General features: G+C 33.0%; 2 protein-coding genes and 2 long non-coding RNA genes across 4 annotated transcripts in view; 2 read left to right on the top strand and 2 right to left on the bottom strand.

The window, feature by feature from the left end:
* Positions 1-4,401, bottom strand: part of LOC139520573 (uncharacterized) — a 4,666-nt gene extending 265 nt beyond the window's left edge. Inside the window, exons 1-3 of the long non-coding RNA XR_011663921.1 lie at positions 4,309-4,401; positions 1,386-1,480; positions 1-493 (exon numbers count right to left, since the gene is read on the bottom strand). The exon at positions 1-493 is cut by the window's left edge and continues 265 nt beyond it. This is a non-coding gene — a long non-coding RNA (uncharacterized lncRNA). The remainder of the gene's footprint in view (positions 494-1,385; positions 1,481-4,308) is intronic.
* Positions 4,402-9,759: 5,358 nt separating this feature from the next.
* On the top strand, positions 9,760-14,683 carry LOC139518525 (uncharacterized). Its single transcript, XR_011663394.1, has 3 exons — positions 9,760-9,807; positions 12,758-12,959; positions 14,363-14,683. It is a non-coding gene; the product is annotated as an uncharacterized lncRNA (long non-coding RNA).
* Positions 14,684-36,133: 21,450 nt separating this feature from the next.
* Positions 36,134-38,349, bottom strand: LOC139520572 (hippocalcin-like protein 4). The gene is made up of 3 exons (XM_071313362.1): positions 38,161-38,349; positions 36,719-36,988; positions 36,134-36,376 (listed from the first exon to the last, which is right to left on the bottom strand). Exons 1-3 carry the CDS (start codon positions 38,263-38,265, stop codon positions 36,164-36,166), a joined length of 588 nt encoding a protein of 195 aa, XP_071169463.1. The 5' UTR covers positions 38,266-38,349; the 3' UTR covers positions 36,134-36,163.
* Positions 38,350-63,886: 25,537 nt separating this feature from the next.
* On the top strand, positions 63,887-134,868 carry LOC139521536 (uncharacterized). The gene is made up of 14 exons (XM_071315011.1): positions 63,887-65,477; positions 69,931-70,281; positions 70,561-70,619; positions 71,383-71,613; positions 83,693-83,914; positions 86,064-86,106; positions 92,462-92,595; positions 94,065-94,224; positions 97,410-97,476; positions 113,480-113,661; positions 116,863-116,930; positions 123,820-124,918; positions 128,427-129,167; positions 131,670-134,868. The coding sequence occupies exons 1-14, from the start codon at positions 63,887-63,889 to the stop codon at positions 131,861-131,863; spliced, it is 5,142 nt and encodes a 1,713-aa protein (XP_071171112.1). The 3' UTR covers positions 131,864-134,868.
* The last annotated feature ends 9,311 nt before the right edge of the window (positions 134,869-144,179 follow it).

Here is a 144,179-nt window from a genome sequence, read left to right as displayed (position 1 = left end):
AAAGTTTTTGTTTTCTTTATTCACAACTTGCTATGTACAATTATTCAGTCCACTATTTAAGAGTGAAGTCAATAAATAATTTCATTCACTAGAATATTCCTGCAATTCTTAGACAAATCATTTTTTCAATCTGTTCTTCAAAGATCTTCCTCGGTACATCTTTATTGAATGGAGAGATTCAAATGAGAAGACAAAGCAAGTTTATTTGGACAACAACATACTAATATTTTGTTCATTCGTTCCATCTTTCAATTGATAATTACATTGTTGTATTTATATGATCAAGTTCTTGTGCATCAATGATCTTGATGATATGACTCCTTTTTGTTTATAGTCATCATGTTGAAATTTCCTCTTTCAAATAAATGTAGGAAAAAACACGTTCCATTTCAAATTAATAAAAAGTCGCATTATGGAGAAAAATATCAACTTTAAGTTTTCCGTTCAGTATTGATCTGTTGACTTGATGACCATAAAAATCGAGATGTCTGACCTACAAATACAAAAAAATCAAAAATTATCAGTGAAGAGATCAATAAAATGGCTATTTTATCATGTTTATGAATATTATGATAAACTTTCATTTGAATATTCAAGTACTAAATTACAGAAATCGCTGAAATTTTATAATAGTTTAGTTTAAGTACAGCTTATTTAAAAATTATAATAAAAAATATAGGCCACCGATGAGTTAAAAAAGATATTACATTTCTAATGCCAAAAAATGGCATTTTGCACCAAAGGGAGTTAATTTGGAGCTTTTCCAATGATATATACATTTTAAAAGTCATCTGGGGCCAAACCGAATTGATTGTTTTGAATGATTTGGTGTACCATATGATAAAGTAACAACTAATAAAGTTATAAATAAAATGACTTATGAAAAAAAAATATTAAATATTTTTCTGAAATTGTTATACCCTAGAGTCTCCTTAAATGTCATTTGATCTCTATTGGAGAAATGTCTCATTGGAAATCAGACTGCTTAGTGCTTCTTATTTTTATATCAACCCAGCCATATTATACCCGTCCAATATCAGGAGCTTGTACATAGTTCAGTGGTTGATGTTGGTTCATATCCGTCATTTTTATTTTTCATAATTTTTTGCTTTTATAAATTAGTCTGGTATATTTGACGTTCGAATTGATGCTTTGTTTCAAATTTGGTTAGTGTTGTCTTTTATAGATTACTATAACATGTATAGGGTATGGGTTTTCTCATTTATACTTACAGGTCATCAATGGCCTCTAATAAGTAATTTCAATGCTTACATCCACTAAATTGAACTCTGATGGATAGTTTTCTCATTCATCATACCACATCTTATTTTTATAAGTATTTAATCATTATTCAAGGACAAAAACTTTTATAACAGTGGACTTACCATTAAGGCTTTGTTGACCTCTGTAAATCTAATTTTGTTGATAATTTCTTCTGTTTATAGTTTCGCCTTTATCTTTAATGTTCTTGCTTCTTGCCCTACACATAAAAGGGTAAACCTCATTTAATGACAAAAATAATATACAACTACTGTCTTTTGATAAGGTAAATATGCGGTTTTATTGACTTTTGAAAAACTGATATTCACTGAGGCTGATGTCCGAAGTGAATATCAGTTTTTCAAGCGTCAATTAAACCCCATATTTACCGAAACAAAAGCCAGTAATTGTTTTATTCCATATTCAGAGAGAAGAAAACATATATCAAAACAAATATTTTACATGAAACATTTTACCATAACGTTGCATGTAAAAGCGCCTGATGTTAAGCGCGGTGAATAACACTTTCCCAGGTGAATAACACTTTCCCAGGTGAATATGCTTTTTTTGTTCAAAATCCAATTCGTATAGAGAAACCTACTAAAATAATACCAATATGGAATAACTACTATTACATAATTAGTAGGCAACTGAAAATTTTGCCTTATTTGTATATAACGTCAACTTACTCATCATTCTTGCTGTTCAATATCATGAATATTATCATTATTCTATGAATATGAGGTCACAGTAAAATTAACCCTGGCAGGCAGACATCTTCTTTTTTTATATGATACCTTGTAGTCATTCTATACAACAACAAGTAGACCTATGCTTAGAAAATCTGATAAAATGACAAAACCAAGAAAACTTATCATTGACCAAAGAACCATAAAATGCGGTCATGGTTATAAGAATCTGACATTCAGACATGCACACCTTACAATTGTTTCATATTTACCAAATATAATCTACCTGTAACTTTAAACATATATGATAAACTGACAAAACAATGCAGTGTTTCATTGACCAATGAACCATGAAAATGAGGTCAAGTTCATATAAAATATGGCAGACAGACATGTGCATCTTTCAATCTTTTCATTCTCTAAATAAAGGGGCCTTATTGCTTACAGTATCCGGAAAATAGACCAAACCACAAAAACTAAACATTTTCAATGTTCCTTATACCCTGCCAATTTGTTATGGATGTGCCTGTTCCAAGTCAGGATCCTATAATTCAGTGATTGTCGTTTGTTTATGTGTAACATATCTGTTCTTCAATTTTTAGTACATAAATAGGGTTGTTAGTTTTCAACTTTCAACTTGGCTATCATGTGTAAAATCATACAAGTGTTTTTGGTAAACAGGAAGTTGTCCAGCGATGAATATGAAAATGCATCACACGGTATAGCTGACTTATATAAACCCTGAAACCAAATTTCAGAAATCCTTGTATTGTAGTTCCTGAGAAAAATGGGACAAAAAAATATTCATCGGACGGACGGACTGATGGACTGACGGAAGGATGGATGGACAGAGAGAGAGGTAAAACAGTATACCCCCCCTTTTTTTTAAAGTTGGGGTATAATTTTAAAACGGGGTTATAAAAACCCTTGCAAGATGTCAAAACAAAAAGAAGTCACCTAATTCTTACTTGTTAGGGGCTATCAAAAAAGATTTATTTATTGTCGGTTATACATATATCAATACAACATAAGCTCTGTAGAGCTTTTATCCCACATACATATATGACAAGCACAATACATGAAACATAAAGCTCATCACTGAGATAGAAGTCTCAGATAGAGGGAGACAGGGTCAACCAAACTCCCCTATTCAACCTGAATGTAGGACAGAAAGTCACAGGACAAAATGTCACGGTCAAAAAGTCACACATTGTCACAGGACAAAAAGTCACAATTCAGTTTTGAGATTATTTTTCTTTGAACAAGAAAACACTCTTTTTGTATTTTTCTTGAAGTTTTATACATGAACATGATGTAGCAACTTAAATGTAATTTAAATTTATTAAAAACAAATAAATCGGTGCATTAGGTTTGCACACATTACCATTACATTTGCGCACAAAAATCATTAGGTTTGTGTGCAGCTTTTGATTACATTTGCATGCATTTTTTTTTTATATTATGAATAATTTCCTTAAATCAAAAATGAGTATATGTAATGAAAAGAAGATATTTCAAAATCTTTTTCGTTTATATTCAAACAATTGTCAACAAATTGTTTGTGACTTTTTGCATGTTTTGTCCTATCAACTTTGTGACTTTATGTCTGACATTAGTCCAAATAATTATGACGTTTTTCTGAGATGTAGGAAGGCGTCCCAGAAAAAAAATAAAATAGCCTTGCCAGACGTCATAATTATTTGGACTAGTCTGACATGTGTCTGACTTTTTGTCCTGTAACTTTTTGTCGGAATGTCCTGTGACTTTCTGCTCGTTTACCTTCCATCTTAATCAGTGAACTGAATAATTGTTTTTTGCAGAAGTCCGGGGAATGTTAAAACAAGTGAAACTGCGAGCTACTGCTCACTGATGATACCCCCGCCGCAAGTGGATATTATTAAAAGTTTAAAAATATGCAAGTGTTCGGTAAACAGAAAGTTGTTGAGTGATGAATCTGAAAACGCAACACACCGTGGCACGGTATAGCTGACTTATATAAATCCTGAAACCAAATTTCAGAAATCCTTGTATTGTAGTTCCTGAGAAAAATGTGACGAAAATTTTCAACTTGGCTATCATGTGTAAAATCATATCGATACAAGTGTTCGGTAAACAGAAAGTTGTCAGGTGATCAATCTGAAAACGCATCACACAGTATAGCTGACTTAGATAAACCCTGAAACCAAATTTCAGAAATCCTTGTATTGTAGTTCCTGAGAAAAATGCGACGAAAAATATTCATGGGACGGACGGACTGACGGAAGGACAGACAGAGGTAAAACAGTATACCCCCCCCCCCCTTTTTTTTTTAAAGCGGGGATATAAAAATCACATGTGTAAATTGAGAGTCAACACTTACACATGGACTACACAATACTTTTTCAGAATGTCAGCAAAACAGATTCACTGGTGATAGGGGAGTGTAACCGATGAATTGATCCTGAATCAGATAATATTTTCCCGGTACGTCTAAACACCGCTCAGGAGGACATCCTGAGTGCACACATGCAGGACATACAAAGTGCACTCAGGACCAGTCACCTATATAGTCGTCGTATCTGCACACAGGATGGATGTATACATTCGTTATACACTTCTCATTTTAGAGTTAAATTTTCAAGTAACGGCCGGGGAACCCCTTAAGATTTTAAAATAATAATGCTACTAAAAATATATTATTTCCCCCATGTTTCGCATTTTTTTCGCTATAATTATTAAATCTTTTAGTGATTATAAATGATGACGAGGGCCTCACGAATAAATATAAATATGAAATACTTGAACATCGATTAGCATAGATCGAGCAGCAGAATAAACTTGCGATCCACAATGACATAAATCTCGAAGTTATTTACGAAAATACAGACTGTGCTCCTGAAGAAAGTTGTTAAATACATTAATTTGTGTTTTTTACTTCTACAAGAAATTTGAATCAAATGCTAATTACGCACCATTTGCTGAGCAGAGAATCATTCTAAGCCAGGAACAGTCTATACTAACTGACAACAGTAAGAATAGAAAGTCTCTGTAAAATGGCAGTCAAATCCAACAGAACTGTAACTAATGATACATGTACATCGAGTTTCAGCACCTCACCAAGCACCCTTGCCTTGCACACTGAGATGGCAAACTGGTGTGTGTCAGTATTTTAATATAAAACTGCGTAGGTTCATATCGTTTGATTCAACGTTCGTTTGAATATTATTTTAGGATCGTTGTAAAATTATATCTAAATCTTTGTTAAAATACGATTTTAAATTGTTCAATTCTTTGTATTTCATAATTTTGTCAAAGTCTACTTTTTAAAGTTTTAAATCTTAAAGAAAAAATGAATATTCCATTTTGATTTGAAGAAAATCTTTTTGAACTGTCATGACATGGTGTTGCAAAGCTGATTACAGGTAACTTTAACATACAGTAATTTTCCATTACGACAGTGCGTGTATTCTCGGGTGTGTATAACGTATAGTTTTCTACAGAACATCCTGTCTACGTGTAATACAGATTGATGACATTATACAACATTTCTGTTGTTAAATGTGATAAGGTATCTGTGTCCATTCCCTATTTCAACACCACTAATTTTTCGAAGAAAAAAAAATCAAAACATCATTTATATGAAATTAAGAAGAAAAGTAGCAAATATAAACTACAGTAATTGCGCACTGAGTAAACATAATTTCAATTTTGCATGAAAAAAAGGTGAGAAAACGTATACATGTATGAGATGTGTTTAAAAAGACCCTTTGGCTTTATTTCACACTAGGACCAAAGATAACTAGAACTAAGCAATGGTTGATCCAGAAATTTTCATAAGTGGGGGCTCATTGACTACCTTAGAGGGGTCACGTCCAGTCATGCTTCCGTGATTCCCTATATAATCTACCATTTGTTTCCCATGATTTAGGGGGGGAACTAAACCCGCCTCTCCTAATTGGGAAGTCATTTGGTCTGATAAGGGGGGAGGGGGTGGTTCCAACCATGTGTCCCCATTCAAATGCATTGATCGTTCAAAAAAGGGGGTGGTTATGCCAAAACCTGCAAATATATTTTAGGCAGAAAGAAACATTTATATTCGGTGATTTTTACACTAAACGTTTTCGTAATTTGTTTTAAAAATATTAATAAGTACATGTACATATGATAGTTTTTATCAAGGATTTGTATAGTAACTGGTTTAATGAAGTCCCCTTGATGAAATTTAAATGGCGAGACGCTAATTAATAAACTATCTATCTATCGGCATGCGCCGTTATTTGGAATACGTCACGGATGACCGATGATCATATTCAATATAATAATAATTAGGACCAAGGAGGTTATATATAACCTCCTTGTTAGGACCAAGGAGGTTATATTAGAAGGAGAGTGAACACTCTGCTTGATACAAAATTAGCATCCCCAGGATAGCAGTTCGATCAGAGAAAAGTGATAAAATTATAAAGAAACCGACATGTTTATCACCCACTTGCCATGGCCCTCTGATGTACCGGGCTGTTACCGCGAGCAGTTCGGGCTATTAGATAAATCGCACATGTCACGTGATTGTTATCAGTGACTGGTTCATTAAAGTTCAGGTGATTTTTTAGTAACAGTGCAGTGCATAGGTGTTTATGATATTCGTTTTATTTCTATTGGTAATAAGTTAACTGTTAACATAAAATTTTAATTTTTAATTACTTAGTAAAAATTTTCACAAAAAAACTGATTAACATTCAATAATTGTATATCCGGTCAGTTTATGACACCTCGGGTGTTTCCGTTCTTACATGGGTATTTACTTAGGACAAAATATCCCTCTGTGACAGAGTCGATCTCAACTAATTAACACCCACTTACAGAAAAGTCGGTAACATTTTATGTGTAATTATCGTCTTTCGTCCTCTCTCCTTCTAATATAACCTCCTTGTTAGGACTAATTGGTGATGACAGATAATATGTCTCTGGTGATCGTTATAAACACATAGAAGTAAACTTTGCCAAAAAAAGGTTTCCTTGGAAAAATTTATAAAAATATATGAATATGCTAGATAAATTTTTCTTTCCGAATTAATAATTAAATACGTTTAGAAATAACAAATTTTCACAGTTGGGAAGTTTTCAATTCAAGTTATTTCATTTTGAAAACGTTGAGAAATATAGATCTTATTCGATGTGGGCCGCTTGGAGATCACAATTCTATAAAAAGAATCACTATTTTAGTCGAAATTAAACTGTATATCTTCTTTTTTCAAAACTCCTGAAATAATTTAACATTATCTATAGAGAGCTTACATATGCAAACTTTTTAGAATTATGTGAGCGTAAATAAAATTTGTTTATTACCCCCCCCCCCCCCCCTTTTTTTTCCTTCTATAAAATTTATAATTGTAAACGATTTTGTTTCTTAATTTGTGTTTGCTAATTAACTTGGGTTCATGCAGTCAAAAATCAAAAATGTCTCCTTGTGTATCAGTTATTGATAAAAAAAAAATATTTGAAGCCGCCAGACGAATAACGTTACGTCTAAACACCGCCCAGGACCTCCTGGGGGCACTCATGACATACATGATGGATGTATATATATTCGTTATACGCTTCTTATTTTAGAGTTAAAATTTTGGTAGAATTTGAAATCGAACTTAGATAGATATGTTAATTCTTATAAAATAATGAGGGCACGTGTCACTGATTACACAACTACTGAGCCATGAATTATCCAATCAACAAAATTGATTGGATTATCTTTATTGTTGTTTATAGATTGTGTTGTTAGTACAGTGTGACCATGCGGGAAGTAATAGTGTGACGTTTAAAATGAATATCACGATGTTTTAAGATTTTCGTATTTGATTAAAATTTCGTTCCATAAATTTTTTAGTTTTATTCTTAATTTTATTATCCTGTCCTGGACCAGTAATTTATTCTTTGCACGAGTCTGAAAAGGGAAATAAATGTTCATACTTTTCAAGAATTTATATTAATAAAAGTTTTGTATATGGAACCCGTTCTCAACTGTAAAAGCCGTACTTTTCAAACAATCAAACTCATATACATGTAGTTGGATGTTACTTCTCATTTTTATCGAACTTGTCCGGGAATTTTATTTTAGAGTTATACGAATGTTTTAAGAAATCCGCATTTATTAAGTTTTTGTTGTTGCTCTAATTAAAGTCGTTTTGTCCAGTTTCACAAGCCTGAAACGAATTTCAATGTGAAAATAAATTCTGAAAATGAACTTGTCTCCGTTTTCGTCTCCGTTTTTTGTTGTGGAAAATTATGATATTTTGGGTATAATTATTTATATTTTGGGTATAATTTTTTCAATATGTAAGTTAGATTGTAGTAAAATTCTAAACTTAATTGTAAAAAAGATTTTTGTTAAAGCGAGAAAGACTATTTCGAAGACAGTTTATTGACACGAAATCCGTTCAAACCACGACTAAGTCTTCGTTAAGGTTAAACTGAATATTGTACATAATTGTCTTCTCTTGTATAATGGTTTGTTGAGAATAAAGATATACAAATTCAATAAAATTTGATATTCAGTTAACATTGTGTTTGTTTAAAAACTTGATTTAGAGAGAGATAAAAGAATCACACTGAAAAACAACAAAAATCGAACTTGTTACAGAAAATAACGCAACTATAAAATAATTTTCTTTATTCGTGAACTGCAAAACACAACAAATTAATTTACCCGTCATCATGAAAAATAAACTAAAAAATTACATCGAATGAGATATTTTATTTTTTCTATATGCAAATTCATGTTAAAGGTATAACACTGAACTAACAATACATTTTTAAAAGTTTTACCTGCATTTTTCTCTGCCTCGAAGCCGCCACCGGTGACCCCGTATCAAACATAGCGGCCAACACCTCAAATGCCGTATTCACGATTTTGAGGTATTGGCAATATACAATCACATATCAATATATGTAGCAAGTAAGTAATTTGGTGTTGAATGTCAGTAGATCAGATTTGTTAATTGAACTTTGCCTGTTTAAGGGGCACTAGCTGCCAAATTCATGTTCATCATCGATTTTAATAAAATTCACATAACGTGTATATAGTGTTGAATTGTTTATTGAAATTTTACGCATAATCTTGGCTGATATGCATAAAACCAATATATTTTATGACACTGCATGAGAAAGAAATTGACTTATCGCATAATACCAGAACCAGAGACATACAACTGTATATATTGCAGAGGCGGATTTAGGGGGCCAGGGGCCCGCCCCCCCCTTTTTGAGAAAAAATTTGGTTGCTTATATAGGGAATCAATGAAGCGTGACCGGAGCGGGCCCCCTCTTAGGCTAGTCAGTGGGCCCCCACTTATGAAAATTTCTGGATTCGCCACTGTATTGTATCTAATATCTCTGCCAGAACTAAAAAATAAACTACCGTAAGTCCACATAAGAGGGTATGGATGTTAATTAACAGAATAGAGAACAAAGTACAAAGAAAAAAAAAGGAATAAAGAATAGTGAAAGAAAGAGAATAATGGAAAAAAGTGTAAGTTTTTAAAAATATAACTAAAAAAAAGAAGACAGAAAAAAAGACACCCCCCCCCCCCTTTTCCGAGACGAGCCTTACATCAACTGTTATTTGACGCTGCCGAGTTATTTTGAGATTAAGATATGTATTTAGTAGTCAGCCCGTTAAGCCTCTTGCATCAATTTGAGGATTACCCAAGGTTAATTTTACGGCGGCTGATTTTATTTTGGCTTAAAAATAAACATAATTGACAAGTTTCCTTCCCCTGCATTCTCGATCCCACATGTAAATAGCACGGTGGTCTCAAATAATACATTGATGACATTAATACATTACAACACTTCCCGTCAGTATTTGAATATATTGATTAAGAAGGTATAGAAGATTAATGCACGCACACTATTATCCACCACTGGCCTAAATAGTTAGTCCGAGTTCAGGGCCCCCTTTTTGGGAAAAAAATTGGTTGATTAAAAAGGGAATCACTGAAGCATGGCAGGAGCAGGCCCCTCTTAGGAAGTCGGTGGGCCCCCACTTATGAAAAATTCTGGATCCACAATAGTCCGAGATTACTCCGACGTCCGACGGCTGTTTTGCCAGACACTTTTTGATATGGGACAAGCTCTGACGTCCCACGGCCCCAGCTTGTCTGGCAAAACAGCAGTCGGACGTCAGAGTAATCTCGGACTAGATCCACCACTGTCATGACTGTGGTCTTCAGTTGTATTATCTTAAAAAATTACACCTGTATAGTGTATAATATATATTCTAAAGTGTAAATCAAGCGAAAATAATGTAAACTATCTGTGCATTGGGGCCTATTAAAGGGTATTTTGGGGGGAAGAAAGAAGAGAGGGTGGGTCCATGGGAGGTAATTCCCACCCCCTTCAATTTGAGAATATGCTATTATCTTGTAAATGTCCAGATCCCCGGAGTCCCGGACCCATAAACCATGTATATTCTTGAATGGGACGATAAAACAAATCAAATGAAATTAAAAGGAGGTCTTTGGGGGTTACCCCACCCTGTTCAATTTAAGAATGTGCTATTATCTTGTGAACGATCCAGATCCCCACCTCTAAACCATATCTATTTTTGAAGGTGACAATAAAATTAATGAAATAAAATGAAAGGGAAGTCCCTGGGGGTCACCCCACCCCGTTTAATTTGAGAATGTGCTGTTATCATGTTAACAGTCCAGATCCCCGCCCCTAAACCATATATATTCTTGTAGGGGACAATAAAATTAATGAAATAAAATGAAAGGGAAGTCCCTGTGGGTCACCCAACCCCGTTCAAATTGAGAATGTGCTGTTATCATGTTAACAGTCCTGATCCTCACCCTTATACCATATATGTTCTTGAATGGGACGATAAAACAAATCGATTGAAATTAAAGGGAGGTCCCTGGGGGTTACCCCACCCTGTTCAATTTGAGAATGTGCTATTTTCTTGTGAACGATCCAGATCCCCACCCCTAAACCATATATATTCTTGTAGGGGACAATAAAATTAATGAAATAAAATGAAAGGGAAGTCCCTGTGGGTCACCCAACCCCGTTCAAATTGCGAATGTGCTGTTATCATGTTAACAGTCCTGATCCCCACCCTTATACCATATATGTTCTTGAATGGGACGATAAAACAAATCGATTGAAATTAAAGGGAGGTCCCTGGGGGTTACCCCACCCTGTTCAATATGAGAATGTGCTATTATCTTGTGAACGATCCAGATCCCCACCCCTAAACCATATATATTCTTGTAGGGGACAATAAAATTAATGAAATAAAATGAAAGGGAAGTCCCTGTGGGTCACCCAACACCGTTCAAATTGAGAATGTGCTGTTATCATGTTAACAGTCCAGATCCCCACCCTTATACCATATATGTTCTTGAATGGGACGATAAAACAAATCAAATGAAATTAAAAGGAGGTCTTTGGGGGTACCCCACCCTGTTCAATTTGAAAATGTGCTATTATCTTGTGAACGATCCAGATTCCCACCCCTAAACCATATATATTCTTGTAGGGGACAATAAAATTAATGAAATAAAATGAAAGGGAAGTCCCTGTGGGTCACCTAACCCCGTTCAAATTGAGAATGTGCTGTTATCATGTTAACAGTCCAGATCCCCACCCTTATACCATATATGTTCTTGAATGGGACGATAAAACAAATCGATTGAAATTAAAGGGAGGTCCCTGGGGGTTACCCCACCCTTTTCAATTTAAGAATGTGCTATTATCTTATGAACGATCCAGATCCCCACCCCTAAACCATATATATTCTTGTAGGGGACAATAAAATTAATGAAATAAAATGAAAGGGAACTCCCTGGGGGTCACCCCATCCCGTTCAATTTGAGAATGTGCTGTTATCATGTTAACAGTTAAGATCCCCACCCCTATACCATATATATTCTTATATGGGACAATAAAACAAATCAAATGAATATAGAACCATCCCCTTTGTCTTGGGTTGGGAACCCTCCTTTTTAAAATGGCAGGATCCGCCCTGGCATACCATCTAGCTAGCTTTAAAGGCTTTAAAAATTTGAAATCAAACAAGGAAATTAACAGTGTAGGCAACTGTTTTGAATTTAAAAAAAAGCCTTTTACATATAACAATGTTAAATTTTTTGTGCATTTATTTTTGCTTACCATATTTTCAATAATGGACAAAATTGCATGATTAAATATTGTAATTTAAGAAAAATCAGCATACATGTTATAAAATGGGAAGTGGAAACTGGGAATTTGACAAAGAGACAACAACCCAACCAAAGAGCAGACAACAGCCGAAGGTCACCTATGGGTCTTCAATGCAGTGAGAAAATTTCGCCACTGGTCTTCAGCTCATAAATATGTATCAGAAATGAAAATGAGATGTATCAGAAATGAAAATGAGATACAGCTTTCAGTTGTATTAATAAAAACCTCACAATAAGTTCTGAATATCAGAATATACAGTATTGCAAGATTCTCTCAAAATGTTCACATAGAGCTGAGAAACTGTAAAATTAATCATGCTTATTTAACATGAAAGTCCTTGGAGTCCATCTTTATATGCATACTCTAGTACAAAGGAATATAAGTATGCAATAGACATCAAGTTTTCAAAAATAAGAGTATCTATGCCATTAATTTACGACAAGATCTTAATCAAGTAATAATTTCGGTTTGTTTAAATATTTCGGAGGTAAGTATGACCTCCTTTTTGGTGATGATGTTTTCGTTTTAAAGTTGGGAAAATTGTTTGTACCAACAAAAAAAAAACACAAAGTCAATCTAGAATTATGTTTTTATAATTTTTTTATGTTTAGGTTGTCAGCAAGATGAAAAGGACAAGTATGCAGTTCAAAATTCAAAATGTGTATAAACTGAGGTTCAAGGTCCTACCTTTGCAGATTTTCATATTTTGCATGAATGAATTCAAAGGTTATATGATGGACGGCAGAGAAAGAAAAAAAAACACTTTTCAATTCTCCTGCTCCTGAAGGATAAATGTAAAACATATTGTTTTCGGTAAGTTTTATGCTCTGTTTTGATAGTGTTAGTGCATTCATCTGTCCAGTCTTTCCTCTTAATTGTATCCTCTTTTAAGTTTTTGGTGAGTGTTCGCCATGAATTTCAGTAAGTAACTTGTGGATTTACATGTATATACTCAAAATTTAGTACTCAATATTAATGGGATTCTAGCATGACATCCTTCCAAATGCTTGTTAATCATGTTTATGTTCCAGAACATACAAGTATTTGGACTGTCTGCCCAATTTTAAGAAGTTGGTCAAGTTTATTAGAAACAAATGTACAGTACAGATCAACATAACTGAAATCTTTAATAGATAAATACAAAAAGTTTAATTCAATTGAAATAAAAACACAGGTTTGGTCGAGCTGGTACTAGACAGTACAAGTATACTCAAATGGTCTGACTGTACACATATGGTGGGACTGTAAGTCTTAGTGTATACTTTTATGTTCTGGACCGTTAACGTAAGGTCCAAATACTGGTATGGTCTGGAACATTTATACATGTCTTAAAATTAATATCAAACATATTGGTGTTTTTGAACTTGGTAATAAGTTATTTGATAGAACTATAATGTTTTGAGATTATCAAATTAAGAAGAAGATTATTGATGTATGCATAAATGTATATTAAAATGAGACAGCAAGCCAACAACACAAAAAATAAGGATAAAACAATATAATTTTTTTTGTATCAATGTTATAATTTCAATATGTTCAAAGAGTTCAAGGTATTTTGTCATTGAAATAAAACACAAATTGAAATCTGTCAGAACTTCAAAAGCTTAAAGAAATATTGTTTCTGTTGTCTGCATTTTGTATAATATATTGCAAATTCTTGTGAATAATGGAATGTTAATATAGTTGTCTAAAGTTTTAACATTGATCTTTAAACTGTAAATTCATAAATTATTGCGTGCATTTATTATTTCGATTCTGTCATTTTAGACTTAAATGCAATTTTAAATTTTACGATTTTGAGAAAAATCCTGTTTAATCCATATACAATATTTCATAATGCGAGTTTAAATTATTGCGTTTACAACTCTTTTGCATTTTTCGCAATAAAAAAAACCTCGCATTTAATAATTTCTGAATTTTCAGTATATATATTATGTATATAACTTTGGAAAATACCCAAATGTTATAAAGAAGAAGAAATTAATCGATTGTTATATAGTATTAGAATAGGAAGATGTGGTATATTGCTAATTTGACAATCCTCCATCAGAGACCAATGGACGTAGGAGGTTAGCAACTGATGACACTGGACAATCTTTAACAATCAGTAAAATCCATACCGCATAGCTATTTTTATTGAAAATCATATTATTGCTACATGTATGCAAACAATTCTGTATAATACATTACTTTAGATTTTATTGGTTCTTTTTCAGAAGGATTGAAATTCACCACCTAGAATAAATGGAGAAAACATAGAAACAAGACCAGAATAAATTCAAAGACAAAAGTTGGATCAGTTATTATTTTCATTACTCAGTCAATGATTTGAAGTTCTTTTAAATATAAAAAAATATTGAAACCACAATAATGTCAAAGTTCTGTGCTGGATGACCAAAAAGCGTACTATACCATCAAACAATGCTGGATGATAAGAAACTATTAATGTTTTGTGTGGAGGGATATTGTGAAAAAAATAGATTTACTTAAATAGTTACTAGTATGTTAAGCTTAATAATAGAGTTTTTATTGGTTTCAAATGGTAAATAATTGTGTTTCAAGAAAGTATTCTATAATTCATGATAAACATATATTGATACTTATATTATCTGCTTTGTTGTCTAAAAGTTTAGTTTTGAACAGTTATAGAACAATATGCTAAATTAACATTTCCAAAGAAAAAAAGATATTCAATTAAAAAGATTCATCTTATAATAATTTAATACCAAATAGAATACATTGTAACATACACATTACTGTATATTTATATCTATATATTTATAATTAGAATCCCATAGGATTTTAATTTGTCCCATGGGATATTAAAAATCCCATGGGATAATTATAATCCCATGGGATTTTTTTTGTCCCATGGGACAACAAATATCCCATGGGACTACAATTATCCCATGGGACAAAAAAAAATCCCATGGGATAATGGTCAATCCCATGGGATTTTGCCCTGTCCCATGGGATATTGAAAATCCCATGTTTTTATAAATCAAATAGCAAAATAAATATAAAAGTAACAGTAGAAAACCAATGAAATTGTTGAATCCCATGTAATTCCGCATTCAATTCAATTCAATTGTTCAAATTGTTCAGATCAGGGCCTTTTATAGTCGACTTTGCGATATGGATTTTCGTTGTTGAATGCTGTACGATTGCATTATTATTAATTCTAGTAATTGCGTACATCCACTATATTTGAACTTTGGTGGATAGTTGTCTCATTGGCAAATGTGGTATACATTCCTTATTTTTATGTAAATACATAATGTAATCGGAATAGTTACATAGGAAGCTTGCTTCTCTGAAATGTAAACAAGAAAATTGAAATAGATATAAAGAAACCATTGGTAACAGCAACTATCTGATCTAGCTAAAAGGTCTACACATAAAGCAGACTTATCGAAACTTTCAGTCATCTCATTTCCCTTCAACGATGATTGTTCCCCTTTTTAGCTCACCTGGCCCGAAGGGCCAAGTGAGCTTTTCTCATCACTTGGCGTCCGGCGTCCGTCGTCGTCCGTCGTCCGTCGTCCGTCGTCCGTCGTCCGTCGTCGTCGTTAACTTTTACAAAAATCTTCTCCTCTGAAACTACTGGGCCAAATTTAACCAAACTTGGCCACAATCATCATTGGGGTATCTAGTTTAAAAAATGTGTTCGGTTACCCGGCCAACCAACCAAGATGGCCGCCATGGCTAAAAATAGAACATAGGGGTCAAATGCAGTTTTTGGCTTATAACTCTGAAACCGAAGCATTTAGAGCAAATCTGACATGGGGTTAAATTGTTTATTAAGTCAAGATCTATCTGCCCTAAAATTTTCAGACGAATCGGACAACCGGTTGTTGGGTTGCTGCCCCTGAATTGGCAATTTTAAGGAAATTTTGCCGTTATATGGTTATTATCTTGAATATTATTATAGATAGAGATAAACTGTAAACAGCAATAATGTTCAGCAAAGTAAGATCTACAAATAAGTCAACATGACCGAAATGGTCAGTTGACCCATATAGGAGTTATTGCCCTTTATAGTCAATTTTTAACCATTTTTCGTAAATCTTAGTAATCTTTTACAAAAATTTTCTCCTCTGAAACCACTGGGCCAAATTTATCCAAACTTGGCCACAATTATCTTTTGGGTATCTAGTTTAAAAAATGTGTCCAGGGACCCGGCCAACCAACCAAGATGGCCGCCATGGCTAAAAATAGAACATAGGGGTAAAATGCAGTTTTTGGCTTATAACTTAAAAACCAAAGCATTAAGAGCAAATCTGACTATTAGAAAATTGTTTATCAGGTCAAGATCTATCTACCCTGAAATTTTCAGATGAATCTGACAACCTGTTGTTGGGTTGCTGCCCCTGAATTGGTAATTTTAAGGAAATTTTACTGTTTTTGGTTATTATCTTGAAAATTATTAAAGATAGAAATAAACTGTAAACAGCAATAATGTTCAGCAAAGTAAGATTTACAAATAAGTCAACATGACCGAAATGGTCAGTTGACCCATATAGGAGTTATTGTCCTTTATAGTCAATTTTTAACCATTTTTCGTAAATCTTAGTAATCTTTTACAAAAATCTTCTCCTCTGAAACTACTGGGCCAAATTAATCCAAACTTATCCACAATCATCTTTTGGGTATCTTGTTTAAAAAATATGTCCGATGACCCGGCCATCCAACCAAGATGGCCGCCATGGCTAAAAATAGAAGATAGGGGTAAAATGCAGTTTTTGGCTTATAACTCAAAAACCAAAGCCTTTAGAGCAAATCTGACAGGGGGATAAATTGTTTATCAGGTCAAGATCTATCTGCCCTGAAATTTTCAGATAAATCGGACAACCCGTTGTTGGGTTCCTGCCCCTGAATTGGTAGTTTTAAGGAAATTTTACTGTTTTTGGTTATTATCTTGAAAATTATTATAGATAGAGATAAACTGTAAACAGCAATAATGTTCAGCAAAGTAAGATTTACAAATAAGTCAACATGACCGAAATGGTCAATTGACCCCCTAAGGAGTTATTGTCCTTTATAGTCAATTTTCAACAATTTTTATAAAATTTGTAAATTTTTACTAACATTTTCCACTGAAACTACTGGGCCAACTTCATTATAGATAGAGATAATTGTAAGCTGCAAGGATGTTCAGTAAAGTAAGATGTACAAACACATCACCATCACCAAAATACAATTTTGTCATGAATCCATCTGCTTCCTTTGTTTAATAGTCACATAGACCAAGGTGAGCGACACAGGCTCTTTAGAGCCTCTAGTTTTCAAATATCGCTGTTTTGGTTAAAATAAATACCCTGAAAACTTTGATAGGTAGAAGCTTGAACAGAACAAGTGGCCACTCAGACAAGATCTTAAATCATAAATCATCGTTAAAATCGTCAATTGATCCTTTATAGGAGTTACTGCTCTTTACTTTGTAGTTCGGTCTTTAACTAGTTTGAGTCCGACCCCATTTTTACTAATAATTGTTGTTACACTTGTGGCTGTAATCTTGAACCATTGATCAGCTTAATAAGATAAGATATACCAAAGTATACACCACACTGATCACAATAAATGTTATTATATTGTGTGTGAAAAAAGGGCGAACAAAAATAACGAACTCTAATGTAAATTTTTTTTAAAGGAAGTCAACAAAAAATGACAAAACCAAACATTTGACTAGACCAACCAATGGAACAATTGGAAACAACTCATATCTTTGACTGGGAATAGGTTTTTTTCAAAGAATTTGGTAAGTAAACCCTGGTTTTATATCTAGCATAACCTCCAACTTGTATGAAAGGTGAATGTAGTTCTACTATATTAATAACCATAACTTATTGAATAAGTTAAGGTGATAATAACTAGGATCCGATTGCCAAATCTGCGTTAACACACACCACAGACATACAACACAATTGCTTATACTTTTAATGTTCCATATTTATCAGGCTGAGCTTCATGCTACAATAAGCTTCCAGTTTCTTAATTATGTTACATTTCCATTCATTAATATTCATTTTAAGAACTAGGTGAACTATGAATCTCTGTTAACAGAAAGAATTCCTTTCTCTAAATTAAACAGCAAAGACCTGGATTTTTATTTTCCAAGAATTCAACAATGAAGACCTAGATTGCGGACATACAGAATGTTTTTTATTGCTAGATAAGATAATTAAAGCTCCGGATAATTTTTCTAGGAATATGAACACAGGGAAATATAAAATACTACGCCGAAGTGACGTATCATTTAAATTAAATATAAAAGGAGTCTGGCAGCTTTTTTTTTACTAAAATGCAGCATCTGGTACTAGAACAAAGATTGCGAGAAAAACAAGACGAAATGCCATTTTGATCATATTTATAGAAAGTATGTTCGGTTATATTACTATATTTGTGACTGTGTGCTTGGTAACAGCTGGCTCATGTCAAGGTATTATATATATATATATATTTTTTTAAATAAAAACAAAACTTTATACAAGTTTGATGAATTAAACAAAACAAATATGTAAAGATGATTGATTATAGTTGATTGATTTGTTCGAAACTCGAGAGTCCCCTGCTATGTGAAAATAAAAGATACTAATACTTTAATATGATTTAGTTGCACAACGACCGAGTTATACACTAAATTACAGTTTAGGGGATTATATATTATTAAAATGTCCATACTGTCATCTTGTATAAAAGAAGAGAAATAAAGGCAACAACTACTGGACTGCTACAAAAACAAACGCCAACGCACATAGAAACTGGACTAATTGATAACAACTGCCAAATCTCTGACTTGGCATATGACATTTTAAGAAAATGTTGAACCTAGTATTATCACTAGCCAAACCTCCCGCTTACATGTATATGACAGTGTTAAAAATATGGCTAAAATGACAACATTACGTAACAGGAAATTAACGAGACTTTTTAAAATCTGTGTTTATATTTTTGTAGTCTAAAAGAGAGTAAACATTTTTATCGTCATGCACCAAAAATTACCGTCATTTTGTTGTTGTTTTTTTTTACCGTTATTCGTAATGGAGGTATTCCAGAACGAGACCTATGCATCAACGCCTTAAAAAGTGATGTCACAGGTAAAATTTAAAAAATAAATAAAATATCAAATCGGGATTAAGTTTGTAATTGAGTACTCCAGAAAGACCCTCATGTATCAACGCCTTAAAAAGTGATGTCACAGGTAAAATTTTAAAATAATATAATATCAAATCGGGATTAAGTTTGAGTTTCTATGTCATTTGGTCCTTTGGTCCTTTGTAAAGAGTTGTCTCATTGGCAATCATATGCCAAATTTTTATTTTTATATACTAGACAGAAGTTTTTTAAGTTTCCATAATACCACTATACATCAATGACACTGGCTACCTCTGGTACAGTGCTTACCTGTTTGACTAAATAAATTGTTTCTAATTTATAAATTGCTGATATCAAGAATTGTTTCAGACACATCCAACTTTCAATTGTTATGGTACAGTAACTTCTGTTTCGTTTTATTAATAGGTACTCGTTGCGGATTATGTTTCGATTTCGGTGGGAAAATTTTGTTCCAGAGTTATAGTACAAAGTTCTGTAAGCAACCAACTCCCTTTGAGTGTGCAACATCGTGAATGGAGTTCGTAGGAACCATCGATGTTAAAGGTAAACTTGTTTTATAAGTTGCTTTAAATATGTCTTTAAGATTAATTATCTTGTGTTAGACAAATGATGATTGTCAAAATGTTTACTATATGTAAAACGCAGTAAAACATACATGTAGTTCTTTTAAAAAAGTGAAATTGGACCAAAAAAAGTCGGATCAGTAACCGACAAATTCATGGCAAATTCGTACAGATAGTTTGATTTATTATTGTATAAAAATCGGTTTGTGGTTTTCACAAAGTTAATCCTTGTTCATCTTTAAACATATTATTGTAGATATTAAAGCCATTATATTTATAATCTGAATCTTGAAATTGTTACTGTTGACGTAACTTTATGCTGACGCTATGTTTGTAATAATGAAGTCAAGCTGCTATATATTGAGAACTTTAACAAGGACACACACAATATATATCATACCTTAGTCAGCTGTGAAATTGCTCAAAGACATCCTACTTTCTTATAATTTTAATGTTTTCGAAATTATGTAACTAATGCACGCACAACGGTATAATAAAGTAAATCTTGTATGCACGTTTTTTTTGTTGTTGGGATTTTTGAACGTATTAGCGATAAACTATATTTCATTCAGTGACTGTTGATATCAAGCTAACATTTTTCGAGTTTGTTGTCGAAGCTTACCGGATCGGGACATTGATAAACAATGCACCTTTGTTTTACATTCTTTTATCACGATTTTCTCTCTCGCACTTGGGCTGTGGGGTGGCCAAAGTAAATCAACTCTTCCGATGATATTGGACATTCTGCGTTTTGTTTGTATCGTAGCTATTTATAAACTTTTCCCCTAAAATGATCCCTTTCCTTAACTGAAATCATAAAGAGGTCCACGGTCCATCTAACAGGTTAACAACTTTATAATAGATCATGTGAGCTCGTGGATCCGTCATAGTACAGCTAGATAATGACTTATTTCAAACAAGAACGAAGTACGTCTCTAAAACTATGCAGGATCAGTTTCCTTCTAATCACTTCTCACATAAATTTTGGTTACATCTAAATAAGTATCGTTTCATATTTTCAGTGGTTTTGACACACAGTTTGAACATTACAGCTAGATACTGTGCAGTCATTAAACAGACAGGGTGTGTGAAGATTGACTTTGCAGATCTGGATCACGATCCAACTGGAGTAATATCAGAAATAACAACTAGAATGAAGAAAATACCAGCATTGTCCTCTGTGCTATCCATTAAAAGTATCTCTGGTAGTGTTTGTGTTTCAGGAAACAAACATGGAATAAAGGCAATAACAGAAGTTCCATCAGTGTCTTCCAGTGCAAGTACCCCTAGTAGTGTTAGTGTGTCAAGAATCACAACTGGAATCAACGCAAAACCAGGAATTTCCCCTGCAGTTTCCAATGACAAACATTCTGGAAGTGCTTCAATTATTAGTCATGGATGGCAAGCTGCGATTTTAATACTGTTGATAGATATACTTCTGATGTTTTAAATTATATAATAAATGAGTTTTTCTAAGTATGATGAAAACATACACTATAAATAAGGCTTTTTAAAATTTTGCTTAAAAGTCTTTAAACTTGTCTTGGTATAGTCCTCTATGTGTAACTTGCATTGTAATAAGCTTGATTGTACTGTGAAACTAGTATATATATGTTTTGTAAGTAAAATCTTTCGATTTTTGTGAAAATAAAATATTCTTGAATTCACAATTAAAAGGACACTGCGCCCGAGTTTATGGACATTTATTTTCTGCCAGGTGTATTTGTAGCAGTTTTTAAAATAAAATGCAAATCTTGCGTTTGACCATATATGTTCTATTTTTAGCCGATCATCTTGGACACATTTTTAAACTAAATATCCCGATGATGTTTGTGATTAAGTTCGATTAAATTTGGTCCAACAGTTTCAGTGAATATTTGTAAAAATCAACAGACGAGTACGGACACCTAATGATGACAAAAAATGTATCATTATAAATACCGAACTTCAAGTTTTGTTCACAAAGGTTGAAGTACATACACCATGTCAAACTCGACTTCATCAACCAGCGTAACGACCGGGAAGCAATTGTCATATTCTTATATTGGTACAGCCGAACATGGTGGATTTGTTAACTCTTGTTGTATAGCTAACATAACCTTCCACATATATATGTCAGTGGTATTTAGTTCCGGTTTAATGAAAAAAATGGGAGAGCCTAAACACACAGTATTTGTTATTTGACAATAATAGGGTTCAAGCAAACACAATAAGTAATTTAAAACTTGAAACAAAATTTTACGCATGCATTATGGTCTGTTTATAACCGATAAGTGGTATACTCAAAACAAAACGTGTTGTACACCAAAACATAGATAAGAAACTACATCAGTTTACTGATGTTAACAAGTACTGATGTTAACAAATTGTTAATCAATTAGATATATTTATCAACAGAGAAAACACTCTGATGGAATAGAAACTCTACATAGAGCAAAAATGATGGGAAGACTGAGTTAACGTCCCTTGTTATACATTCATCACTCATTATGCGAATCCAAACTCAGTCAAAAAATACAATAGAAAATAGGATATAACATTTCAGATCCAACTATTTTCAGATTAACGCAACAGTAGTTACCAATGATCAAATATCAAAACTCAAGAACACAAATAAAGATAACAAACAAAATCTAATGGAATCGCATGAACTCAAAAAGGAGCGGGCCAATGTAAATCGACAGCTAAGGCTTCTCCTGGCATACATGCATGCAAATCAACAATAAGTTACACCATAGGATAAAATCAGTAAATTAAGAGATCCGTCAGTTAATAAGGATGAGATATTAGTACATGTTTTAAAACCAAAAAGTAGAGCACTGCACAATTTGAACAACACCTTTTTATTGATGTCATTTTATGCCAACTTTATTTCTCGAATCCCTAGACCAACCAGTGTTGTGTTCAACGATAGAAATAGTCAGTCGATCTGGATCTTCCTTAGTGTGGCCAGGAAATCTCAAATGTCGACTCACCAAAATACTGTTTACCACATTTCCAGCGTAGAGGATACCAAGTGTTTGTAGTCTTGCAAGTAATATTGCAAACTATAGTTTATTTTGTTCCATTAGAGTAACTGTTAAAAGCCCGCTGACGAAGAGCCTGGTTTAGAGGATAAATCAGCAAGTCTGAAGGCTGTTTGGGCTTACGGAAAGCCAGTACGGGTGGCTTAAGGAAGATATCGGATAGTTTAGGATGTTTTCGATTTCTTTCCAATTTTCCCACATAATAAGGTGTGATAATTTGTCAAATTAAGGATAGTAAGTCATCACAAAAAAGACGGAGAGTTTTCTCATTGGCACTCATATCACATCTTTATATATCTATCTTTATAATCAATACAAAATCGTAACGAAGGTTGTAATAATTCTGACTTTTATATCTCCATAAAACCTTTAAAGATTTCCATTATACGACGTTTTATTTCAACAAAAATTTAAATTTCGAATAAAATGACAGAATCTAAAACTGTTACAGTAGGTTACAAATATAAAAAAGAAAATGTGGAATGATTGCCAATGAGACAACTCTTCTGAAGTGATAGCAATTAACAACTATTGGTCACCGTACGGCCTTTAACAATGAGCAAAGCCTATACCACATAGTCTGCTTTAAAAGGCCCTGAAATGACAAATTTCAAACAATTCAAACGAGAAAACTAACGTCTTCGTTTATATACAAAATAATGAACGAAAAACAAGGTAACACAGCAACAAACAACAACCACTAAATAACAGGCTGTGGACTTTGGACAGCCACATACACTTTGTGGCGGATTTAAACATGTTAGCGGGCACCTTACCCTCCCCTAACCTTGAATAGTGGTGTTACAGTACAACATAAAAACAAACTATAAAAATCAGTTGAAAAAGATTTAACTCATCAGATGGATACAAATAGAAATACATCAAACAAAAAGATAGAGTGGACGGGTACTTGTACATCCAGACAACAAACAGACACTAAGTACAGATCTGAGAGAATTCGCAGTTACTAACAGCTAGTTCAAAGCCAATAGCAACTAATAAAAAAAACATGCAACTGATAAAAACGTAAGTTTATGTAAATATCACACAATTTACATTTCGGTTTGCCTTCCTCCGTTTGAAACGACTTAATTCATACATACGAGTAAACGTACAAAATGTATGTCAAGAAGGAATATCTTGAAACGGGTAAGGTTTTAAATCGATAAAACTTAACAGTTTCCTTACATACATTGTACCATCGTAAGTAACTCGGGATTTTTTTTTAAGAATCGTGAAATTTGTAACTAGTAATATCCTGTATTAAGGGAACAGTTGAAGATATACATATAGTTTTCTAAATTGCTTGATCACAAATCAGAAAACTTTCTTGGATACCATATATAGTTTGCATACAAATACTATTTACTATTGTATCTAATATATAAACACAGAGGAAGCACAAATATGCACGTTTACCATGCTGCTATGTTTATGACGTTGGTCGTAAGTTACTGTTTGACAGACCTCAGTTCGGCAAAAGGTAATTTATATCTAAAAATATGAGTACAGTGACTTGAATTACTAGTAGCTATCGCATAATATTCGGTACAAAAATTATGATATATCTGATGTGGTACTATAGAACAGTGTAGTATAACCACCGAATATAGGTACTTAAAAAGCATTGCAAAGCGTACAGTATCTATTTCCCGCGTACTGTAAACAAAAGATTCGCCGTTACATTTATTCGCTTTATTTACACGAATTTCTCTCTGAAAAAAAATAGTTTATTTCGTAATACAGTGTTGCTCAAGCTTAAATATTTTATAACTTTGATCTACGGAAATTTGAAATGAATATTTGACAGATAAATGTGTTTTTAACAAGTTTGAATTCGTCATATGCTTCTTTGAACATGTACTACCAGATCCTATTCTGAAGATTAGCTAACTTTAGGATCCTTTAGGATCATATTTCAGCCTTAAACCTTAGCTGCCTTAATAGGAATCAGTATCACAAAACTGCAATTATAATGACAATAAGACGAAATTAACCTTACTTGATTGCACATTTGGTTTTTTTTCTTACGCATCCTTAGGGGGAAAAGGGGGGGGGGGGTAGTCCTATAATATAAGACTTCGTAGGTTCATATCATTGTTCGGCAGTGATAGTAAAGTCTTATATTATAGGACAACTAGGGGGAGGTCCATTTATTCGGTTGTGATGTTACACTGTATACATGTAGCTAATTTTATGTATTTAAAGGATGCAGACATACATTATCGTAAGAAACGAAAACCTGGATATTTAGTGGTACGCATGTGTCAACCCAATACGAAACAAATAAGTTCAGGCTTTTTAGGAATGCAGATTCAATTTATTTCTTTTTTACAAGAATGTTCAAATGTATACATGAAAGTGACGATATTACAAACGCATTAATGGTTTAAGGACATGTACCGGTTTGGACTCACTATGATACATTTGTATTTTTTACCAATAGGTCCTCAATGCGGAAAATGTTTTGACGTAAGTTTGAAAGTGCTCCTCCTGAATGTAAAAACAAAGAACTGTGATAAAGTATCTACCTCAAGATGTGCAACGGCTAATCACAAGTGTATGGAGTTCGAAGGAACAGCTGGTCTTAAGATATCCATTTGGCGTAAGTTTGTTAAATACAAAGTTAAGAGGGGGAGGACAGGGGTAAGGGAGACAGGGAGAAAGGGGGTAGGAGAAAGGAGAAAGGGGTAGGAGAAAGGAGAGGAAGGCTGGGAGAAAGGAGAAAAAGTTGGAGAAAAAAATAAAATATGAAAAAATAAAATATCTCTCTTTTTTCCGGTAAATTAAAAAAAATAAAATAAGGAGAAGAGGGGTAGGAGAAAGGAGAAGAGGGGTGGGAGAAGGGAGAAGGGTACCCCTCTGTCCTCCCCGTCAGTTAACACTATTTTCATTTTTTTTATATATTCATTACCATTTTTCAGTTTAACTATCTTATCTAGGAAACATTTCAGTAAATAACAATTAAATCATTTTTGTGTAGTTAGTATGAAATTCAAAACAGTGTGGCTGTGGCCATTGATTGACACATTAAATTCATCCATTGACTGGGTCAATTTACGTGAACGTTTGTCTGTAACGACCACTGTTCACGACGTACCTACGATAGACATTTAAACTGTGGGGTCACCAAAGGTTTCTTAACGCCTTTAATTATAAAGTAATTCGAAAAAATAATGAGGAATAACCTTTATGTTTTGATTTATATAATTGGTATAAATCAAAACATCGTGTTATTTCTGATTATTTTTTTCGAATTACTTTATTAAGGTGTTGAGAACCTTTGGTGACCCCATAGTTTAAGTGTCTTTAAAAAGTACAATTATATATATAGTGATCAGTGGTCGTTACATACAAACGTTCACCTAAATTGTCCCAGTCAATGGATGAATTTAATGTGTCAATCAATGGCCACAGCCACACTGTTTTGAATTTTATTCTAATATGAAGCATGGTTTATTTCTTTTTAAGATTATCATGATGAATCTTAGTTTGTTAAAATTGTTTTTAAGCATTTTACTTTTAGCTAAAGAGAACCTTGATAAAATATAATATTATAAAGATTGGCTTCCAGTGTCCTGTGCTAAATTGTTGGCATCTGAATAAATATTTATGTTGACGTATTCATTTAATAATAAGCAACTATCACCATTGAATATCTTGCTTAATACACGATGCATTTCATGCTATTTTATTTTTTTATACTTTACACTGTTACTTGTTGGGTGTTAAGGGTCCATCGGCAAATATTTTATCAACATTGAAACATTGAAAGTATTAATCATATATCTGTATGATCAAAAGAAAAAAAATGTTAGTCAGGTAAAAGGAACAGAATTAGAAAAAGTGTATTGATATTATTTTACCGTCAGATATGTATTTCAAACGCCGTTGTATTTTCGTTGGTCGTTCATGGAATATTTACATAAGTGACTGACTATGCGGTATGGGCTTTGCTCATTGTTGAAGTCCGTACGATGACCTATTGTTGTTAATTTCTGTGTAATTTGGTCTCTTGTGGAGACTTATCTTATTGGCATTCATAACACATCTTCTTTTTCATATACATAAGTTTAAGGACTATGTATTTAAGGATTTGTTGTTTCAATGCTAAACATGTGGAAATTTAACCAAACAAAATAACAGCCTATTACCCGTCCAACTCCACTTGTATTTTTGTCCATCTGATGAGTAAAGCCTTTTTCAATTGATTTTTGTAGTTCGTTCTTATGTTGTACTGTTATACCACTGTTCCAGGTTAGGCGGAGGGTTGGGATCCCGCTAACATGGTTAACCCCGTCACATTTTACGTCTGTGCCTGTCCCAAGTCAGGAGCCTGTAATTCAGTGATTGTCGTTTGTTTATGTGTTTCATATTTGTTTTTCGCTTATTTTGTTTAAATAAATAAGGCCGTTAGTTTTTCTCGTTTGAATTGTTTTACATTGTCATTTCGGGGCCTTTTATACATTAGCTGACTATGCGGTATGGGCCCTGCTCATTGTTGAAGGTCGTTCGTTGTGGATTCTAAGAAAATGCTCTAAAGAACTTCTAGATAATTCAATATATCGATTTTTCTTTTGAAATTAATTCAATAAAAAACTTTTGATTATCCAACCCTGTATATCACCATTCCCCATGTTCCCCTATAGATAAATCGTCTTAAAAAATAATCCACAATGTTTTTCAATATAAATATTGTAGTATTCGCTAAATATTTATTACTTTTGGGATATCATACGGCATACTTTGTTAATAGTGATCTAAAAGGTAGAAACATGCTACACAGAAGACAAGCGACCAGTATGCTGGAGTGCCTTATTAACAACATTTTACTTGAATTTGGAGGTAGACTTTTTCAATCAGTTATCGGAATTCCTTTGGGAACGAACTATGCGCCTCTTCATGTCGGCCTCTTCTTATTTTCATAAGAGTCGGAATTAGTTCAGACACTTGTCAAAAACAAGAAGATAAAAGAAGCCAAATCATTTAATTTAATATTCAGATATATCAATTAATCTCTGTCCATAACAATTCTAAAGTTTTCTGATATGTTCCATTAATATATCCTCCAGAACTTGAAATTAAAGAAACAACAGGCTTCTTCTGCCTCATTTTAAGACTTATACCTCGAATTTGACATAATCGGTCATCTCAGTACCAAAATCTATGACATACGAGACGAATTTATTCTAATATTTTCAATTTCCAACACGTTAGTCGCAATATTCCAATTTCACCTGCATATGGTATAAACAGTTCCTAACTCATTCGGTATTCAAGACCTTGTTATTTTCTCGACGTCAAACTATGACATATCGGGAAAAGATGCATTTTTTGACTGATTTTTATCATTCAAACTGATTTCACTTGAAAACAAGAACATGGACCCCTCTTTTTTAAATTAATATTTTTGATTATTTATGAAGATTATTTGTACTAATTATAAAAAAAAAGTTTACCGGGAAAAAAGCCGTTTATTTCCTGGAATCATGAAACTTTGTTAAAAATTTAAAATATCTGTTGTACGCATTAAGAACATATTTATGAGAAAAATATTTTCATAATGTTTCTACAAAAATCCCCTTGTGTTTATCTGTAGTAATAAATTAGTTAGGTGTGCCTATCAAAAGGAACCTAAATTTTGAGTAAATGACTAACATTTCGATCCCTTTTATCTCTAAAAGTAGCACATGAAGGTATATATTCTATTACATATTTGAATTGCCGATGTGAAAAATAGCTTGTATGCAAATTTTCGTTAAAAAAATCAAGATGGGATCGTAACTGTATCGTATGCCCATAAAAAATTGTTACCAGTGTCTGAGCAGAAGGTTGATCGGATTCCTAGAATCTATAGCCCCCACGAAGATACCAAGACATTGTTGATAAATATTCCGAATCAGCTTCATACATAATATATGATGGGCTTGACCTATAGATTTTAGGCACTTATTTGTTTATTATCTTAACTACATGTAATAGTAATTATATAATAATATGTAAATTATTATCCTTTTCTGTTTACTCCATTTTTTGTTATTCCATTTTTACGTGACTCGGTACTTATACCTTCCGCCAATGTGTTGATGTGCTGTGGTCATTTTTGTATTCTTGTCATTCATTTTTGCTTATTTGCTTTGTCTTTATGCCATTTTGTTTTTCTTTGCTGGCACATTTGTTTGTTTTATGGTAATTAAAAGTATAACACAATGTTGACAGCTGTACAACTTTTTGATGTTTTTACCAATTATGTCTGTTTGTTTTGTTCAGACATTATTTTCAATATAATGAAATGTTTTCCGACTTTCATACAAGTGAGAGGTTTAGCTAGCTATAAAACCAGTTTTAATCCACGATTTTCTGCATACAAAAGTACATGTGCAAGTCAGGAATATCAAAGTGTTTTCCATTCGTTTGATGTGTTTGAGCTTTTGATATTGATCTTTCCGATTTGATTTTATACTATTTGCACACGATAATACTAATTATACTCTCGTTCGATACTTTCAGTATTTCCGGTTTATCCCAGTGCTGGCATAAAAACTAGATACTGTAAAATAACGAACCAAACAGGATGCCAGAAAACTGACTTGACAAACCCAAGCAGCGATCCAACCGATATTGTATCAAAAATCATACAGGGAATACATGCAATACCAGGGATATCCTATGTTATCAAGATTAAAACACTTTCTGGAAAAGTTTGTGTTAGTAGTGCTACACACATGCATACTGGATTGACAGCAAAGATTCTCATTTCGTTTATAATAATGTTCTTGTTATATAACAAATATTAAACATATTTGTAATATTTTATTTGTTTTGTACATAGTAATAGGCATTGTTTATACTTTTAAAACATGTATAAGTTAACAGGTCTTTTATTAACTTGACGAAATTCAATTTTGTCATCTTGTAACGTTGATAACCTAAAATTAACATTGTATCCATTTTGTTATCTTAGTCATACATATTATTCAAGACTTTTTTTCTTAATTATTTAAGCCTTTTTTAGCTCACCTGGCCCGAAGGGCCAAGTGAGCTTTTCTCATCACTTTGCGTCCGTCGTCCGTCGTCGTCGTCTGTCGTCTATTAACTTTTACAAAAATCTTCTCCTCTGAAACTACTGGGTCAAATTAAACCAAACTTGGCCACAATCATCATTGGGGTATCTTGTTTAAAAAATGTGTCCGGTGACCCGGCCAACCAACCAAGATGGCCACCATGGCTAAAAATAGAACATAGGGGTAAAATGTAGATTTTGGCTTATATCTCTGACCAAAGCATTTAGAGCAAATCTGACATTGGGTAAAATTGTTTATCAGGTCAAGATCTATCTGCCCTGAAATTTTCAGATGAATCGGAGAACCTGTTGTTAGGTTGCTGCCACTAAATTGGAAATTTTAAGAAAATTTTGCAGTTTTTGGTTATTATTTTGAATATTATTATAGATAGAGATAAACTGTAAACATCATAATGTTCAACAAGGTAAGATCTACAAATAAGTCAACATGATCAAAATGGTCAGTTGACCCCTTAAGGAGTTATTGCCCTTTATAGTAATTTTTTACCAATTTTTCGTAAATTTTTGTAATCTTCTACAAAAATCTTCTCCTCTGAAACTACTCGGCCAAATTTAATCAAACTTAGCCACAATCATTATTATGGTATCTAGTTTAAAAAATGTGTGCGGTGACCCGGCCAACCAACCAAGATGGCCGCCATGGCTAAAAATAGAACAAAGGGGTAAAATGTAGATTTTGGCTTATAACTTTGAAACCAAGCATTTAAAGCAAATCTGACAAGCGGTTAAATTGTAAATCAAGTTAATATCTATCTGCCCTGAAATTTTCAGATGAATTGGACAACTGGTTGTTGGGTTGCTGTCACCCAATTGGTAATTTTTAAAGACATTTTGCCATTTTTGGTTATTATCTTGGAATACTATTATAGATAGAGGTAAACTGTAAACAGCAATAATGTTTAGCAAAGTAAGATCTACAAATAAGTCAACATGACCAAAATGGTTGGTTGACCCCTTAAGGAGTTATTGCCCTTTATAGTCAATTTTAACAATTTTCATTAATTTGTTAGATTTTTGTAAATTTTTACAAAATATTTTCCTCTGTTATTAAAGGGCCAAGTTTATTATAGATAGAGAAAATTGTAAGTAGCAAGAATTTCAGTAAATAAAGATCTACAAATACATTACCATCACCAAAACACAATTTTGCCATGAATCCATCTGTGTAATTTGTTTAATATGCACATAGACCAAGGTGAGCGACACAGGCTATTAAGAGCCTCTAGATTAATATTATTCCAGCCTATTTTTTTTATATTATTCCAGCCTATTTTTTTTATATTATTCAAGCCTTTTTTTTTTTAATTATTCAAGCCTATTTTTTTATATTATTCAAGTCTATTTTTTTATATTATTCAAGCCTTTTTTATATATTATTCAAGCCTTTTTGTTATATTATTCAAGCCTATCCTTTTTTTTTTTATATTATTCAAGCCTATTTTTTTTATATCGTTCAAGCTTATTTTTTATATATTATTCAAGCCTATTTTTTGTTGATGTCTGTTTAAAATCTTATTCATAATTCTGATCCTTTTATTGAACGAGGACCGAGTCATATTTGGTGGACAATTTGAAACAGTATGTAATGTAAAAAAATATATTGGGAACTAATTAAGGTGGAACCTAACACCTTCACTAAAATTAATTTGGCTCGTTTAATTTTCATAAAATTTTGACAAAGTATTTACTTTGACCCTTTGACAAAAATATAAAAATTTCAAAACATTTGAACCAACCATTTCATCAGAAAAAATACACTGGTTATATAGCAGTTTGACAGACACCAATGTTGGTCATTGAGAAGCTTGATATTCCCTTAGTACAGCTATTTGTAAGATCCAGGCACAACACAACGTAATTAAAACGCTTAGCTGATTTTACAGAGTTATCTCCCTGTAGTGTTAGGTACCATCTTAAAGTCTGTAAAACTTTTTTTATATCAAATCATTAACTTACACGAGGTAAACTCGAAACAAAAAGATTATTGGCTGAAAAAATATAAGAGGCAACAGCAGTTCATTGAAGTTACATGAGATCTCGTACAAAACTTACATATCAAGTTCAAAAGATATATAATTATATATCAAACGCGATACCAATACACTTATTTTTTATCTCAATCATTTAAACAACAGCAACATCAGAGCTTGCTATAGAAAACTATAGAACACCATTCAGGGGAAACATGTTCCCCTATAATAGCGATAATAAAGTACATATAAAGGTACATGTACAACAATTGTATATACATGTGTTATACCAGATTATGTATTATTGTACAGCTATCAAAAATGAAGAAAAATCCATATCGCTAAGCAAGCTATGAAATCCCCAAAATGACAACTTGATGATGTAAAACACTTCAAACGAGAAAATCAATGATCTGATTCATGTACAGAACAATAAAAAAAAACCTAAACTAACAAAAGTGATATTTTAAATACGAGAATATTTGGAAACTCTTCTATTCGTTTCATAAATAAACCATTGTTCTACTCTTCTATTTTAAACGCGATATCACAACTATCCAGGACATTTGGAATTCAGAAACTACAGATTTTATAGCTGTACTGAAATTTATAGGAAGCTAATTGATCGGAGAAATTGTATTTCAGAATTTTCAAAAATTAAACAGGCAATTCCTAATGCAAATATTGAAATCTTGCGGAAACCAGAACTTACATTATGAAAGTAAATTAAAGATATCAAATGACCTTTAGATCATAAACTTAAACAACCAAACAATCAAACCATCAAAGTTAAAACTCAAATATATTCGTACGGTTTTAAATAAAGATGTATCTCAAAAATGTCAAATTAAGTGAGAGGAAATATTTGGAACAAATATACCTTGGGAAAATATGTGGTCGGGATTTAAACATTTGAAAATTGAAAATAAAGTAAAAGAATTTCAATGGAGATCCATGCACAATATTTCATATACTAAAGAAAGATTTAAAAAAATGTAGATTTCAAATGGAAAATGCCACATTTGTCTATTTAATGAAAGTAATATAGAAACCCTGCAACACTTATTTTTTAGTTGTAGTACTGTGATGTTAATTTTAAAAAATCTCCAAGAAATACTAATCAAATCAAACATAGGAATAAATTATTCTTTTGTTGAAAAGGACATTATGTTAGGTAAAAACAAGGGAGAACTAAAATATGATAATTTTTTAAACATAATTATCATATATTTTAAATGGACACTATGGAAAATTAGGAATTCAATAAATTGAACAAAACGCCTAAAGCACAGCAAGATATAATAATATCTGGAAAAAAAACTTGAAAAAAAAATCTAAAATTTGTTCTCATTTTGAAAGGCGTTGACATCATTGATAAGACAAAATTGGAGTCGGCAATAATGAAAATTTAGAAAGTAAATATAGTATAAGTATACACTTATTGTAAATCCAAGGTAAAAGGTGGACTAGATTTTTATTACCTTCTATTTCCCCTGGATAGATGGTTCATTTTGTAAACAGGGACCCTTAGCCTGTTCCTGGACGTCTAAGGTAATTGTATACAGGAAATATTTAGGAATAAAACGTTTATATGTCTTTAAAAAAAAATAGTATACAGCAACAAACGACAATAAGTGTATTAGAGGCACCTAACTTGGGATGGGCACATACAGATTGTTACGAGGAATAAAATGTTTGCAGTCGCCTAACCCTCCCCTAACTTGGAACAGATTATATAAAATCTAATCTAGATCCCGGTTCTGTCAAAAAAAATGTTAGCCTTACATATTTTTCTGTAAAAGTATGAACAAATAGAGGATGTTAAATTATAGGAATTGGAAGATGTGGTACCGTATGATTGCCAATGAGACAACTCTCCACGAGAGACCAAGCGACTGGAATATGTTAAAATCTCTCTCATACTAAAAAAAAACATAACTGTAAAATATAAGGGCATATATACAGTACAGGCCCCGTGGATACATTCTACAAATAATACATGATGGGCTTAATTTATAGATTTTAAGCACTTTTTTGTTTATTATCTTATGTTATAGTGTTCTTCTTTTTGTCTTTGTAAATAATTATCCTTTTCTGTTTACTCCATTCCGTTGTAATTCCATGTTTACGTGGCTTGGTACTTATACATCCCGCCAATGTGTTGATGTGCTGTGGTAACTTTTTGTATTCTTGTCATTCATTTTTGCTTATTGGCTTTGTCTTTATGCCATTTTGTTTTTCTTTGTTGGCACGTTTGTTTGTTTTATGGTAATTAGAATTAGAACACAATATTGACTCCTGTACCCCTATTTTGATATTTTTACCTATTATGTCTGTTTGTTTTGTTTTGAGACCAAGCGACTGGAATATGTTACAATCTCTCTCATACGCAAAAACCCACAACTGTAAAATATAAGACATATATACAGTGGATACATTCTACTTACCCAAACAGCGTACATTTCAAATAGAATGTAACGTTCCATTTATGTACATGTCGTCATTGTGTAATTGTGCTATCATGGTAAATTTTTGTATTCTTGTCTTTTAATTTCATATGTGTACTTTGTCTATATGTCTTTTTTGTGTTTCTTTTTTACATATTTGTGTGAATTTTGAGTTATTACGATAATAAACTGTTGATTGTTTTACTCTTCTACCTTTTCTGTTTGTTTTGTTCACACATCGTTGTCAATATAGTGGATTTTTATGCGACTGACATACAAGTGAGAAGTTTGGCTAGCTATACCGGTACACCAGGTTTATAGATATAGGAAGATGTGGTTTGATTGCCAATGAGAACTCTCCATCCAAGTCACAATTTATAAAAGTAAATCATTATAAGACGAGGTTCGGTCTTCAACACGAAGCTTTGGCTCACACCGAACAACAAGCTATAAAGGGCCCCCAAAAAATACTAGTGTTAGTACAGTAAAACCATTCAAACGGGAAAACAAACGGTCTAATCTATTTAAACAAAAAAACGAGAAATTAGAAACACTTATGAACCACATCAACAAACGACAACTGACTTAGGACAGGTGCAAACAAATGCAGCGGGTTTAAACTTTTTAATAGGTACAAAATGAACCAACGTTCACCCTTATCTGAAACAATAGTGTAACATCATAACATAGAAAGACACACTATGAAATATTAACTGAAATGGCTTAACTTAATAAAACATATAACATATTAAGTGGATTTTACTTTTTTCTAATGCAAAACAAACCGGACAATATCATTCAAGTATCCTAACTACTAGTATTTATGCTGTGTTATTGTTAACTTGTTCTCGACCAGGATATAAATAAAATATTTGCCACTTCCAGCATACAGCAATCAATCAAACAGCTAACCATTCATACGTCTTTACATATTCAAGAAGTCACTTAAACTTTAGGATTTGGATACTATAAAAAATAAAGAGATGTTGTATGATTGCAAATGGAACTACTTTCTACCAAAGTTAAAATGAAGTGGATGTAAGCAATATTTAATAGCTAAATAGGAAACCGTGCAGCCGTCAACAGCGAGAAACCCCATACCGCATTGGCGACTATAAAAGACCACGACATGAAAAATATGCTTGTCAATAAAATTGTAAATTTCGAAATAAACATGTTCAAGATATTAAAACTAAATAGCCGTTCCGTTCAACTTAATATCTTTAATCAGTATTCGATGAATCAAATTCAAACAGTTATATTTTGTGAATTTTAAATGCGGGGTTTTTTTTTCAATCTGCCGGAAAAGAATTTAATATTTTTGTGATTTTTTTTTCTTTAAATTTAACAAATTCATAAACTTCTAGATATAAAACCAAGTATTAGAATATGTCTTCTTTGTGTGTACCGTAGAACTAAACAATAGCTTGTGAACCAATAGAAAAGGGATATCCCTTATTTTGCTGTTGTAGAAAAGGAAAAAAGAAAATGAAGCCTTTTTAACATATAAGGGGGGGGGGGGGGATCATTCCATTTGGAAAATCAACCCCTGAAAAAAATAATACTGTATTCTTGACTACTTCCGCGCGCCTCTGACTGAATTTATAATATAATTGTTATAGAGTATGTTAATTAATAACATGTGTTGATATCAAGCTATTATCATATCCATTCTGTCGAAACTTTTAATTCAATTTCATTTCCCTTAATCCTTTTGTGAAAAAAATGTATACAATGTTTATGACTTGATGTACACAAACATTTACCACACGTTTAGCAGGAAAGATTTAACTTTAATTTTAACTATTAAATCATTTATTAGGATCCACACAAACTTCGGTAAACAAGGAACTACTTAAAACAGGGAAGTTCTTAAAAAGAATTCTGTTTTCAAGGAACATGTCAGTGAATTCATTTTGTGTCAGAAATTCCTTTCCTTTATCATAATCTTCAAATAATTTTTGTGTTAATTTATGTGCAGCTAACCCATCTTCCTTATCTTCTTCTGTCATTTTTAATGCAATCTGGAAAAGAGAAAAGCATGCTTGAAGAATGAGGTAGGCTTATATTTAAAGTCAAGTGATTTTTATATGCAAATCATTATTTGTAATTGTATATATCACTTGATCTAAGTTCGACTTGTATAATGGAATTTTATGCGACTATCATACAAGTGAGAGGTTTAGCTAGCTATAGGACCAGGTTTTATCCACTATTTCTGCTTATAATGAACATTTACCATAAACATTTACAATGGGGTACTTCCTTGGGTAAAAGAGATCTTCCAGCTCATTTAGATAAATTTAACAAACCAGTGACAACAAATAGAATCAATATAATTTTATAATCCCATACGATACTAGTACCTTAAATATTTCTGCCATTTCCTTCTTTTCAATCCTGCCATCCCCGTCTATATCGAATAGTTCAAACATCAACCTGATTTTACAGAAAATATTTGGATCACTTTCATTGCTCAAATACAGTAAAAATTCTGCAAAGTTTATATTGCCACTGTTGTCTTTATCAATAACTCTGAAGTAGTGGTGGGCAAAACTGTCAGCTTCATCCCCGAAGAACTGTTTCAAGTATTCTTTGAATGTCTTGAGACTCATCAAGGCCTTCGGTGATATTTTCTGTAAGTATTCAGATAATATAACTCTTCGAGTAATTATCCAGTTTGATATTTTACTAAAACAGGTGTACAAATAAATTTATGAGATAGTTGTTTAATATTTACTCAAATAGTACCGTGTAATCTGTTTATTCCATGAACGATCGCGGTTGACTACAGTTCATGTAGTTGTCCTCTTCATGGCTCTAAGCATTACTTTTTTTTCTTACAAAATCAATGGTAACACCTGACAAAGCGCTATAACTAATAATTGATTACAAGATAAAACAATAATAATGTTACATCTTCATTTAATGCACTTAATTGTTTTGGACCGGAGAAGAGGTCTTCGAACCTCGCTATCCTCTATAAAATTCTTACGTCGTCTTTCCTCGAATGTGACCTACTGATTTAGACTTATCACAGACTTTATACTGACATGAGCAATACGGCGGTTGTCACATGTAGAGCAGGATCTGCATCTGAGATCACCACCGGATTTTGATGCGGTTTGTGTTGCTCAGTTTTTGTGTTTCTATGTTTTGTTTTATGCACTGTCTTATTTGTTTTTGATTTTTCGCATTTTGCCGTGGCATTGCAAATGTGTTTTCGACTTTTTTTTCCTTTTACTAAAGAATAGCAACAATATATCTTCACTTATTTTTTTTATCAAAGAGTTCAAGGGCTATTTTATACTAAATTTTACGGTATCATATATGTGCGTGTTCTGTTAACAAAAATAAATTTGAAATGACCTTCATATACAAAATGAAAAATCTGTGTTAATAGCATGTTATGATTGAAAATTCCACTAATCACCAGAGACCAAGGGACGAGGATGTAAACAATTGAAATGTACAAATGAACTTCAACAATGAGCAAAACCCATACCGTTTAGTAAGCTATAAAAAGCTCCTGCATGACAAAAGAGGACAGTTTTGTTCCTTGATGTTATGTTTGTTTTCCAATACTATTCCGTTTGTATACATCATTTTATGTGTTATCGTGTTAATTTTTCTCTCTTCCCATAATAAATACAATAAACAGCGACCAACTTTCAATCTTTAACTTTCGTATATATACCCTTAATAAAAGAAGAAAAATCCAAAACACGGAAAGCACATACCAATGAAGGTATATCCCTGATATATAAAATTTCGTTTTAACAATGAATACAGATTTTTTTTAACTTACCAGATATTCTTTATAGGATTCTTTTATTCTTGTTTTGTCAAAATTTGTATGCATGCGCAGGAATTGGACCTCTTTTTCTGGTAACTTTTCCAGTTTATTTCCCATGGTGTTAAAAAAAGTTTTATAAACAAACAATTATTGTCTTAAATTTCTCCAATATGTACATTTTAACCATCGTAACAAGCTTTCACTTCCGGAATATTTTTATCACAGGAAATCTGGTTTAAACAATGACATTAATTCTATATATCATATAATACATTTCGCCTATACAGCTTTAATACGATATTGATTTTCAGAATATCATAAAAATTGTCTTACAATGATACATTTGGGCAACTGTCAACCTGAGAACAAAGGAAAAAGGTTGTTAACATCTATAGATAACCGTACGGCCTTAAACAATGAGCAAAACGCTTACTGAATAGTATGCTTTAAAAAATTCTTGGTATGACAAAATATGAAACAATCCATAAGAGAAAAACAAACGGCTTCATTCATGCTGAGACCAATAAACGAAAACCAAATACGTCAAACTGCAACCAATGCAAACACAACCACTGAAATACAGGTTCCTGCTTTGAGACATGCACTTAAAGAATGTGACAGGTTAACATTGGATAAAGAACTAGTTTAAACCGATTAAGAAGACGCTAATCTAGTTGACAAAAATACTAACACATTCAAAAAGGACCAAGACCGAGATCGTCGACAGGGTAATCAACTTGAAACTTATTACACATGTTCCCCATGATATGATCGTATTAGTTTATAATATAAATGTTCAATCGACTAGTATAGAAACGTAACAGTTACTCAACCTCATAACTGCACGCCATCCCCTCTTTCCACCCATAACCAATGACGCAAAAAAACATTTATTTCAGTCGCAAGCACTAGACTAAATATCAATAATTATAAATATGGACAACGGGAGAAAAGCAATGACTATGGTGCCTGTGGTTCAGTACACAATTCAGTACAACCAATTGTCTTTCGTGCATACCATTGTTATTTGAATTTCAGTTTCAGTTTTCCCTAATCTGAGTCCCTTATTTGCAAATATAGTTTGACAAAAACTTATTGATACTAAGCTTCACCTTTAAACTAACATATACCTTTATGACCATACAATTAAACCTATTTTAATGTACGGCAGTGAAATATGGGGAATGTTTTCAACCACTTCAGTGGCATGTAAGAAGAAGAAAACGATTATATTTTACAAAAGGTTTATTCAAAAGACATATCTGAAAAGTCACACACAAAATTCATGAAGTGTTTTCTTGGGGTTCACAGAAAGCAAGTTGTCTGAATTAGGAAGATTTCCTGTATATTTTTTATTTTTTTTTAGCAATGTTAAAATGTGCTCATAGGTTAGAGAACACAAACGATGGTTTATTATATGATGCATATATTTGTAATAAAAGATGCATATATTTGTAATAAAAGGTTACATGCAAACAATATCACTACATGGTTTTCTAGTATTAACTATTTAATGACAGAACTAGACTTACCAAACTTAAATGTAAGTGTTGGCCGTTTATGTACTATGTTAAGAATAAATTATGTACAAGTTTTCGTAATATTGGAAAAAAATAGAGAAAATACTGTTGAATCAGGAAGATGTAAACTCTTGACCTATTTTTCAATTAAACATTTTTTTGGTAGAGAAAAATATCTGCAATCAAAAGAATTTTAAGATAGACAAGCACTATGCAAGATCAGAATAAGTTTTTTCAACCCCTAAAAGTAGAGACGGATAGATATGCAAAAAACCTATATAGATAAATCACAAAGATTATGTAAAAAATGCACCTTAGATAAAGTTGAAGACGAAGAACATTTTATATATATGTCAGTGTTCCCTTTATAACTATTTAAGAAGAAAGAAAAAATATTATAATATTTTAACAGGTTGTAAACATTTTGAAAAGTTAAGCACAATTAGTGCCAAATTTAAATGGCTTTTTATTCAAGAAAACCTAGAGTTATCAAAAAGTATTGCAATTTATATTATCAAATAAATGTTTTGAACTGAGAAAACTATCAATATAGTAAAGATATTGTTTTATTTAAGACGTTGAGAATATTTGCCTGTTAATAATAGATATAATTGTTATGCCTTTTTTTCTAATGTGTGTGTGGCCATGATCTGGCTGTGGATATGTATATCAACATTATTGTGTCAATCAAAAAAATCATTGTAATAAATTACATTTGCTCTTCATTGGCCCTTTCATTAAAATAAAAATATCTTTAATAAATTAATATCTTATCTTATCTTATACATTGTATAATCTGTATATATTACAGCGTACGTAATTCCTTTTTAGTTGATTCTACACATGAAATGTATTTTTGCGAAAAGATATCAGAATGTGTACCTTTTTCATTCGACATAGTGACGGGCGGGTTTTTTTTTTCAAGCTTATTTTCGTAGTAACGACTTATGATACCGCATGCGCAAATGTAATTTTACTTTCGATATCATTTCCAAATCTGTCCAAGGCAATGACGTTATAAAACACAAAGGTAAGATAGTGATTTTCTGCTATTCTTGAGAAAACAAATTGTTTTGGTAAGATTACTTCTACTGTACACCAAAATAAAACTAAACTCCACTGAATTAGATCTACTAAATATATCTCTTATAAATGAGTTATATATTTACCTGTTTACAGTGGTTTTACACGATTATATATTTATAAATAAACATAACATTTGCAACTGTCTACTGAAAATGGTTTCAGTGAAAAAAATTTAAAAGGAAGAAAACTAATGTATTACAGACCTACAGATAATAATATTATAACTTTAAAATTGAAACTTTACATTTTTTTACTTTCGTTTTATATTTAGTCTGACTTTGATCCGATTTTGTGGAAATTACATGACCTACTTTGTTATATTCAATATCCTGTTACTATTTATAGCGTTTGGTTTATCTGTTTGCTACAGTAAAATTGGTTATTTAAAATATCTATCTGTAAATAAAATTGCGTCTTTTGGAGTATGCCTGGACAACGTATGTTTTGCAAATTTTCGGGTGAATACTGATTTAAATTTTCATTACTCATCAAAGAAAAGAACGACCATTTAACTTCAAAAAAAGGGGGGTAGGTTTTTTCCTTAAAAACATTCTGATCCCCAATTTTGATGAAAAGAAATATTGTGGTCAATCGGATGACAAAAAAGAATTATTATGAATTCAGATTTTCCCCATACCTTAATAAATTTGATTGATAGCGTCAAAAATATGTTTTGACTGAATAGTTTAATTAATTACCATACACGCCGCCACTTTGAAAGGTTGATGGTTGCACCCTAAAGCCTCGGTCACACCTTACCGGATAGCTCGAACGGACGCCTAACGGATAACTTTTTTTCAATCCGTTCATGTCTGTTAGACGTCCGTTTTTATCCGTTAGACGTCCGTCCATGTCCGTTGCATGTCCGTTAAGCGTACGTTTTATCCGTCGACGTCCGTTCTGTCCGGCGGAAAATTTTGAGCATGCTCAAAACTTTGAACGGACGTCCAACGGATACAATGTCCGTTGAACGTCCGTTAGGCGTCCGTTTTGTACGGTACTCGTCTGTTTCGTTTCCGTTTTGTATCCGTTACGTGTCCGTTATACATCCGTTGGAGGTCTGAAAGATAAATTCACCAACGGACTTCTACCGGACGTTTAACGGATAAAACAGATGTTGAACGGATGAGAAACGGACTTCTACCGGACATATAACGGATAAAACGGATGATGAACGGATCTGAAACGGACAAATGCCAATTGAAAATTTAGAAATGCAAATTATTGGTATGTCATATTTCTTAAGGTACATGAATTCTTATTATTCATAATCGATCTTAGAGTATAGGCCCGCCTTCACAATCAAGCAGTTCTTATTCAGGCCAGACACTGCCCTTTGGCAGAATTTTTGAAGAACAAACCAAAACCAGTTACACAGAAACATTTTGAATATTTATTCGATTTACATGTAATATTATTGTCGCCTTTGATTTTTCCGTATATCTTGTTCATCCGTTTATCCGGTACGCTACCGTTAGGTGTCCGTTTTATGCGGTACTCGTCTGTTGGATGTACGTTCGACATCCGTTCTGTCCGGTACGTGTCCGTTTCTCGTACGTTGCATATCCGGTGTGTGTCCGTTATGCATCCGTTAAACGTCCGTTTTATTCGGTCAGTACATCAACGGACTCCCAACGGATAACAATTTTGTCAATGGACAACTTTTATTTTCATCCGTTAGGCGTCCGTTCGTGCTATCCGGTAAGGTGTGACCGAGGCTTTAGAAGGAAGAGGTTATCAAAAGTTCACCAAACAAAATAATTGTTCATGTATACGATAGTAGAATGAACAGTCCAATAAAAGGAAGAAATACAATGCTGATCCATAATTTTTAAAAGCCTTTACGAGTTATGCCCCTTTGAAATATTAGTTATATGGAAAATTGTCTTATGAGCACATTTAATGAATGGCTATTATTTATGTTCAATAAATTCAAAATAAATTATTGCCATTCATTATAAATAAATTTCTATCAAAAATAAAGCTCAAAGAACTTTTTATCTATACTATTAAACGAGAAGACCTCATTTTGTGTGTCGCTTCTCTTCCTTCCACAATAAATTAGTCATCATGCCTCTGTGTTCTTTAGGTAACATGCAAAGTCGCATTTGTCATCCATTCTTATGATTATTCAGATTGAGTTATTTTGGGAGAAAAAAGACAAAATAGGTGTCCGGATATTGTTTCCGTTATCAGAGTGACTTTTAGTCATAGATAAGACTACCGGTTTTAAACATGCATAAGAATAACCAATCGTATGATAGATTACAAAAATGAAAAATAAATAATCCAATCAGAGCGTTCTCCATATCATGGTTTTTAGATCGCAAGAACCACAACTATTATACCTCCTTAGAGACAATCATGTTTTCGCGTTTATCCACCTATAAACTACGATTATTATACTACTATAATATACAAAGACTCTGTATTCTGTCTTCTTTTTTTCTGAAATATTTACTATCTAAGGGGTCATACCAGTTGTATATATATTGAAATAAGTAAACTGACATGTGGAAACAAGAATGTGTCCATAGTATACGGATGCCACAGCGGCACTATGATTTACTATGATTTACTATGTTTAGTGGACCGTGAAATGGGGTAAAATCTCTAATTTGGCATAAAAAAGAACATAGCATAGGGAACATATTTTAATTTACTAAGTTTCGAGTTGGTTGGACTTAAAATATAAAAAAAAAGATGTGGTATGATTGCCAATGAGACAACTCTCCACAAAAGACCAAAATGACACAGACATTAACAACTATAGGTCACCGTACGGCCTTCAACAATGAGCAAAGCCCATACCGCATAGTCAGCTATAAAAGGCCCCGATAAGACAATGTAAAAACTTCATCAAAAACCACCTCGAAAAATCTTTAACCTGAAGCGGGACAGACGGACGTCCGAACGAACGAACAGACTAGAAAACATAATGCCCATAAATGGGGCATACAAATTTATTGTTGAAAGTGAAAACTTTAACCTGAAGCCGGACAGAAGGACGGACGAACGAACGAACGGACGAACAGACTAGAAAACATAAGTCCCATAAATGGGGCATAAAAATTTATTGTTGAAAGTGAAGCTGTAGTGATTTGGCCAAAATGAAAGTAGGGTAGAGATTAAAGGGGGCAGGACTTATTCGGGACGTCGGGATCGGGTGTTTTTAAGCTCGGGATTTCGGGATTGATCTTAACGGGATGCGGGAATATTTTTTTTTTAATTTCGGAATATCGGGATATGAATTTCGTTAAAATACGCACCTCGGGATTTCAAGTTTTTAAGCCCGGGATTTCGGGATCAGGGCCCCTCAGACCACCCTTCAAATGAGCCTTAGTCATTAATACGAGATTCAAATCCTACCATTGGCATGTTAATAGGGCTCTCAAAAGGAAAAGCACTGATGAATTGTCCTAGATGCACATTTTATTAGAAAAATAATGGTCTATAAGCAGTTTCATTTATTTCATGTTTGAAGCGGTGCAAATTTTTAATTTAATTTGACTTTTACCAAAAAATGCAACTGTGCCCCTTTAATAGCAGATTTATTTCTATATTGCTATGAATCTCAGTTTATGACCAAACTCAGTAAAGACCCATCATTGTTACATTTGGTTGATACATTCAAAAATACCTACCGTTATCTGGATGATATTTTTTCGTTGAATAATCCAGAGTTCTCTAAATATACTTCAGAAATTTACCCAAACGAACTTACTTTAACTAAATCTAACATAAACAGCAACAGTTGTCCTTTTCTAGATTTAGACATTTCAATTTCAAACGGGAAACTTCACACTAAAATTTACGACAAAAGAGACGATTTTTCATTTCCGATTGTTAATTTTCCTTTTTTAGACGGCGATGTGCCTTTGGCTCCATCATACGGTGTTTATATATCGCAACTCGTTCGGTTTGCCCGTGTGTGTTCTGATGTCATAGATTTTAACGAACGTAATCAATGCATCACTGGTAAATTGTTGTGTCAGGGATTTCGATACCATAAATTACTTAAAACTTTTACTAAATTCTTTCATAGATACAAAGATTTGATTAGTAAATTTGGCTATACCTGTAGAAAGCTTATTAAAAATGGTATTTCACATCCTAAATTTTATGGTAATATTGTACTTAAAGCGAGGAAATCACTATGTGATCCTTGTAAACTCATCGAACCTTTAAACAAACTTATAAGTAAGGGTTATCGTACCGATATTGTAATAAGATCTCTGAATATAGTTCACATTGGCACTAATATTGATATTGTCATTAGCAAATTAAAACATAACTAAATTTCATTATCTTTTGAGGCGAGATGTATAGAGACACAGACACGTTAACTTTTATTTCTATAGAAGTCGCTCTTCACTATACTACTACCTGTCGATACATTTATTTTTGGCATTGCACAAGTCATGTCTTCTTTGACTATTAATGACGTTAAAATACTAAATCCCTGTGATGTGTTTTAGTCGATTTTAGTCTCTGATGCATGATTTTTTATTATTAATTGGTTTTGGCTTTTAACTAGCTGTCAGTAACTGCGAGTACTCTCAAATCGTATTGTCTTGTTAATTCGACCTGTTGATACTGTTTATAATGCTTTTTTGTCATTTTTTATTTATACGGATCTTGTCTGTACACCAGCTTTGATTATTTGTAATATCTTCACTTATTCTTACAACATTTGTATAAACTTCAAGATTATAAAAAAAACGGTTTTTTTCTAAAGTGAACATTGATTGGTTAAATATTTCTCAGTCATGTCCTGTTTTTGAATTTGTTTGTTAGCTTTTTGGTCATGAATGTTTGTCTCTAATATTTAATTAACTGTGCATTTGTATTCAGATATCGCAGATCAAATTTATTCGTTCATTGTTTAATCATACGTTTTTTGATTGAGTTAAGTCTGCCAATTGATATTTTATCGTATGTTTTTCTTTGTTGTGATGTTATGCTATTGTTTCAGAAAAAGGGAGAAGGTTTGGATCCATTAAAACGTTTAATCCCGCTGCAAATGTTTGCACCTGTCCTAAGTCAGGAATCTGATGTACAGTAGTTGTCGTTTGTTTATGTAATATATACGTGTTTCTCGTTTCTCGTTTTGTTTATATAGATTGGACCGTTGGTTTTCCCGTTTGAATGGTTTTACACTAGTAATTTTGGGGCCCTTTATAGCTTGTTGTTCGGTGTGAGCTAAGGCTCCGTGTTGAAGGCCGTACTTTAACCTATAATGGTTTACTTTTTAAATTGTTATTTGTATGGAGAGTTGTCTCATTGGCACTCACACCACATCTTCCTATATCTATTGTAGCAAAGGGGAAGAATAATTGTGGTATAAGGCCAGAAGCACCATCTAATACCTTAGATGAAATTCTCCAGTCATAATATCTTTTATGCGGGGTTCACACATTGCCGATTATTGCTCCCGTTTGAGATCAGACAGCGATACGACACGAAAAGTGAAAAAGTCGGATTAGTATCCTCAATTATCTGGAATGTCCTATTATTGTCTGAACGCAGTCGTTTTAGTTCGTAACAGATTCCTACTGGTCGGGAAGGGTCCGAATAGTTCGGCAAAGCAGCACCCCGACAGTTAGGTGCGTCCCGTAACATTCGGGGAAACTCAGCCGATTTTGTCTAGTCGGATTACAATCGTGCCTATGTCGTGACAGATTCTGCTGTATCGGATCGAATTCCTAACAATGTTCTGTGTATTCGGGACGGTGTCCTATGGAACGGGAATGATCTGGAGAAGTCCCGACAATAACAGAAAACAATACGACTGAGACCAGACAAAGCCGTTTGCAATGCGATAGAGCGGACCGTGATAGGATTACGTTCCGACAGTACCTGATCATCCCGATTATGCCGACAGTTTTCGAACGGATAACTCCGTCAGCGTCGGTTCACTGTCTTGTCACTATCTGATCTCTGTCGGATTACATTCGGTAGAATCGGGACGCAGTCGTGACAGACTCGGTCGAATTTTACCTGGCGAAAGATACAAATCGAATTTCCATCCACGATTCACAGGATCTTGATCAGACTTTTGACAAATTTTAATCGGGAATGGTCCTGTCAAGGACGGCAGTAAAAATCGTGAATGTGTGACCCCAGCTTTACAAAAATTCATCCTACAACAGTTTACAAGCTGTATATGCCCGCGATTTCGCGGGTGGGTTCTAGTATTATTTATATTAACAATAACAACGTACACACATGTTGGCGTATGAATACACAACGTCAGAGTGGGCGTGTCGCCATAAAAATTGACAACATTGAAAGTAAAACTAATAATTTTAACCAATCAGAAGACAGTAAATACACCAAATTTATTTATTACTGTATAGATATATATAGATTCCACAACTACAACAAGTGTATTACGATATTTCTCCACTCGAGACTTACATTTTGATATTTAAATAATTAAAATTTAACTGTTGAGAGTTGAGAAATATCGTAACACACGAGTTACAGTGGTGGAATCTGTTTCTCTAATGATTTTTATCCTTCCTTTTCAAAGAGGAAAGTTGTGTACTTTTGGTGTGACGTCATCAGGCATGGTCGCCTTTTTCATGACGTCACAATAAGAAAATTCAGAAGAAAACAAGAAAATTTAACGCCATAATTAAATTTCAACAAATTATTTGCCGCAAATAGATTTTTCACTAGTGAGGAGAAATATTTTTCTCACACTGGTCAGGAAATGTGAAAAAAGCACAAAAATTAAGAGAAATTTATGAAACTTATATTATAGGTTTATATTATCAATCTCTTTCAGGAGTGCAAAAATAAGTGCTGATCAAGTTATTTTGGAAAGAGTTATGCCCCTTGGAAATATTGATTTATATGGCAAATTGCAATTTGTTAGCACTCTCATTTGTTCAATGCTTCCCAGAATTTCATGAAACTTACATCATGTTTAAACAAGCAGTGCATTTGACACTTTCTAAAGTAAGTTTTGTTCATATATTTTTTTACCTTGGCTTTGATAGATTTTGCAACACGATGGACATTGGATCTCTGTTCTTTTATGATTTTTTTTTAGTGTCCAGGTACAAACATTTGACAATTATTCAATAGGTGTGTTCTGTGGTGTTGGTCGAATACGATGCAACTTTAAAAGTGTCAATTAATTCAGTTACGGACCAATCATTAGTGTTCTAAAACGAGAAGAAAGTTTGGCTCTCTGCTTTGATATGATCTTGCCTTGGAGGGGACTATCAAGACTAGTCAAAACTAAATAAACTGGACATCTTTGTTCTATTAAAAATCATCTTTCATCAACTGCAAAAAAAACCAGTAAACGGTCGGACCTTACACCCTTATTACCTTGAATAGCCCTCGAGTCGATTTCACTAAAAAAAACTTACGGCTAAGATTGATCGTAAGTATACTGAACCAGATTCATCCATACTACATAACAGTCCTAGTCCGAGATTACTCTGACGTCTAACGGCTGTTTTGCCACGGCCCCAGCTTGTCTGGCAAAACAGCCGTTAGACGTCAGAGTAATCTCGGACTAAACAGTCCCTGCAAAACAAAATAAAATAGACATTTTTTTTTCTTTTACCATAGATTGATATAAGTTCGGTACTTTTACATATATAATATATATGAAACAATACAAAAACCTAATTTCTGGAAAGGTAGATAGGGTGTCTTCCTCCATCTTGGATTTTGAAATACCAGAAAACAAGGTCGTAGACTAGATCTTTGATAAAAAGTGCAAATTTTGAGAGAAGCAGGTAATTCATGTTTAAGAATTTTCATTATAATGATATAGAAAATGCCATGTTTTATCATATTTACCACAAAAAACGAATGCTCTTGTTTGATTCAACTTTTTCCCAACTGTCAAATAAGGGGAGGCAACTCAAATGCAAGAGCAGATAATTCGGATAGTGTCACTTTTACAATAGAATGTGTTTAGGAAGTTACCAATTTTATTATGTAGGAAGAAAACGAGTCCGGTAAGATAGTAGAGGGGCATTATGTTTTCTGGTCTGTGCCTTCGTTCGTTCGTTCGTCCGTGCGTCGTACCGTACGTCCGTGCGTCTGTTCGTCCCACTTCAGGTTAAAGTTTTTGGTCAAGGTAGTTTTTGATGAAGTTGAAGTTCAATCAACTTGAAACTTATTACACATGTTCCCCATGATATGATCTTTCTAATTCTAATGCCAAATAAAAGTTTTGACCCCCAATTTCTAGGTCCACTGAAAAAAGAAAAAGATAGTATGAAGCTCAGGTTAAAGTTTTGATTAAAGTTTTTGGTCAAGGTAGTTTTTTATGAAGTTAAAGTCCAATCAACTTGAAACTTAGTGCACATGTTCCCTGTTATATGAACTTTCTAATTTTAATGCCAAATTAAAGTATTGACCCCAATTTCACGGTCCACTTAACTTGCTAAATGATAGTGCGAGTGGTGCATCCGTGTACTATGGACACATTCTTGTTTTTATCTGAAAGCATAATTTTGAAGCTTTCTTCTCATATTTTATCTGAAAATTCTATAGTGTAGTTTTCGTTTTACGGCGGAAAATGTATAATCTATACAAAATCTGAAAATTTTTCACAACCTGTAGTGTGAAAATAAGTCCCGTGACCAATTCTTTGTATGCCCCATCTACGATAGTAGAGGGGCATAATGTTTTCTGGTCTGTGGCTCCGTTCGTTCGTCCGTTCGTCCGTCTGTGCGTCCGTTCAGGTTAAAGTTTTTGGTTAAGGTAGTTTTTGATGAAGCTGAAGTCCAATCAACTTGAAACTTAGTACACTTGTTGGTTATGATATGATCTTTCTAATTTTAAAGCCAAATTAGACTTTTGACCCCAATTTCACGGTCCACTAAACATAGAAAATGAAAGTGGGAGTTTCAGGTTAAAGTTTTTGGTCAAGGTAGTTTTTGATGAAATTGAAGTCCAATCAACTTGAAACTTAGTACATATGTTCTCTATAGTATAATCTTTCTAATTTTTAAGGCAAATTAGATTATTACCAAATTTCACGGTCCATGGAACATGGAAAAGGATAGTGCGAGTGGGGCATGCGTGTACTTTGGACACATTATTGTTATTTATGTTTTTAAACAAGCAGGATATAAACTACATTTTGGCAAATTGTCAAAAATTCTATGGATTATAATTTAGACAGCCCATCTACCTTAAATGATATTTCTTAATATGAAAACTTCAACAGTATATGGGTCTAATCTTAAACCCTTATAACCTGGAATAGCCCCGACATCGAACCTGATTCAACCGTACTACATAATAGCTTTTACGAGGTAGTTGATTTCACGCCCCCTGTGATAATTTTTATTTATTGTCGATAAAAATAATAATTATCTAATAACTAGATATTCATTATCATGAAAGATTACATATACTAGTGGGTTCAAATTATAAATTGACAAAACAAGGTTAGAAATTTAGATTAAGAGACATAGTCATGATTATCTCTTAAGCTATTTGTGTATAGATCCGAAGTTAAAGATTAGTTATGACTTGTATCTATAAAATGATTAATAGATTATAAACGTATTCTTTTGTTGTACTGCCAAACCACTGTCCCAGGTAAGAGGAAGCATTGGAATCCTGCTAACTGTTTAACCCCGCCACATTCTGTATGTATGTGCCTGTCCCAAATTTATTGCTATGTAACCTATTTGTTTTTCGTTCATTTTTATGCCCCATCTACGATAGTAGAGGGGCATTATGTTTTCTGCTCTGTGGCTCCGTTCGTTCGTTCGTCCGTCCGTCCGTCTGTCTGTTCGTTCGTTCGTTCGTCCCGCTTCAGGTTAAAGTTTTTGGTCGAGGTAGTTTTTGATGAAGTTGAAGTCCAATCAACTTAAAACTTAGTATATATGTTCCTTAGTATATGATCTTTCTAATTTTAATGTCTAATTAGAGTTCTGACCCCAATTTCACGATCCACTGAACATAGAAAATGATAGTGCGAGTGGGGCATCCGTGTACTGGGGACACATTCTTGTTTGTGTATAAATTATGCCGTTAGTTTGGTTGTTTAATATTTGTAATTTCGGAGCCTTAGTCTTTTATAGCTGACTATGCGGTATGTTGGCCTTTGCTCATTATTAAAGGTAATTAATTTCTAAGTCATTTTGTCGTTTGTGGAGAGTTGTCTCAATGGCAATCATACCACACCTCCTTCTTTATACCATAGGAATAAAGGAACAAATCGATGAGAAGAGCATAATTGATTTCCATGGAACGCCAAATTTTCTGTTGAAAAACTGGCACGAAAGCAACACATATTTAGCTTGTCAATAAAACAAATTAAGTATCAAGTCATTTTATAGTTGTTGTTTTTTAAAGTATCTTTTCCTCGTTCCTATAAACAAGATACATTGGCGGATCCCGGGGCGGGGACGTCCGGGGATTGGAACACCCCCTTTTTTGGACGATCAATGCATTTGAATAGGGACCTATGGTTGGACCCCCTTTTAAAATGACTGGATCCGCCCCTGAGATATCTGTATTTGCGTTGATCATTTATATACAAAACAGTTGGCATCCTTATTTTATTCTGTATATAACTTAATACATATATTGGTGTGTAAAAAATGTATAATCTGGATAATACACAGCTCAGATACTGCACAGGTCACTTGTATTTTGAGCCAAGCCAATATTTACTATTACATTTTCCAAACATAAGGTTGGCCTTTTGTGTACTACAAAAGACAGGTGAAGGAAGTCAACTTAGGAGCGCTGTGATTGGATGTAAGGGTACAATATATTTTTTTTTATTTATCTACATTGTATGAATAACTCCAATGTGCATATCTACAATATAAATTTTGAAACCTATTGGAATATTTTCTAGAGAATTATTCGATAAGACTTCTAAAATTTCATAAATTTTGTGTAAAATAACGGTACCGTAGGCATGGATAACATAAACAAGTTCCGTTGGAAGTTGGTCATGATACTAGATCTATTTGGCTTCAATGTTTAAAACAGAATAATAAAGTACTAACACCACACATAACTGTTTTATCCAAGTTTTTATTATAAAAAGTGGTATATTTAGAAAGTGTTAGTATTGTCGCCTATGGCAGAATAAATAGTACCGTTTTCCTTATAGGTTTTACATTCCATGAAACATAAAATTAAACAGTTACTGTGTTCATACATTTCTATCTACGGTAAAACAAATTCTAAGAGTTCACGTTAAAAATTGAATAATTCATAGGTTCACCAGAGGCGGATTTAGAGGGTTTTTCATGGGGCCAAGGTCCCCCCTTTTCTGGCAAAAATGTGGTTCATTATATAGGGAATCACTGGAGTTTGACTGGAGCAGGCCTCCTCTTAGGCAGTCAGTGGGCCTCCACTTATGAAATATTCTGGATCCGCCACTGTTCACATCTTCCATACGAAAGCTAGAGGGTAGAAGGAGCCCATGTCGCTTACCTTATATCACTCTCCAACATTGTAAACTAGAATAATATGATTCAGGACTAAAATATCATTTTTGTTGGTCATGACTTGCTGATAATTTTTACTATTTACAGTTTTTATACGACCCCAAAACATTTTTGGGATCGTATAATGGTATGATGTCGTCGTCAGCGTCGTCAGCGTCGTCGTCGTCCGAAGACATGTATTGGTTTCCGGATAATAACTTTAGTTTAAGTGAATAGATCTTCATGAATTTTTTTCAGAAGGTTCAATACCACAAAAGGAAGGTTGGGATTGATTTTGGGGAAGATGGTCCCAACTGATTAGGAATTAAGGGCCCAAAAACGGGCCCAAAACAAGCATTTTTCTAGTTTCAGGATAATCACTTGTGTAGAAGTATTTCAATTGCTCTGAAATCATACCGCAATGTTTAAAACCACACGTAGAAGGTTTGGATTCATTTTAAGGGTTATGGGACCAAAGTTTAGAAATTAAGGGCCAAAAAGGTGTCAAAACAAGCATTTTTCTAGTTTCAAGACAATAACTTATGTGTAATTGTATGGATCACTCTGAAATTGAACAACAATGTACCATATAATAAAGGGGAGGCTGAGATTAAGTTTTGGGTTAATTGCCTAAAATATGTAGGAATTTATAGGGGCCAAAAAAGGGCCAAAAAGAAGCATGTTTCTAGTTTCCAAACAATCATGACAATAACTTGTGTTTAAGTGTATGGATCTGTCTGAAATTGTACTACAAGTTTCAATACTGCAATGGAAAGCATGGGATTGAGTTTAAGGGTTATTGCTCCAAGGGGGTTTCAAAAAGTTGGGGGGGGGGATTTTTTGTTTACCATTTTTTGAAGGGCTTCCTTTTTTTCAAATTTTTTCAAATTTCGAATTTTGAAAAGTTTCAAGAAGAAATCTTCAATTGCACAGTATTGTGCAATAGATTTGTTAGGTCTTTGACCACATTAATTTTGTGACAAAAACCTAAATTATGTCAAAAATTGGATTACAATCCAAATTCAGACAGAATCAAGCTTGAATATTGTGACCAAATTTGCCCCAACTGTTCAGGGTTCAACCACTGGGGTTGTATAAAGCTGCGCCCTGCGGAGCACCTGGTTAAACATATTCTTTAATGTTTGCCAAAACGAAAAAAAGATGAAAATTGGCATTCAAGGACAATAACTTCTAGACGGAGTATACTCACAATTTAGGCTACATTGACTTATTCGTAGATTTTATCTTGATGATCTGATTTTGGTCGCCCGCGTCGTTCGAAGACAGTTGGATTCCGTACAATAACTTTAATTTAAGAGATTGGATCTCTATGAAATTTAAACACAAGGTTTGAAACAACAAAAGGAAGGATTGATTTTGGGGGTTATGGTCCCAACAGTTTAGAAATAAGGGGCCCAAAAAGGGGTCAAAATAAGTATTTATCTAGTTTCCAGACAATAACTTGTGCGTAAGTGTATGGATCTTTGTGAAATTGTACCCCAAGGTTCCATACCAAATAAGGAAGGTTGAGATTGATTTGGGGGTTATGGCCCAAACTGTTGAGGAAAAATGGACCAAAAACAATACTTTCTTATAGTCTGTATTTCTTGACCAATTTCAATGGGGTTTTATTCTTGCATTATTTGGGTTTTTTAATATGCTGAATCTAACCGTGTACTAAGTTTTTGGAATTTGGTCCCCAGTGGCACATGAGGTCCAAACCAACGTTAAACTTTGTTTAATTTCATCAAAAATTGAATTGTTTAGGTTCTTTGATATCCTTAATCTAACCATGTATTAAGATTTTTAATTTTGGGTCCCGTTTTTAAATTGGTTCACATTTTAAAGGTCCAAATGGTTCAAAATTAACCTTAGTTTGATTTTTAATAAAAATTGAATTCTTGCGGTTCATTGATATGCTGAATATTAATTAATGTATGTATTTAGATTTTTGAGTATGGGTTCAGTTTTCAAGTTTGTCCAAATTAGGGTCAAAGGGGTCCAAAATTAAACTTAAAAGAGGGACGAAAGATACCAAAGGGACAGTCAAACTCATAAATCTAAAATAAACTGACAACGCCATGGCTAAAAATGAAAAAGACAAACAGACAAACAATAGTACACATGACACAACATAGAAAACTAAAGAATAAACAACACGAACCCCACCAAAAACTAGGGGTAGTCTCAGGTGCTCCGGAAGGGTAAGCAGATCCTGCTTCACATGTGGCACCCGTCGTGTTGCTTATATGATAACAAATCTGGTAAATAGTCTAATTTGGTATGTCACATTCATGAAAGGGAAGGGGATTGTAGTTACGACGTAAGGAACATATCCGATATTATTTGTGAAACGGTTATTCCATAACGGTCAACCAACTCTTGATGGCGTCCGTAAAATTTACGAAGGGATGATTTCTACTTCACCATTTGGAACTCTTAGTTGAATAGCTTCCTTGTAAGCAGCAAACCTCTATCAAGAAAATCGTGATCGGAAATGCAAGCACGGGAATATCGTATCAATTGGGAGATATATACCCCGTTTGCAGGTGCTGCTGGAATGTTGCTACTTAGGAATGGAAAGTTCACAATTGGAAAGCTGGAATCATCTTTTTTGTCGTAAAGTCTTGTTTTCAGCCGACCCTCATTGTCAATTTCTAGATGTAAGTCAATATATGAGGCCGACTTAACTGTATCTGTAGTATCCTTTATCTTTAAAAGTTTGTTTGATTTCATAAAAAAAATCGAATTTTTAAGGTTATTTGATATGCTGAATCTAACTGTGTTTTTAGTTTTTAAATTTTAGGTCCCCTTTGGGGTCGAAAGGGTCCGAAATTTAATTTTGACTGATTTAAACAAAAAATGAATTCTTGAGGTTCTTTGATACATGTATGCTAAATCTAAACATGTATTAAATTTTTTGATTATGGGCCCCGTTTTCAATTTGGTCCAATTTGGGGTCCAAAATTTTACTTTCATAAATTGTTTGATATCAACAAAAGTGAATGTATGGGGTTGTTTGATATTCTAAATTTAACCATGTATTTATCTTCCTATATCTATTTAGATTTGATTTTTGGGCTATGTTATCAAATTGGTCAATATCGAAATCAAAAGTGTCTAAAATAAAACTTTTTGTTTGATTTCATCAAAAATTGAATTCTTGGGATTCTTTTTTGATATGCTGAATCAATCCATGTATAAAATATTCAAAAGAATTAAATTTTAATTAAATTTTTGTTTGTTTGTTTTAATAGTTTAACCTTATAGCATCTACATATTTGTACTATGGTACGGTTTTGAAAATTGTATTCATTGTGTTGACCAACTATCCTACATGTCTTGATTCATTCACATTATAGATCACATTTCAAAGCACACTATCGGTTTGCGTTCTCACAAATTCCGGTTAAATGTCAATGAATCCTGAGTCAAAACATTTAGTGTAGGCCGTTTGACATTCGAATTCAACTATTAGATTAAGATATGTGATGACGCAAATGTGTATTCTTTTCCTGAGCTATCTATTTACTATTTCGTGCGCTAAAATACTACTTGCATGCAATACTATTAAATTCACTCGTGAAAGCTTATTTTCGTTTTTGTTATCTAAATTCAGGACACGGCAGAAAGAGCTTTACATATGACTTTCAAGCACGATCATTACTAACGGTATTCTAACCTCGAGTTGTTTCTCTTTTGATTCTTTTTTGAGTCGCTGTCCTATTATAAACTTTGACCTTTTCGAAAAGCTAAGGATTGTCTACCCATGGAATCGATTCTTTAACTTTGTAATGTATTTAGCCTTTTAACTTTTTTCATTCGAGCGTCACTGATGCTTTTTTGTAGACAAAACTCGTGTCTGGCGTACATCATTTTAATTCTGGTATCTTTTTATATCTACATACCTTTTTATATATTTTTTTTTAAAGTGTGCACATGTTTATAAACTTCTGAATTAAGAAATTCTTCGGCAAAACTAAGTTTCCCTGTAGAATGTTTGAATTGATTTAAGTAAAATCAGGAAATCCTTAAAGTTTGAGATGTTTTATGAGACCAAAATAAGTCTCTTCATAAGAGGTCCCAATCATATGCCTGCCACAGGTTTCACCGCATACAAAATCTAACATGAGTAAAGACAGCTTCAAATACGAGTCGGATATGATAGATAAAATAAATGCATCCTGAATTCCAGATTATAAAGCAAACTGAGTGCATAAAATATTGTGATAGGTTTGTGCAATTTGCATAAGTCATCTGGTTAGTAGGATTGCCAAAGGGTTATAATCGAGAAAAAAAATATGTGCATTCCCAAGCGATAAATATAATAGTCGAGCTTTAAAATAGCTATTCAAAAAGAAGCTGTAAATATATACTTTCAACTGGCTTCTTCTTTTCACAGTCAATTATTTCAATTCAAAAGCAAACACAAATTTAGCAACAATCTTTTGGTGACCCGGTGTTATATAGCCATTCTTCCCCCATGCCAGTTTTTCCCCCGGGGGACAAACTGGCATGAACCAATTCTTCCCCTAGGGAAATTTTGGATCATTGCCATTCTTCCCCCGCGGAAATTTGGCAATACGTATACATATTGTCACTTTTCCCCCATGCCAATCTTTCCCCCATAGAATAGATTTCACTATACCGGTAGTAGTTATATCAGTCTGAAAATCAAACCCAACAGTTGGAATTAGATTTTTATTTCCAAAAGTCCGTTTACATTTTCATCGGTCTGTCTATGTGTCTACTTGTCTGTCTGCATGTTTAACAGTCTGAGTTCATATTCACCGGTCCGTCTATGTCTAATATTATGTTACAGGTCCGCCCGTCTGTCTCCGTGTTGACTAATCTATCTACATGTTTACAAGTCAGTTTACGTTTACACCAGTACTAGTGTGTCTTTATCTCTACTAGTCAGTGCATGTGTCCACCAGTCTGTCTACATATCTACCAGTCGGTCTATATCTCAATCTGTCTGTCTTCATGTTCATCAGTCCGTCTATATATTTTTTTTTGCCGTCTGTAATTGCATTTTTTGGGGTATTATTTTGTCTGATCGTCCGAATCTTCAATATTGACATTTACATGCATTCTTTTGACCTGGCAACTTACAACTTATTTTTGTTATTTTTATTTTTTACAAGGTGTATACTCCATACTAATACCATAATCCTTTGAACTGCCAGCAAGTTTCCATACCACATCTTCTTATATCTATTATCATTCTCGGGGGAGGTAGGGTGGGAGTGGGGGAGGGGTAGGAAGGGTCCTGATTCGGAAATCCCGGGCTTAAAAACACGAAATCCCGCGGAAATAAATTTAAATCCTGACACCCCGAAATTCGAAAAAAGAATTCCCGGATTCCGAAAGGGTAAATCCCGAAATCCCGAGCTTAAAAACACCCGAAATATATACCAAATGAATATTGATACGATGAAGGTTTGGTAAACTAATAAAAAAAAGTTACTATTCTTTTTTTTTTTGGATAAATATTTATAAAATAACATTATATTTCAAGGGGGAAAATTTAGCTTCTCGTCCTATAAGGGGGAAAAATTGGCCTGATCCTGGTTTTCCCCCAATCTCACTAAGGGGGAAAAGTTGGATCATGCCAATTTTTCCGGGGGGGGGGGGGGGGAAATTGGATCGATCCAGTTTTTCCCCCGGAAAAAATGGCATGGGGGAAGAATGGCTATAGGACACCGGCAGTCAGCGGTCTTAGGTTCATGTATTGCTTTTTTTTTTTTTTTAAAGAAAGCAACTTGTTTTAAGATTCTCTCTTTTCTCACAACGGGTAAAGATAAAGTCGGACAATAATGCTTGATTATTTTTCATCATGCAATCAATGAGGTTATGTGCCAATAAGCACAGAGCTTCAGGTGGAAAGTGAAAAAAAAAACATTTAAAAAATCTTAAAACCTTGGTTAAAATGAACATTTTAGGCTTATAAGACTATAGGACAAGCAAAACGATCAATTGAAAGACAAAAAAGCTTCTTTGGCAGTCAAATAATGGTTACCATAGAAACTAGTTAATCTGAGACATTATTTTTGGTAAAAAAACCCAGGATATTTCGATATGAAGTAATATATCAGAATAATTAATAGTGGTCACTGCAAGTAAATATTTAGATTATTTTTCCTTAAAATGATCAGCTAAAAAAAATTGTATATAAAAAAAAATGTTTAGAATTAATTGCATAACAGTGTGGTCGACAGTAAAACGTTTGTAGGTAACTTGTTTGTCAACGGCTATGATTTTATGCTCACCCAGTCTGTCAGAGGCCTTCCAGTGGGGATTGAAATATTCACTTGTTACACATTCCGATACATAAAATGAAACTTTCTTTTTACAAAGCTTGAAAGGAATTTGTTTTAAATATTTATTATAATCATCACATACAACCGTGTCATTTATAAGAATAATAATGTTCAGAGATGATATTATTTAATAATAATAAAAAAAATAGGTTTATCCATTGTAAAAAAAACTATTAGGTTGATGGGGTTAATTCACAAAATATCTCATTGATTAAGAACACAACTACTTCTACGGTGTGATCATTTAAGAATGGCCTACTATTTATTCAATGCGTATACATGTGGGTTTTGTTTGTGAAGAGTTCTGGATAATTAAAAAATCATTTGATTTCTTTGTTTAATACCATAAAACGATTCATTCTTTCAGATATTTGTCACTTTGCCTTATCTTCAAGTCCAACACAATTTCTCACGTTTCTTACAAAACTTATATTCTTGTGATGTATTCTTTTGTTGAAAAAAAATGTATAGATATAGATAGATATAGGAAGATGTGGTATGAGTGCCAATGAGACAACTCTCCTCCCAAGTAATAATTCATAAAAGTAAATCATTATAGGTCAAGGTACGACCTGCAACACGGAGCCTTGGCTCATGCACACCGAACAGCAAGTTATAGAGGGCCCCAAAACTACTAGTGTAAAACCATTCAAACGGGAAAACCAACGAGAAACGAAAAACACATATGAACTACATAAACAGACGACATCATGCATTGTAACTTTTAAAGCCAATTAAGTAAAAAAAATAATCTGAAAGAACGTGCAATATCATATTAGGAAAATTGATGGTCAAACCATAACAAAAAAATAAAGTAAAGAATTTTAAGTATTCAACCTTTATAGCTTGCTGTTCGGTGTGAGCCAAGACTCCGTGTTGAAGGCCATTTTTATTTATTTTCAAATTACAAAGGTTATTCCTGATTAGTATTTTTAATTATTTTATTTAGGCGTTTAGAACCTTTGGTGACCTCACAGTTTAAATTTCTATGATAAGTACGTCGTGAGCAGTGGGCATTACAGACGAACGTTCACCTAATTTTCCCCAGTCAATGAATGGCCATAGCTACACTGTTATGAATTTCATTCTATTTATGGTGGCTTTGGTAACAGGAAAATCAAATGGTTCACGCTTATAAATTTTACACAAAAATAAGCAATTTTTGGGTCTTAATTGTAAAAAATCCAGATGTATGTAATATGAAATATGGTACTACTGACAAAAATAAGTGACTATCATATATTTCAAAGAAAAAAATAAAATTGGGTAGACATTTGTATTCATATTGGTGGCAGCTACCCAACATTATGCTGTTTCGGAAGCAATTTTGTACAAAGACTACAAATGGTGTCATCTTATAGGGGTCACTTGATTAATATATTTTAAAAAATATATATACACATATGATTTAATTGTGCTGACTGTCAAAAAAAATGTCACTCAAAAAGCGTATTCAATTTAGTAGGAAAATATGCATAAAATCTCCATGGCAACCATCTGTTTTGCATAGCAACCAATTGAGGCTAAACATATATAAATTTGTTGATTTTTAACAAAATTCACTAAAATAGGTTCTTGAATCCTGCTTGGAAATCTAAATAAACCACAATAACAGTCCAATTGTGCATTAAGAAATGCGAAACTCTCCTTATCAACACTACATTCATGATATAAATGCCTAGTAACCAACTGATATTAAAAAATACCCAAGCTCAATTCATGGATAACTAGCACAATTTAAAGATATAAATGCCTGGTAAAAAACTAAAATAATATAAGAAGATCAATTATGCATCATGTGCATAATATTATTTTAAATTTCTTAAGCAACTGTTACACTACTTATTGCATAGCAACCAACATATGTGGTGTAAAAAAGGAGCGAAAGATACCAGAGCGACATTCAAACTCATTTATTAAGGATGTACTTAGGTGAGGTTTTGGAATAAGTGTCAAATGTTCGGATTCCTCTGTGTTTTTCCATACGATACGAGGTCAAATATTTTGCCCCATAACACCTATTTATCTTTTAACATAAGGAGATTATTAATTTTCTTTCTTTTGATTTGAGACCCAAAAAATACCAATGCAAATATAAGGTAAAAGTCCGAACCAGCCTTTTCCCGCCATATTTTATAAATCAAATATCTCGAAAAGGAGCTCCATGACCTATCAATATTTTTTGTTTATTTTGATCCTTAACCAATACTCTTCCAGCTATAAACATCAATTTTGAATTCTTTATTTATTTAATTTTACTTTATATCACCTAAGTACATCCTTAATCAAAAATAAACTGACAACGCCAAGGCAAAAAAAGAAAAAGATATACATGAAATAGTTTACAAAACACATTACAGAAAAATAAAGATTCACCAACACCACCAAAAACTTTGGGGTGATCTCAGGTGTACCTGAAGGGTAAGCAAATCTTACTCCAGATGTGGCACCCGTAATTAAATTATATTATTTCATGATAATCCATACAGAATCAACTTTGTTTGATGATTTCATTCATTTAATCTTTTTTTTGAAACAGCAATAAGCGAATCTTTGCATAGGCCCTTGTGGGAATTTGTGACTGAACCAAGGTCCAAGTTTAAAACAGTATTTGATTTTTCAATACTAAAGGAGTGGGTGGCCATACATATTTTCGGCCCTCTGTAATCGGAAAAAAAAAGTTATAATAAATTTAAGATTAATATGGAGCTATGGCCTTTCAAAGTAAATTTTATACAATTTTTCGTAAATTTTTGTTATCTTTTTCATAAATCTTCTCCTCTGAAACTACTGGGACAACAAAAACCGTGAGCATGGTAAAAATCGTCCGATGACCCCGCCGATCAACCAAGATGGCAACCATGGCAAAACACATAACTTAAAGATTTGTTGAAATTAATATGTGTGTTTATATCTCTAAAACTAAAGCAAATCTGACAGGTGAAATTGTTTATCAAGTCCTGAAATTTTATTAAGCATTTAATTTAGACAAACCGTTGTTGAGTTGCTGCCCCTGAATTGGTAATATTATTATTGATGAAGATAAACTGTAAACAGCAAAATGTGTAGCTAAGTACTATCTACAAATAAGACTCAGTGGCGGATCCAGAACTATTCCTAAGGGGGGCCCGCTGACTGACCTAAGGGGGGGCCGCTCCAGTCATGCTTCAATGATTCCCTATATAATCAACCAAATTTTTCCCACGAAAAGGGGGGGACCGGGCCCCCCAGGGTCCCCCTTTGGATCCGCCTATGTAAGTCAACATTATCAAAATTGCCATAAAGAGTTATTGTCCTTTAAAGTAAATTCTTCACAATTTTTCGTTATTTTTTTTTTATTTTTTTACAAAAATCTTCTCTTAAACAACTTGGCCAAATGAAACTAAACTTGGTCTAAAATATTCAATGTCTTACAGTCAATAAGGTTATCATAATTTTGATAGGCTTGAAAATTTTTACTTCTTTTGGTTGTTGTTTTTTGCAATTTCAGGGTTCAAATAATGGCCTGTATCATACCTCCCTCATTGTCAGATAAGATTGTCAACAAATATACTCATCTGACTTTATTGTAGGGTTGTCATATAAAATAGAAATTAAAGTGAATATTAAAGGTTTGATCTTATAACCTTTTTAAACTTTTGTGGTTAAATCTTGGGTGCCATGTAAATATAAATATTTTTGTTTGCCGGAGATTTAATCTGGTGTGCACTAGTTTGAAAAATCGTGTGCCTGACTTTTAAACTGGTGCGCGCGACATTTAAAAGCATGTGCACGACCTCGAACGTCGTGCGCACAATTTTAAACATTACTTTCAAAAACTTGTATGCATAACTTTCAAAAATAGTTCGCACGACTTTCAAACTTGTGCACTTCTTCATATTGAATCTTTGACAGTCGTGCCCACTAGTTTTTGCCTCGCTTGACATCGTCAAAAAGCGAGTCATAGGTATGCTGTTGTCGGCGACAGCGGCGACGTCGGTGTCAACAATGTATTAGATTTTGATTAGGTCTAGTTTACGGTGAACCACTAGTGGTAAGTCATAGACATTTGGTATGCAGGTGTATTTGTATTGGCACATCTCATTACCATGGATAATATTTGGACCTGCCTCCTCAGTAATGGTCCATTGACTTTGAAATTTTGCTTAGTTTTCATGTATTAGTTTGTGATTTAATTAGGTCGGTTTATAGGGAACCACTAGAGGAAGGTCAATGATATTTGGTATGCAGTTGTATTAGCATCGACACATCTAATTGCCATGGAGATTATCTGACCCCGCTCCCTCAGTTATGGTCTATTGACTTTGAAATTTTGCTAAGTTCACATGTTTTTGTTTGTGTTAAGGTTTTTTTTAAAGGGATCTACGTATGATAAGTCAATGTGCGTTGTTATGCAGTTGTATTAACATTAGTACATCTCATTGAAGATTGTTGCCATGTACCTTCAGTCATAATTCATTGGCTTTGAACATTTTCAAAATTTACATGTTAAAGTGTTGCTATTTTAATTTCAACATTTGCATTATCAAAATAACCAAAAAGCGAGACATATCTCTGTGATAACAGGTTATTATTCGACCGCAAACATTTTTGTATGCGTCGTATATATTCGTATGATGTCTTCGGCGTTAGCGTAGTCCGAAGACGCATTTCCGGACAATGAATTTAATTTAAGTGAATGGATCTCAGGCTATGAAATATACCAGAAGTTTCAATACTCAAAAAGAACGCTTGGGATTGATTAATTTTGAACACCCTTCTACCACCGGACAGGTATCTTCTTCTTTATCTTCGACTTTTAATTTCGACTTTTTTTTTCTTTTAGTGTTGGATCATAATTTAACTATAATTTAATTTATTTTACACCAATTTATCTTTGTTTACCAGTAACTTATATAAGCAAGAAAAAAGTTTCAATCCATATAACCATCAGAGTTGATGTACGAAAATGGTGTGATTTCCAATCCTATAGTTATAGTACACAAAGACCAAAGGATGGTGCCTGGCTTAACTTGTTTGTTGTAATGTCATGCACGAGCGCATGGACAGTTTAAGTAGGAATTTCGATCGGTTTCAATAAATTGTCTAAGTCTTCTATGTTAATTTTGTGAAATATTTCGGATATTACGTTTATTTCGTTTCCCACGCATTCATTAAACAATATTTTCATTTGAATAGTGTACTAACAACAAATAAGAGAACTGTTTTATGATACTTTAAGCATTATCCAATTTCTCAGCGTGTGAAAAAAAATTTCGACCGAAAGTTTAAAAAATATAGTATTTGATATATTTTTCGTTATTTTTTCATGAAAATCTATATAATATAGACTATATATTTTATGTATAAGAATTGAATTATATTTTTTAACAGAATGGCACAAAGAAAATCATTTTCTGTATTTTCTCGGACTAGAGATGACAATGAGCTGTTTGTTTGGACACATCTTTGGCGAACTACGTGTAACAGAGAAATCATCGAGAAAATGTTAGAAGAAAAGAACATTGCCGTAATTTTGGATCATGAATCTGGGGATCCCTTAGTTATAGTCCCTACTTCAAAACTTGACTCAAGTTTAATCGTTGTACGTAAAATTTTTGAACAAATGTCAGATGGAATGAAATCTGTCAAAAGAACATCTCCGCAAACAATTTCTGACACTGAAATAGCAAACATGTCTGAGAATTTTGAAAAAATGGAAGTTGGAGTTTACCGCGGTTTCGGTAAGAGTTGTTTGTGGTTTGTTGGTGACACTATCGTAATTGATAACATTGACATTCATATGAAAAATACTTGTTTTGATTCAAGTCTTCCAAAGCAGGAGTTGAAATATTCAGCCAATGAAAATGATAGCTCAATTGAAAACTCGTATGAATATCTCGAAGCACCAGTGCAAATTACTTTAAACCATGACGAACAAGCCATCATATGGTTGAATAGCTTATTCAAGTTTGAACACCAGAAGTCACACCATCTTCATGTAGACATTGATCGATTTGATGTTAAAATGTCAGTGTTTGATCACTCTAAAAAAGATGAAATCGAAAAGGAAGTAAAAGAAAAAATATCTCTGTTTCGTCCCTCCTTAGCACAGAAGAAACTCAGTTTTAGCTCGCCTATGACTTTGGAGTTCATATCAAGGCAAAAAGTTCACAAATTTATCGATTCGAAGGTGAACTTATTCGGCAGGATTCAAGTTGTTTGGTTCAAAGAAGGGAATACATTTCTAAATATATATGCTCGAGATTTTGATACACTAGACAGAAGCGTAAAAACAATCAATTCATCAATCAAAGAGGACAGCTTGCCGGTACCAGCAAACGTGTTTAAAAGCAGTAAACTAAAGGAACAGTTACAAGCTGTTGAAGCGTGTTTCGACGGCACAGCAGACATTACTTTGAGTCCCAAGGCTTCAACGATACACATTCGTTTTTTAAGTGATAATGCCTCAGCTGTATACACAAAAATAAAGAACCTTTTTGTCGTTTTAAATGTTTATTTAACTAAGAACCGTCAGCCAAATTGTAAACTTATGTTTAGAAAAGTGAAGCAATTTGTGGAAAATAAATACGCAGTTGAGCTTTCGGAAAACTTTGAAGGTGGGGACTATAAATGGGTCTTGAAAGGAGAAGATAGAACTGTGATTCGATCAACAGAAAATGAATTGGCTGACCTTCAAAAATCTATCACTTCAAGAGCGAAAACCTTCATCACAGATGAAACAAAAGATAATGTGTTGGCAAAACTTCATAGCATTGATGAAGCCAGTGAATGTGCTATTTCTTCAACAGAAACATTTTTACATAATGAGCAATCGAAAGACCGTATCGACTTGAGAAAACGTATTTCCTGTCGTACATGGACACTCAGTCGTGGAACAACCGTCAAACTCCAGAATTGCAATCTACGACAAATGTCTGGGATGACGAAGAACAGTTTGGTAGTTGATGTTTTTCCTGCCCGAGGTATAAAACTTTTTTTTTAATTCGTCAGGGGGTGCCTCGGTGACCAAGTTGTTTAAATAAGTCTTATTTCTTATTTAATATTCAAAGGAAGCAGCAGTTATTAGTGGAGGAGGCTGCATATATTAAAATTAATCACCTTTGTACTCATCAACAAGTAAAATGGTTGAATATTTAGAACATATCGTTGACTAATAATGAGCAGGATAATAGATATATAAAGATATGGTATGAGTGTCAATGAGAAAACTCTCTATCTAAGTTACAATTCATAAAAGTAAACCATTATAGGTCAAAGTACTGTCTTCAACACGGAGCTTCGAGTTGGCTCACACCGAACAGCAACCTATAAAGACCCCCAAAAATGATATCAATGATCATACATACATACATGTATATAATATTACAAAGAAAATTGAGTAAATTGAAGTTATATCAAATTAAGAAAATAGAAAAATCAACGCTTTTAATATAGCTATAGCCGAATATAAATATACTTCTCTCGTTTGAAGACTGTGTAAGGTTGGTTAGATATCCTTTGGCATTACATGTATAGAATGAAGATGTTTTATAAATAAAATTATGTTCTCTCCATTCAAATTGCTACCAAGCATCTTAAAGTAATCTCGCTAGATTGAAATGAAAATTTCATAACTTTTTATCAAAGAATTTTTTTCAGTCTGAGAAAAAAAGATTGATTAATTGTGGCACATCAAAATTAAAAAAAAAATCTTTTTTTCTTATTTCATATCAAAGCAGAAAGATCGTTTTAACCATTTGACTTTGACAGTTTCACAATTGTATGACATTATTATTTTTGCTCTTATCTCCTAATCCAAAATTTTCAAAATTTTGGCCTTTCGATTAAATATTCCTATAACATATCTATTTTCTTGTTTAATTATATACTTTTCTGATCCCTTATTCCTACATGCATATTTATTATAATGATTTTGCCTTGTATTTATGGTTCTTTTCTTATTTAAATCACAAACGAAATTTAATGACAGGCAGACAGTTATAAAAAAAACTTAATGAATAAGCTTGAATTAGAATCAAGATGTTTGCGTTATTGTGCAAAGTTTTGGGTTATAAGGCAAAGGTTTGCGTTATATAGCAAAGAATTTCGTTAATTTATGTCGCAAGGGTAAAATGCGTTATATTGTAAAAGTTTACATTTTTTTGATAATGTTTGCTTTAAACGCAAAGATAGGACGATTTTTTTTAAAATGTGTAGACCTCCCATTATAGTATTGTTTTTATCTAGCACGAAAAGAATATTTATTTACTTCCTTAAAACCGATAAAAAAAATTCACAGAACACCTTTACGATATGTACTTGGAGGTTGTATTGCATTTTAAATAAATTGAAAAAGTTTTTGGCCTAGGTATTTAGCATATGTTGGATTGGTTATCAGGGCGAACTTTGATAGTTCAGAAAATAACTCCATAAAAATATTTCCTGTTTTGTTTTTTTATTTAAGCTGAAGATAAATTGCTGTACAAAACATACCTATGTAATTTAAGTGTTACTTAAATTTTAAAGATAACAAAAATAACGTATGTCGTCCAGGTTTTTTAATTAACTTTTTGGAACTCCTTGTGGACATTTTCTCGCTGCGAAAAAGGCGAGTCTCTTATTTTTGTCTCTGCTTCTTAAGCTTGTACAAATAAATTTTATAGTTTATCTTCACTGCACGAATATTGTTTGTATATGTAACACTGTCAAACGTGTCAAAATCCCCGAAACGTGTCCCTTTCGCTAAAATGTGTCCTTAAAATCACAAATTTTTCAAATGAGTATAATTTCACTTCCCTTAAACTCGCCTTAATATGTAAGTGTGCAACCAAACTTTCCCTTAACGATAATACTACAACCCATATACCAGTATATGTTCAGGGCTTTTCCTTATATATACTATTTAAAGATGCAAATGCATACTAAGCCTTGTTAAAAATTAACCTCTGATATACCTTTTTGTCATTCTTGCAAAGGAACATATCGGCATATGCATTTACGAGACTCAAAATTGTTTTAATACAGCTACCGCAATCGGCTCTCTTTAAAAATAAGAATTTCATTATATTTCGCAGTCATTTAAAAGTTACAAAAAAACCTTGGTTAACGCAATTGCTTTCAACTTTTAAATAGATTCCAACAATCCAAATATGCTAACTTGGCATTTGTTTACTACCTATATGAAAAAATATGTTCTAGTACTTTTATTCAATTTCAATTGGATATCCGCCTTGAAATTTAATTGACAGGGATTTGTTAGTATTTCTGATGAAGAAGTACACACAACAGTTTGTCTTAAAGTAAACTGCACCATAATTTTACAATATATAAGTATAGACATTAATACTGCTCGAGGTATTGCTTGCGTGGATAACTAATGATTTAAATTGGTCTATTTTCATTTCGGTACACTTGTGTCATTTTGAAGGGCTTTGGCCGTAAAATCGACAAGAATTAGACGGGTTTTTTTATGGAATCGATATACGCGAGGTTATTTCATTCACAGCTGAAACCACACAACAAATTGGCTGCATTCAAAACTGCAATCTTAAACTAACACTAGAACACACCCGTGATATCACGGGTCCGTGACTGAATTAAAGTATATTACTATGCGCAAGCCTTATTTTAGTATTAGTATTGTCATCTGATAAAGTCATGCCGATTATAAGATACACAGTTTTTCTCTGCTTTCAAGTCTTTCTGTTTGAACCCGTCGAACTGGAACTTATAAATTATTGGTAATATTAATTATTTGGAAAACAAAAGGTCCTGGAATGGAGTATTTTTTAATCAACAGCATTGTCCTATATACGTTATAATTTAAGTTGAATTCTTTGCTTCGCTGTTTTACGTCATGCCCACTAACACATTGCAAACTGTACCTATACGCCTTTTTTTTAGTCCAGATTTTAGTATTCGTATTGTTATCTTAGAAAGTCTTACTGATTAAAATACTACAATAGGTAACAATTTGACAATTTAGTAGTGTCAACCCTGTGGTTATGACCCGTGTATATAGCATATTAATCCTGAATACAACGTTTGGTGGTGCGCCTGTCAGATGCGGAACGTACAGATAAGGTAATAGGAAACAGTTGAATATACTATTGGTATCGGTAGCGGACTCGACCCGGAACTTCTTAATTATTGGCAATATTAATTACGTGGAAAACAAAAGGGCCTGGAGTGGTGTAATTTTTAATCTACACCTTTGTACCATATTAGTTATATATAAAGTTGAATTCTGTGATTCGTCGTTTTTACGTGATGACGGCTGACAAATTGGACCTCGTAATTTTAGTATTATAGATGTACAAAAAACACTTTCATGCTATTTTCCTTAGACAAAAAAAATAATTGTGTCCTGGTATTCTAGGTCCTGTTGTCCATTCAAACTTTTCTAGCAATACTGTACTTATACACATTGATAAACTTCTTAATTTTTGTCAAAGGATTCAAGTAAACTTCCAAAACACGATATCTCAGATATAAAAAGAAAAGTTTGAGTAGATGTATCGTATTACGTGACGATTTTAAAAGTCATGCGGACAAATTGTTTTACTCAAAATAAAGTCTACTAGAACACGGGTCCGTGACTGCTTGAGCCTTATTTTAGTATTGGTATTGTCATCTTATATTAAAAGTCATGCCGATTATAAGATACATTGTTTTCTCTGCTTTCAAATTTTTTCTGTTTGAACCCGTCGACCTGGAACTTACCAATTATTGGTATATTTATTATTTGAAAAAACGAAAGGTCCTGGAATGGAGTATTTTTAATCAACAGCATTGTCTTATATTATTTATAAGTTGAATTCTTTGATTCGAATCGATGTTTAACGTCATGCCCGCTAACAAATTGAAACCTGCACATATACGCCTTATTTTAAGTCCAGATTTTTAGTATTCGTATTGTTATCTTAGAAAGTCTTACTGATTAAAATACTACAATTTGGAACAATTTGACAATGCTTGAATTTAGAAGTGTAAACCCCGTGATTATGACCCGTGTATATAGCAAAATCCAAAATACACCGTTTGGTGGTGGGCCTTTCAGATGCGGAGCGTACAGATAAGGTTATAGGTAATAGGTGAATATACTATTGGTATCGGTATCGAATTCGACCCGGAACTTGTTAATTATTGGCAATATTAATTATGATCAATTATGTGGAAAACAAAAGGGTCTGGAGTGGTGTCATTTTTAATCTACACCATAGTCCTATATTGTCTATATATAAAGTTGAATTCTTTGATTTGTTGTTTTTACCCGATGACGGCTGACAAATTGGACCTCGTTATTTTAGTATTATAGATAATGTAGACTTTCAATGTATATATTTAACCGAAACAATAGCAGTTATCGGCTTAAACTAAACATAAAACACACCATCCCACATAATTTATTTAATAATATCATACTATTTTTGACAGAAGGCGTATCAGAAGTCAACATCCAACCTGGCAATGTGTGTTTAGTAGCCACTTTACGCGTCCCAGTTTGGCGGGACAACAAAAATAAAGAAAAGGAAACTTTTTGTAAACAGGTTGTGGCATTACAATCTATAATTTCAACAGACGAATCAAAGTACTCCTCTTTACATTTCGATTTGGCTGATGTAGACAAAGTCAACTGGCCAGTTCGTAAATATATAAAAGTCATATTAGCAGTGTTCATCAGGAAAAAGTCTGCTATCCCTATCCATTTTTATGAACCAAAGAAGGACATATTTGAAGAAATAACCATTGTGATTGAGGAAAGTAATACAAGGACCAGTAGTACAGGTAATTTATGTGTTTCGTTTGAATTGGCAAACAATTGAATGAAGTGAACTTAAGATTTTTGTTTCATTTTAATGCACCCATAAAATATTGATATATTACATATCAATAGAAAGGTAAACATCTTTACTATCTTTTGCCGCGGTCGTCAAGTAATTGTTTAATGCAAATTCTGAGTGACCGTCAAAGTAGTCATCAAAATATAATGGAAAATATATTTGCAAGTTCATCATTTGAAAACAAGTTGATATTTTTCTATTCATATTTTTTTTTCATCTGTAGATAACCCGAAATCAAGTTTGAAGATAACGGTTGAAGAAGGGGAACTAGCGAAACAGAGGGTAAGTTGTGGAGCAAAGTTGTTGAAACTTCAGTTGGTAGTTGTAAAACTATTAATTTTCAATGAGTCACTTATCGTTTGGTTAATATTTGTTCTCCGCGACCGGCATTAGCTGATCTATTTTATCTCTTCGTCTATCGTCCATTTTTCCGATTTCTCCTTAAAACTATGACTTGTAAACAATGAAATTCGTTACATTTTGCAGACATGTTGCATAAGATGGTCCTTTCAATGTTTATATCCTTAATTCCGGTCGGTTAGGCGTTTTTTACATTTGCGCCGATCTGCATTTCATTTGCGCCGGATGTGTATACGCAGATGACAGGCAAGTATCATTTCGTATTTATCATTTAATACCTCTACCGTTAGCCAGTTGTGAACATGTTATGAATTATATTTTATAACATGATGCCAGGACAACGAAATGTAGATTTGTCTGCTTGTCAACACGTTTACATGTCGTCAACAGCTGACCGGCAAACCTAATATTACATAAACGTTTTTTTTATACCCAATAATTGAAGAAAAAGCAAAAAACCGAAAGAGGTATGTGACGAAATGGTGCTTTATTCATTTGGTTAACTTGTATACATTTAATAGTGTTTTTTTTATTATCGAGTTTAAGGGAAACGTTTTATATCATTACCAGATTGACAATTTGAATTTTGGAAAATATTTAAGATACAAAGACGCTATGGCTTACTAGATAGCAATATTATATACGTATTTTTTATAAATTAATTCTAGATTTTTTTTAATTGCAGACTGACGTCATTGTTAATAGTGCACATAAAACTCTCCAACTGCATTTGGGTGCTATTTCTAACTCTATACTGCATCAAGCTGGACCACGCATTCAAGATGAATGCAACTCTCATCTTAATGTTGGAGCCCAGATTAGCTACACAGAAGTTGTAGTGACAAATCCGTACAATTTGTACTGTAAAGTGGTTTTTCATGGAACGCTTCCAGCTTATAAAGATGACAAGCAGAAGGTCAGGAAACTGAATTTAATTAATTCTAAGCGTAGAAAAGTGGGAGGGCAGTTTTCATTCAATACCTTATATAACGAATTGTTTAAAACAAATTAATTTTTTTGAAATGTTGTTTCTGATGACACAATGCATGTAATGTTGAATAGTTATAAATTTACCACAAAAAAAAACTACAGTAAAATTACATCAAAATTGACTTTCAGTGAGTTAAATAATGGTTATGTTATTTTTTTCTGACTGTCAATCACGTCTAGAAAGTTACGTAAAATCCATTGGAAGTTGGATGTACAGTGATTAATATGTTAGTCATAATACAAGGTTTTCTGCTGGTGGAGATTTTTTCCCCCGAGTGTATCAGCAGCCCAGTAGTCAGCACATCTTTGTTGACTTGAGTTATCATTGATATGTTCATAATTATAGATTAACTGTTAACAAAATTTAGATTTTTTTAAATACTAAGGATTTTCTACCTCAGGAATAGATTACCTTAGCTGTATTTTGCACGCGTCTGGCGTAAATATGAAATTTCAATCCTGGTATATATGATGAGTTTATTCATGATGGTAGTTTTTGGCTTTGAGCAACTTTACATACACTTTCGCCCCTCTTTTACAAAAATGCCATTACTCTATAATAAATTTACACTGTGTCTTTTATGTTTTTAATAGTTGTTTTTGTCCTTTATGTCGATCGCTCGAGTCAATCCATTTCCAATTGTGACATTGTATATATGCAATGAGTAACACGCCTGGATTATCTTATGACGTTGACCCATTTGGAACACACGAGTTCATTACCATTTCTTTTGTTGAGTTCTAGTTACCCAATCTTTAGTTTTTTAGTAGTCTTTTATGGACTGCTGTTTTCGTCGCGTTTATCATTTTGCAGGGTGCTGTCTGTTTTTTATCGAATTTTTATACTACTGCAAACAAAATTTTGGGTACGTATAATGCTATGATGTTGGCTTCGGTGTCGTCGTCTGCGTCTTAGTTGTCGTCCGAAGACACATTTGGTTTCCGGACAATAACTTAAGTTAAAGTGAATGGATCTCTATGAAACTTCACAAGAATGTTCTATACCACAAACAGAAAGTTGTGGTCGATTTTTGGGGTTATGGTACCAACGGTGGAGGAATAAGGCGCCAAAAAAGGCCACAAACAAGCATTTTTTTCCTCGAAAGACCACATTTGTTTTGCGAAGGCAACCTATATTATGTCTAATTTTTTGTCACAATCAATGTTTACACAGTATTGTGCTTGAAAATTGTGTCCACATTTGCACCAACTGTTCAGGGTTCGACCTCTGCAGTCGTATCAGATTTTATTGGTTTTTATTGCATCAAAGGTATTTTCACCATCATTTTACTACCCCTAGGTTGTTGACAATGCCACGAAAATCAGCCGCTCGGTGTATATTTTTACATGACGTTCAGAAGATCTGATCGAATTTTGACAAGAACTTCGCCCATTAAAAGCTGCTATTGTTATCATGGCGAAAAGTTTTAAAAAAAAAACCAGTCAAACTGGATTTGTTTTCAAAAGGTTATTTTCCCTAGGACTATTGAACCAATAGAAAACAAACTTTTTGAAGATAACAAAAGGTGTTTTTACTTTGACTCTGATATGAGAAGCTTAAATAACCTCAACAACGGTTAACAATGGGTTTGAAACACTGGATAATTGGAAAATGCATTTAGCCGTTGAATTAATTTAGAATAACATATGAATTGGAATGAAAACAACCAATTCTAAAAAAAATTCTTAAATGGTTCTTACCAATTGTTTTGTCTTATATATTGATATAAAGGTTATAAACAAGCGTTGCCATTTTGTTAAGATTATGAAGTCAATATTGCCCCCAACGGACGTCCTTGTTTATATTAGTTTGTGTTCGTTGTCCTGATAAAATGTCTTGTAAGGATCCAATGTGTCAAAACGAGACCATCGATAAGACTATCAAAGATGCTCTATTCAAGAATCAATGAACCCATTGAAACGAAAGTTTACAGGAACACATATGTTCCTGTAAGGTCTGCTAGAATTCTTTGTAATTCAAATAATTTTAAAAGCTGCTAGTGGTAATAAGTTTTCGTTAAATGGTATTTTATCAGGGGCGGATCATGGATGAAAAGTATCAGTAGAATTTCAATAGAAATGGTATAGAAGTAATCCAGTAGTGAGGGGGAGGACAGGAGGGTACCCTTCTCCCTTCTCCCACCCCTCTTCTCCTTTCTCCTACCCCCGTTCTCCTTTCTCTCATTAGAATAAAACATCTCCTTTTGAGATATTTTTTCTTGAAATACTAGAAAAAAATTTAAAAGGAGAGATATTTTATTTTTTCTCCTTTCTCCAACTTTTTCTCCTTTCTCCCAGCCTTCCTCTCCTTTCTCCTACCCCCTTTCTCCTTTCTCCCACCCCCTTTCTCCTTTATCCTACCCCCTTTCTCCCTGTCTCCCTTACCCCTGTCCTCCCCTTCAGTAGTTATAAAATGGATTCTAAAGAAAACTATACATTTTCAATTGAGACAAACACATATAGTAAAAATGGCAAAGGATGTGTAGTAATTGACAATGTTACAACTCGCATACAGAGACCAGATAAAGTAGAAACTATTAAATATAGGTCGACGAATGGATTTCAACAATGAGTAAAAGCCCCAAAAAACAAGTTATAAAAGGCAACAAAATGACTAAAGGACAGTTCAATGTACAAACAGAATATGAAAAACAAACAGAATATACAGTCACAAAGGACAACCACTGAATCATAGACTCCTGAACTGGGACATGCACGCACAGAATCTAGAGATGCCCCAAATGCGTTTTCGGATGCCCATCCTTTGCCTTACCTGTGACACTGATGTAATATCACAACATAAGAACACACTACCGGTATAATAATCAGTTGAAAATCGCTTTGAACTCAGCAGGTTGATACATAGCACAAACACACCTAAAACATTAAAGCACAATCGCAGTTACTTAAAGGAAGTTCAAAGCAAATTAGAACTAATAAAATACATGCATATACAATGCATAACTAATATATCGACCCGTACACATCCAACACCCAATTATTCTATTAAAATATCTGACGTCTCAATCTTATGCACTGCGGCACCGTTAAAGTCCACAATTCCTCTAAAGTCCACAACACCGCTAAAGTCCACAACAATTTTACGCTAAAGTCCACAACGCCGTTAAAGTCCACAAACTTTCCGCTAAAGTCCACAAAATGACCTCCGCTAAAGTCCACAAGAAAACACCGTTAAAGTCCACAATAACAAGTTCCGCTAAAGTTCACAAAAAAGTACCGTTAAAGTCCACACCATTTTTTTTTATTGTTAAAAATATATTATTCGTTATTTTTATCCCGTTCGTACAATACAAAGCATGGGCCTTTCTTCTCGGTAGTAGTTTTTTTATCAGTTTGAAACATGAAAAAAGGCCAATTTGGACATCATTACTAAAATGTTTGTAAATTCGTTAGTTATTATTACTGCATTCTACAAGTACTTTTTTTCTCTTATTCTTTGCATATAATCACTTTTTGACATAATTAATGTACAAAACAAAGGTGCCTCCTAATCTATAACATTTGAACGGCATTCATTCAGGCAACAATCTTGTATATCATAAACAAAAAAATACTAAGTTTATGAATTCCTTAAGGTCTCCTGTCGGAAAACTCTTAACCAACCGAAACGGTTTAACGTGATTTATTTCGGTGTTCGTTATAGAAAACAACGGAAAATAATGTGTTATGATTTTCAGATCGGGAAAATGAAGCCAATATGATAAATTCTAAATAAAAAAGAAAATATTTTAAGCTTTGAATTATATTTTTATCGATTAGTATCGGACATCGATGCGTTGAATGGGTGTCTACCAAAATGTCACAATAAAACCTGATTTGATCGATATAGGAAGATGTGGTATGAGTGCCAACGAGACAACTCTCCATCCAAGTTAAAATATATAAAAGCAATCCATTAAAGGTCAAGGTACGGCCTTCAACACGGAAACTTGGCTCACCATGACTGAACAGCAAGCTATAAAAGTCCCCAAAATTTACAAGTGTAAAACCATTCAAACGGGAAAACCGATGCCCATAAATGGACCTTAAAAATATACATACACTAGTTGTTTATCTTGGTAAAGTGTTTTAATCACATGTAAAATTACTCACAAGATTAATATGTATAAACTCACAAAACGCTAAATCTGTTCTACAGTAACAAATAAAATTATATTGAAAAGAACAGAAACGTTCTTTGATATTATATAATTCGTAAAAGTTTCAGCCTAAAACTTCATACTAGTCTTCCATTTAGCCTTTTCAAAATACTAAAAAAAGTATCTTTAAAAGAGAATAAAGAAAGGAAATTAACTCTGAAAGCGATACCGTGAACTTTGATGTGACGTTCATTTTATCAATCAATATGGATATGATAGTTCAACAATTGTTGGCGTTTGGGGCTCAATGCAAGATGAACGATCCTTATTCTATATCCACACCCTGTCTTTATCCTATATCCACAACCTCCAATGCTCATAGACACATATTTTTATTAGTTCTGGATTTCTCAACAAACAAATACATCGGCAAGTGAATGCATTTTTTTTCATTTGACGGCATTTACGGTTGGATTTTCACAAACAATTTGTTGAAAGGCGAAGAATTTTCTGAATATATATTTGTTTATTAAAATTTGGTCATACTTTTCTTCGGTTAGTTTTGTTTTTCTCCTGGTTCAAATCAAATTTTTGGATAAAATAAAAACTTTGTGTTAAATCATCAGAAATTGATAATTAACGCTTCAACATAGATATATTTATAGATTATCGTTGATCATCTCAACGAGATTGATTTTCTCGCTTGAGCCGGCACGGCGAAAGCGAGAAAGGCAATCAAGTTGAGATGACCAATGATAATCTGTTTATCGCTATTTTACCTATGACGACGTTGTCAATTTCATGTCATTTCGTTAGCAACACCACGTGCCTGCTTAGTTTCTTGCGATAATTTTCCATCTCAAGCGAGTAGCATGACATGAAAATTATCACAAAAAAGATCAAAGGAAAAATGCACAAAATAGCGATAATACCAAATAAACAAATAAACCTATGAGAGTTCTGCTTCTATTGGTACTAATTTTGATTAAAATCTTACATGATTTAGTCCCTAAATGTATACATGTATTTGTTATGAAAAAAAAACGTCGATTTTCATGATATATATGTAGGACTCTAAAGTGCGATGGTACTCTAAAGTGCGATGGTCACGCTAAAGTGCGATGGTCTACGCTAAAGTACGATGGTGTGTCACGCTAAAGTGCGATGGTTGTTTGTTTGCTAAAGTACGATGGAACACTAGGGTAATGTTTAAAGTCTAAAACATTAAAGTACATGGTCCAAGGACACAATGAATATAGTCCCTAGTGTATAACTTGCATGTTTTATTTGATACACTTTCCCAATTTATTTCTTGATATTAAATGCATGAAATATTAAGTAGGGGGATGTAATTACATGTTAAAAAAAATTGGGTGCTGAATCTTTATGTTACTGAGAAGTGATTTGGTCCAGTTCAAAAAGGTAAAACTTTATCACGTCTGAAGCTGCCAAACTGAATTTTACACACCCTTAACACAGAATTGTCAATATTTTCAGTTAGAGCTGGTAGAAGTTTCTATAATTTTGATATTATTTGTCTCACTGGTAGTACACTACACTGTAAACAAATTTTTGAGAAAGAGCAGGTGTGATTATTTTAATTTGAATTTATTGTCTTAAAGAAATGCACTACGAAATAACTGAGTGTGTTCTCGGGCCACATGGATGTTAAAACACAAGTCGTTTTGCAAAAGCTAGTAGACCTATGCCAAGGTATAAAATACATTTTTTTTGTACGATGTGATAGGCTTTATGATTTACGGCTTAATTGTATCTAAATTTTAAGGTTTGACCACGTTATAGGTAACGAAGTTGTCACAAAATACTGTATTTCCTGTAAATGAGTTTTAACAATTATGGCGTATTGGATAATTGGTGTAGCTTGCCGTTCAAACAGTCTATTGATAATGTGAAAACCTCACCATACAGTCGTCATTGCAATTACAAAATTCGGCCAATGTCGGAATAAGTATAAACATTTATTTGTACAAGCTTTAATCTAAGTGGGAGAAAACGGCGGTGTTCGCCTTGATTTATCCTTTTTCGTAGCGAGTACAAATACATGTTATAATTTCCTACAATGCACAAACTGATGTTAAAGTCCACAATTTATAATATTTACGCTTGAAAGCATGTACCCTTATTTTACCGGCGTTACAATAAACATGATAAAAGCGACAATATTTTAACAGGGACCGCAAAATAAACTGCAACAAACACAATGATTTTAATGATTCGTTCGCTTCCAATTATAGCCAGATATATCGGATATTTATGCGAATGCTATTTTATATCTAAATGAAAAATGGTCGACTGAAGGATACAAGTCTTTTTTCCAGCACAGTTAGGTTTTTATTGATTTAGTCATTGACATTTAATTGTTAAGGTAGATTCATGGTATACCGCCATCTTGGATTGAACAATCACAGTAAAACATCGGTCTAGTTATTTGCCTAAATCTGCAAATTTGGAGACAGATTTGCAATTTAATTGTTAGACTGTTCAATAATATAAAGAAAACTTTGCAATTTATTGTATAATTCAAAATCTTTAAACAAATATAATTTTTCTTGCTTTTAAAATCATTTTTCTCAAACGAGCCATTTAAGGGAAGATAACTCTTTTAGTAAAAAACTTATACTGTACAGATAGGGATTTTTTTCCTTTTTACATGTAGCAAGAAAACGAGTTCGGTGACACCCTTTTTCTTTTTATTTTCTTAAAATATATTACAAAACCTATCTTTTCACAATTTATTTCCAAATTCTATCTCATAGATTTTTTTTTATGCACACACATGAGTTTTTCCATGAACAAACTAACCAAAGGAGTAGGTTCAGTAAGACCCCTTTTTGGCCCCAAAATTAAGCAGTTTTGCAAAATTGTGAAAGTGTAATCGTTTAGCTATTTTTTGGAAAGTATAATGCTTCTGCTACATAAATATGTGCTGTTTTTGACAATACAATGCACATATATCGTGTACTAGCATCATAAAGTCATGCTAAATTACTGAAATCTTCATAATTATAGCATTTTAGTTAAATTTTAGACGGTTTCCGTCTTAAATGAAAGTGGCCGCATTCGTGTTCATTCATAATATTGAAATGTAAGTTGTATTTGATGACAATACATAACATATATAAAGGTTGAGGATTAACACGGATGCGGCCACTTTCATTTTTGACGAAAACCATCTGAAAGTGACGTTTTTTGGCATATTTGATAGATTTTTCATATTTAAGCTTCAATCGGAGCGTTTTTAATGACTGAATCAGTTAAAATCTTTAACATAAACTAATCGAATCAATTGAAATAGACACTTAATCGTTTAAAAAGTGTCCTAAATATCTCGTTAGATGAAACTGAAATTTGGGGCCAAAATCGGCCCTTACCGGACCTACTCCTTTAGGCAATTTCGACGACTCATAGCTTGAAAAATAGCACGGTGACCCCTACTTTTTATTATATTTTTGAAAAGAGCATATTAAAATCTTCATTCTGGCTAAGTATAAGAAAATTCTGTCTCAAAAAATATTTACTCATGATCTACCTTAAACAATATTTGTAATTCATCGCACTTAAATAGCGTATACCATCGCACTTTAGCGTGACCATCGTACTTTAGCGTCCCCATCGCACTTTAGAGTCCTACATATATATAACAACAAATTGTAGGTGACAAATACTTCTGACCATTATATTTTACTGACGGTTTTTGAAGTAAGTAAACGTTCCTAAATGTTCTAAAAACTTATCTTCCAAAATATACATGTATGTACTTCCAATAACTTCAATTGCAATTTGAGCATTTGAACTCAATTTCATACTAAAAAATGTAGCGTCACTTATGTATTTGGTTAAAGTTTTTATTTCATTTTCTGACTCTTGATAGATTTGTCAAATGCACATGTATGGTCGAGCTTGTACTAAACCGTACGAGTATACTCAAACGGCACGAGCATACGTTCAGATATACTTATATGGTCCAGACCGCCGTACCCGTACGGTTCAAATACTCATATTGTCTGGATCATATAAACATGTAGCATTGTTGAAAAAAATGTACTTGCACTCATCATGGATAATACACAATACAGCACCACATCCGCTTATAATTTATTCAATTCATCTTTCATTCTGAAACAAATTCATTTTTCGTTTTGAAAACAAAACAAACATGCAAACCAAGGCAACGAGTGATGGAAATCTGCTGAGCACCACAACATGCATGAATGTGTGGTATTTTTTATCATTATTTTGCTTTCAAACAAGAACATGATGGTTCAAAGTCTATTTTTGAGATTTACGGACCGTTTTGGCTGCTATGGAGCCTAATAGACACTGAATGGACATCTTACTCAGGGACGACCATTTGATATTCTGGGGGGAGGGGAGGAGGATTTTGAAAATAAATATATAACTCAGCCTTGATGATCACAAAAATAAATGGTTTGTTCTGTGGTAGTTTGAAAATAAATTATCTGACTTGCAATGTATTGAAAATAAATAACTCAGCAGGTCTAATCGAAAGTATGAGATGGCACAAGATTCTTCATAAATTCATCTTTTTTCAACAAAAAAAATCGCCTTCGGCAAACACTGCCAAAATTGATTAATAATAAAAGTATAAATATTATCTAAATATACTTGAAATGTCTGTAAATTTGCTACATTTAACTTGAGGTATGTTTTCTCAGCAACACTTACTTCACTTTTATTTAACAGGGCCGTAACTACATTGAGACAAATGCCTCATGTAGAAAATTTCAAAACCAAACGCTTGTCTCCACACCTGGTCTCCATATCAAATTGTTTTCACGTCGAGTGCCTTGCAAGAAGCAAGTTCTGTTATCCCTAAGACGTAGCCCCTGATTTTTCGGGATCAATGTTTCTTATTTATTTGTCTTTTGTTCATTGATTGCCCTTCTGTATTCTGTTAGTGTTGCATTCCTTTTGTAATTTAGTGATTTTGTTATTAACTTGATCATGACTTTAAAAAACAGAAGCCCCAGACTTCAACTATGTGAATTACAGTTTTGCTTTATCATGCATATTGGTCTATTGATGTTGTCCCTAAAAAACTTAAGTCTTACACTGAATGTATACATTTTGCTTTGAGACCAAAAATATGAAAGGGTCTGGGGAACACCCAGAAAGCATGATTTTGCATCATTTCTTCTAAAGCTTCTTGTGCCTTCAGTGGCTACAAAACCATTAAAAAAAAATTGACTCGCTCCGCTCGGCGTACCTCGTTTTGCCAATACTTTTAAAATAGGTTAGATACAATCAATCTTTTTATAATATAGTGTCTGTAAGCAATACATGTATATGTTGGGAATATAGAAGATTCATTTCTGCAGAGGATGGTGATTAATTCTGATTAAATGGTACATAATGTCTTAACTAAACATGCATTATTTATAATTTATAAACAAATAATTTAAAAATTGTATGTTTTCGAAAATAAATAATCAGTCCCTTGCCTTAATGAAAATGAAAAATCTTGCTTCAATAGTGCAGAAAATAGATAACATGTCTTCTTAGTTTACAAAAATAAATAACCGATCCAAAACAAATCCTCCTGCACCCCCCCCCCCCCCCCCCCCAAAAAAAAATATCAAATGGTCGTCCCCTTATGTTTTATAGATATTTGCAAAGGAAATTTAAATGTCAAATATAGGCTCCAAATTATGTCTCCAGCATATACATAAAGAGAAAGCTATGTTGGAGTTTCTTGTGGATGAACAAATGTTTACTTAAGAATAAAAAGAGTATATAAATAACTGATAACTTTTCCGAAATGTTGTCTGTTTGATTGAAAAAAAATCGCAACACAAAGATCAAATTTTTGGTGATAAAGAAAATACTATTATAATCTTTTCATTCATCAAAAATATAATTTATGCTGAAAAGATATACTTTCTAAGAACAAAAGACCATGCTTTTAATAAGATCTATTATATCAGGTGTAAGAAACAGAAAATTGATCTTTTGATAATAAAAAAAAATGTTTGGACTTTAACGGTGCTTTTTTGTGGACTTTAGCGGAACTTGTTTTTGTGGACTTTAACGGTGTTTTCTTGTGGACTTTAGCGGAGGCCATTTTGTGGACTTTAGCGGAAAGTTTGTGGACTTTAACGGCGTTGTGGACTTTAGCGTAAAATTGTTGTGGACTTTAGCGGTGTTGTGGACTTTAGAGGAATTGTGGACTTTAACGGTGCCACAATGCACAATGATTCATCATTTTAATTTTAAGTGACAGTAAAAAGTAATACTTCTTAAGTATAAGTAAAATTTGTCAAAACCATTCAGATTTAATATCTATTAACCTTACATTGACACATTGTTTTGTTCATGTTTTTATTGTGGCAAGTAATCGTCAGACCTATGCACGTGGACCTATGAAATATAATTATGCTTTGTTCCTCATCAACATGCTCTGTAATATATAGTATGTTGACTTCGTAAAAGGGCTTCTCAATATAAATGGGGTAAAAACGACCAGCTTCCTTTAATTTCAAATATATTCATAACTTTTCATAACTATTCAAAGCCGCATGTACAATACGATACAACAAACACATCTTAATTAACCTGCTAATCTAGTTTAAAACTCTTCGTTTAATTTAACAAACTCACGATCTCTCCCTTCTGTCCATGTTTTTTCTTACAATGTAAATATTTTAAGATCTTTACTTGTCATAATAAATACGAACGGTACCACTTGATGGGAGCACCAGTATAACTGCTACCCAAACCCTTCCCATCCGATATTAAATTTTGAAAAAATTGAAAAAGTTTTGGTCGTATATTGGTATGACGTCATCGTCGTCGTCGTCCGAAGACATTTGGTTTTCGCACTATAACTTTAGTATAAGTAAATAGAAATATATGAAATTTTAACATAAGGGTTATGACCAGAAAAGGAAGGTTGGGATTGATTTTGGGAGTTTTGGTCCCAACAGTTTAGGAATTAGGGTCCAAAAAGGGCCCAAATAAGCATTTTTCTTGCTTTTCGCACAATAACTTCAGTAAAAGTAAACAGAAATCTATGAAATTTTAACACAAGGTTTATGACCACAAAAGGAAGGTTGGGATTGATTTTGGGAGTTTTGGTATCAATAGGTAGGAATTATGTCAAATCTAACCGTGTATTTCGATTCTTAATTTTTGGTCCTGTTTTCAAATTGGTCTAGATTTAAGGTCCAAAGGGTCCAAAAGTAAACTTAGTTTGATTTGAACAAAAAATGAATTATTGGGGTTCTTTGATATGCTGTATCTAAACATGTACTTAGATTTTTGATTATGTGCCCAGTTTTCAAGTTGGTCCAAATCGGGGTCCAAAATTAAATTTTGTTTGATTTCAACAAAAAATTTGTTTATTGGGCTCTTCAATATGCTGAATCTAACCATTTATTTAGATTTTTAATATTAGGGCCCGGTTATCAAATTGGTCCACATTGAGGTCTAAAGGGTCTAAAATTGAACATTATTTGATTTCATCAAAAATCGAATTCTTGGGGTTCTATGATATGCTGAATCTAACCATGTATTTAGATTTTGGATATTGGACCATAATAGGTAAATGTCCAATTTAAGTTTTTAAGTTTAAGCTCTAAGACCACATTCATTCTGTGTCAGAAACCTATGTTGTGTCAACTATTTAATCACAATTCAAATTCAGAGCTATATCAAGCTTTAATGTTGTGTCCATACTTGCCCCAGCTGTTCAGGGTTCGACCTCTCCGGTCGTATAAAGCTGCGCCCTGTGGAGCATCTGGTTGTGTTTGAAGTTGTAACACATTACTTATTTTTATTTTGTTAGTGATTTTAGTGTTATGTGGTTATTTTGTTAAGTTCTTTTATATTTTTTTAACTTATGCCATCCTTCCCTTTTCTGTTAAGATATTGGAGAAATTTGTTAGAAAATGTCTCACAGAAGCAGAAAAGTATAAAATGAGAACGATAGCATTTCCAGCTCTAGGAACTGGAAATTTAGCACATCCAGCAGACATTGTTGCCAAAAAAATGTTCGATACTGTTGAGAAGTTTGCCAGCGACAACCTTGTGAAAAGCTTGACTGAAGTGTTATTTATTATTTATCCTAAGGATACGTCTGTAGTTCAGGTAAGTGAAGAAAATGTTTATTAAAGCCTTGGTGACTAATTGGTTGTTTCCATTAGTAATCACTCTGTGTCTATCTTTCAGTCAGTCTTTCCGACAGTTTTATATAACATGATAATATAAAAAAGAAGATGTGGTATTATTATAGCCAATGAGACAACTATCCACAAAAGACCAAAATGACACAAACATTAACAACTATAGGTAACCGTACGGCCTTCAACAATGAGCAAAGCACATACCGCATAGTCAGCTATAAAAGGCCCCGATAAGACAATGTAAAACAATTCAAACAAGAAAAGTAACGGCCTTATTTATGTAAAAAAAAAAAATGAACGAAAAACAAATATGTAACACATAAACAAACGACAACCACTGAATTACAGGCTCCTCATGACTTGGGACAGGCACATACATAAATAATGTGGCGGGGTTAAACATGTTAGTGGGATCCCAACCCTCCCCTAACCTGGGACAGTGGTATAACAGTACAACATAAGAACGGACTATAACAATCAGTTGAAAAAGGCTCAACTCATCAGATAGACAAAAAATACAAGTGGACGTGGCCGGGTACTTATAAGTCAAATTTGCCTCAAACGATCCCTATATGTTTTATGCACAGCGTGTATTTCAATTTAAAAAAAAAACTTTCGATTTTGACGACTGTGACGGTTATTAGAAAACCTAAATAAATAAATCGTGCAAATTTTCTACATTATAAGGTAGCGCAAATTAGTTTAACAGACACTCACAATTTTGAAACTTTTTAAGTAGTAATTAAGATATTCCAAAGATGAGTTCTTTTCGTATTTGGTTGTGATTTACACGTTTGCAGTTTGACAAGGATGTATTGTCTTCTCGATCCATTTGTCAAAACAATTTCTAAAGGATACATATTTTTCGGTTAAAAGCCCAACATTATTATATATTTGAAATTTGTGGTAAAATAAGGAGACAAACGGGGACCAAGAAACTATGATTTTCTGGTTTCCAGACTATAACTTTGGTATATGGTTCCATACCGAAAAGGGGACGTTGGGATTGATATTTGGGTGTTATTGCCCTACATGTATCTGTATAGACTATGGGGCCAAACACAAATTTTTCAATACTTTGTATAAATTGCTTATTTCTTGACCAATTTCAATGTGGTTTAATTCAAATAAAGGCAACAATAGTATCCCGCTGTTAAAGAGTCATTATGAATCGATCGAGAGAATACAATTCCGAGTTACAAACTAAAAAGTCTTGACCTATTGTGGGTTCTGTAATATGCTGAATTTTACGGTGTAATTAGATTTTGGATTTTCGAACCCGTTTCTTAATTGGTAAACATTGAGGTCCAAAGTGTCCCAAAAAAAAATTGTTTGATTGAATGTGTTTCTAAAATTGATAAGCTGATTCGAACCATGTACTTATATATTGGCTATTGGACCATAATGAATAAATGCCCAATTTTATTTTTAATTACCTTTGGTCACATTCATTCTGTTTCATAAACTATGCAATGTCAAATATTTAATCACAATTCAAATGGAGATGTAATGCACATTTAAAAGAAATTGTAAGTAGATTCATAGTTAAGAAAAGCTGTTGTGCAAACGTTTGATGTGTTTTATCATTTGATTTTGCCATTTTATTCGGGACTTTCCGTTTTGAATTGTCCTCTGAGTTCAGTATTTTTGTGATTTTACTTTATACAACATGAAATCTATTTTAAGAGAAGACATTTATATATTATGATTTAATTATAAAAAGTACTCTTTTATTATTATATATTTTGATTGAAGCTAAATACTATATAGATTTTTTTACAGCGTTTGTACTAAAGAGAAATAATATATCTTGGGAATTGTTTTTACATATTTTTATTAACCCGCCGTAGCGGCAGAGGAATAAAGTTTAACCCGTGTCCGTCTGTACGTCCGTTCGTCCGTCCGTCTGTCCCGCTTCAAGTTAAAGTTTTTGGTGAAGATGAAGTCCAATCAACTTGAAACTTATTACACATGTTTCCTATGATATGATCTTTAAATAAGAAATTTGAATGATAAGTCAATGATTGGACGTCATTATAGGTGGAATATAATGCGGGAACGTTTTATTTTTGTTCATTATTGATAACTCAATTATTTCAATTAAAATATTTCAGGCCTTCAAAAAAGAACAAACGAATAGGCAAAATCAAAGAACATGTAAGTTGTATTTATTAATTCATGATTTTGAAGTTTAACTGATATGTGTTTCTTAGATGTTTTTGCTTCACTTTCTAAGATCACGTGAAATGAAGATAGTGTTTATGACCAGTATGCGCTCGAAGCGTTTTTCTAGAATTAACTTCACCAGGAATACTATAAAGCTGGTATTTGAAAGTTAGCATGTATAAACCACCAAAAAAAAAACGTGAGGAGTTACATTATTAAAAGAATAGTTAAATCAATTTAAGGTCAAATCTGCCTGATGATGGAGCTGCAACCTTAGACCCTGGAAAATTTCTTAATTCAAACATTGTTGTTTTTAACAAGTTCCGCACTAGAAAAACTTCTAGGTTGATGATGGCCTCGATAATGTATTTTATATATACAATTATTTCAGAGAAATAAGTTGCTAATTTGCATTGTTTCATCCATGCACGTGATAAAATTGTCAATGCCTTATATAGTGCTACATGTATGTCATATCAACATGAACATTTGTAGTTGTATCTTTTGACATATGGCATTGAACGCAATGATTTCGTCACCAAAACTTTTATTTAAGTTTGTTAATCTATTAACAATTTAATAATAATAATCATGCAAATTAAGCAGGAATAATGAATTAACAAACACACTCGATGTGCATTACAAATCCCTTGGTTGGTGCATAGAGGGCATGTTGAAAACAAAAAAAAATGTTACCCTTTATCGTGCAAATATGTTCTCATCTTGCATATACATATACTTAGAATTAATTGCATAACAGTGTGGTCGACAGTAAAACGTTTGTAGGTTGTAACTTGTTTGTCAACGGCTATGATTTTATGCTCACCCAGTCTGTCAGAGGCCTTCCAGTGGGGATTGAAATATTCACTTGTTACACATTCCGATACATAAAATGAAACTTTCTTTTTACAAAGCTTGAAAGGAATTTGTTTTAAATATTTATTATAATCATCACATACAACCGTGTCATTTATAAGAATAATAATGTTCAGAGATGATATTATTTAATAATAATAAAAAAAATAGGTTTATCCATTGTAAAAAAAACTATTAAGTTGATGGGGTTAATTCACAAAATATCTCATTGATTAAGAGCACAACTACTTCTACGGTGTGATCATTTAAGAATGGCCTACTATTTATTCAATGCGTATACATGTGGGTTTTGTTTGTGAAGAGTTCTGGATAATTAAATCAAAGTACTGAAGTACTGAACATCAGAGGACCTCAAGTTGTGTTGAATTATTGATAAATGACAGGTGTTTATATTATACCTACCAGACAGATATGTTCACCATACAATATAGTACAGATATTAAATATAATTTGCTATCATACCTGAGATACTGACTTGAACTAGGAAACTTAACTTTGTGAATTATCAATGATTACTTGGTCAAATGAGAACTGTTAGATTGGCATTATGACCATATAGTTGCACACATACAAAAATCGCTAACATATAACTTATAATAGAGAATCAACATAGCAAACAATTCTTCGAGTAGCTATATAGTCACTCACTGAACTATGAAAAAGAGGTTCAAGACAATCATATCAAAACAGATAAATTGTAATATTGTGTCTAATTAAAAAATAAAGTGGGGAAAAATACATTGTTTTGGCGAAAGAGGTGGCGAAAAAAATAATTGACCATGGGGAAACCCTGGGGCTAAAGATACCAGATGAACAGCAAACTCATAAACATGATAAATGGAAAATAAACTTACAATTCCATGACTAAAACTGAAAAAGACATGCATACAAATAAAAGTACACTAGAAACAACATAGAAAACTAAAGACTGAGCAACACGAACCCAACAAAAACAGGTGATCTCAGGTGCTCCGGATGGGTAAGCAGATCCTGCTCTACAAATGGCATTTATTAACAATGTTTGTACATGTAGTATCCAGGTCTTTTTTCTGAAACATTTAGCTTTTGGATCAATTGCTAATTAAATGGATGTTAACACAGCAAGATTACTATCCCTTATTCTAGATTTTTGTTGCAGTCAACACAAACTCTTTAAATGTTCATAAATAGCTTCACTGAGTTACATTTGTATCTTGGTTTTATTGTAACACAGTCAATCATTTATCCATTATATTTTTTTTTAAATCAGCAGCTATACATGTATATTGTAGGTTCTGTTTTCTAATTATTAAATGGTTCATTGTAAATATTACAATGTATTATATGTAGATAGCCATTTGCTAATGATGGTATTTTTGTTAATTGAATATCACATTTGGATAGTTTTTCAACTGTTAGGTTTTTTTTACTTTGTTCTGGATTTAATACTATGGATACCACTGGTATAGCAATGAGAACATTTTGCACTATACATATAGAACACAACTACCATATGAATGTGTTGGTCCTTTGTAAGAAACCTGTAAAACAGGCCTTGTAATTTTTTGGTGTATATCTTGATTTCCCGATTGTACATTGATGTGGCCATTAGTTTTCTTGTACATGTATATTGTTTAACATTTGACATTTCATGGCTATTTCTAACTGATTTATGTATAGTTTTTTTCTGATTGTAAAAATGTTGTATGGTTATAAGCTTTATTTCTTTTTCATCATTTTGTCTAGAGCTGGTGTCTGATTTATACCAATCATACCTCCCTTTTCTTTTTTTATGAATAATGACAACAGTTTGGTTTTAATTTTCATTTATGTATGTACATGTAACAATATAAAACAGTATATATACATGTATAATCTCATTCCATCATTAATATTGGTCATTGTTGGTATATGTTTATCTTTAAGTTTAACAATGTACTGTGAAAGAGCTATCTTCTAATAGATACTTAGTATATAATGGTTATTGTGAAACCACTGATTCAAAGGACAAGTTTCACTTATTGCCCAAAATAACCTAAACTATAAAACTCCAAAAAGTTCTCAATTTGGTTCGTAATTTGGGTCTATTTCAAAAGTCTTAACACTCAATAAATCAGTTCTTTTCATAAAAGTACATTTTATGTTTCAAATTTGTCAAAATGTGATGATTTTGGGCAATTTTCAGACCTGAAAGCTTTAAGCCTTTAGGAATAAAGATTTGGCCGCTACCTACATGTACCATCCAAAATGTTTTGTAATCAAAAGAATCCAAATCTGATATATATAATTCATCAATATAAAAACTTTTTAGATCTTGGATGGCAGCCAAGTTTAATTATGCCAAAAACAATTAAAGTTTTACCATAGTTATATGTGGTATAATTTTCACAATTATTCAATGGTTTTGTTGTGTCTGATTTTCGAATAGAAAAATAAAGATGGCAAGACCTGAACAATGCCGCCTAATTTTTTTAAGTAACATATGAACAACAGAGTCAGTGTGGGGCCACTAAGCTAAATTGCCCGCTTTGCACCAGCCAATATAAATGAATGCCTAGGGTGGGAATCGAACCCACATACACCAACTTTGTTGTCCCTATATTTTTTTTAAATATAGCGCTCATAGGTTTGTCTCAATAAAGATTTACTTAGTTTGCTCATGCAGTATCCCAATATTGCTCTCAATAGTATAAATAGGCTCATGTGTGCTCAAATAACCATTTAGATTAGTCTCAATATTGATATATATCTAACTCAATTGAGTAGATCTAGCTCAAATTTTACTCAACATATAACTGATCATATTTGCTCAATTTAAGATCTCATGGGTGCTCATAGATAAAGTTAACTGATTGTATTTCTCATAGATATAACTAATCATATTTGCTCAATTCAAGTTCTCATATGCATGTTTGTGTGAACAAATGTCTAATATAAGTTACTAAAATTTGACATGGATATGGTTACACATTTAAATTAAATAATGCTGTAGAGTATGATAAGCACAAGTATGTCATCAAATTATCATATAAAACAGGACAGTTAATCTATATTTATATCTCCAAAACTGTAAGGTTTCTCCCAATATATATATAGTAATTCAGTAAATGTGGTTAACCCAAATTCTGACATTTCAGTGTAAAGTAAGACTCTTGATTTTACGAGCAAGAGTCTTTATACACTCAAAAAGAGTCCAACTCTATTGGAAGAAGAAAAAGTCGAAGATTCTCTGAATATTATATAAACAATAAATTCAACCGATAATTATATATTAGAATTACTTACATAGACATAGTCAAAGTCATTACAAATTCGGCGTATTTTCCAGGCAAGGGACATATTCACATATCCAAATGCAACAAACTAAGTCGGAGAAGGAGCGAAAATCCGAAACAGTATCTTAAAAAACAGAAATAGTTCCTAGTGTGTGTCAAAGTGATCAATCTACTTGTTATTTACGAAGAAAACAAATTTAACTCCAAAAATTGTTGAGATCTTTATAAAAACAAATTGTTGTTACAAAATATACACAAATAGTAACCTTATCTTTAAAGGCCTTGCAGGTTCTTGTTACTCCTACCCAATCTGCTGGTATTTTCAAAATGGCTGCGGGGGACGTGACCTGATAATTTATTTTAATATTATGACAGATTAAATTTTCCTGGTTTTGCTACGTTAATATTATAGACAAATATGCTACAAACGGTTTAAAAAGGTTACTCCAAATCAAATAATTGAAATATAAATACCTTTCTGTGTATAAATGTGTGAATTGATTTCCTCTCGATTTTCTACACGCTCGCTTTTGCCCTCTTGCGCACTCGTGGTATTCATCCGCAACAACAATTTTTCGACACGTCATTGGTATTGAAGATCGTTTGATTAATATACAAATATTTCTAACGACAAAACATTTTCATATTATAAATTTTGCATTAAGAAAAATTAAAAAAAACTGAGTATCCATTGAAAACATGAATTTAAAAGAAGCGATACGGAATTTTATTCTGCACTATATAGGTCCGCGGGTCTATAATGTCGGTTATCATTCCAAAACTAATTATATATGCACCTCTTTGATCTTTGAAAAGTAGACGATGGTAATACACCCGAGGCCCCTGAGAGGCCTCTGATGTAAAAATCATTTGATACCATGCATAAAACGATTCATTCTTTCAGATATTTGTCACTTTGCCTTAGTTTCAAGTCCAACACAATTTCTCACGTTTCTTACAAAACGTATATTCTTGTGATGTATTCTTTTGTTGAAAAAAAATATGTATAGATATAGATAGATATAGGAAGATGTGGTATGAGTGCCAATGAGACAACTCTCCTCCCAAGTAATAATTCATAAAAGTAAACCATTATAGGTCAAGGTACGACCTGCAACACGGAGCCTTGGCTCACACCGAACAGCAAGTTATAGAGGGCCCCAAAACTACTAGTGTAAAACCATTCAAACGGGAAAACCAACGAGAAACGAAAAACACATATGAACTACATAAACAGACGACATCATGCATTGTAACTTTTAAAGCCAATTAAGTAAAAAAAATAATCTGAAAGAACGTGCGATATCATATTAGGAAAATTGATGGTCAAACCATAACAAAAAATCAAGTAAAGAATTTTAAGTATTCAACCTTTATAGCTTGCTGTTCGGTGTGAGCCAAGACTCCGTGTTGAAGGCCATTTTTATTTATTTTCAAATTACAAAGGTTATTCCTGATTCGTATTTTTAATTATTTTATTTAGGCGTTTAGAACCTTTGGTGACCTCACAGTTTAAATTTCTATGATAAGTACGTCGTGAGCAGTGGGCATTACAGACGAACGTTCACCTAATTTTCCCCAGTCAATGAATGGCCATAGCTACACTGTTATGAATTTCATTCTATTTGCCACTGGAAGAAAAGAAAATAACAATCAAACAATTTCGTTTTGCTGTAAATATTCATTTGGACACAACGACATGCTGATACTGCTCTCGATGATTCGAGATCTATTCTAAGTAAATATCTAAGTGAACATGATTATCTCAATATAAATGCTAAATTCTATAGTCTGTTGAAAATTATGATTTATAAATTTCTCTATGTGTTGTGGCTACACGTTATATCTCTCAGTATCTGTTATGGTGATTTTATATATTAAAAATTAAAGTTATACTAATGAGGAGAATAGTGGGCCATTCCTGCACACTAAGAATACTAAGTATATTGCGATCGGTTTTCGTTGTTCAGTAAAATCTACCAAACGAAACTTTTAAAGCTTGAGGTTAGACATTGGAGAAAGTGGCAGCCTAATTTTAGCAGTCGTTGTCATAGATGTGAGAGGAAAAGTACGGATTCCAGCCTCAGATAGGAAGCAAGTAAATATCTGTCAATTTCCAACATTGTAAGGTATATTTCTAGGTACATTGAGTGTGTGTGCGTCTGTTCTTTTAACTCATACACCAGTATCAATTAAGACAGTATGCTTTATTATAGCTGTTACATGGACAGAGACCACTGTCACCTCTCCACAAAGTATAGCTTACAGCATTGCTGTTGTTGGAGCAAATATCCAGACTGTAGAGAACACTTTAAAAGAAATAAAAGAAAGACTTTCAAAGAAGGAAACAGTAAGCCAATTAAGATATGTACTGCGATAATTCAAAACAATTGTATTCATCCATACAAACTATTGTGTTACTTAGTTGAACGTTTGACCTGACCTCGCAAAAAGTTTAGTTCCAAGTGAAGCTGTGTTTTTTTTTATATATTTCCAGTAATAACATTAATCACTGAAATAGACACTATAGCGTTATAATTTCTAAATGTTTGACACTTTTATTATATCTAACAGTTTAAAATCTTGAAATCCAATTTGATGCTGTTGTTCCTATTAAATGTATTATGGTTAACCATTAATCTATCATGATGTTGAACAGAAATACGCTTAGCTCGTGCACACTATTTTATCTTATATTTCAATTGATCTACATGCTGCTAAATGTAGAGACACATCATTTACAGAAAAGAAGGTTTAAAGGCATTTGGTTTAGTCGAAAGGATTTCAACTCACAATTTGCAGTACCCAAATTAAAGCGATCACAGTGAAAAATATTTGAAAAAATCATATGTTGTTTTCAATGCCAATGTATTGAAATACTAATGATTTAGATTTGCAGAACATGTCTTAATTCAAACTTAAAGTTATGTAGGGCTAACTGAACAGGATCATAGTGTATAGACAGCAAATAAGGAATCCGTCTGTCAATCTGAAATATCCCTGCGGTGAAGTTTTTGACCGATGCAGTATAAGAAATTCCATTTATTTCCATTTTTTAAAGTCTTATACATTTTCATCAATACAAGACAAAGCGAAAGAGAAAGTGCTCTAACATGTACAATTCTATTAGATTTTTATGGAACTTATATCACTATATTATTTCATCAATGTTGCGGATGAGTTCGAAAATCGGTGCCGATCAATTATTTTTTAAAGAGATATGCCGCTTTGAAATATTATTTATGTGGAAAATTGCAACGTAAGTGTTCTCATGTGTACAATTTTTGCCAGATATTTATAATATTTATATAATGGATTTATATCATAAATGTCTCGATTGAGTTCGAAAAACTGTGCCGATCAATTATTGTTCAAAAGAGTTATGCCCCTTTGAAATATTAATTATATCATAAATGATATTGAACTTGCTCTAAAGCTTTTATTTCTCAAAGATATTTTTGAAAAGTTTTAAAGAACAATGAAAATGTTAACTTTTTAGTTATTGCCGTTGATACTTTATGTGCACCGCGGTGGACATTGGAACTTTGTTATTTCATGCATCTTCTATTTTATTACACAACAAACATTTGTTGTTTTTTATCCGTATATATTGTCGTCGGTGCCAACTACCTAAACATTATCACAAGAATTGATTTTTGCAAATGACTGATCCTTTGAAATTAAAACCAATGACCTATAAGCAAACTAAACTAAAGTGTCACTTTTAAGTTAGTTCAATGTGGTTATTATTATTTCATATAATTATCTATCAAAGAATTTATTTATTGAGAATAAATATAAAAAAATTATATAATTTAGTGTCCACAATTGTTAAATGAAGAACCTGTCACCATGGACCCTGATACTTCTTTTGCTGCACCACAAGAACAAAAGATCGACAGGGACGAAACAGTCGAATTGAATACATCAAACAAACAAATGTCAACCTCCGAAAGCCAACAACGTCCTCCAAAAACAGGTAAGCTTAAACATTTAGATACGCTCTGTTCTTTCATATTCCTTTTTGCTTGAGATAATATAAATGTTTTTTTTTTTAACGTAACACATATTTATGGAATGTACCACGTGCATGCATACCTCGGATTCCTTGTCTGTGTTACCTTTACCTGTAGTCCCTTTTTATACAACCGCATGCAAACATTGAAACATTTTGGTCGTATATTGGTATCACGTTGGCGTCGTCGTCGTCCGAAGACATTTGGTTTTCGCACTCTAACTTTAGTAAAAATAAATAGAAATCTATGAAATTTAAACACAAGGTTTATGACCATTAAAGGAAGGTTGAGATTGATTTAGGGTGTTTTGGTCCCAGCTGTTTAGGAATTAGGGGCCAAAAAGGGCCCAAATAAGCAATTGTCTTGGTTTTCGCACAATAACTTAAGAATAAGTAAATAGAAATCTATGAAATTTTAACATAAGGTCTATGACCACAAAAGGAAGGTTGGGATTGATTTTGGAAGTTTTAGTCCCAACAGTTTAGGAATTAAGGGCCAAAACAGGTCCCAAAATAAGCATTTTTCTTGGTTTTTGCACAATAACTTTAGTATAAGTGAATAGAAATCTATGAAATTTTAACACAAGATTTATAACCACTAAAGGAAGGTTTGGATTGATTTTGGGATATTTATATACAATGTATGAGGTTCTTCAATATGCTGAATCTAACCATGTATTTAGATTTTTAATATTTGGGCCCTGTTATCAAATTGGTCCACATTGAGGTCTAAAGGGTCTAAAATTGAACAGGTCCCAAAATAAGCATTTTTCTTGGTTTTTGCACAATAACTTTAGTATAAGTGAATAGAAATCTATGAAATTTTAACACAAGATTTATAACCACTAAAGGAAGGTTTGGATTGATTTTGGGAGTTTTGGTACCAACGAATTAGGGTCCAAAAGGGTCCAAAATTAAACTTTGTTTGATTTCATCAAAAAATATAGAATGAAATTCAAAACAGTGTAGCTGTGGCCATTGATTGACACATTAAAATCATCCATTGACTGGGACAATTTACGTGAACGTTTGTCTGTAACGACCACTGTTCACGACGTACCTACGATAGACATTTAAACTGTGGGGTCACCAAAGGTTTCTTAACGCCTTTAATAATAAAATAATTCGAAAAATTAATCAGGAATAACCTTAAAATGAGTTTGTGTTTTGATTTATATAATTGATATAAATCAAAATATCGTGTTATTTCTGATTATTTTTTTGAATTACTTTATTTAGGTGTTGAGAACCTTTGGTGACCCCATAGTTTAAGTGTCTTTAAAAAGTACATAGTGAGCATTGGTCGTTACATCCAAACGTTCACCTAAATTGTCCCAGTCAATGGATGATTTTAATGTGTCAATCAATGGCCACAGCTACACTGTTTTGAATTTCATTCTATTATTGGGGTTCTTTGATATGCCAAATCCAACCCTGTATTCAGATTCTTAATTTATAGTCCTGTTTTCAAATTGGTCTACATTATGGTCCAAAGGGTCCAAAATTAAACTTAGCTTGATTTTAACAAAAATTGAATTATTGGGGTTCTTTGATATGCTGAATCTAAGCATGTACTTAGATTTTTGATTATGGGCCCAGTTTTCAAGTTGGTCCAAATCAGTCAATTGCACAGTATTCCGCAATAGCAAGACATCTTTAATTGCACAGTATTGTGCAATAGCAAGAAATGTTCAATTGCACAGTATTCTGCAATAGCAAGAAATCTTCAATTGCACAGTATTTTGCAATAGCAAGAAATTTTCAATTGCACAGTATTGCGCAATAGCAAGAAATCTTCAATTGCACAGTATTGTGCAATAGCAAGAAATCTTCAATTGCACAGTATTGAGCCATAGCAAGAAATATCTAAATGCACAATATTGCGCAATAGCAAGAAATTTTCAATTGCACAGTTTTGCGCAATAGCAAGAAATATTCAATTGCACAGTATTGTCCCGTTTTCAAATTGGTCTACATTAAGGTCCAAAGGGTAAAAAATTAAACTTTGTTTGATTTCAACAAAAATTGAATATACACGAAACGCGTGTCTGACGTATATATAAAATTTAGTCCTGGAATCTATGATGAGTTTATTTATATACAATGTATGAGGTTCTTCAATATGCTGAATCTAACCATGTATTTAGATTTTTAATATTTGGGCCCTGTTATCAAATTGGTCCACATTGAGGTCTAAAGGGTCTAAAATTGAACATTATTTTATTTCATCAAAAATTTAATTCTTGGGGTTCTATGATATGTTGAATCTAACCATGTATTTAGATTTTGGATATTGGACCATAATAGGTAAATGTCCAATTTAAAATTTTGAAGTTTTTGAAGTTTAAGTTCTTAGACCACATTCATTCTGTGTCAGAAACCTATGTTGTGTCAACTATTCAATCACAATTCAAATTCAGAACTGTATCAAGCTTAAATGTTGTGTCCATACTTGCCCCAACTATTCAGGGTTCGACTTTTGCGGTTGTATAAAGCTGCGCCCTGCGGAGCATTTGGTTGTTTTATCAGCTCACAAAAGTTCGTATATAATTTTGAATTTCAAATAATTTGACAGCGATCATCACTGAAGAAAGATTCATCGTAGAAATGCTCATCAGACTCAGTTTAGATTTGTACCGTTAATGTTATTACTACATGTGTTAAATTATTTAAACATTAAATGAAGAGGTACTTATTTTATTTTAGAACATTCTAATCCCTGTTGAAACTTATTTTCACCACTTGCTCTTTTTATTTCGGTATAAAACTAATTGTATTTAAAATAAAAAGTATTAACCAATCATACAAATATTTAGGACTTAGTTAAAAAAAAATAATTCGCACAAATGTATTGACATAAGAATGGAGATTGTAAATGGGTGATTTTTATTAGAAAATAATGGGAAAATAAATTGTTTTATTGTGATTAAAAGTAACTGTTATGCTGTATTTATTCCCTATACATGATCCTTACAAAATCCAACGAGAATGAGCTGCGCTTATATTATTGTACCTCATCTGAAATGAATAGTTTAACATATCAAACACTTTTATCTTACTGCACATTATATTTATGATTAAGGATTGAACTTGTAAGCAGATGAGTATAAACGTTACCGATATAAGTGATCATCAAATTTTTTTTCCAGCAATTAGGGATACCGAGCTAGACAGTTCCATATATAATACATTTGCACCCGACGACAACGTAGAAAGGTAATGTTACACTGTTTGTCGGAAACTTTCTTACTAGTATATAATGACTGTAATCACAATCACCTGACGTATGTCATCGTCGTAATCTTTTTCGAAAATCTTCTGTGAAACTACGAAACAATATTCAATCAAACGCGAGTCAATTCAATTCAATTCTTTTATTACTTTGAGATAATGATGTTCAGCATATATATATATATATATATATATATATCAGTCTAAAGATTTGCACAACGGTACTGATATAAGGTGTTATTAAACGAAAATGTTGTTATAAAATCGTGTTGACAAATATTTCGGCTCAACAAATGGCCTTCTTCTTGTGTCACAAGTTTTAACAATACTGATACATAATGTATAAGGTGTGAAAATAGATCAGGTGATAATACAGGTAAGTTTTGGTCGATTGATTTTAATCCTGAATATCATAATTTAAACAAAACACTATAAATCAATATACGTGACTGTGTATATTAACAATAAAAATAAGTGAAAACAAAACTGTTAGTATTTCTTATTGATGCCGTTTGGGTGATGTACATTAAGTTCCTTTATCCAAAAGCTTTCCCGAACCTGTCGCTGTGCATCACTCCAGTGAATGTTCTGTTCAATCACTAGAATTTTCATGCGGTTAAAGTCATCAAGTTTGTGATCTGACTGTCTGAAGTGCTGAGAGACTGGAAGAAGTGGCTTCTTAGATATATCACTCCTATGGCCATTGAGGCGTTTGTGGAAAGGCTGTTTTGATTCACCAACATATTGGAGGCCACAAACCGAACATTCTAGTATGTAAATAACATTCATACTTTTGCAGGTAACATTGCAAAATATCTTATAGTTATTTTCGGTTGCCTTACTGTGAAATGTTGACGAATGCTGCATCTGTAAACAGCATTTGCAGCGTTTTTCTCCACACGAACGACATTCTCCAGAAGTACTTCTATTATCAGACACTTCAGCCCGCACTAGTAGGTTCCGTAGACTACTAGGTTGCCTAAAAGCTATCATTGGAGGCTCAGGGAAAATCTTGGATAGTTTGGAATTCTTTTCAACTGATTTCCAATGCTCACGAATGACACCAAAGCTGTTTTTGAGAGATGGGTGATAAGTTAGAACACATGGAGTCCTTTTGCTTTTCTTTTTGACTTTGTATTCCAATAGTTCACTCCTCGGAATTGACTCCGCTTTCTGAAAGCTTTTTTTGATATTTCTGTGTTTGTAGCCCCTTTTCTTCAAGCGAGTTTCAAGTTTACGCAGTTGTCTTTTAGTTGTTTCTGTGTTGGAGCATATTCGCTTGACTCTAAGTGCCTGACTGTATGGAATGCTCTTGGTAAGATGAGCAGGATGGCAACTTTTAGGGGACAAATATTGATGAGTGTCAGTAGGCTTGGAATATAAATCTGTAGATATGATGCCCTCTGTGAGCGAACTTGAAGTATCGAGGAAGGCGATTTTGGATTTAGACTTCTCATGAGTAAATTTGATACTTGGATGTATGTTGTTGGCATGAGTGATAAAAGTGTCTAAATCCTCGTCGCTTTTATTCCATTTCATATCCACATCATCTATAAATCTAAACCAGGAAAGCGGTTTTTCGATGGAAGTTTCAAGGAGTTGTTTCTCTAATTTGCCCATAAATATGTTGGCATATGACGGAGCCATTTTGGTGCCCATGGCAGTTCCATTTACTTGCAAATAATGATCTCCATCAAAAGTGAAGTTGTTTTTCTTAAGTACCAGCGTGAGCATTTTGACCAGGCATTCAGTAGGTGGATATTTCACTGGTCTGGAATTCCAAACTTCTTTGCATGCATCGATGCCATCTGCATGTGGAATATTAGTGTAGAGGGAGGTAACATCCATGGAAACAAGAGTCGTGTCGGAGGGGAGTGGGTTTAAGGCCTGCATTTTTCTAAGATAATCGGTTGTATCTTTGATGTGAGATGGTAAGTCTTCAACATGTTGACGAAGATGGAAGTCAACAAATTCCGATATTTTTTCCGTCGGATGACCGTTCGCTGAAACTATAGGTCTTCCTGGGTTATTGGCCTTATGAATTTTAGGTAATAGATAAAATCTGCCCGGTTTTGGGTTTTCTGGTTTCAAATATTCAAGAGTTTTGTCATCGATGAAACCATCGGCATGCATTTCTACCAAACTATTAGTAATATCTCTGCTAAAAGATGTAGTAGGATCAGAGTCTAGTTTTTGGTAGAACCTTGCATCGCTAAGTTGTCGTTCAGCCTCTTGAATATAGGCAGTTTTATCCATGACAACCACTGCACTGCCCTTGTCTGCAGGTTTAATAACGATATTGTTGTTAGATCGTAAGTTTTTCAGTGCAGTCCGTTCTTCATTGGTAAGATTGTCAAAAGGTTTATTGTTATTTTTAGTGTTTTTAATAATGTCCGACTTAAAGTTATCAATAAAAGATTCCAAGGTAGCATTTTTGCTCGGTCTAGGGATCCAAGAACTCTTTTTAATAAATTTGTAGTTGTTCTCTTCTTCTGAAATTTCTGAGTCCCCATCCGCGCTTATTATGTTATCCTCCTTCGACGCAAAATATTCCTTAATACGTATCAAATTTACTCATGAGAAGTCTAAATCCAAAATCGCCTTCCTCGATACTTCAAGTTCGCTCACAGAGGGCATCATATCTACAGATTTATATTCCAAGCCTACTGACACTCATCAATATTTGTCCCCTAAAAGTTGCCATCCTGCTCATCTTACCAAGAGCATTCCATACAGTCAGGCACTTAGAGTCAAGCGAATATGCTCCAACACAGAAACAACTAAAAGACAACTGCGTAAACTTGAAACTCGCTTGAAGAAAAGGGGCTACAAACACAGAAATATCAAAAAAAGCTTTCAGAAAGCGGAGTCAATTCCGAGGAGTGAACTATTGGAATACAAAGTCAAAAAGAAAAGCAAAAGGACTCCATGTGTTCTAACTTATCACCCATCTCTCAAAAACAGCTTTGGTGTCATTCGTGAGCATTGGAAATCAGTTGAAAAGAATTCCAAACTGTCCAAGATTTTCCCTGAGCCTCCAATGATAGCTTTTAGGCAACCTAGTAGTCTACGGAACCTACTAGTGCGGGCTGAAGTGTCTGATAATAGAAGTACTTCTGGAGAATGTCGTTCGTGTGGAGAAAAACGCTGCAAATGCTGTTTACAGATGCAGCATTCGTCAACATTTCACAGTAAGGCAACCGAAAATAACTATAAGATATTTTGCAATGTTACCTGCAAAAGTATGAATGTTATTTACATACTAGAATGTTCGGTTTGTGGCCTCCAATATGTTGGTGAATCAAAGCAGCCTTTCCACAAACGCCTCAATGGCCATAGGAGTGATATATCTAAGAAGCCACTTCTTCCAGTCTCTCAGCACTTCAGACAGTCAGATCACAAACTTGATGACTTTAACCGCATGAAAATTCTAGTGATTGAACAGAACATTCACTGGAGTGATGCACAGCGACAGGTTCGGGAAAGCTTTTGGATAAAGGAACTTAATGTACATCACCCAAACGGCATCAATAAGAAATACTAACAGTTTTGTTTTCACTTATTTTTATTGTTAATATACACAGTCACGTATATTGATTTATAGTGTTTTGTTTAAATTATGATATTCAGGATTAAAATCAATCGACCAAAACTTACCTGTATTATCACCTGATCTATTTTCACACCTTATACATTATGTATCAGTATTGTTAAAACTTGTGACACAAGAAGAAGGCCATTTGTTGAGCCGAAATATTTGTCAACACGATTTTATAACAACATTTTCGTTTAATAACACCTTATATCAGTACCGTTGTGCAAATCTTTAGACTGATATAATTTTTTCCTTATCTGCATAGTATCGCCTATTCTAGACGATCCGGTACATAGTAAATTTGCTGGTTGGTCCTTTTTATAGACTTTTATATATATATATATATATATATATACAACTCGTCTAAACATCAACCCAACAATGTTAGATCTGTAAATTTGCTTTCGCAAATTTTTGGTTCTTCCCTCGCCGGGATTCGAACCCATGCTACTGTGATATCGTGACACCAAATCGCCTGCACTGCAGCCGTCCCGCTAGACCACACGACCACCTGGGCTCTCTAAAAAAAGAGCTTTCGGTGGGCATGTGTTACCTTTCCACGTCAGTTTTAATCTAGCGGCGTACTACAGTACATGATATATAAGGCATGAAGATGTTATTGTTACAGATCAGCTAAATTATCTATAGTAAAGGATCCTACAAATTAATGTAAGATATATATATATATATACAACCATACGACCATAACGACGTTCATAGTCTTGAAAAGTCCCAAGATGGATGAAAGCGCTAGACAATGCTGCTTTTAAAACTCTTTTTGTGTATTTAATTTTTAATATATATATATTTATATGCAAATACAATATATCATAAATAAATACATAAAACATACATAACTACATGAATACATCCGAGAAGAATAAGGATATATATTAAGTATTGGTAACTTATCACATGTCTGTACTACGTTTAAATGCATTAAAAAGAAATTTACAAAGGTTACATATGTCTTTTACATTTTCTGTGCTCAACAACTGTATAAGCTTAATGACGATGGACGCTTAGAATTATCATTGATATGGTTATATTTATAAATTAACTGTTTACAAAATTTAGAATTTTTGAAAAACTAAGGCTTGTCTACCTCAGGCATAGATTACCTTAGCTGTATTTGGCATAACTTTTATGAATTTTGGTCCTTAATACTCTTCAACTTCGTACTTTATTTGGCCTTTTGAACTGTTTTGGATTCGAGCGTCACTGATGAGTCTTTTGTAGACGAAACGCGCGTCTGGCGTATATACAAAATTTAGTCCTGGTATCTATGATGACTTTAATTATAATAATACGGCTTAATATACTGTCTCCTTATTGCAATTTAACAATTAAACCAGTATCTTATAATATTATACAATCTAAGATATATCAGAGGATATCTACCAAGCTCATAATACACCATTACTTTCTTTGTACATTGTTTGACACCTAAAATATTTTTTCAAAAATATAATTGAACTTTTTCAATATCCGGAGCTTTATGAAAGCCCCTTATCTCACCGTCATATCATAGAATACTACTTAGATATGTATCAAACAAATTAAGGTATGTGAAATCATTTGAATATAAGGGTGATACTTTTGATTTCAAGGCAATTACAGCTTTCCGGCCTTGCTCAGCTAATTGTTTTTGAGTTTTTGAAAAATTTTCGTTATTATTCAACAAAATACTTAAAAAACAAAATTCATCAACAATGTCAATATCATTGCCATCAAAATACCACTTTTCTTCAACCCTCACATTACCACCATTTCTAAATACCATAATTTTTGTTTTAGCATTGTTCACAGTAAAACCCCATTTTTGAGTGTACAATAAAAGTGTATCTAACTTATCTTGTAAGCCTTTTACAGAATCAGAAAATAGTATCATATCATCGTCATACATAAGCAAAAATAAAGACAATTCCTGTACTTCATATGGTACATTACCGTTATTTTAAAATTCTATTTCAAAATCGTTCACAAACAATGAAAAAAAGAATTTGAGACAGTACTTCCCCTTGCATTAAGCCAACTGTACTGGTGACCTGCTCTGAATAAAAACTATCAATTCGTACACATGATTTCACTTTTGAATACATTGATGTTATAAATGACAAAAGTTTCCATGTAATCTACAAAACACTAATACAAACGATTCTTACTGGAGAGTGTTTTCTGAATGACAGTTAATAAACTAATCATCGCATCAACTGTACTGCTGCCCGGCCGAAATCAAAACTGTGCATTATTTATAATGTCATAGGTATCGGACCAAAGTAATAATCTCATATTCATAAAGGACGTGATCAATTAAGCCAAATTACTAACCAAACTTATGCCGCGAAAGTTAACAGGATCAGACGTATCGCCTTTTTTAAAAACTGGAACAATTATCGCAACTGTTCATGTTGTCGGAAAGTTACACCAGAAGACAATACCCTGTTGAACATTTCCTCTAAGAACGGTATAAGACATCCTTAGTCAAATGATCCTTACGGTGTGTTACGTAAATTAAGTTTTGTTAGTTTGGTCTGCAAACAAATGTGACCGATATGGCTAAAAATATAAAATATAGGTAAAGTACTGTTTTTCGTTTATATTTTAACTGACGGAGTAAAAATTATCAGCAGACCAAGATCTATTTTCAGACTATGCGAACAACGTAAATAGACTCATCATAGATACCAGACCCGCGTTTCATTTACAAAAGACTCATCAGTGATGCTCGAATCTAAAAAAGTAAAAAAGGCCAAATAAAGTACGAATTTATAGAGCATTGATGACCAAACTTTTCTTAATGTTATACCAAATAAAGCTAAGGTAATCTATTCCTGAGGTAGAAAAGCCTTAGTATTTGATAAATTCAAAGTTTTGTTAACATTTAATTTATAAATATGACCATATCGTATCAATAATTCGTGTCAACACAGAAATGCTGATACCCTCTGGAATTAACAATTCCACCAGCAGTGGCACATACAATATTTTGTTGTTGCTCCTGAAATAATTATTTTTATAAAACTTTTCTGGGTTTTTTTCCTTAAAAACTATTAGGATAAACAAAACATTTGAAGAGGGCAAAAATAATTAGCATAGTAAGATTTACAATAAGTGTAGGACTTTTTTAAGTTCGTCAATTGACCCTTTATAAGTGGTATTACCCTTAAAAGCCTTAGACAGACCCTTTGATTGCAAAAATGATTAGCAAAATTGGACCATCAAATAAGTAAAATTACCGAAATTGTCAATTTGCAATACAGTTTAATTCAAAGTCTTGAATTCTTGGGGTTCTTAAATATGCTGAATCTAACAGTGTATTTAGATTTTGGATGCATGGCCCCATTTTTACATTGGTCCACATGGAATCCGTAGGGTACAAAATTCAACTTTATTTGATATTATCAACAATCGAATTATTGGGGTTCTTTGATATGCAATATCCAACCGTGCATTAAGATTTTTGAATTAGAGTACCGTTTTCAAACTAGTGTTCATTAAGGTCCAAAGTGTTAAATATTTAATTTTTTGTTATTCCAACAAAAAATAGATACGTGTCGATTTTTTTGTTGTTGAATATCACCTCCACCTACATTTATATTTTGTTTTGTTCCGGTTATCAAAATTGTCCACATTGATGTCCATAGTGTCTAAATTAATATTTTGTTTGATTTCCTCAAGAATTGAATAATTGGGTTTTTATACGACCGCAAAAATTGAAAAAATTTTGGTCGTATATTGGTATCACGTTGACGTTGTCGTCGTCCGAAGACATTTGGTTTTCGCTCACTTTCTTTAGTAAAAGTAAATAAAACTCTATGAAATTTAAACACAAGGTGTATGACCATAAAAGGAAGGTTGGGATTGATTTTGGGTGGTTTGGTCCCAACAGTTTTGGAATTAGGGGCCAAAAAGGTCCCAAATAAGCATTTTTCTTGATTTTCGCACTCTAACTTTAGTAAAAGTAGATAGAACTTCATGAAATTTAAACACAAGGTTTATGACCATAAAAGGAAGGATAGAATTGATTTTGGGTGTTTTGGTCCAAACAGTTTAGGAATTAGGGCCAAAAAAGGCCCATATAAGCATTTTTCTTGGTTTTCGCACAATAACTTTAGTATAAGAAAACAGCAATCTATGAAATTTCAACATAAGGTCTATGACCACAAAAAGAAGGTTGGGATTGATTTTGGGAGGTTTAGTCTTAATAGTTTAGGAATAAGGGGCCAAAAACAGGTCCCAAATAAGCATTTTTCTTGGTTTTTGCACAATAACTTTAATAAAAGTAAATAGAAATCTATGAAATTTTAACACAAGGTTTATGACCACAAAAGGAAGGTTCGGATTGGTTTTGGGAGTTTTGGTCCCAACGACTTAGGTTCCAAAATTAAACTTTGTTTGATTTCATCAAAAAATGAATTATTGGGGTTCTTTGGTATGCCAAATCTGACCGTGTATTCAGATTCTTAATTTTTTGTCCTGTTTTCAAATTGGTCTACATTAAGGTCCAAAGGGTCCAAAATTAAACTAAGCTTGATTTTAACAAAAATTGAATTCTTGGGGTTCTTTGATATGCAGAATCTAAAAATGTAATTAGATTTTTTATTATTGGCCCAGTTTTTATGTTGGTTCAAATCGGGGTCAAAAATTATTATATTAAGTATTGTGCAATAGCAAGAAGTTTTCAATTGCACAGTATTCCGCAATAGCAAGAAATCTTCAATTGCACAGTATTGTGCAATAGCAAGAAATTTTCAAATGCACAGTTTTGCAAAATAGCAAGAAATATTCAATTGCACAGTATTGTCCCGTTTTCAAATTGGTCTATATTAAGGTCCAAAGGGTCAAAACTTAAACTTTGTTTGATTTCAACCAAAATTGAATATATGGGGTTCTTCAATATACTGAATCTAACCATGTATTTAGATTTTTAATATTTGGGCCCGGTTATCAAATTGGTCCACATTGAGGTCTAAAGGGTCTAAAATTGAACATTATTTTATTTCATCAAAAATTGAATTCTTGGGGTTCTATGATATGCTGAATCTAACAATGTATTTAGAATTTGGATATTGGACCATAATAGGTAAATGTCCAATTTAAAATTTTTAAGTTTTTAAGTTTAAGTTCTGATACCGCATTTATTCTGTGTCAGAAACCTATGTTGTGTCAACTTTTTAATCACAATCCAAATTCAGAGCTGTATCAAGCTTAAATGTTGTGTCAAAACTTGCCCAACTGTTCAGGGTTCGACCTCTGCGGTCGTATAAAGCTGCGCCCTGCGGAGCATCTGGTTATATGCTGAATATAACCAAATTTGTAAATGTTGCACCTTGGAACATTAAAGGTGATGTCCAATTTCAAATTTGTAAGTTCTTAGACCACAAATATTCTGTGTCAGAAACCCTTAATATATCAAATATTTAATCACAATCAAAATTCAGAGCTATATTCTACAGTTATAGAAATTGTGAGTAGATTCATAGTTAAAAAAATGCATCATCATTGTCAATACAATGGATTTGTATGCGACTGTCATACAAATAAGAGGTAACACTAGGCCATCGAAAGCTGAACTATTGGTTCAGTCTAGGAGACTGAGTTGTCTAATGCGATGGACAAAATGCAGGCGGTGTTGTCATGCTATCCCAAAGCATGAGTTCGAATTCTGGCGAATGAATAAAAAAAATGCTTCCGCAAATTCGCAGATTTAATATTGCTCTGCTGATATTGAGATATTTTGATGAAACGAACCACTTTAAAATCTAAGCTAATATTGGGTATTTTTTTGTTTTATTAAATAAATTAATTAAACTCCTGGTGTACTTTTATATGCTCAATTATATCGTTAATTAATATTTTAGATATTGGATCATTATAGACAATCATAATGCATTTTCAATTCTTTTACCACATTCATTTTAAGTCAAAAACTTATGCTACGTCAAATATTAATACACAATGCAAATTCAGAGCTGTATCAATTTGAATGTGGTGGTCACCCTTGCCAAAACTGTTCAGGGTTCAGCCTCTGCGGTTCTATCAAGCTGCGCATAGCGGTACATTTTATTTGAATTGTTAAGTAGACACTAAGAAAGAACAAGAAATATTAAAACAGTAAAGTAAGCCATACAAATTAGTCACTATGACCCAAATTAATAAATCGATCCCTTATATAGTAGGTATTTTCCTAGAAAGACGATTATAAAATTTTGTTATTAGTTTTTTTTTCGGAGAATTTGATAGCTAGAATCTGTTTTTATACGACCGCAAAATTTGAAAAAATTTTCGTCGTATATTGCTATCACGTTGGCGTCGTCGTCTGCGTCGTCGTCGTCGTCGTCGTCGTCGTCGTCCGAATACTTTTAGTTTTCGCACTCTAACTTTAGTAAAAGTGAATGGAAATCTATGAAATTTTAACACAAGGTTTATGACCACAAAAGGAAGGTTGGTATTGATTTTGGGAGTTTTGGTCCCAACATTTTAGGAATTAGGGGCCAACAAGGGCCCAAATAAGCATTTTCTTGGTTTTCGCACTATAACTTTAGTTTAAGTTAATAGAAATCTATGAAATTTTGACACAAGGTTTATGACCACAAAAGAACGGTTGGGATTGATTTTGGGAGTTTTGATTTCAACAGTTTAGGAATTAGGGGCCAAAAAAGAGCCCAAATAAGCATTATTCTTGGTTTTCGCACAATAACTTTAGTTTAAGTAAATAGAAATCAATGAAATTTAAACACAATGTTAATGACTACAAAAGGACGGTTGGTATTGATTTTGGGAGTTAAGGTCCCAACAGTTTAGGAATTAGGGGCCAAAAAGGGACCCAAATAAGCATTTTTCTTGGTTTTCGCACCATAACGTTAGTATAAGTAAATAGAAATCTATGAAATTTAAACACAAGGTTTATGACCATAAAAGGAAGGTTGGTATTGATTTTGGGAGTTTTGGTCCCAACAGAATAAGGGGCCCAAAGGGTCCAAAATTAAACTTTGTTTGATTTCATCAAAATTGAATAATTGGGGTTCTTTGATATGCCGAATCTAACTGTCATGACTGTGTATGTAGATTCCTAACTTTTGGTCCCGTTTTCAAATTGGTCTACATTAAGGTCCAAAGGGTCCAAAATTAAACTTAGTTTGATTTTGACAAAAAATGAAACAGTTAGGTTCTTTGAAATGCTGAATCTAAAAATGAACTTAGATTCTTGATTATTGGCCAAGTTTTCAAGGTGGTCCAAATCGGGGTCCAAAATTAAACTTTGTTTGATTTCATCAAAAATTGAATAAATGGGGTTCTTTGATATACCAAATCTAACTGTGTATGTAGATTCTTCATTTTTGGTCCTGTTTTCAAATTGGTCTACACTAAAGTCCAAAGGGTCCAAAATTAAACTTAGTCTGATTTTAACAAAAATTGAAATCTTGGGGTTCTTTGATATGCTGAATCCAAAAATGTACTTAGATTTTTTATTATGGGCCCAGTTTTCAAGTTGGTCCAAATCAGGATCTAAAATTATTATATTAAGTATTGTGCAATAGCAAGTCTTTTCAATTGCACAGTATTGCGCAATGGCAAGAAATATCTAATTGCACAATATTGTAAAATAGCAAATTTTTTTTTAATTAGAGTTATCTTTCTTTGTTCAGAATAGTAAGCAAGAAATATCTAATTGCAAAAAATTGTGCAATAGCAAGATTTTTTTTTAATTGGAGTTATCTTTCTTTGTCCAGAATCAACTTAAATCTTTGTTATATACAATATACAATGTATATTCACTTTTTACTACCAACTGATAAATTAAAATAATCTTTACCATTCAGTGATAACAAGCAGTTTTTTTACATCTTAATATTTTATGATGTATTTAAATAAGTAGTTATTGTTGCAAACTCCATTAGAAATTTTAATTGAGATTAGTTTTGGAATAAGGGAAAGGGGGATGTGATTAAAAAAATTGGGTTCAATTTTTCTCATTTGAAATTTCATAAATAAAAAAGAAAATTTCTTCAAACATTTTTTTGAGAGGATTAATATTCAACAGCATAGTGAATTGCTCTAAGAGAAAACAAAAATTTTAAGTTCATTAGAACACATTCATTCTGTGTCAGAAACCTATGCTGTGTCAACTATTTAATCACAATCCAAATTTAGAGCTGAATCCAGCTTGAATGTTGTGTCCATACTTGCCCCAACCGTTCAGGGTTCAACCTCTGCGATCGTATAAAGCTACGCCCTGCGGAGCATCTGGTTGAAAAATGTTCTGTAAATTAAGACGTACATATAATACAACATGACCACACTTATCAATTTACACCTTATATAGGAGTTGATGCTCTTGAAAGATTTGTTTTATCATTTCACATTTATCTTATTTGATATATAGAATTTTAAAAAATACAGTAACATCTATCTTAATTGCACTTAGTCATCCCAAGTTTAAATACAAGACTAATTAACAGAAATATTATTTACCGATGTTCACAACTCAAATATTCAAACTTAATACCGCAGTCCCACTAGGCCACGATCGCACTACGATCTGTGAAAAAATGCAAATTTTTACGGTCGTAGTGTGATCGTGTAGATCGCAGTAAGGTCGTATCACGGTCGTTGTGAGGTCTTCAAGATCGTGATGAGCGTGGCCGACTTTGAACATGTTAAAAACAATCGTGGTGTGGTCGTGGCGAACTCAGGTCGTGGTAGGTCGTCGGTCGGGGAGACTGCGCTACGATATCACAGCGACGTTATTGCGATCTCACTAACGACCATCACGTTTTCACCGCGACCCAACTACGCTTCCACTACGGCTGTACCACGTTTACACCACGCTGTTCAAGACCATAGTAGGATTCTAGCACGCCCATGCCGTCCTTTTCACGCTTTTCTTACGAGCTGGCTATGTTCAAACTACGACCATCATGTTCATTGTCATTTCCACATAAAATATATAAAAGCTCTCAAGAATTAGTTTGTTTGTTTGTAATTTGGACCTCTTTTCCTTTTTCTCTAACGGCGCCACAATCATGCTTCACACATCTGTGTCATCCCTGCTGCCGTTCATTAAAAGATCGTCATTTGAACCTGATGGACCAGCAGTCGGTTGTGATTCAGGTTTGACTGGTCGGTCCGACATCTCAGCTGGATCAGGATTCGTTATTTTCAGAGGTCCCTTAGACTCAACATCTACACATACCACCACGCGTGTTCTGGTAGATTTTGGTGGCATTACTGTGTTGTTTCCGAGAAATCTACGTATAAATCAGAAATAGAAGGAATGGATCTTGATACGGAACACGATGTTGACGTTATTGTTAAGAACTTAGTGAGATCGCAGTATGAACGTAGTATACTCGTGGTAAGAACGTACTTTAATCGCAGTAGAAGCGTGGTAAGATCGTGTTGCAGACAACTCGTGGTATGTTCGTAGTGAGAACATGATGATCGTAGTAGGATCATGATAATCGTAGAAAGAACGTGGTGTAATCGTAGCGGTACATTTTCATGCCGCTCATAACGCGACATCCCCACGATCTGAATAAATTTATGAACGCGGTGAGAGTGGTGCAATCGTGGTCTATTAGGACTGGGGCTTAACATACAAATTAAGTTAATGGAAAAAAGGAGTGAATACCATTAACTGCAAAAGGAAAAAAAAAACAAGGTGTCGGTTGCATTAGTCTCCAGCCAAACGAATCCATTGCCTTTTAAAAAATCTCAAAGGAAATCAATAGAGAAATGTGGTAATCTAAAAATACTACAAAATGATCGACACCGCGTGTTTGCACATGGTAAATATAGGGTCATGAACAATTATTGAAGGTATTTTACAAATACCAGGAAGAATGTTTTGGTCAAATCGGTCCATTCTAATAGTTTTATGAATGAATACTCAAAAATGATTTTGAGTTAAATAAATTATCAGGATATATTTCTCTCCTTATAATCTGCGAAACTTAAGGTCAAGAATATGTTTGATTTTTCTTCGGAAACTACTGGGTTGCATGTTTCCAAACTAAATGTTCCATAGGGAGTACATTTTAAAAGTTTTATTTCAGGATTTGACCTATCAACTTACGTTGTTTTGCTAATATTAAATCAAACATAGGGATAAAACTTTAATTTATATCTCAAAAACAAAAACATTTTTAGTTGCACTGATACAGTTGAAATGATCAGCATGTCAAGGGCTACACTATGCATTCTTCAAAATTAAAGAAAAACAACTTACTTTTAAAACAATGTTCTCTAGATAATTGTTTTAGCAAATTTTGCAGTTATTTTGGTTTTTATCTTATTATTATTAAAATTTATAGATATATAAAAGTGAAATGACTTAAACAACCTATAAATTAGTCAACATTACCAAAATTATCAACTTACCTCAAATGGAAGTTATTTTCGCATAATGATGATTTTTACCTTATTTGTTTTGTTCCGCAATAACTATACAAGATATTTTCAGAAGCTAAAGTAATCATCAATATCAAACCTCAGTAAAATGTCCAAAATTAATATAAAGAGAGACATTGTAAATAACAGAAATGTTGAGCTCAATAAGATCTATGCATGGAGTCAGATGAATTTTTACAATCACTGGGTCAATTCAACTGCGGTAGGACGTTTTGTTCCAGAGAGCCACCAGCCTAATAGTCAGCACTTTTTGTGTTTACACGAAATATCTGTTATATGTTCATCTTCTGTTTGTGAAATGATACTAGAAACATCAAGACTTTTCTTATCCAAAGCATCGTTTGATACAAGTTTAAGAAATTTTCAGTTTATATTTTTTTAAGTTCGTTGTTGATTCCAACTATTTTGATTCGAGGGCCATTGATGAGTCGTTTGTTAACAAAATGCACGTGTATCATACCAAATTATAAGTATGTTTAGCTACGCCGTAGGGAAGGGGTATTAAGTTTTATCCTTGTTCGTCTGTACGTACGTTCATGCGTCCCAACGTTGGGTTCCGTTCTCTAACTTAAGTATGTCTCAACTAAATGTTATGAAACATATTCACAATGCATTTTACCACATAGTGCAGATCAATTTTGAAATTAGGTGGCGTCACTTTTACTGTTCTAGAGTTATGTCCCATTATAATCATAACAATTGCGGATTTGTTCGTTTCCGGTTTTTTTTATTATAGTTTGACAGAACCGATTATTATAAAAGTGGGACGAAAGATACCAGAGGGACAGTCAAACTCATTTATCGCAAATAAACTGACAACGCCATGTTAAAACTTAAACACAATGCTTTTTACCACAAAATACAGATCATGTTTGAATTTTGGAGGCGTCACTTTTATCGTTCTAGAGTTATGCTGGTTAACAAATAGAAAACTTGCTTTGGAATTTTGCGTTTTTGTTCTCTAAATTAAGTTAACCTCAACTAAATGTTTTGAAACTTATACAAATGCTTGTTACCACATAAAACAGATAAATTTTCGGATGGCATCACTTTTACAGTTTTTTAAGTTAATTCCCTCTATCAATTCATAAGATATGCAAGCGGAGGCATCATCTGTGTCCAACGAACACATTCTCCATTTATTTTATATTTTTTATATATTTGTCGAAAACTATGAAAGATAATGAGAAATATTAAAACACGCAACAAATGTAATCATAATAAGATCTTTATTAAAGTAAATTGCTTGAAATCTTCAGTCGACTCCCAATTGCCGTTATTGCCATTGATTGGCACATGATTTCCACACTTTTATGATTTGGTTTTACTTTTGCAAGCTATATATATATATAATATAAAAGTAAAGAGATAAGCTTTATACTATCTTAGAAATTAATGCCTACAATGACTGAAAGCTTAACATGAAATACATTTCAAAGGTGATGATGAACATTTTGTGTTTATTAACTCAAGGGTTTTAGGTATTTGGTGTAGATACAATCACTGTAGTGAATTGAGTTGATTTTATTACCTCACCGAGAAATGAGGTACATATAAAGTATACGCAATTGCAAGATCCGAAAAAGAGGTCATATCATACATTGTATGTTCAACTTTTGTGCAGATATTATATGTCTTTGTCTAAACTAGCTACGTGTTTTTTCTCTGTCTTGGACTATTTGATACAGAATAATCGTCTTATTTTTACCTTTACTGATTGTGTCCTTTTCCCAAAAGAGACGTTTACTGGAATATCATGGCGGGTGATACATGCATCGTAAAAAAACCAACCCTGTCGACAAACTACTCACGCTAATGTTTTTGATGCATGCGATTCCCGTAGGTTTTGTTTGTAACCTTCAGTTGTTTTCTTCTGAAATTAATTTACAAAACGTTAGCATCAATAAACTATTGTTGCCTTGATGTAAGACCAATTAGAATTGGAACAAGTAATTTAATAAATGTTTATGATTGCAGGTATGCTGAAAAGCCTCAAAATGAAATGTGCAAAATTGTATTTAAAATTCTAAATGAAGAAGAAGAAAACCCATACGAATTTATTTTGCGTACATTAGGCCGATATAAAATAAAGGAAGATAATATAATTTGGAGTGAGCATAACAGTCTGCAAGCAAGAGTGAGACTTGAAAGTGAAGAAGGTTTGTAATATTTACTATGCTGTTCTTAAGTGAACAATAATCATGAATTTATTACTTCAATATTTTCTTTTGGACTCCTTGATGATTTCTTTTATAAAACTAGTAAATTGATTATGTACTAGAACTATCCATTTAATCTGAAACGATATTTAACAAAGGGGGACGAAAGATACCAAAGGGACAGTCAAACTCATAAATCGAAAATAAACTGACAACGCCATGGCTAAATATGAAAAAGACAAACTGACAAACAATAGTACACATGACACAACGTAGAAAACTAAAGAATAAGCAACACGAACCCCATCGAAAACTAGGGGCGATCTCGGGTGCTCCGGAAGCAGATACTGCTCCACATGTGGCACCCGTCGTGTTGCTTATGTGATAACAAATCCGGTAAATAGTCTATTTCGGTCACATTCATGAAAGGGAAAGGGATTGTAGTTACGACGTAAGGAACATATCCGATATCATTTGTGCAACGGTTATTCCATAACGGTCAACCAACTCGTGATGGCGTCCGTTAAATTTACGAAGGGAAGATTTCAACTTCACCATTTGGAACTATTGGTTTAATAGCTTCCTTGTGAGCAGCAACACTAACAACTGTGTATTGAATGGGTTAATCATCCTTAGTATTTTCAATATCGTTTAAAAATATGCATTACTGTAAAATCAAATCATATTTACTTCAACTTTTGAAGTTATACGAAAGTACTTTAACTTGACCGGTTTTTTGTGTTTACATGCGGCTCTGTTTTTTCTTTTTGCTGAGCCAGCTTTTAGTTTTCTTTGAAGTGTAATGTAAACTGTTTGTCTTTTTCTTGTTTTTCATTGCTTGCCAAGGCATTGGCAGTTTGTTTCTTATGACTTTGAATATCGCTTTTGTATGTTTCGACTTTTTTATTCCCCTCTTATATGAATGTTTAATTACTTATTATTTTGTATATACAACAGTGCACTGGAAAAACATTAAATCAAATATTTAAAATAACAAATTTTTCTCAATCAGAGAAATTTAGTATGCACACTAATAAATCATGTCACAGCATACTAATCAGGAGACGGGGTAAGAATGCCAATGAGACAAAGAATCTATAAAAACAGAAGGACAAAACATTAGAATAATTACATGTTAATACCATGCAGTCTATGCAATATAAAACTAATACTCAAACTACAGAATGTTGCTCAATAATTTTTTGCATAAATGGGATAAATTCACCTTTCAATTAACAAGGTTGTATTTCATAATAAAATGCCTTTTGAATATTATCTTGTTTTTAATCGTAATTCAAAAGCAATGAAGACAAGGGGGAATGAAAACCAAGTTAACATCATAAGGCCTAAAAAACGAAATGACTAACAACGATAATAAAATTCTACACAGAAAAGTATTAAGCAACTTAAACTGCTACAAAATCCGGATAAACTCCCTACAATGCCCCGGAGGATAAACTAGGTGTTGATCTACATGTAACATATTAAAAGTATGTATTTCATTCATTGTAATAGATAGGTTATGATAAGTGTTGATCTTTTATAACGTTTATGTTATTAAAGTATGGTCTTGATCATGGTATAATCATTATCTCACACGGTATATGTCTATCTCTAAATTCACCTAACGTGAAAGGTAACACTACGGCTATTGATGTTATATTTTTATATACTGGAAAATGCTGAGTGGTCTAGTGCGCTATAAACTCCTTTATATAAATAATTCGTTGTAATTTCAGTCTTGGACCAAATGAGAAAAAAATCCAGAAATTTCTTCTTGAAATACATTTTTTTTATGCAACAGCCATAGCAGAGGGGTATTAGGTTTGACCCTTGTCAGTCCATACGTCCGTATATCCCAAAAATTGTGTCCGTTTACTAAGTTTAGTTTTTCTCGATCAAATGTTTTAAAACTAATACACAATACATATTAACACAAAACACAGAACAAGTTTCAATTTTGATGGCGTCACTTGTACCTTTTTAGAGTTATGTCCCTTTACAAATGGAATAAGTGCGATTTTGTTTGTGTCCGATCTTTAACCTTAGTTTCCTTCAACTTATTGTTATGAATCTTATACGCAATGCTTATAACATCCAAATTCTGACCAAGTACACATTTGCCTAGCGTCACTGATACTGTTTTTTGCTTACAACTTTATATGCAAGTAGGGAACATCATCTGTGTCCCATGGATACATTCCACATGTATTGCCTTCTAGTTTTATGTCTATAAATTAGTCACCTTCTCAAATGTCTCTTTCCTATGAAAAATAAAATTCTGGCATCTTTTTAGATACTTTATAACACAACTTATTTCACTTCTCAAAAAATAGTAATTTATGATCAATTCATTTGATGAGATCATCCTCATATTGATCTTTATTTTGCTACAGGCTGAAAATATAGGGGAAGTGCCAGATCAAACACTTATGACCTATTACTGTTATAACGTTGTGTGAAAGCTTATTGATACATTGACATATGTTCTTTTTATGAACATATTTTGTTATTCAATTTTATTTTAGACCTTAGAAGTATTTTACTTCCATTTGAAAATGCTACTAACTTATTATAATTTGTTATTATAATTGGAACGGGGAAACACATTAATATAACAGTTTCATTAACTAAAGATTTTTAACGAAACTCATGTTGTATCTGAGTTTACATTTTTAAAGGTCAAAAGCACACAATTGAATTCAACTTAAAATTACATTCTATCTTTACTTTGTATAGTTGTCTAACTCATGTAGCATCTACTTCTGGTAGTGTAATATATAAATAATTGATTCATGTAGAGGTAGGAAAATGTGTGAGGATCAATAAAATGTAACAAACTCAATATAGAAAAAGAAACACAATTGCAGAAAAAATATGCCTTTTTTGTGCTTCTTTGTTAAATATTTGTTTGTATTATTGTGATTTAGATACTTGTCAACCAGTCAACATCAACACTACATAGCAAAAAGATTAAGCAGCAGGAATACCAAACACATATATGGATATCCTGATGCTTCCGTACATAAATTTACAAACCATCGGTTCACATATGTTTTCGGGCATTAACATTACTTTTTAAAATGTCCATATGTTGTCAGTAAAGGCGAAAGAATAAACTAATTGTAATTTTACTGGTTGGCAGAATGTTTGTTTTCATTAGACTGAAAACAAAATAGTAGTTTTAAATCATTATTTTAGTTGCAGATATGCTTATCAGAGATCTTAAGAATAAAGGAAATTACGAAATTGAAAAAAATAGTCCAGACGTAAGTTAAAACACTTATTGTATGAATTAATGGTTTAAATCCATAGCAAGCTTTCAATTCACTAAAAATCTAGTTAAATGTTATTGTTTACCAAAAACACATTATTTTGGCAGGTGTGTTCCAAATGGATGTAGCAAATTCATCAACAGAACATAATTGTTAAAAAAAAATATTGTATTAACCGCAGCTTTTAGGTATAAATTAAATACCTTTAAACAATTATACTTTTTTATACAACCGATGAATTTATGTCTAAATTTTAAATCCGCTTAACATTTATATACTAAATTAATTACAGTATAAAAAAAATCACCAGAGACAAAATGACGTAGATGTTATCAACAATAGATCACCGTATGGTCTTTCTCAATGAGCAAACCTTTTGCCATATAACAAGCTATAAAACCCAGATAAAACAAATGTCAAACTATTCAAGCGGGAAAGCTACCAGAATGATTTATATAAAACGAAAAAACAAAAAAAAAAACATCGACCACTGAATTAGAGGGTTCTGACTTTGGACAGGCTATAATCCTGGTACCTTTGATAACTATAATCATACAGAATGCGTCGCGGTTAAAATGTTGGAAGGCGCCTAACCATTCCCTTAAACTTGAGTGTAACAATTAAACTACAAAGGTAAAATACCTTCAATGTTTTACCCTATTTGACTTCGTTGTCCCCCGTACAAACAACGGGCTTTCATTCGTCCGTCCGCACGGTCCTGTAAGCGTTCTGTAGTGTACAATTCTTGCCAGATTTTAAGAAAACTTATATCATAGCTTTATATCAGCAATTTGTTTGACGATTTCGAAAATCAGTGTCAATCATTTGATATTTTTTTAAAGAATTATGCCTTGGAAACATAGATTATAATGAAAATGCAACCTTAGCGTGTTCAATTTTTGTCAGATTTTTGTCGGGCCTGCAACTATTGTTGCAGAAAGCCCGACATAGGGGTAGTGATCCGGCTTTATATTTAAGAACGTGAAAGACCTGGAGTGGATTTCACAAAAAAAACTTAAGACTAAGATTGATCGTAAGTATATACTGATTTGTTCATGATTTAAGACAAATCTTAGTCGTAAGTTTTTTTGAAACCGACTCCTGGATGTTTCATACTTTGTATATGGATGCCTCATGTTACGAAGTTTTCGTCAGTCACTTGTCCAATGTCCTTGACCTCATTTTCATGGTTAGGGGACTACTTGAAGAAAAAGTTAGATTTTTTTGTAATGTTAAATTCTCTCTTATTATAAGTAATAGGATAACTATATTTGGTATGTGCGTACCTTGCAATGTCCATATGCTCGTCAGACAGTTTTCACTTGACCTCGACCTCATTTCATGGATAAGTGAACAAGGTTAAGTTTTGGTGATCAACTGGCAGGTGTCATTTGACCTTGACCTCAGTTTCATGGTTCAGTGGTTATAGTTAAGTTTTTGTGTTTTGGTCTGTTTTTCTTATACTGTATGCAAAAGGTCTACTATATTTGGTATATGGAATGATTTAAAGGTGTAAATGTCTAGCTGGCAGGTGTCATCTGACCTTGACCTCATTTTCATGGTTCAGTGGTCAAAGTTTAGTTTTTGAGTTTTTGCCTTTTTGCCTTTTTTAGCTCACATGACCTAAAAGGCCAAATAAGCTTTTCTCATCACTTGGCGTCCGTCGTCCGTCGTTCGTTGTCGTCTGTTAACTTTTACAAGAATCTTCTCCTCTGACATAAATTTTTACCAGTTTTTCATAAATTTTTGTAATCTTTTACAAAAATCTTTTCCTGAAACTTCTTAGACAAATTTAACCAAATTTGGCCATAATGATCATTAGGGTATCAAATTTAAAAAATGTGTCCGATGAGCCCGCCTGCCAACCAACATGGCCGACATGGATTCAAATAGAACATAGGGGTAAAATGCAGCTTTTGGCTTATATCTCTGAAACTTAAGCATTTAGAGCAAATCTGACATAAAATTAAATGTTTATCAGGTTGAGATTTATCTGCCCTGAAATTTTCAGACAAAACAGACAACCCCTTATTGGGTTGCTGCCCCTGAATAAGTAATATTAAAGAAATTTGCAGTTTTTGGTTATCATCTCGAATATTATTATAGAAAAGATAAACGGTATACAGCAATAATGTTTAGCAAAGTAAGATCTACAAATAAGTCAACAGGACAAAAATTGTCAGCTGCCCCTTTAAGGAGTTATTAACCTTTAAAGTAAATTTTTTACAATATTTCGTAAATATTTGTTAATCTTTTCCTCTGAAACTACTGAGACAAATTTAACCAAACTTGGCCACAATGATTTAGTTGGAAAAAAATTTGTCGGATGACCCCGCCTGTCAACCAACATGGACGACTTGGCTAAAAATAGAACATAGGGGTAAAATGCAGTTTACAACAAAATAAATCAGGTGAGCGACACAGGCTCCTTGGTGCCTCTAGTTTCTAATACTAATTGCAATAGGTCAACTATATTTGGTGTATGGAAATATTTTATGATCTATATGTCAGTCACGCAGGTTTTATTTGACATTGACCTCATTTTCACGGTTCATTGCTCAGTGTTACGTTTTTGTGTTTTGCTCTGGTTTTTTTCTGAAACTATAAGCAATAGGTCAACTATATTTGTTATAAGGAAGAATTGTTAGCTGTACATGCCTGTCTGGCATGGTTCATCTGACCTTCACCTCATTTTCATGGTTCATTGGTCAATGTTTAGATTTCTTGGTTAAGTTTATGTGACATTTGTAATAAAGCTTTATATTTACGACTACCAATGATTAGTAAAGAAGGCGAGACATTTCAGCGTCTGCACTCTTGTTATGAAACTTATATCATAGGTTTATATCAGCAATGTCTAACAAGTTCGAAAATCAGTGTCGATCAATTGTTTTTAAGAGAGTTTTGTCCCTTTGAAATATTTATTTTATGAAGAATTCACGTATGAGTGCTCAATATGTAGAATACTTGCCCGGTTTTTTTTTAATTTATATTATAGGTTTATGCCATCAATGTTCTTGGAGAGTTCAAAATATCGATACCGATTAATTAGTTTTAGAAAAGTCTTATCCTTTGAAGACATTTATCTTATTGGAAATAGCAATGTTATCTAATGTGTTTTGCTAGAACTTAATTAAATTATAACATAGGTTTATAACATTAATGTCTTTGAAACTTTTTTTTCTTCAAATATCAAATATAACGAGTTATATAGTAAATATAGTAGTATACGCATGTCTACATTTTTAGCTCACCTGGCCCATCACTTTGCGTCCGGCGTCCGTCGTCCGGCGTTAGCTTTTACAAAAATCTTCTCCTCTGAAACTACTGGGCCAAATCAAACCAAACTTGGCCACAATCATCATTTGGGTATCTAGTTTAAAAAATGTGTGGCGTGACCCGGTCAACTAACCAAGATGGCCGTAACGGCTAAAAATAGAACATAGGGGTAAAATGCAGTTTTTGGCTTATAACTCAAAAACCAAAGCATTTAGAGCAAATCTGACTAGGGGTAAAAATGTTTATCAGGTCAAGATCTATCTGCCCTGAAATTTGCAGATGAATCGGTCAATCGGTTGTTGGGTTGCTGCCCCTGAATAAGTAATATTAAAGAAATTTGCAGTTTTTGGTTATCATCTCGAATATTATTATAGAAAAGATAAACGGTATACAGCAATAATGTTTAGCAAAGTAAGATCTACAAATAAGTCAACAGGACAAAAATTGTCAGCTGCCCCTTTAAGGAGTTATTAACCTTTAAAGTAAATTTTTTACAATATTTCGTAAATATTTGTTAATCTTTTCCTCTGAAACTACTGAGACAAATTTAACCAAACTTGGCCACAATGATTTAGTTGGAAAAAAATTTGTCGGATGACCCCGCCTGTCAACCAACATGGACGACTTGGCTAAAAATAGAACATAGGGGTAAAATGCAGTTTACAACAAAATAAATCAGGTGAGCGACACAGGCTCCTTGGTGCCTCTAGTTTCTAATACTAATTGCAATAGGTCAACTATATTTGGTGTATGGAAATATTTTATGATCTATATGTCAGTCACGCAGGTTTTATTTGACATTGACCTCATTTTCACGGTTCATTGCTCAGTGTTACGTTTTTGTGTTTTGCTCTGGTTTTTTTCTGAAACTATAAGCAATAGGTCAACTATATTTGTTATAAGGAAGAATTGTTAGCTGTACATGCCTGTCTGGCATGGTTCATGTGACCTTCACCTCATTTTCATGGTTCATTGGTCAATGTTTAGATTTCTTGGTTAAGTTTATGTGACATTTGTAATAAAGCTTTATATTTACGACTACCAATGATTAGTAAAGAAGGCGAGACATTTCAGCGTCTGCACTCTTGTTATGAAACTTATATCATAGGTTTATATCAGCAATGTCTAACAAGTTCGAAAATCAGTGTCGATCAATTGTTTTTAAGAGAGTTTTGTCCCTTTGAAATATTTATTTTATGAAGAATTCACGTATGAGTGCTCAATATGTAGAATACTTGCCCGGTTTTTTTTTTAATTTATATTATAGGTTTATGCCATCAATGTTCTTGGAGAGTTCAAAATATCGATACCGATTAATTAGTTTTAGAAAAGTCTTATCCTTTGAAGACATTTATCTTATTGGAAATAGCAATGTTATCTAATGTGTTTTGCTAGAACTTAATTAAATTATAACATAGGTTTATAACATTAATGTCTTTGAAACTTTTTTTTCTTCAAATATCAAATATAACGAGTTATATAGTAAATATAGTAGTATACGCATGTCTACATTTTTAGCTCACCTGGCCCATCACTTTGCGTCCGGCGTCCGTCGTCCGGCGTTAGCTTTTACAAAAATCTTCTCCTCTGAAACTACTGGGCCAAATCAAACCAAACTTGGCCACAATCATCATTTGGGTATCTAGTTTAAAAAATGTGTGGCGTGACCCGGTCAACTAACCAAGATGGCCGCCACGGCTAAAAATAGAACATAGGGGTAAAATGCAGTTTTTGGCTTATAACTCAAAAACCAAAGCATTTAGAGCAAATCTGACAAGGGGTAAAAATGTTTATCAGGTCAAGATCTATCTGCCCTGAAATTTTCAGATGAATCGGTCAATCGGTTGTTGGGTTGCTGCCCCTGAATTGGTAATTTTGAGGAAATTTTGCTGTTTTTGGTTATTATCTTGAATATTATTATAGATAGAGATAAACTGTAAACAGCAATAATGTTCAGCAAAGTTAGATTTACAAATAAGTCAACATGACCAAAATGGTCAGTTGACCCGTTTAGGAGTTATTGCCCTTTATAGTCAATTTTTAACCATTTTTCGTAAATTAAAGTAATCTTTTACAAAAATCTTCTCCTCTGAAACTACTGGGCAAGATTAATCCAAACTTGGCCACAATCATCTTTGGGGTATCTAGTTAAAAATAATGTGTGGCGTGACCTGTTCAACCAACAAAGATGGCCGCCACGGCTAAAAATAGAACATAGGGGTAAAATGCAGTTTTTGGCTTATAACTCAAAAACCAAAGCATTTTGAGGAATCTGACATGGGTTGAAAATGTTTATCAGGTCAAGATCTATCTGCCCTGAAATTTTCAGATGAATCGGTCAATCGGTTGTTGGGTTGCTGCCCTCCAATTGGTAATTTTTAAAGAAATTTTGCCGTTTTTGGTTATCTTGAATACTATTATAGATAGCGATAAACTTTAAACAGCAATAATGTTCAGCAAAGTAAGATCTACAAATAAGTCAACATGACCTAAATGGTCAATTGACCCCTTAAGGAGTTATTGCCTTTTATAGTCAATTTTTAACAATTTTCATTAATTTGGTAAATTTATGTAAATTTTTACCAAATATAGTTCTCTGTTACTAATGGGCAAAGTTCATTATAGATATAATTGTAAGAAGCAAAATCGTTCAGTAAAGTAAGAACTTCAAACACATCACCATCACCAAAATACAATTTTGTCATGAATCCATTTGTGTCCTTTGTTTGATATGCACATAGACCAAGGTGAGCGACACAGGCTCTTTAGAGCCTCTAGTTGGTTATTATCTTGAATATTATTATAGATAGAGATAAACTGTAAACAGAAATAATGTTCAGCAAAGTAAGATTTACAAATTTTGAACCATTTTTCGTAAATCTTAGTTATCTTTTACAAAAATCTTCTCCTCTGAAACTACTGGGCCAAGTTCATTATAGATAGAGATAGTTGTAAGCAGCAATAATGTTCAGTAAAGTCAGATTTACAAACACATCACCATCACCAAAACACAATTTTGTCATGAATCCATCTGCGTCCTTTGTTTAATATTCACACAGACTAAGGTGAGCGACACAGGCTCTTTAGAGCCTCTAGTTTAATGTTATAATTTTGACCTCATTTTCTTATATCTGTAATATTTAAAGTTAAAACATGATAGTGCATCATCAGCCTATTTGGCTGGCTGAATCATTATGTCAATACTCAATATACATTGTATTGTATATATTCAAGTTGCACTCTAATAAACTATTTATTCATTCATTCATTCATATAACGAGTTATGCTCCTTGGATTTATAAATTCTAATGATAATCACATTGCATTTGCTCTAAAGCCTTCATTTCTCTAAAGATATTAATAAAAGATGAGAAAGAACGATTGCCATTGTGCCTTAGACAGATGAAAATATGCAAAATTGACGCTCTATTTTTTATTTGTGTTAAAAATCAAATTAAGATTCGATAACCGATTTACATAAATAAACTCCAGTATTTAGCACTTTGTGTTGACATGAAATATCATTGAGTATTTTTATTTTCTGTGAGTCATTCTCCTTTGTTATATGTTTATAGTGCATGCAATCGATTTTTGGTTGTTTCAGGCTGTTTGTAATATCAGAGCAAAGCTGCATAAATCGACAAATGCATATCTCCAAAACGAAACGATTCGCCAAAAACTCGTAAGACAATCTGGGGTTGGCATTGTTCAGGAGGAAACTGGAGATGAAATCATCTTAACAGGGGATCTTATAGAAATAAGTACTGCACGAGATATACTTTTGAGAATGATACAAGATGAACAAGAAGATGCGACCGGTCAGAGGGGTCGAAATCAAGGGTATAGAGCTGATAACTCTAATTTGTATAATAAAGCGGCATTCCAAGACAATAACACGAGTACAGTAAAAGCGGAAGGCGATGATGTACATCAAACGTCTACTAACGGGCAGAAGGTCCAAACTTATTCAGAAAAAGTAACACACAACCAAGCGACAACCACGACAGGACTAGATGAATCGAATAAGCTGAAAGCAGAAAGTCAGAACAAAATATATCCTCAGTTACATACAACCGAAAAAAAACCAGCAGATGTTGGATTATATCCAAATCTAAAAAATGTGGACCAGACATCTGAACGCAAAACATTTGAAAATTCTAAAGGAGCCTATCCAAAAAACACGAAACAGCCTAACCACGATTCTAAACATGACAAACGTTTTCAAACGCCTCCTACAGCCAACAACGAATCAGTGCATTATGCTCAAGTAAGAAAGGAAAATGTATACGCTAAAGATGAATCCATTATGATGGTCACAACCGAAGGAATAAAAGTATATGTATATCAGGCGAATATATGTCATCTCGGAGACATCGATTGTATTGTCAATTCCACTGATAGTACTATGACAAATACACATGGTGTATCGGCAGGAATAGCTAAAGAAGCTGGAGATACCATGATAAAAGAGTGTCACGATTATGTACAGAAACATAAAAAGCTGCATCATGATAAAGTCTGTATAACATCACCCGGAAAAATGTTACATTACAAGAAGGTTATGCATGTCAATGCTCCAAGATGGAAGGAAGATATGAAGAAAAAAGATTTCACTGACTTCCTGTCCTCAGCTGTGACGATTTGCCTTTTAAAAGCAAGTAAAGCGGACATGGTTTCAGTTGCATTACCTACGATAAGTTCTGGTAAGATGATGTTTTCTTCTTTTTTCAAAAGATTGATATATCAAACTTGTGGTGACTTTTTATTGTTTACAGAAATGATTCAACAGATTTCTACATTTTAGTATAATCTTGAGATTTTATCCGATTATTGTAGTCCGATACAAAGCAAACAACTCATCAACTGATTAATAGATCCTATGATTATTATTATATCCGACTTGAGGCAGAATTCATATATATCTATAGTGATTTGTTTCTCTCCGTCTGCATAATTATGTTAATTAGGTAAGCTGTATAGGCATTAAGTTACATCTTCTGACATCAGACTCGGACTTTTAATGTGCGTATTGTTATGCGTTTACTTCTCTGCATTGGCTAGAGGTATAGGGGGAGGGTTGAGATCTCATAAACATGTTAAACCCCGCCGCAATTTTGCGCCTGTCCCAAGTCAGGAGCCTCCGGCCTTTGTTAGTCTTGTGTTATTTTTAATTTTAGTTTCTTTGTACAATTTGGAGTTTAGGATGGTGTTCATTATCACTGAACTAGTATATATATTTGTTTAGGGGCCAGCTGAAGGACACCTCCGGGTGCGGGAATTTCTCGCTGCATTGAAGACCTGTTGGTGACCCTCTGCTGTTGTCTGCTCTATGGTCGGGTTGTGTCTCTTTGACACATTCCCCATTGCCATTCTCAATTTATTAAGACCTGGCACACAAGAAATAGAGAAACTCGTATAGCTTCACTCTCGCATTTATATCTATGTCATTATGTATTTAACATCATTATCATTAGTCACGGTAGACGATACCTATATAATCATAAAAAAAAATTAACACAAAAACAATAAACCTATATTTTTAGTCTTCACGTGTGTTTTTGTCAGATATTAGTAATCACGTACGATTCCAAATATGGCGTACACCTGCAGTTTGCATGTTTCTTTAAACTCGTTAAAGTGCACTATGGTCTAATATATATATATCTTAAGGACAGATAACTTTTTGCTGTCTAAAACGTCTCTCCGTCATTTGTTTCATTAAAACATCAAGTTTAATTTGTTCATTCTTATCATTTAATTTAAGTTGTCTTCCATTAAGGTTGTACCGAAAACCTTAACTAAAATTAATTTGGCTCGTTTAATTTTCATAAAAGTTTGACAAAGTATTTACTCTGACCCTTTTGACAAAATATAAAAATTGCAAAAAATTTGCACGAACCATTTTATCAGAAAAATTACAGTGGTTATATAGCAGTTTGACAAACACATATTTTGATCATTTAGAAGCTTAAGATTGTACACAGTTGTTATCTCCCTGTAATGTTAGGTACCACCTAAAATCTTTAGAAAAAATCTTTTTGATTTTTCGTTGAACAAAAACTAGAAAAAGAAAAATCACAAAAATACTGAACTCAGAGGAAAATTAAAAAGGGAAAGGCCATAATCAAATGGAAAAATCAAAATGTCAAACACATCAAACGAATGGACAACAACTGTCATATTCCGAACTTGGTACAGGCATAGAATAAGTGCATGGCGGCAGAGGACATAAAAATGTCAGTATTAGTAAAAAGTTTCTTATTTATATTTTTCTTTGTCGCCTTTTCTAACCTGATGATCAAAATAAAAACGTTAAATGGTTATTGTCACCCACGAAACGCATTTTGGAGACAAAGATATAACGAACGTCCGTCCTTTGGGTCTTGTAAGCGTTCTCACATGTTCAAATCTTGCCAGATACTTATGAAACTTATCTTATGGGTTTAAATCAGACCAACTATTTTAAAACAGTTTTGACCCTTGGAAACACAATGATATGGAAAATTGTATTGTTTGCGCTCTCATGTGTACATTTCTTGTTAGAATTGTATTACTAATGTCATAGGTTCAATTATCAACAATGTGTTTAACGCTTTCGAAAATAATTGATGATCAATTATTTTTAACAAGTTCTTCCCCTTGGAAATATTAATTATAATGAAAATCGCATTGCATTTGCTTTGATGCTTTCATTTCTCTAAGATATAAGTATATTTTTGAACCTGTTATTTAATTGGCCCACATATAAGTCCAAATAATACTGAATTGAATTTTGTTTATTTCATCAAAACTTGAAATCCTTATGATATGCCATATCCGTTTATTTAGATTTTGGATATTGGTCCATAGTAGTCCAATTTTCGATTTTTTTTCAGTTCTTTGACCACATTTATTCTTTGTCAGAAACCTATGATGTGTCAAATATTCAATAACAATTCAAATTCAGAGTTCGGCTTGAATATAGTGTCCATATTTACCCTAAACTGTTAAAAGTTTCTTATTTATATTTTTCTTCCACGCCTTTACAGAACTGGTTGTACCCGATGTACGTTGTCGAGAATACACGATAGTAACCTGATGATCAAAATAAAAACGTTAAATGGTTATTGTCCACCACGAAACGCATTGTGGGAGATAAAGATATAACGAGCGTCCGTCCTTTCGGTCTTGTATACGCGTTCTCACTTGTTTAATTCTTGCCAGATATTTATGAAACTTTTCTAATAGGTTAAAATCAGACATGTCTTGGATCAACTATTTTAAAACAGTTTTACCCTTGGAAACACAATTATATGGAAAATTGTATTGTTTGTGCTCTCATGTGTACATTTCTTGTTAGAATTTTAGTAAACTAATGTCATAGATTCAATTATCATTAATGTGTTTGACGCTTTCGAAAATAATTGATGATCAATTATTTTTAACAAGTTTTGCCCCATGGAAATATTAATTATAATGAAAATCGCATTTTTTTCAGTTCTGTGACCACATTTATTCTTTGTCAGAAACCTATGATGTGTCAAATATTCAATAACAATTCAAATTCAGAGTTCGGTTTGAATGTAGTGTCCATATTTGCCCTGAACTGTTCGGGGTTGGACCTCTGTGGTCGTATCAAGCTGCACCCCGCGGATCAAATAAAAAAAATCAGTCCTGGTTCATTTACAACCACTGGGTCGATGCCACTGCTAGTAAAGTAAAATTCCGCGAGGGTATCACTTGCCCAGTAGTCAGCAATTTTGTGCTGACATGAATAATCATTTCTATGAAATTTTTCATATTTGTAAATTAACTTTTTACAAAACTTTTGAAGTTTTGAAATACTAAGGCTTTTCTACCGCAGGAATCGTTTACTTTAGCTGTATTTTGCAAAACTGTAAGGAATTTTGGTCCTCAATGCTCTTCAACTTCGTATTTTATTTGGCTCTTAACATTTATTGGATTCGAGCGTCACTGATGAGTCATTTGTAGACGAAACACGCGTCAGGCGGAAATACAAAATTTAATCCTGGTATCTATGATGAGTTTATTTTTAAACTTTATAATGAATATAACATTGTTCTTAGTAATAATTAATGTGTTTTCTCATTAGATAATTGTTGTAAAGGGAGAAATATCGATTGTTTGTTTATTCGTTCTATTATCATTTTTATGAATTTAGAGAAATTTTGTGAGGGCTATTTACTTATTTATTTATTTTTCTATTTCAAGGACATGGTAAAGCACCACCTGAGGCACAATTTACAGCATACCCAAAGGGTGTCATAGATTTTAGCCGAAAATATGGAAAGAATACTTCGATAAAAGAGATTCATTTCGTAGACATAGTTAAAGACGCAAATGATTACGTAAAAGCAGCATTTTTGTATGCGTCTCCGGATAGTCACCCTACATGGAAAGATAAAATAATGAGTTTGCCATCGAAAGCTATTGAAATATTCAAGCCTCATATAAGATCGGAAAATCAAGCGGGAAAGTATTTAGAGTATTTTTACCCTGATAAGAAATTGGCTGTTATAGCTTGCGATAGTGCCTTGCTTAAAGCATTAACACATAGCCATGTCAGAAATATAGCCCAAAGCGAAGGATTTGGTGAGTGGACATATAATGAAACAGGAGTTATCATAACAGAAGATGTTCAACTAAGTGGGAAAAGCCAAAGTTCAAGGAAATGCCTCGAGAGAGGTGGAGCTTCTTACAGAAAGAGTTACAACAGTTTGAGTAAAGTAGAAAGAAGCGTTGGCTCTGCTATCGGCATATTGGGAGATGAGAAATTCGAGTTTAATCATGTATTATGCGTATTTATGCCAAGTTTAAATGAAAAAGTACTTTGGAGGAACAGTGAAGATCAAAATAAGTTCTTCAACGCGATGAACACTTGTTTACGAAATTCACTAGTTCAAGCAGAAAGAATGGATGTTAAGCATCTTGCAATGCCAGTTTTGGGATTAGGTATACTTTATTAAGAATGAGCTCACAACAAACACATTAACATGTTCAGAAAGCTAAAACTTTTTTAACCCATGGAAACTAATTTTGAAGTTAAATGAGGGATATAATATCAAGATAAAAAGAAAAATCTATAAATATCAAACCTCTAAGAAAAACCAAAACAACCATGCAAAAAATAAAACACAGTGAAAAGACAAATTATGTTCCATAAACACTTCATAGATAACTAAAGACTGAGCAAGATGAACTCAACTTAAAACTAAAGTTGAATCCAGGTACTTAGGAAGGATGAACAGATATTTTTTTCGTGTGTTTTAAATGTCGTGTAGATCGTATTAGGCAATTAGGCGATAAGGAGAGCGTAATAAATTTACGCAAATATACAGATAAAAAGAAACACAGAAAAAAGGACAGAAATAGAAACTAAACATTTAAGTTTAAGTAATAATTCTTTTTAATCAAAATTTGAGTTTTAAGTGGGAAGGTTTGGTTCAAGTAAACAAAGTTTATTTTGTCACATTCTGCATGTGCCTGAAACTTTTATGTCAGTTTATTTTCGATTTATGAGTTTGACTGTCCCTCTGGTATCTTTCGTCCCTCTGTTATGGTAAGTCCATTTCTTGTAGGGTTGTTATAAACAACTTAAAAACTGTTTTAATGCTCTTCAACTTCATATTTTATTTGGCCTTTTTAACTTTTTTGGATTCGAGCGTCACTGGTGAGTCTTTTGTAGACGAAACTCGCGTCTGGCGTATATACAAAATTTAGTCCTGGTATCTATGATGAGTTTATTTACAACCACTGGGTCGATACCACTGCTGGTGGAGATTTATTTCCCCGAGGGTATCACAAGCCCAGTAGTCAGCACTTTTTGTGCTGACATGAATTATCATTTATATGGTTATATTTATAAATTAACTGTTTACAAAAATTAGAACTTTTTGAAATACTAAGGCTTTTCTACCTCAGGCATAGATTACCTTAGCTGTATTTGGCAAAACTTTTAGGAATTTTTGTCCTCAATGCTCTTCAACTTCGTACCATATTTGGCCTTTTTAACTTTTTTGGATTCGAGCGTCACTGATGAGTCCTTTGTAGACGAAACGCGCGTCTGACGTATATACAAAATTTAGTCCTGGTATCTATGATGAGTTTATTTAAATCGGTAATGTCTATAAAGTCTTCGCAGATCAATTACTCTTACAGGAGGTATGTCCCTTTGAAATGTTATTATACAAAAATTTACTTTTGATGAAGTTGATATATATAGATTTTTACATTGCTAGCGGTGGTTTACCGAGATAGTTAAATTATCAATTTCAAAGTCGGCGATACAAGTCCGATAATTCACGAGTAACTATGCAAGAATCTATTTCTCTAATGATTAAAAAAAAATCTTCATTTTTTGTTAAACGAAAATCCACTTCTGGCGCCTTCTACATTACACAAAGTTGTCAATTTCATTAACACCTGTTAGCTTATTTTCCTTTATCCAGAAAGCTGATAAAGGTTATGGCCCTTAAAACTCATCAAATCCTCTCCTGAGATCACCGGCAATCCCACGTTGATGAAAAAAATATACAACGGGTTCTTAAAGGGTAAATTGCCACAGAATTAGAGAAAATGATTTATCAACCCAAAAGATATTATATTCACCAAGGTGAATAAAACGTTCTATCAAAAAGGCTTGCCATGCTTTTAACCAATGAGAAAACAGAAAATATATAGTCATATGATATATATAATTAACATTGCACCGTTTGCACTCTTAACCACAATATTTGTATGCCCCCGCAACTGAAAGTTAGGGGTCAAATTGTTTTACCCGTGATGTCCGTCCGTTCCATTATATGTATAAAATTATTCCTTACAACTCCTCCTACAGTTTTAATGTAAGGAAATTTTCACTTAGCTGGCTGTTTTGAAATGTTTTGAAGATGTGTATGTTGTTATGGTCTGATTTTTATTGATATTTGCTCTTTTGTGATTTAGTTGAACTGTGCCAGTTTTTAAGTATATACTTGCGTAAGAAGTGCCTGGGTATTCTGAAAAACTCCTCATACAGATTTAATGAGAGGAAGTTTTCACTTTGCTGGCTGTTGGAACAAATGTTGAAGAGGGACGAAAGATACCAAAGGGACAGTCAAACTCATAAATCTATAATAAACTGACAACGCCATGACTAAAAATGAAAAAGACAAACAGACAAACAATAGTACACATGACACAACATAGAAAACTAAAGAATAAACAACACGAACCCCACCAAAAACTAGGGGTGATCTCAGGTGCTCCGGAAGGGTAAGCAGATCCTGCTCCACATGTGGCACCTGTCGTGTTGTTTATGTGATAACATATCCGGTAAATAGTCGAATTCTGTAGGTCACATTCATGAAAGGGAAAGGGATTGTAGTTACGACGTAAGGAACATATCCGATATCATTTGTGAAACGGTTATTCCATAACGGTCAACCAACTTACATTTTTATCATTGTTTTACAGATATGTATGATATCAAAGCGGAATGGTTTTTGAGATGTTGCATTTCTAACATGATTATAGTAATCAAAGAATTTGCAGCATTAAGAAAGAGGAAAGAATTCATGATTATACATATTGTGGTCAATGGTGATGAAAAAGTTTTTCAAATTCTACACAAGGAAATGCATGAAAGAAACATAGAGACACAAATTTAACATGATTTGCGAATTCACTATTTTATGCAACCATTTTAGAAAGAAGAAATGTTACTCACGTTACTGAATTATTGATATTTAAATGGAAAGTTTTGTCCCTCTTGATATCGAGGGTAGATATATAGACACGCTGTTAGTGACATCGACAGCGTGAACAATTGTTAAAAACTGTGATTAAGTCATTTTGAGTGGAACTAATTGATGTTTGGTACGCAGTTGTATTACCATTTATCGATGTTCTCACTGTCTATATCTCTCTATTTAGCCCAACATAAAATTGCATATCGCAGCTTTGTGACCATTGCCATTCAAAACTTTAAAAAGTTTATAAAACCAAATACAAGATCTCAAGTCTAACCCTTCCCCTTTCCAACTTCCCCATTTATGAACCTTTACAACTTCCCATTTGATTTTTGCACCTTTGTAATTTCCCTTTTAATGTAACGTTATAACTGGTGATGACCTGAATTTGTCATTGTTTCTCTACATATGTTAAAGAAAGTGCTAAAATGCCGCGGAAACTAAATCGATAAACTGAAAACTCTGAAATAATAATGGATTCAGTCGATGATTATGTTGTGGCAGATAATGATAAAAACGTTAAAGAGAAGATGAAGATTTTTTTCAGAATGGGTTAGGCTATGAGTTCGTTCACATAAATCAAAATGAAAGCATTACTATGGCAATGAATTCTCATACTATATGGACCTTTTATGACACAAATGTTGCAACCACGTTGTTAGTTTATTTTTGACTCATGAGTTTAAATTTCCTTTTGTAACCATTCGCCTCTTCTTTGCAAAGAATCTTTAATTCCCCCATGACTAATATGTTGTTGTCCCTGCAAACAAGCCACAGCAATGTCGTTTTCGTTTATAAATCCCATTATAACGCGCTTAATAAGGTAATTATGTGAAGACAATTCAATTGGAAACCCAACACATACTCTCTCAACACCAAAAATAAAAAAATAGTCAGCAGTCATATATCTGTTTCTTATATTTTTCCTTAATGATTTTCAAATAGTGTGACGAAAAAATAGATTGCACTTCACTGCATTGTATATATATTGTAGTATTTCTATGGACATCTGTTTTATTGCTATTTCTATGGACATCTGTTTTATTGCTATTTCTATGGACATCTGTTTTATTGCTATTTCTATGGACATCTGTTTTATTGCTGATTCTACAAAACTTCTTTCCAAATTATTTATGTTTCCTTAACGGTCTAATTTTGGCTTAAGGACTCATGCAAAACTCCTCACTCTAGAGGTTATATGATCAACTGGATACTATAAAGTTCCAAAGAGGTGATCACATAATAATATTAGTCTCTTTCCATTTGGTTCATTATGTATATTTGACTTCCTTATATCAAACTGGTATTCGTCTTTCTAAGAATAACGAAAAATAGATATTTTGTCCATCTTAATTTCATAAAAAAGAATGGTACACATAGATTCCAATATCTTGTTTCTACGTTAACAAAAAAAGGTATTAAAAAAATCTCTACAATTGACATCACCAAGGTGCTTAATTTTTGTTAATAAACAATATTCGTGTTTTGTTTTGGATGACATCTTTTTAAAGATGACGTATTTGGCACAACTTTTTGGAATTTTGGATCCTCAATGCTCTTCAACTTTGTACTTGTTTGGCTTTATAAATATTTTGATATGAGCGTCACTGATGAGTCTTGTGTAGACGAAACGCGCGTCTAGTGTACTAAATTATAATCCTGGTACCTTTGATTACTAATTAACCTACAATCAGCAATCGGCAATTCTATGAAAACAAACGGTTCTCTTCTTTTTGCCGATTTGAATTCAGACACAGGCTTCTCTAGAGAATAAAAAGAAGCTAGCATTATCATCAAACTTCACTTTTCGCTATACAGATGATTTCTTCTAACTTAATCATTCAATGTTTGGTTACTTTCTTGAACGGATGATGCCATCAATTTTATCGTATTTGAATTGAACAATACCAGTTAATTCTGCTTCATATCTTAACTTACACTTAGAAGCCGATTGAGAACCATCCTTTACGACAAAAGAGATGATCGGCTTTCTTAATTATGAAATTTCCACTTCTGTGTAGCAATATTCCAGCATACCCTGCAAGGGAGTTAATATACCTTACGGACCTTATTTCCTTGAATTTAAGCGCTTTGAAAAAACAAATTAACATTTTTAAAAGGAATTTATTCAATAATATTTCTAACAATTCAGAATAAGATAATTGCATTATTTGTAATTACATAACGCAGTTCAAATGTATGCAAAATCTATGACATTGCCCATTTTCTGTAACTTCTCTCTAATAGTTCGAAGATGTGAGTAATATTATTTACTTGTTTTCTTGGTGATAAAAGAACATTTAAATATATTAAGTGTAGTGCCGTATATATCTAAATATTTATCGTTAATAAAATTATAAGAAATATTTTTGTAATGCGAGTATGATTCCTTTAGGTTGTAAATAATTGTATGTTGTAGAAGAAATTTTTTCATTAGTTTCAGTTCGGTTTTTTTTAGATAATATTTTCCTTACTACATAGATCATTTAGCACAATAATCCAAATACTTCGTGATTAATGTACAATGTTTCAGTCGACATAGTGTCAAGATCACTTCTAGGTAAAAAAAAATAATTTACGGTATCTTCGTTTAGACATAAGAAAAAGAATCGAAAAACTATTATATGTCATACTTTTTAATCAACCGAGGCAGTATTCATTTGAATTTGAAGAGATGTACAACAGAAACAGAAATCATTACACAGAAAGCTAAAATTTAAGCAGTACGAGCAATATTCCCTTATGTGCCTGGGAAAAAGGGTCTTTACCTACAAAATCAATGATAAAGAACCATGGTTATTTCAGAGAAAATCTTGTCCCTTTCCTTAAAAAGTTTCATGATTGGAAGGTACTTATACCTTGTTGATATATATTTCGTATAAATTTCAAACAAAATAAATGACGGTCTTGAAGTATAGATTCTAGGTACTATATTGCGTGTTATTTGTCATTGCATATTTCAATATTTACTGTTTAAACCATTTTTAGTAATACCCTTTTGGAGTTGCGCATTAATTATAATCCAGCCATTTTGTTATTGTGCTATGGTTTTTTTTTTTGTATATATTGTTTAATATTTAATTTTTTTATGTGTGTCTATATACCGTTTTGTATTTTTTCTTTGTTGACATAGTTGATTGTATTTAAAATGATTAAGATTATACCCCAATGTTGTAACCAATTTTTGGCATTCTTTAACCAGATTTTCGGATTTTTGGCTGCCAAACAGTGTCTATTCATTTTCATATAAACACTTTGAAGATTTTTTTCAAATTTAGATATGTTGTTTCCTTTGACTAAATGAAGGTCAAGTTCAATTTTCCCTCTCCAAAAAAATCAATTTTTGATGAATTCATACATTTCTGTACATAAGGAAATATATCATTTTTGTTTAAAGATTTTTAAAAGACATTATTGTATTAATGATAAATGGCATTTCGGATTTTGTTTTTCTTTTCTTATGTAAATTGTTTGAAGAATTTTGAGAAAGGTTTGGGCTTTTTTTTCTGTATAAACTAATTTGCTGTATGCTATATATATATATTTTAAAAAAAATTATGACGTGAACTCCTTTTAATAAGATAGAATGAAATTTAAAACAGTGTGGTTGTGGCCATTGATTGACACATTAAATTCATCCATTGACTGGGACAATTTACGTGAACGTTTGTATGTAACGACCACTGCTCACGACGTACCTACGATAGCCATTTAAACTGTGGGGTCACCAAAGGTTTCTTTACGCCTTTAATTATAAAAACATCGTGTTATTATTGATTAATTTTTAGAATTACTTTATTAAGGTGTTGAGAACCTTTGGTGACCCCATAGTTTAAGTGTCTTTAAAAAGTACATAGTGAGCAGTGGTCGTTACATACAAACGTTCACCTAAATTGTCCCAGTCAATGAATGAATTTAATGTGTCAATCAATGGCCACAGCCACACTGTTTTGAATTTCATTCTAATATTGTTTTTTATGATAAGATATATTTGATTACATTTAAAGCCGTTGACATCGATAACTTGCAGATCTGTAAAGATTGTGACATATAAAGGAAAAAAATGTTTGGAACTATAAATTATATTTGATTATAATAGATATGCATTGTGTTACATCATGTCTTATTTTAGAATACTATGTTAAACCATATTTCTGTTCAAAAGGGAAATTACTCAAATGTTATGCAGAAACCAGTAATAATTCGAAATTCTTTTTAAATCATGTGCTTTATGAAGGTAGATGTCACAGTTGTAATATTTTATTTTTGTTGTGTGTGTTAATGTTTAATTTTGACATGACCCTGTTTGGGGTTCAGATTTGCAAATATCATATTCATTATTAATTTGATGATAAAATTTTCAATATCCAATCACAATCCAAATCCAGAGCTGTTTTTAGCTTTCATGGAGTGTCCTTACTTTCTCTACTGTTCAGGGTTCACCTCTGCATTACCGTTTATGTCTGTTTGTTATTTTTTCCCACATTGTTGTCAACATAATGGAATTCTATGCGAGTGATATACAAGTGAGATTTATAGATTTATAGCTAGCTACATAACCAAGTTTTATCCAATAGTTTCTACATAAGAAATGCCTCTACCAAGTCAGAAGTATCACAGTTGTTTTCCATTCGTTTGACGTGTTTGAGATTTGCCATTTGATAAGGGACTTATCGTTTTGAATTTTCCTTGAATATAGATTTTTTTAATATTACTTTATATATATATATATTGATACTAGATTAATCAGCTGTATATAAAAACATGTCGTTTCCATTTTTATACGACCGCAAAAATAATTTTTTGGTCGTATATTGGTATCGCGTTGGCGTCGTCGTCGTCGTCGTTGTCCGAAGACATTTCGTTTTCGCACTCTAACTTTAGAAAAGTAAGTAGAAATCTATGAAATTTACACACAAGGTTTATGACCACAAAAAGAAGGTTTAGATTGATTTTGGGAGTTTTAGTCCCAACAGTTTAGGAATTAGGGACCAAAAAGGGCCTAAATAAGCATTTTTCTTGGTTATTGCACAATTACATTAGTATAAGTGAATAGAAATCTATGACATTTTAACACAAGGGTTATGACCACAAAAGGAAGGTTTGGATTGATTTTGGGAGTTTTGGTCCCAACGAATTGGGGGCCAAAAGGGTCCAAGATTAAACTTTGTTTGATTTCATCAAAAAATGAATTATTGGGGATTTTTTTTATGCCAAGTCTAACTGTGTATTCAGATTCCTAATTTTTGGTCCTGTTGTCAAATTGGTCTACATTAAGGTCCAAAGGGTCCAAAATTTAACTTAGCTTGATTTTAACAAAAATTTAATTCTTGAGGTTCTTTGATATGTACTTAGATTTTTTATTATGGGCCAAGTTTTCAAGTTGATCCGAATCGGGGTCCAAAATTATTATATTAAGTATTGTGCAATAGCAAGAAATTTTCAACTGCACAGTATTCTACAATAGCAAGAAATCTTCAATTGCACAGTATTGATCAATAGCAAGAAATTTTCAATTGCACAGTATTGCACAATAGCAAGAAATCTTCAATTAGCAAGAAATCTTCATTTGCACAGTATTGCGCAATAGCAAGAAATATCTAATTGCACAATATTGCGCAATAGCAAGAAATTTTCAATTGCACAGTTTTGCTCAATAGCAAGACATATTCAATTGCACAGTATGAAAACATTTGGTTTTCGCACTCTAACTTTAGTAAAAGTAAATAGAAATTTATGAAATTTAAACACAAGGTTTATGACCATAAAAGAAAGGTTGGGATTGACTTTGGGTGTTTTGGTCCCAACAGTTTCGGGAAAAGGGGCCAAAAAGGGCTCAAATAAGCATTTTTCTTGTTTTTCGCGCAATGACTTTAGTATAAGTAAACAGAAATCTATGAAACTTTTAAATAAAGTCCATGACCACGAAAGGAAGGTTGGGATTGATTTTGGGAGTTTTAGTCCCAACAGTTTAGGAATTAAGGGCCAAAAACAGGTCCCAAATAAGCATTTTTCTTGGTTTTTGCACAATAACTTTAGTATAAGTTAATAGAAATCTATGAAATTTTAACACAAGGTTTATGACCACAACAGGAAGGTTGGGATTGATTTTGGGAGTTTTGGTCCCAACGCATTAGGGGCCAAAAGGGTCCAAAATTAAACTTTGTTTGATTTCATCAAAAAATGAATTATTGGGGTTCTTTGATATGCCAAGTCTAACTGTGTATTCAGATTCCTAATTTTTGGTCCTGTTGTCAAATTGGTCTACATTAAGGTCCAAAGGGTCCAAAATTTAACTTAGCTTGATTTTAACAAAAATTTAATTCTTGAGGTTCTTTGATATGTACTTAGATTTTTTATTATGGGCCAAGTTTTCAATTTGATCCGAATCGGGGTCCAAAATTATTATATTAAGTATTGTGCAATAGCAAGAAATTTTCAACTGCACAGTATTCTACAATAGCAAGAAATCTTCAATTGCACAGTATTGATCAATAGCAAGAAATTTTCAATTGCACAGTATTGCACAATAGCAAGAAATCTTCAATTAGCAAGAAATCTTCATTTGCACAGTATTGCGCAATAGCAAGAAATATCTAATTGCACAATATTGCGCAATAGCAAGAAATTTTCAATTGCACAGTTTTGCTCAATAGCAAGACATATTCAATTGCACAGTATGAAAACATTTGGTTTTCGCACTCTAACTTTAGTAAAAGTAAATAGAAATTTATGAAATTTAAACACAAGGTTTATGACCATAAAAGAAAGGTTGGGATTGACTTTGGGTGTTTTGGTCCCAACAGTTTCGGGAAAAGGGGCCAAAAAGGGCTCAAATAAGCATTTTCTTGTTTTTCGCGCAATAACTTTAGTATAAGTAAACAGAAATCTATGAAACTTTTAAATAAAGTCCATGACCACGAAAGGAAGGTTGGGATTGATTTTGGGAGTTTTAGTCCCAACAATTTAGGAATTAAGGGCCAAAAACAGGTCCCAAATAAGCATTTTTCTTGGTTTTTGCACAATAACTTTAGTATAAGTTAATAGAAATCTATGAAATTTTAACACAAGGTTTATGACCACAACAGGAAGGTTGGGATTGATTTTGGGAGTTTTGGTCCCAACGCATTAGGGGCCAAAAGGGTCCAAAATTAAACTTTGTTTGATTTCATCAAAAAATGAATTATTGGGGTTCTTTGATATGCCAAGTCTAACTGTGTATTTAGATTCCTAATTTTTGGTCCTGTTGTCAAATTGGTCTACATTAAGGTCCAAAGGGTCCAAAATTTAACTTAGCTTGATTTTAACAAAAATTTAATTCTTGAGGTTCTTTGATATGTACTTAGATTTTTTATTATGGGCCAAGTTTTCAAGTTGATCCGAATCGGGGTCCAAAATTATTATATTAAGTATTGTGCAATAGCAAGAAATTTTCAACTGCACAGTATTCTACAATAGCAAGAAATCTTCAATTGCACAGTATTGATCAATAGCAAGAAATTTTCAATTGCACAGTATTGCACAATAGCAAGAAATCTTCAATTAGCAAGAAATCTTCATTTGCACAGTATTGCGCAATAGCAAGAAATATCTAATTGCACAATATTGCGCAATAGCAAGAAATTTTCAATTGCACAGTTTTGCTCAATAGCAAGACATATTCAATTGCACAGTATGAAAACATTTGGTTTTCGCACTCTAACTTTAGTAAAAGTAAATAGAAATTTATGAAATTTAAACACAAGGTTTATGACCATAAAAGAAAGGTTGGGATTGACTTTGGGTGTTTTGGTCCCAACAGTTTCGGGAAAAGGGGCCAAAAAGGGCTCAAATAAGCATTTTTCTTGTTTTTCGCGCAATGACTTTAGTATAAGTAAACAGAAATCTATGAAACTTTTAAATAAAGTCCATGACCACGAAAGGAAGGTTGGGATTGATTTTGGGAGTTTTAGTCCCAACAGTTTAGGAATTAAGGGCCAAAAACAGGTCCCAAATAAGCATTTTTCTTGGTTTTTGCACAATAACTTTAGTATAAGTTAATAGAAATCTATGAAATTTTAACACAAGGTTTATGACCACAACAGGAAGGTTGGGATTGATTTTGGGAGTTTTGGTCCCAACGCATTAGGGGCCAAAAGGGTCCAAAATTAAACTTTGTTTGATTTCATCAAAAAATGAATTATTGGGGTTCTTTGATATGCCAAGTCTAACTGTGTATTCAGATTCCTAATTTTTGGTCCTGTTGTCAAATTGGTCTACATTAAGGTCCAAAGGGTCCAAAATTTAACTTAGCTTGATTTTAACAAAAATTTAATTCTTGAGGTTCTTTGATATGTACTTAGATTTTTTATTATGGGCCAAGTTTTCAAGTTGATCCGAATCGGGGTCCAAAATTATTATATTAAGTATTGTGCAATAGCAAGAAATTTTCAACTGCACAGTATTCTACAATAGCAAGAAATCTTCAATTGCACAGTATTGATCAATAGCAAGAAATTTTCAATTGCACAGTATTGCACAATAGCAAGAAATCTTCAATTAGCAAGAAATCTTCATTTGCACAGTATTGCGCAATAGCAAGAAATATCTAATTGCACAATATTGCGCAATAGCAAGAAATTTTCAATTGCACAGTTTTGCTCAATAGCAAGACATATTCAATTGCACAGTATGAAAACATTTGGTTTTCGCACTCTAACTTTAGTAAAAGTAAATAGAAATTTATGAAATTTAAACACAAGGTTTATGACCATAAAAGAAAGGTTGGGATTGACTTTGGGTGTTTTGGTCCCAACAGTTTCGGGAAAAGGGGCCAAAAAGGGCTCAAATAAGCATTTTTCTTGTTTTTCGCGCAATAACTTTAGTATAAGTAAACAGAAATCTATGAAACTTTTAAATAAAGTCCATGACCACGAAAGGAAGGTTGGGATTGATTTTGGGAGTTTTAGTCCCAACAGTTTAGGAATTAAGGGCCAAAAACAGGTCCCAAATAAGCATTTTTCTTGGTTTTTGCACAATAACTTTAGTATAAGTTAATAGAAATCTATGAAATTTTAACACAAGGTTTATGACCACAACAGGAAGGTTGGGATTGATTTTGGGAGTTTTGGTCCCAACGAATTAGGGGCCAAAAGGGTCCAAAATTAAACTTTGTTTGATTTCATCAAAAAATGAATTATTGGGGTTCTTTGATATGCCAAGTCTAACTGTGTATTCAGATTCCTAATTTTTGGTCCTGTTGTCAAATTGGTCTACATTAAGGTCCAAAGGGTCCAAATTAAACTTAGCTTGATTAGAACAAAAATTGAATTCTTGGGGTTCTTTGATATGCAGAATCTAAACATGACATGTACTTAGATTTTTGAGTATGGGGTCAATTTTCAAGTTTGTCCAAATCGGGATTTAATATTTTAATATTAAGTATTGTGCAATAGCAAGAAATTTTTCAATTGCACAGTTTTGCTCAATAGCAAGTAATATTCAATTGCACCGTATGGTCCCATTTGGTTTTCGCAATGTTACTTTAGTAAAAGTAAATGATATTTATGAAATTTAAACACAAGGTTTATGACCATAAAAGAAAGGTTGGGATTGACTTTGGGTGTCTTGGTCCCAACAGTTTCGGAATAAGGGGCCAAAAAGGGCTCAAATAAGCATTTTTCTTGGTTTTCGCGCAATAACTTAAGTATAAGTGAACAGAAATCTATGAAATTTTGAAATAAGGTCTATGACCACAAAAGGAAGGTATAGATTGTTTTCGGGAGTTTTAGTCCCAATAGTTTAGGAATTAGGGGCCAAAAACAGGTCCCAAATAAGCATTTTTCTTGGTTTTTGCACAATATTTTTAGTATAAGTTAATAGAAATCTATGAAATTTTAACACAAGGGTTATGACCACAAAAGGAAGGTTTGGATTGATTTTGGGAGTTTTTTGGTCCCAACGAATTAGGGGCCAAAAGGGTCCACAATTAAACTTTGTTTGATTTCATCAAAAAATGAATTATTGGGGTTCTTTTATATGCCAAGTCTAACTGTGTATTCAGATTCCTAAATTTTGGTCCTGTTTTCAAATTGGTCTACATTAAGGTCCAAAGGGTCCAAATTAAACTTAGCTTGATTATAACAAAAATTGAATTCTTGGGGTTGTTTGATATGCAGAATCTAAACATGACATGTACTTAGATTTTTGATTATGGGCCCAGTTTTAAAGTTTGTCCAAATCGGGGTCCAAAATTTTAATATCAAGTATTGTGCAATAGCAAGAAATCTTCAATTGCACAGTATTGCGCAATAGTAAGAAATATCTAATTGCACAATAGCAAGAATATTCAATTGCACAGTATTGTCCCGTTTTCAAATTGGTCTACATTAAGGTCCAAAGGGTCAAAAATTAAACTTTGTTTGATTTTAACAAAAATTGAATATACATATATGTATTTGCCAGAGAAGAAGGCAATAGAAAATAAATAATGTCCATTGCCATGAAATATTGTCTCCTAAGTGGACAGCATTTTACACATCTGTTATGAAAAATGTTCCATCTTCAGAACACATTTTCGTAGTAAATGTTATTAAATTGGGTCCTCCATGGAAAATAATACTGAACAGCATCTGTTACTTTTTTTAGTTTGACTTATACATGTATATACTTATATTAAAAGATATAAATTATAGATAAGGATGGTATGAGTGCCAATGAGACAACTCTATTAGTCCGGCGGCTTCATGAACAATTGTGCACAACGTGTTACAAGCATGAAACTTAGCACAAACCTTCCTCTAGTATTACTCTTTAATTTCAGATAGGGAGGCATTTGAAAAAAATGTCTCACATCCGGTAAAATTCAAAATGGCGGACAGTATACTTAAATCAGCCCAATATCGAAGGCGGGTATGTGAAAAGGTGTTAAAATCATGCTACTTTAATTATATTTGGCACGAACAATGCTTATGTGCTACTTTTGGATACAATTAGAGATTGTAAGTCTTTTGAAGCCCTACTTCCGGTAAAAATTAATATGGCGGACATTGTTATAATGTAAGCCTATTTATTTGGGAGGATAATTGAAGTGTATTTGAATGTACTGCTACTATCATCATATTGTACAGGAACCTTTCTTTGGTGCCTCTCTTGGATACAATATATAGGCCACATGTCTATAAAATCACAACATCCGGTGAAATCCAATATGGCGGACATAGAATTTTTTTTTTTTTTTTTTTTTTTTGAAATGTTAAAACTTTTTTTGTGCTAGTCATTCAACTTTTGACTTTAAGTTATCCTCAATCACAAATATTCACTATATCTAAAAGAGGGACGAAATTTATCAATAATATGGCGGCAACACATTGATTTCTATTCATAATCACCACCACAAGCACACAAAGCAGTGCACGGGAGACCTGATTTGCCACATTTACAACGACCACCGCAGCCTTTTTTACATCCGCAATGCACAAGCTCCTGACAAGATGACGATGCCTCAGAAAGTGCAGTCCAAAAGGGTTCCCATTGATCATCTTTGTCCCTTTTCCATCCATAAGCGCCTGGACTAGGTAGTAATGGAACCAATTCCAAGCTCGATCCCCATACACAGCCGCCTTGGAATATTGCACGTTTAACATGTTGGAAAAGACTAGACCGAGTCGGTGGAATAGCCTCAATTAGTCTTCCCTTTTGCGCAAACAGTTGTTTTCTTGCTTCATTATGATGCGTTCGTTCGATCGTACATTAAAACCACGTATCGTTCTATCAATGCCATTATTAGATCCATATCAGGTGATGTAGGTTGATCAATCATTATTCGGAATGCTAAAGTAACATCTTCAAATGCCATCCATGTCTCCCACGCAGTCTTTTTTCCTTTTCCAGCAAACGAAGAGACGGTATCACAACCGGTAAAGGCATGAAACACAGGAAGTGTGTGTGATATCTCAATGCCTAGTGCATTTGAAAGTTCATGAATGGATATATATCTGAAGCTTTTTCCACTCCCAAACGCTAGCCATAGTTCGTCTGCCCCAATTTCACGAAATAGTGACACAGCAATGACAGCAACATCCGTATCAACTGTTCGAATTATGACTCGTTTAAGTCCATGGTTCACTGTATCCGACACATGCACCATGATTCTAGTGTCAGCCTCTTCATGTGAACATGGTGCTAAATTTAAAACATCATCACGTGGTGGATAACATAACACATCCTGATCATTTGTTGCTACAACTATCTTTTC

Source organism: Mytilus edulis, chromosome 4 (assembly GCF_963676685.1).
Source record: "Mytilus edulis chromosome 4, xbMytEdul2.2, whole genome shotgun sequence".
Taxonomy (NCBI): Eukaryota; Metazoa; Mollusca; class Bivalvia; order Mytilida; family Mytilidae; genus Mytilus; species Mytilus edulis.
This window is presented reverse-complemented; position numbering and strand designations above follow the sequence as displayed.

Bases quoted from the DNA above. Each gene is read 5' to 3' on its own strand.
- LOC139521536 (XM_071315011.1), top strand. From the start codon at position 63,887: ATGGCACAAAGAAAATCATTTTCTGTATTTTCTCGGACTAGAGATGAC. The intron at 65,478-69,930 runs GTATAAAACTTT...TATTTTTGACAG, and splicing joins TGATGTTTTTCCTGCCCGAG to AAGGCGTATCAGAAGTCAAC. The intron at 94,225-97,409 runs GTAAGCTTAAAC...TTTTTTTTCCAG, and splicing joins ACAACGTCCTCCAAAAACAG to CAATTAGGGATACCGAGCTA.
- LOC139520572 (XM_071313362.1), bottom strand. From the start codon at position 38,265: ATGGGAAATAAACTGGAAAAGTTACCAGAAAAAGAGGTCCAATTCCTG. The intron at 36,989-38,160 runs GTAAGTTAAAAA...GAATACTTACAG, and splicing joins AATCCTATAAAGAATATCTG to AAAATATCACCGAAGGCCTT. The intron at 36,377-36,718 runs GTACTAGTATCG...TCTCTTTTCCAG, and splicing joins AAATGGCAGAAATATTTAAG to ATTGCATTAAAAATGACAGA.